The sequence below is a fragment of the Impatiens glandulifera genome, chromosome 9 (genome assembly GCF_907164915.1).
Source record: "Impatiens glandulifera chromosome 9, dImpGla2.1, whole genome shotgun sequence".
Classification (NCBI taxonomy): domain Eukaryota; kingdom Viridiplantae; phylum Streptophyta; class Magnoliopsida; order Ericales; family Balsaminaceae; genus Impatiens; species Impatiens glandulifera.
In genome coordinates this window covers 24,653,891-24,798,069 of record NC_061870.1, presented here as the reverse complement: position 1 = coordinate 24,798,069, position 144,179 = coordinate 24,653,891, and the positions used below count along the sequence as shown (strand labels likewise).

At 31.5% G+C, this 144,179-nt stretch overlaps 15 protein-coding genes, 1 long non-coding RNA gene and 3 other non-coding genes across 20 annotated transcripts; 4 read left to right on the top strand and 15 right to left on the bottom strand.

Moving 5' to 3' along the window:
* Positions 1 to 17,531: 17,531 nt before the first annotated feature.
* On the bottom strand, positions 17,532 to 19,406 carry LOC124916065 (cytochrome P450 81Q32-like). The gene is made up of 3 exons (XM_047456802.1): positions 18,777 to 19,406; positions 18,315 to 18,681; positions 17,532 to 18,240 (listed from the first exon to the last, which is right to left on the bottom strand). The coding sequence occupies exons 1-3, from the start codon at positions 19,304 to 19,306 to the stop codon at positions 17,626 to 17,628; spliced, it is 1,512 nt and encodes a 503-aa protein (XP_047312758.1). The 5' UTR covers positions 19,307 to 19,406; the 3' UTR covers positions 17,532 to 17,625.
* A 13,419-nt stretch (positions 19,407 to 32,825) lies between these two features.
* Positions 32,826 to 34,806, bottom strand: LOC124915249 (pentatricopeptide repeat-containing protein ELI1, chloroplastic). The gene has a single exon (XM_047455931.1). It carries the CDS (start codon positions 34,767 to 34,769, stop codon positions 32,856 to 32,858), a length of 1,914 nt encoding a protein of 637 aa, XP_047311887.1. The 5' UTR covers positions 34,770 to 34,806; the 3' UTR covers positions 32,826 to 32,855.
* An 18,547-nt stretch (positions 34,807 to 53,353) lies between these two features.
* LOC124913731 (probable indole-3-acetic acid-amido synthetase GH3.1) lies at positions 53,354 to 55,734 on the top strand. Its single transcript, XM_047454147.1, has 3 exons — positions 53,354 to 53,746; positions 53,876 to 53,977; positions 54,108 to 55,734. Exons 1-3 carry the CDS (start codon positions 53,430 to 53,432, stop codon positions 55,483 to 55,485), a joined length of 1,797 nt encoding a protein of 598 aa, XP_047310103.1. The 5' UTR covers positions 53,354 to 53,429; the 3' UTR covers positions 55,486 to 55,734.
* Positions 55,735 to 56,172: 438 nt separating this feature from the next.
* On the top strand, positions 56,173 to 56,781 carry LOC124914711. Its single transcript, XR_007096832.1, has 2 exons — positions 56,173 to 56,299; positions 56,533 to 56,781. It is a non-coding gene; the product is annotated as an uncharacterized LOC124914711 (long non-coding RNA).
* Positions 56,699 to 59,542, bottom strand: LOC124914710. The gene is made up of 5 exons (XM_047455310.1): positions 59,359 to 59,542; positions 58,397 to 59,270; positions 57,167 to 57,832; positions 57,022 to 57,084; positions 56,699 to 56,928 (listed from the first exon to the last, which is right to left on the bottom strand). Exons 1-5 carry the CDS (start codon positions 59,448 to 59,450, stop codon positions 56,836 to 56,838), a joined length of 1,788 nt encoding a protein of 595 aa, XP_047311266.1. The 5' UTR covers positions 59,451 to 59,542; the 3' UTR covers positions 56,699 to 56,835.
* A 3,625-nt stretch (positions 59,543 to 63,167) lies between these two features.
* LOC124915165 (lysine-rich arabinogalactan protein 18-like) lies at positions 63,168 to 64,311 on the bottom strand. Its single transcript, XM_047455829.1, has 2 exons — positions 63,651 to 64,311; positions 63,168 to 63,422 (listed from the first exon to the last, which is right to left on the bottom strand). Exons 1-2 carry the CDS (start codon positions 64,230 to 64,232, stop codon positions 63,354 to 63,356), a joined length of 651 nt encoding a protein of 216 aa, XP_047311785.1. The 5' UTR covers positions 64,233 to 64,311; the 3' UTR covers positions 63,168 to 63,353.
* A 6,528-nt stretch (positions 64,312 to 70,839) lies between these two features.
* On the bottom strand, positions 70,840 to 71,948 carry LOC124914421 (probable esterase D14L). Its single transcript, XM_047454963.1, has 2 exons — positions 71,531 to 71,948; positions 70,840 to 71,467 (listed from the first exon to the last, which is right to left on the bottom strand). The coding sequence occupies exons 1-2, from the start codon at positions 71,905 to 71,907 to the stop codon at positions 71,017 to 71,019; spliced, it is 828 nt and encodes a 275-aa protein (XP_047310919.1). The 5' UTR covers positions 71,908 to 71,948; the 3' UTR covers positions 70,840 to 71,016.
* A 2,376-nt stretch (positions 71,949 to 74,324) lies between these two features.
* Positions 74,325 to 76,569, bottom strand: LOC124915480 (probable protein phosphatase 2C 63). Its single transcript, XM_047456201.1, has 4 exons — positions 76,139 to 76,569; positions 75,578 to 75,960; positions 74,920 to 75,156; positions 74,325 to 74,839 (listed from the first exon to the last, which is right to left on the bottom strand). Exons 1-4 carry the CDS (start codon positions 76,401 to 76,403, stop codon positions 74,585 to 74,587), a joined length of 1,140 nt encoding a protein of 379 aa, XP_047312157.1. The 5' UTR covers positions 76,404 to 76,569; the 3' UTR covers positions 74,325 to 74,584.
* A 6,897-nt stretch (positions 76,570 to 83,466) lies between these two features.
* On the bottom strand, positions 83,467 to 84,773 carry LOC124915337. Its single transcript, XM_047456034.1, has one exon. The coding sequence runs from the start codon at positions 84,576 to 84,578 to the stop codon at positions 83,628 to 83,630; it is 951 nt and encodes a 316-aa protein (XP_047311990.1). The 5' UTR covers positions 84,579 to 84,773; the 3' UTR covers positions 83,467 to 83,627.
* An 11,216-nt stretch (positions 84,774 to 95,989) lies between these two features.
* LOC124915650 lies at positions 95,990 to 96,443 on the bottom strand. Its single transcript, XM_047456405.1, has one exon. The coding sequence runs from the start codon at positions 96,392 to 96,394 to the stop codon at positions 96,161 to 96,163; it is 234 nt and encodes a 77-aa protein (XP_047312361.1). The 5' UTR covers positions 96,395 to 96,443; the 3' UTR covers positions 95,990 to 96,160.
* Positions 96,444 to 101,312: 4,869 nt separating this feature from the next.
* On the bottom strand, positions 101,313 to 103,768 carry LOC124914290 (subtilisin-like protease SBT1.7). Its single transcript, XM_047454803.1, has one exon. The coding sequence runs from the start codon at positions 103,723 to 103,725 to the stop codon at positions 101,425 to 101,427; it is 2,301 nt and encodes a 766-aa protein (XP_047310759.1). The 5' UTR covers positions 103,726 to 103,768; the 3' UTR covers positions 101,313 to 101,424.
* A 2,533-nt stretch (positions 103,769 to 106,301) lies between these two features.
* On the bottom strand, positions 106,302 to 109,761 carry LOC124914291 (molybdate-anion transporter). The gene is made up of 9 exons (XM_047454804.1): positions 109,435 to 109,761; positions 109,197 to 109,341; positions 108,256 to 108,424; positions 107,918 to 108,176; positions 107,733 to 107,821; positions 106,872 to 107,054; positions 106,698 to 106,783; positions 106,529 to 106,613; positions 106,302 to 106,452 (listed from the first exon to the last, which is right to left on the bottom strand). The coding sequence occupies exons 1-9, from the start codon at positions 109,637 to 109,639 to the stop codon at positions 106,318 to 106,320; spliced, it is 1,356 nt and encodes a 451-aa protein (XP_047310760.1). The 5' UTR covers positions 109,640 to 109,761; the 3' UTR covers positions 106,302 to 106,317.
* Positions 109,762 to 110,244: 483 nt separating this feature from the next.
* On the top strand, positions 110,245 to 111,405 carry LOC124916064. Its single transcript, XM_047456801.1, has one exon. It carries the CDS (start codon positions 110,245 to 110,247, stop codon positions 111,403 to 111,405), a length of 1,161 nt encoding a protein of 386 aa, XP_047312757.1.
* Positions 111,406 to 111,717: 312 nt separating this feature from the next.
* On the bottom strand, positions 111,718 to 115,366 carry LOC124915057 (casein kinase II subunit alpha-2). Its single transcript, XM_047455705.1, has 10 exons — positions 114,938 to 115,366; positions 114,688 to 114,817; positions 114,422 to 114,616; positions 114,098 to 114,255; positions 113,603 to 113,693; positions 113,450 to 113,515; positions 112,650 to 112,732; positions 112,263 to 112,326; positions 112,110 to 112,178; positions 111,718 to 112,026 (listed from the first exon to the last, which is right to left on the bottom strand). The coding sequence occupies exons 1-10, from the start codon at positions 115,213 to 115,215 to the stop codon at positions 111,967 to 111,969; spliced, it is 1,194 nt and encodes a 397-aa protein (XP_047311661.1). The 5' UTR covers positions 115,216 to 115,366; the 3' UTR covers positions 111,718 to 111,966.
* A 4,702-nt stretch (positions 115,367 to 120,068) lies between these two features.
* On the bottom strand, positions 120,069 to 120,140 carry TRNAG-UCC. Its single transcript has one exon. It is a non-coding gene; the product is annotated as a tRNA-Gly (tRNA).
* A 7,382-nt stretch (positions 120,141 to 127,522) lies between these two features.
* LOC124914814 (BTB/POZ domain-containing protein SR1IP1) lies at positions 127,523 to 129,844 on the top strand. The gene is made up of 5 exons (XM_047455424.1): positions 127,523 to 127,710; positions 127,789 to 127,858; positions 127,926 to 128,519; positions 128,608 to 129,138; positions 129,206 to 129,844. Exons 1-5 carry the CDS (start codon positions 127,655 to 127,657, stop codon positions 129,731 to 129,733), a joined length of 1,779 nt encoding a protein of 592 aa, XP_047311380.1. The 5' UTR covers positions 127,523 to 127,654; the 3' UTR covers positions 129,734 to 129,844.
* A 1,788-nt stretch (positions 129,845 to 131,632) lies between these two features.
* Positions 131,633 to 131,704, bottom strand: TRNAG-UCC. Its single transcript has one exon. It is a non-coding gene; the product is annotated as a tRNA-Gly (tRNA).
* A 985-nt stretch (positions 131,705 to 132,689) lies between these two features.
* Positions 132,690 to 132,761, bottom strand: TRNAG-UCC. The gene has a single exon. It is a non-coding gene; the product is annotated as a tRNA-Gly (tRNA).
* A 3,340-nt stretch (positions 132,762 to 136,101) lies between these two features.
* On the bottom strand, positions 136,102 to 137,894 carry LOC124916486. 2 transcript variants are annotated; one of them, XM_047457206.1, is made up of 3 exons: positions 137,489 to 137,894; positions 136,810 to 137,037; positions 136,102 to 136,728 (listed from the first exon to the last, which is right to left on the bottom strand). In XM_047457206.1, the coding sequence occupies exons 2-3, from the start codon at positions 136,888 to 136,890 to the stop codon at positions 136,297 to 136,299; spliced, it is 513 nt and encodes a 170-aa protein (XP_047313162.1). In that variant the 5' UTR covers positions 136,891 to 137,037; positions 137,489 to 137,894; the 3' UTR covers positions 136,102 to 136,296. The 2 variants fall into 2 exon arrangements, with proteins under 2 accessions (XP_047313162.1, XP_047313163.1); XM_047457207.1 differs by lacking the exon at positions 137,489 to 137,894 and having other exon boundaries at positions 136,810 to 137,092.
* Between the last annotated feature and the right edge of the window lie 6,285 nt (positions 137,895 to 144,179).

The following is a 144,179-nucleotide window of genomic DNA, read 5'->3' as shown; positions in this document are numbered from 1 at the left end:
ACAGTACAACAAAAAAATACTTCTGACGACGCTTACAAAAACTTCTACCGGCCTTAAATGTGTCGTAAAAATATCACCGACACTTATTTTTGCACCGACAGAAGCAAGACCGGAGGAAATTATAACGGGGTTGAAAGATTTCATACGAGGAAGTCACTTTTTTGGAAAATTTTAAGACGAGATAAGAGTTTTATTGTTTGTGTTTGTAATTCAAGTATAAAAGTCATAAGACTTGTTGTTTGGATTGTTTGTATTTCTTTTGAATTTTGGTTCTATCTTTCTAGGTTGTTAGAAAGATAGACGAAACCTTGTCCGATTTTTTCCTTTCTGAAATTTTTTAATAAAATGATAATAAGTCGTTTTCCAAAAAAAAAACATCGATAAGATTAACTTATGTATCGCCAAATATCTATTTCATTTTTAGCAATTTGTTTTATATTTGGACTTTTTCAGTTTTCTTTATCAATTTTATCTGAATTTATTTTATTTAATTAAATAATCATTAAAAAGGAAATTGTATACTCATTATTAACATTTTAAATAATAACAAAAAATATAAATTCTCTCAAAAAAAATTATATATCTCATAAATATAATAGTCAAATAAACAAAATTAACTTGCATATTACAATGTTTTAATAATATTTTAATAGTTTAAAAAATAATTAAACTAAAAGACAAATTATATTGTAAGATATTAAAGTGTAATCTCAAAAAAAAAAAATATTGAAACAATCGTCACCATGATCACTACCTTCCATCATCTCCATTTAAAGTAATACAAAATAAACTCAACAATATCATCTAATGGAGAAGAAAATAAAACAAATTGAGACATGTCCATTGAAAGTTCAAATTGCAAATAGTGTAATGCTTCAAAATAAGGAGTGAAATAGACACTTTTTTTATGTTTTCCCGTTAAAAAACATTTTACATGATAGTTTTTCTGAACTAGACAACCACATCTTTTACTACACTAAAGTTTGATACAAACAAATTTGAGTATTCAAAACATATCCTTAATAATACATATCAGGTAAATATTGTGTGACTACGACTACTAAACAGATAAAAATATTATTTGAACCAACATGTTGATGCTTTGCATACAAATGTATCAATAGAAAAAAAAATTATAAACTCGCCAACAAAAATCATATAAGAAACCATCATTTGCAACGCATGCATTAAGAAGAAGACAACTTATTACCTTCACCAACAGCAATAAAAGAAAGAGCATGACCTGGGGATATAACTACTTCTTCCTTATTACTCTCAACATAAGTACATATAGAACATATGAGGCTATAAGAACTTTCTTATCAGCTACAAAATCGTAGGAACACTATAAAGACAAGCAAATCAACTGAATCGTTAAGTGGAAGCACACTCTAACATGATTCACAATGATAAATGGTGTTTCAGAGATAAATATAGCTCCCAACAAGCTAGATAAATACAGTTAATTGTTGTATCATCGACTTCAGTTGTTTTTGAAAAAAAAAAATAAGATACCAATATTTTGAAAAAAATATATTATATTATTTTTCTGTAATTGTGGATTAAAAAACTTCTCAAAATAAGCATATAATAATAGTGCGGAGAACCATTTCAATCTGAAAAAATGATGAAAATGCATGAGAGGTTGGAAATATGTTCCACTACAACAAACATCATTTATGCCGACGCATAGAAGAAGTTACGCCACAAAGAAATTTTAAAAAGTCTTATATTTTTTTCCTACGCTTAAATTAATAATATTGTCAATTGTTTTACAAACGTGTCAACTCGTGTAAAGAACTCAATATTATTTACTTTATTGATGATTTATTGTTTTTCCTTCCTTTCATTTTAATGGTCCCTTGTTTTTTTTTACTGTGCTTAAAATTTTCTTTTTTTAGCTAAAATATAGTATACTAGTCCTCATAGTCATGAATCCATTATTCAATTTAGAACAAATGGAAATAAAATATAAGATATTTATTTTATAAAATAAATTTTATTAATTTGTAATATTTTGATTAAGGTGCTACGTACAACTAACTATTTGTAATAACTTATTCTATTAGTCGCTATTTGGATTCTGTCTAGTTTGTTTACAATTTGGCCACATACCGAACGAAGTTTGAAACAATACTTTTTGCGTCTTAAACAAATATGACAAAATTGTCTATGTCTTGATTTCAGTAATTTATGAAGTAATGGTTGTTTATAATTTTTTAAGAAGTTTACATTAGTAATTTAGTGTATAAAGTTGTTTTTAAACTATCAGAACATTATTAAAATCTAATAATATGCTAGTTTTTTTTATTTGAATATGATATGATTTTATAAGAGAATATTGATGAGAGGATTTTCATTTCTTTGATATTATTTAAAATGCCAACAATGAGTAAGAAATTATCTTCAAAATGTTCTTTTTAATTATTATATAATTAAAAAAAACAGATAAAATTATTAAAAAAAACTAAAAAATGATGACGATGCTTAAATTAATAGTACCGAAGTTTTAGAGCATTGGCAGAAGTTTTTTTAAGCGTTGTCGGATGTCTTTTTTGTTGTAGTGGGACAAAATCTCGACAGTTATTTTGAACCGTTTATTTCTCACACAAAATCGCAAATTTTGTAACTGTATGTTTAATTAAATGATTTATCCACCGAAAATAGCAACGCAAGAAGGATCCATGCCAACCCAATGAAAGTCTGTCGGTATTACCAGGACCCTTTGCCCCAGAGGTGACTGCAATGAGTAGAAATTTGACTTACCGGCCCACTAGTAAAAAATCAACCTTTACCGACGGTTATTCCCGAAGGTTTTATAAAACTCTCCTAAATACTCCCGAGAGGAGTAAATCTTTCGGTATTAAAAATAGATTTCGAGAGAGGTGTAAAACCTTCGGTTTTATTGATTATTACCGAAAGTTCTTTGTAGAACCTTCGGTTTTTACCTTCCCAAAAAACCAAAAATAATTCTAAGTGTTGGATGTGGGTTAATTGCGAAGGTTTTTACAAAAACCTTCGGTTTTGCAATCCCGGAGATTTTTAATTATGAAGGTTATTCAAAGAACCTTCGGTTTTACCTTTTTTGAAATTCTCTTTTGCGAAGGTTTTCCCAAAAACCTTCGATTTTGACTCAATTAAAAATAATTCTAAGTTTGGTAATGGTTATTTCCGAAGGGTTTTTAATAAACCTTCGGTTTTGACTAATATCAAAAACGAAAGTAATATGAAAACCTTCGGTATCTACCTCTATAAATACAAACCCTAATCCTTCTCTTTTTCATTCCACTCTCTTCTTTCTCTCTCTTCCGCGCCGCAGCCGCCGCCTCCTCCACGCCGCTTCTCTTCTCGCGTTCAAGTTTGTTTCATTTATATTTTTTTTTGTTTATATTAGATGTATATTTCTTATAATGTAATTTATATATATTATCTAGATTTAGGGTAGTTTAAATTATTTGTTTGATTCATTGATTTAGGATGGGTGATTCATGGAATAGTCTTCGGCGTACACCGGAGAAACTGCATCCGTGTTACCAGAATCTGATAGCACAATCAGAAATTGCGGCACGTGAGAAAGAGGTGAGACAGATGACGCTGGAAATGGAGCAAATCCGATTGAGGGATGCAGAAAGAGGCCGATTGCTCAGTGAAATTAAAGCGGACAGGGCCGAAATGGCCCAGAGATTAGAGAATCTCGAACAGGAACTTGTATTGTTGACGAGTCGACTGAATCAACCACCCCTCCTCCCACCCCATCTAATAATTTATAGATTAATTATGTGTTTATTTGTTTTTCCGTACGAACGATGACAATATTTTTATTTGTTTTGTTTTAATTTTCATGAATTATTATTATTATGTTTGGTTTGGTTTGGTTTTAATATGTTGTTAATTAACTATGTTATTTTTGTTTACTTTTCACCTTTTTTTAAAAAAAAAACAGCATGGCCAAAACCGAAGGTTTTCAAATAAACCTTCGGTTTTGACCCCTACTTAAAAAAATCTAAATAATTTTCTAAGTATGGGAAGGGTAAAAACCGAAGGTTTATTTGAAAACCTTCGGTTTTGACCCCTGTTAAGTAAAAATCTAAATAATTTCTAAGTATGGGGAAGGGTAAAAACCGAAGGTTTATTTGAAAACCTTCGGTTTTGACCCCTGTTAAGTAAAAATCTAAATATTTTCTAAGTATGGGGAAGGGTAAAAACCGAAGGTTTTCAAATAAACTTTCGGTTTTGACCCCTGCTTAAAAAAATCTGAAAATTTTCTAAGTATGGGGAAGGGTAAAAACCTTCAGTTTTGACCCCTGTTAAGTAAAAATCTAAATATTTTCAAATATGGGGAAGGGTAAAAACCGAAGGTTTTCAAATAAACCTTCGGTTTTGACCCCTCCTTAAAAAAATCTAAATAATTTTCTAAGTATGGGAAGGGTAAAAAACTAAGGTTTATTTGAAAACCTTCGGTTTTGACCCCTGTTAAGTAAAAATCTAAATAATTTCTAAGTATGGGGAAGGGTAAAAACCGAAGGTTTATTTGAAAACCTTCGGTTTTGACCCCTGTTAAGTAAAAATCTAAATATTTTCAAAGTATGGGGAAGGGTAAAAACCGAAGGTTTTCAAATAAACCTTCGGTTTTGACCCCTGCTTAAAAAAATCTGAAAATTTTCTAAGTATGGGGAAGGGTAAAAACCGAAGGTTTATTTGAAAACCTTCAGTTTTGACCCCTGTTAAGTAAAAATCTAAATATTTTCAAATATGGGGAAGGGTAAAAACCGAAGGTTTTCAAATAAACCTTCGGTTTTGACCCCTCCTTAAAAAAATCTAAATAATTTTCTAAGTATGGGAAGGGTAAAAAACTAAGGTTTATTTGAAAACCTTCGGTTTTGACCCCTGTTAAGTAAAAATCTAAATAATTTCTAAGTATGGGGAAGGGTAAAAACCGAAGGTTTATTTGAAAACCTTCGGTTTTGACCCCTGTTAAGTAAAAATCTAAATATTTTCAAAGTATGGGGAAGGGTAAAAACCGAAGGTTTTCAAATAAACCTTCGGTTTTGACCCCTGCTTAAAAAAATCTGAAAATTTTCTAAGTATGGGGAAGGGTAAAAACCGAAGGTTTATTTGAAAACCTTCGGTTTTGACCCATGTTAAGTAAAAATCTAAATATTTTCTAAGTATGGGGAAGGGTAAAAACCGAAGGTTTTCAAATAAACCTTCGGTTTTGACCCCTACTTAAAAAAATCTGAAAATTTTCTAAGTATAGGAAGGGTAAAAACCGAAGGTTTATTTGAAAACCTTCGGTTTTGACCCTTGTTAAGTAAAAATCTGAAAATTTTCTAAGTATGGGGAAGGGTAAAAACCGAAGGTTTATTTGAAAACCTTTGGTTTTGACCCCTGTTAAGTAAAAATCTGAAAATTTTCTAAGTATGGGAAGGGTAAAAACCGAAGGTTTATTTGAAAACCTTCGGTTTTGACCCCTGTTAAGTAAAAATCTGAAAATTTTCTAAGTATGGGGAAGTGTAAAAACCGAAGGTTTATTTGAAAACCTTCGGTTTTGACCCCTGTTAAGTAAAAATCTAAATAAATTTCAAAGTATGGGAAGGGTAAAAACCGAAGGTTTATTTGAAAACCTTCGGTTTTTACCCTCGTTTAAAAAAATGGGGAAGGGTAAAAACCGAAGGTTTATTTGAAAACCTTCGGTTTTGACCCTTCCTAAAAACATTCTGTTTAAGGTCAGGACCGAGAGGTTTTCTTAAAACTTTCGGTGAAACTCATAAAAACCGAAAGTTATACTATTAACTTTCGGTGTTACTAAATCATAATTTGGAAAATTAATTGGTTTGATACATTCCAATCTCGAATCTTAACTAATCTAATCAAGTGTGTGTTGTTTTTTAAAAATTAAGATTGTGTTTAATGTTAAAATGTTTATGATTGTGTTTGATTATATAAAGAAGTGTATTTATATGTTTGTGTTTATGATCATGACATGAATGTGTATAAAGTTTGATCATATGGCTTATGTAATGTGTTAAGGTTATTAAATGTGTTCAATTAATAATGTTCAAAGTCATTAGAAGATTAAAACCAATTAATTTAATAATTTGTGAAATGGTAATTCCGAGAGTTTAGAGTAACACTTTCGGAAATACCCATTAAAACCGAGAGTTTTATGATTAACTCTCGGAATTGCTATGTCACAAATTGTTAAATTAATTGGTTTTTTGTTATAATCTAGACTCCTAACTAATATTATCAAGTGTGTGTTTTATTTGAAAATTTTAGATTGTGTTTAATGTTAAAATGTTCAAGAATGTGTTTGATCATAAAGAGAAGTGAATATGAATATTTATGTAGGATTATCCTATATATTTGTGTAATGTTTGATCATATGGATTGGGAAATGTTTTAAGGATATCAAATGTGTTAAATTAATATTGTTCAACGTTATTAGAAAGTGAGAAACCAAATAATTTAACAATTTGTCATGTTGTAAAACCGAAAGTTAAATATATAACTTTCGAAAATATGCATAAAAAACGACAAATTTACCAAAACCTCTCGGTTTGTGTATTTAAATTTAATTGTAAAAAACTAAAAAAATAATAAAAAACCGAGAGTTTTACTATATACTCTCAGAATTTAAAATATCAAAAACCGAGAGTTTTACTATATACTCTCGGAATTTAAACAATCAAAAACCGAGAGTTTTCAAATAACTCTCGGAATTTAATTAAATAAAAACCGAGAGTTTTGATATAACTCTCGGGAATCACCTTTTAAATGAAAAAAAAACCTTCTTTTCTTCTCCGTTTCTTTTCTCTCTCAGCGCGCTCTCTCTCTCCGCTTCTTCCTCCGCGTCGTCTCTTCTGCGCCGCCGCTCTCCAGCCGAAGCATTCCGATTGAAGACCGTCCCCTGCCGCTGTTTGAAGACCGCCCACTTTCCAGCCGAAGACGAGGAGGATCCCGTGGATTGAAGACCGATTGAAGACCGCCGCTGCCGTTGTTCGAAGACCGCCGCTTTCCGCTGCTGCCGCTGTTTGAAGACCGCCGCCGGAGACTGCCACTGTTAGAAGGTTAGTTACTTATTTAATTTAAGTTATATATATTAGTTTCAATTTAGGTCAGATTGGATTTTAGGTTAGATTAGTTAGAATTAGGATTTTGGATGAATTGATTTATTCTAGAATTGATTTAGGTACGAATTGAATTTTATTTATGTTAGATATTTGATTTAGAATTGAATTGGATTTGATTTTAGAAATTTGTATGATTTGGATTGAATTTAGAATTGGATTTTTTGGAATTTGTATGAATTGGATTGAAATTAGAATTGAATTGGATTTTATTGGAATTGGTATGAATTGGATTGAATTTAGAATTGAATTGGATTTTAGGTTAGTATTGATTTAGGTTAGAATTGAATTGGTTTTTTTTGGAATTTGTATGAATTGGATTGAAATTTGTTTGAATTGGATTTTTAGATTTGGTTTTTGGATTTGGATTAGGTTTTTGAAATTGGTTGTTGGATTTTGTTTTTGCTTAGATTATGTTGGATTATTGTTAGATTAGGTTTATATTTTTGTTAAAAAAGTTTAGAAATTGTATTGGATTGTGTTATTGGTTTGATTTTGGTTGCTTTGATTTGGGTTAAATTGAGTTTTGATTTAGGTTTAATTGAGGTTTGATTTAGGTTTTGGTTTGATTTTGGTTTGATTTTGGTTGGTTTGATTTGGGTTTAATTGAGGTTTGATTTAGGTTAGATTTTGTTTAATTTAGGTTTTGGTTTGATTGTGATTGGTTTGATTTGGGTGTAATTTAATGTTATTAGGTTTGGATTACGAATTTCAGCCGCCCCCTGCCCGCCCGTCAATCTACATTCGTTGCTCTTCTTCGTTGGTCTTTTTGTGCAAGGTTAGTTCTTGTTGGTTTATTATATGGTTAGGTTTAGTTTAATGTTAGATTTATGTTAGCTTTTCATGTTAGATTTAAGTTTGATTTATGTTTGATTTGATTTATGTTATATTAGGTATCATGTTAGATTATGTTAGCTTTTCATGTTAGATTTAAGTTTGATTTATGTTTGATTTGATTTATGTTAGATTAGGTATTATGTGTGTTAGATTATGTTAGATTATGTTGGATTAGATTGGGTTTTAATTATATTTGATTTTAAGTTAGAATTGTTAAACGGAATTAATTGTGTATGAATAAAATTATGTTGGATTATAATTGATTGCTTTGAAATGTGTATGAATGAAATAATGTTAGATTATATGTATGTTGAATTTTGGTTGGATAATGAAAGGTTAGATAAAAATTATGTTAGCATTATGTAAGCCTAATTAATTTAGAAAAATTTAAGTAAATAATAATGCGGGTTGTTTTCCATTTTATTAGAAATATGGAAGTACCCGATAAAAGCTGGATGACCTTACGTCGAGATCATCCAGATTACGAGGAAGGTGTTGACAAATTCCTCGAGTATGCGGTTAGGAATACATCCCGACAAACCGTGAAATACCCATGCGTGAAATGCTTGAACACGCCGTTTATGGAAATAGACGAAGTGAAGACTCACCTCATCGTTTATGGAATAAATGTTCATTATGAGTATTGGTATTTTCATGAAGAAAAGAGACGTACTGCTCAAGTGGTTAATGACGATGTCGATAAAGATGTCGATGACTTAGATGATGATGATGATGATGACGATGATCAGTCGGAGGATGTCGTGCCGGAATTCAACGATGCGAGACAGGAGATGAATAATACAGTTAATTAAGAGGTCAATTGACACCGAGAAATTAGAGAGATATGAAGTAACACAAGAAATCAATCGACACTCTTCACTCTAGGAATCCACCAAAAGAGTTTAGAGCAAGATAAATAGAAGATAAACTTCTAAACAAGCTTAAAGCTTAAAGTAATTATTATATCAAAAGTGAGTTGTCTTTCACGATTACAAAAAGGCCTACAAATAGGCAAAACTAAGAAGTTGGAACAACTCTCCAAAAAGAAGTAAATAAACTTTATTACTAGATAATTAAATATTATGACGGTCGATCTCCAAAAGTGACTATTTGAATTCTACCACACTTCATTAATTTGATCTTATCTTCTTGACTTCTAGAGACTTCCCAATTCCAGCATCATTCTCCCCCGGTTGGAGAAGATTCGACATCGAATCTGGAACTTGTTCGTCATCAATGTATGGTGAAAGATCAGAAACATTGAACGTGGTTGAGACATCATAGTTTCCTGGTAACTCCACCTTGTAAGCATTATCACCAATCTTCTTCAAAATTCTAAAAGGACCATCAGCTCTAGGCTGTAATTTTCCATGTCGACCTCGAGGAAAACGCTCCTTTCTTAAGTGAATCCAGACCAAGTCTCCTTCATTGAAAACATAACGCTTTCTATGCTTGTTCGCCACCCTTTGATATTTCTCATTGTGCTTGATAATTTCTTGACGAACTTTCTCATGCAATTGCTTAATATCCTTAGCACGATCTTCTCCATCCTTGCTTATATGATGAGTAATAGGTATTGGAGCTAGATCTATGGGAGTGATAGGATTCTTACCATAAACAACCTCGAACGGACTCGACCCGGTAGTTTGACTCGATGATCGGTTGTAAGCAAACTCTGCTTGAGCCAAAACCTCATCCCATTGGCGAGGATTCTTTCCAATCAAACTTCTCAAAAGGTTTCCCAAGCTCCGATTTACAACCTCTGTCTGTCCATCAGTTTGTGGATGGTGAGAAGAACTAAATTGAAGTTTAGTTCCAAGTTTCTTCCAAAGCGTTCGCCAGAAATGACTCATAAATTTCGAATCCCGATCAGAGGTTATTGTCTTTGGAATGCCATGAAGCCTCACAATCTCTTTAAAATAAAGAATAGCTACGTGAGTGGCATCCATTGTTTTGATGCAAGGAATAAAGTGCGCCATTTTTGAAAACCGATCAACGACCACCATAATCGAATCTTTGTTCCTTTGAGTGCGTGGCAGTCCAACAACAAAGTCCATACTCACATCTTCCCATGGACATAATGGTACCGGTAAAGGTGTGTACAAACCCGTATTTTGCCCATGACTTTTAGCAATATGACACACTCTGCACCTCTCTATGTACTTCTTGACATCTCGATCCATACGTGGCCAATAAAAATTTTCTTGTACGAGTGTAAGAGTCTTTTCTCTTCCAAAGTGTCCCGCAAGACCTCCGTTGTGTGCCTCATCGATAATTGTTAGCCTTAATGAACAATCTGGAATACATAATAATGTACCTTTAAAGAGATAATCATCATCAATCAAGAAAAACTTGAATGGAGCTTTTGAAGATTCCTCCCAAATTCTGCCGAAGTACAAATCATCTTTGTAGAGATCTTTTATCACCTCAAATCCAAGCACTTGTAACTGCAACGTAGACAACAAAGAATGTCTTCGACTAAGAGCATCTGCCACTCGATTTAGCACGCCAGACTTGTGCTTGATCACAAAATTGAATGCTTGCAGAAACTCGACCCATTTTCCATGTCGCGGGTTCAACTTTTGTTGTGAGTTCAAGTACTTCAATGCTTCATGATCCGAGAAGAGAACAAACTCCTTGTGTAATAGATAATGTTGCCAATGATCCAAGGTACGAACAAGGGCAAATAACTCCTTGTCGTATGTTGAATAATTGCGTCGGGAGTTATTCATCATCTCACTAAAGAAAGCAATGGGTCTGCCTTCTTGGCTAAGAACTCCTCCGATCCCCACATTAGAAGCATCACAATCTACTTCAAATACCCTTCCGAAATCTGGAAGTTGCAAAATTGGAGCTTCCGTAATTTTTTTCTTGAGAAGTTCAAAGCTTTTTAATGCTTCCTCCGTCCACTTGAAACTACCACCTTTCAAACATTCAGTTATAGGAGCAATGATAGTGCTAAAATTTTTGATAAATCTGCGGTAAAATGAAGTCAAGCCATGAAAACTCCGAATATCATGAATAGTCTTAGGGATTGGCCAACTTAAGATAGCTTCAATCTTGTCTCGATCCATCTTGATACCGTCGGAAGAAATATTGTAGCCCAAAAAGACGAGGCTGTCAGTGAAGAAGTGACATTTCTTCAAATTGGCATATAACTTCTGTTCTCTTAGCACCCTAAAAACTTGTCGAAGATGATTTAAATGCTCTTCTGGACTAGAGCTGTACACAAGAATATCGTCAAAATAGACAACAACAAATTTCCCAATAAATGGTTTAAACATGTGATTCATAAGTCGCATAAATGTAGAGGGTGCATTAGAAAGTCCAAATGGCATAACCAGCCACTCGTAAAGACCATCTCTGGTCTTGAAAGCGGTTTTCCACTCATCTCCAGGCCGCATTCGAATTTGATGATAGCCACTCCGTAAATCAATCTTAGAACCAATTTTGAAGCCGTGAAGTTGATCAAAGAGATCATCGAGGCGAGGAATAGGAAAACGGTATTTGATCGTGATTTTATTCACCGCCCTACTATCAACACACATACGCCACGAACCATCTTTTTTTGGCACAAGAAGTGCTGGCACAGCACAAGGACTCTTACTTTCTTGTATAAGACCTCTTGCCAGCAAGTCTTCAACTTGTCGCTGCAACTCTTCATATTCCTTAGGATTCATTCTATAAGCAGCTTTATTTGGGATTGACGCACCAGGGATTAGATCAACACAATGTTGAATATTTCGCATGGGAGGAAGACCCGTAGGAATCTCTTCAGGTACGACATCAACAAATTCATGTAAAAGAGGTCGCACTTGTAGAGGAATAATATTATCTTCCTTGTTTTCTTCTAAAACCACCAATGCAAACGCCCCTAATGATTCATTCATTACATTCTCAAATTGTGATTTGGCGAGCAAATTATTTCCTTCTTCCTTTGATGGTTTAACAATGTCCTTCATTCTTGAAGGTCCCAAAATTATTTTCTCGCCATCTTTTATAAAAGTATAGGTATTTTTGAATCCATCATGTTGCGTTTTCCTATCAAATTGTCAAGGTCTTCCAAGAAGCAAATGACAAACATCCATAGGGATAACATCACACCAAACTTCATCTTTGTACTTTTCTCCAATAGAAAATTGAACGAGACATCGATTATTTACCTTTACTTCATTACCTTTCCGAAGCCATGATAATTTGTAAGGTCGAGGATGATTTTCGGTTTTCAATTGCAGCTTCTCCACCATAGCTGTAGCCACAACATTTTCACAGCTTCCTCCATCGATAATGATGTCACACACCTTGCCATTTGACGTGCATCTAGTGTGAAAAATATTATTACGAAGCCATGAATCATTTGGAACATAAGTGGTGTTGAGGATACGCCGTATTACTAAAGCTTCCCCATAATCTTCATAAGTGATATCTCCCTCCTCGTTACATTCATCGTAAATTGGTGTTGTCTCTTCATTCTCTTCTTCATACTCTTCCTCAACGAGAGTAATGATTCTTCGATTTGGACAATCAGCGGCAAAATGTCCGAACCCTTTGCACTTGAAACAAGTTTTTTGATTAGTTGGACCACTTGATTTTTCAAAACTAGCAGCACCACCATCCTTACTTGTAAAAGATTTATGTTTTACGTCTTTTATAGCTGGACTGTTCTTGGAAGTAGAAGCACTTCCTCGGTTATAGGCACCACCACCCGATGAGAAACGTCCCCCAAAATGACTCGATTTTTTTTGTTGTTTTTCAACTTTGAGAGACAACTGACATACATCATTATATGTCAAATATTGCTGCAATTGGACCACATTTCCAATTTCATATCGTAGCCCTCCAAGAAAACGAGCAATAGTTTGTTCTTCCGGCTCCAAAACATCGCATCGCATCATAAGATTTTCAAATTCAGCCACGTAGTCTTCCACAGATAGATCCTTCTGCCTGAAGTTGTGATATTTGAGAAAAGCATCTTGGCGATAATTATTCGGCAAAAATTTCCTTCTTAACTCCTTCTTCATTTTGTCCCATGTTTTGATCTTTTTCTTGCCATCACGCACACGTTGCTTCTTAAGGTGTTCCCACCAAATGGACGCATATTTTTTTAATTTGATAACCACTAACTTCACCTTGTTATCTTCTTGAACATCTTTGAACTCAAAAATTCTCTCAACGGTATTGAGCCAGTCAATGAATTCATCAGGATTATTTTTTCCTTCAAAATCTGGAATATCAACTTTAAAATCCAAAAACCTTTGGCGGACATTGTTTCTTTGGAACCGTTGACCACGAGATGCACGGTCACTTGCGTCATTATCATCATGAAATGGATTGAAATCCTCATCATTTATTCTTGAATCATCATCTGAACCATGACCATCAACATCATGTTCACGATATTCGCCACGCGCAAGGCGTTGTTCGAGTTGCTGCACTTGTCTCCTTAAATCTTCTAACTCAATATCACGAAGGTCTCTTTGACGAGGTTTAGGTTCATCATCGTTTGGTCCTCTTCTTCTCCGACCAACCATTGTAAACCAAAGCTCTGATACCACTTTGACACCGAGAAATTAGAGAGATATGAAGTAACACAAGAAATCAATCGACACTCTTCACTCTAGGAATCCACCAAAAGAGTTTAGAGCAAGATAAATAGAAGATAAACTTCTAAACAAGCTTAAAGCTTTAAGTAATTATTATATCAAAAGTGAGTTGTCTTTCACGATTACAAAAAGGCCTACAAATAGGCAAAACTAAGAAGTTGGAACAACTCTCCAAAAAGAAGTAAATAAACTTTATTACTAGATAATTAAATATTATGACGGTCGATCTCCAAAAGTGACTATTTGAATTCTACCACACTTCATTAATTTGATCTTATCTTCTTGACTTCTAGAGACTTCCCAATTCCAGCATCATCAATGAAGAACGTTATATGCACGAATTTATAAACGATATGTTCCACAACGTTAATGACGTCCCGAGCAACGATGAACCAGTCGAAGATGCGCATAGATTTTATAAATTGCTTGATGATTGCAAACGGCCATTGTATGAAGGTGCTCGAATAACGAAATCATCGGCACTACTGAAACTACTTCACATAAAAAATGTATGTCAATGGACGAATTCTTCGTTCGATATGTTGCTGCGTCTGCTTAAAGACTATATATTACCGATTGACGCTCAGTTGCCAAACTCATACTACGAAAGTAAAAAAATTCATTACTGATATCGGGCTTAATTATGACAAGATAGACGCATGTAAGAACAACTATATGCTATTTTGGAAGGACGACATAAATGAATATTCTTGCAGAGTTTGCGGTCTTTCAAGATGGAAAGTCGACCAAACAAGTGGGACAGTTCGAGAGAAGCAAAATGGGAAATTCATTCCAAAAAAGGTGTTGAGATATTTCCCTTTAATACCAAGACTGCAAAGACTATACATGTCCTCAAAAATGGCCCCAATGATGAGATGGCATAAAGAAGGAAGAGTTGATAGTGATACGTTGAGACATCCCGCTGATTCCTTAACTTGGAAGACGTTTGATGAAAATTATACGGATTTTGCTTCAGAATCTCGAAACGTAAGACTGGGTTTATCAAGCGATGGGTTTCAACACCCAAGAAATTGGATAAAATGTACCAAAACCTACTTGCCCAATTCGAGTCCTTAAAGTTCCAAGGATCGTCTTCTAGAGACCAACCACCTATTGTTGTGGTCCCGATAGCTACTGTGCCTCCCCCAACAGACGAGGATGTTGAGGCTAGTGAGCTCCAAAAGTTTATAGAGAGCACATTTGCTGATATGGTGGATAGCGATGAGGCTGAAGACGAGGGTCTCGGGGAGCCTATCGAGGAGGAGGATGGCGAGGAGGAGCACGGTTCCACTCCCGACCCATCATCGACAGGTAACTCGTTTACAAATTAGTTAGTGTTTCAATTGATTGACATATCTAATTATGATTTTGATAATTTTGAAGAATCTTCTTCCCGCGAGAGACGGGGGAAGAACAAGAATATTGCGATGTCTAAGAGGGTAGCGGGGACAATGATTCCTCTTACGTTTAGAGAGAAGGATGGGAGGCCAGGCGGTACAGACGTGGGAAGAACACGGTGGTCTAGACATGTGGGGTCGATTATCCGGGACCCCGCAGCCGTCTCACACCGTCTTCTAAAGTGGAAGACTTTTAAGTGCAGACCAATTGGATTCACTGTGGACTGCTATCAAGGTAATACTTATTACTTGATTATACATTACGTCATTAAATAATTATTTTTAACATTTGGATGTTATTTTTTTCAGGATCCGTTCGAAGCTACTAATGGTGATATTGAGTCTTTTCGAAAGACCGGATTGGGACACGCCAATCAGAAACGGGATAGATGGCGGTCGGATTTGAACAAGACATATATCCGCATCCACAAAGGAGACGAGGCGGCGGTACTGGCTAATCCTCCACCAGACTACGATCGAGATGATTGGGAGTTTATGTGTCGCAACCATTTCTTCACAGAAACATTTAAGGTACGGTTTCATAATTCAAATAAAAGTTGATATTAATTAATCTAACTTCATTTTTTATTTCAAATACAGAGAAACAGTTCTACAAATATGAAGAACAGGAAGAAGCTGAAATTCCCGCATCGAACGGGAAGTAGACCGTTTGCACAAATTGAAGACGAGTTGGTAAGTACATTATTTGTAATAACTTAATCTAAAGATTGTTATTAATTATATAAATCATTTATTTCAACAGGCGATTGAAATGGGACGGGCACCGTCTGTAATTGAAGTATTCAAGAGGACCCGTACCCCAAAACCGACAAAAGAAAACCCAACACCCGTCCCGGACGAACACGTGCAAGAGAAAATTGTAAGTGAATTGAATATGCCTAGTTTTTTATTATAGAAATGATATTTTATTTGAATTGTGCAGGTTGAGATGGAGGAGGTTGTTAGTAACGAACCGGGAATATCGGATTTTGAATTGACGGAGAGGGTGTTCGGACAACAAAAACACGGGGTAGTGTTCGGAATGGGATCAAGCGTCCGGCCCACACACTTTCGTGAGGATCGTCGAAGTGGAAACAGTTCACAGCGAAACAATGAGCGATTGTTAGAAGAGAATCAAATAATGAAGCTCAAGTTGGAGGAACTGGAGAAGAGGGATGAAGAAAGAAGGCGCAGAATGGAAGAAATGCAAACGGAAAAAGGAAAAATTGTGACAAGAATGGAGATGGAGAAGTTAGAGATGAACGCAAGAATGGAGAGAATCGAATTGTATATGAGGCAACAACCACATCCTTCCCCCACAAGCTAAGGTTGTTTCGATTCAAAACATGTTTTCATTAGTAGTTGTGTCAATTTGAATTTATAACAGATTGTTCGGATTATTAGTTTGGTTTCGAATTTTGTAATGATTAATTAATGTGATCGTTTAATGCATGTGGCATTTCTTTTATCATTGATATATTGGTTTGGCTGAACAGGTTTTGGTTGCAAGGTTTTGGTTGCGAGCAGAATAATCCGCATATTTTTAAAAATTTACGGGAAAAAACCGAAAGTAATATTGAAATCTCTCAGTTTTTCTTCAAATGAAAAAACTGAGAGATATTAGAAAACTCTCGGTTTTTACCCAAAAAGAAAAACCGAGAGTTATATGACAAACCCTCGAATTTTACCCAAAGAGGAAAACCGAGAGTTATATGAAAACTTTCGGTTTTCCTCTTTGTGGAAAAACCGAGAGTTTTCTAATAACTCTCGGTTTTCTTCAAATGGAGAAAACCGAGAGTTTTCAATATTACTTTCGATTTTCTCCATTAGAAGAAAACCGAGAGTTTTCTAATAACTCTCGGTTTTCTTCAAATGGAGAAAACCGAGAGTTATATGAAAACTCTCGGTTTTCTCCATTTGAAGAAAACCGAAAGTTAAATGAAAACTCTCGGTTTTCTCCATTTGAAGAAAACCGAAAGTTATTTGTAAAACCCTCGGTTTTTCCACAAAGAGAAAAACCGAAAGTTTTTCAATTACCTTTCGGTTTTACACTAGGGTATCTAAACCGAAAACTCTACGATATCTCTCGGTAAATGTCCAATTGTTTTTAACGAGAGAGTCAATACCGAGGGATGGCGAGAGTTACCAAAACCTTCGGTAATGTGTCTATACCGAAAGTTATAGGGTCAAAACCGAGAGTTTTTACTCTCGGTTTTGACCCCTTTTTCACCAGTGGCCTAAACAACGAGCAAACACTCAAACGTGAGAGCAAATGATCGCCCAACGAATAGACGAGCTCCAAGGATGGAGGAGAGAGGAGGGCAAGAACCATGCTTTCAAAGAAGTGGCAGATCCGAATCTCATCTTATAATAACCCACTAAGTAGTGCCACAATGGGTCATTCTCAAAACGGGAGACCTGGGCCGGGTTAACGTGACCATCAGCGACCATTTTGTGTTATTGATAATTAATATAATATTGAAAAAAATGATGAGAATCAACATTTTAAGAAATATAAATAGGGTAAAAAATGATGATAATTAATTTAAAGTTTTCACAGCCACGAGAATTAATACATTATCAATAACACAAGTAATAGTAAATTTTATTCCATTCAAAATGAGAAAAGAAATAAATGGCTAGTAAAATAACAACAAATCATAAAATAAGCTTGTGCAACAAATCACGATTTTTGCACATAACCTCGAGTGGCTGAGCTTTGGGCATAGTGAGACCCTTCCCTTCACTTAAATCAACTAAATCATTTTCACTTAGCCTCTCCCACTCAAAGCATTGAATCATTGAGGCCAATGTAAGCCCTATAACACGTTGGGCTAGCCCTACTCCAGGACAGACTCTTCGTCCCATCCCGAATGGTAGTAGCTTATGTCCTCTTTCAGCTTCTTCACCTTCAAATCTCTTTGGATCAAACTTTTCTGGTTCTTCCCAAATATCAGGATCCCTATGCATGGCCCATGCATTTACTAGTAACATCGTTCCACGAGGCACATCGAATCCAGCAATCTTGCAATCCTCCGACGGCATGTGGGGGACAAGGAGTGGTGCCGGTGGGAACATCCGAAGGGTCTCGGAGATCACCCCATGGAGATAAGGTAATTTAGCAAGATCGGGTTCGTTCACAAGACGGTCTTGGCCGACTTGAGCATCTATCTCAGCTGTCGCCTTCTTTAATACCTCGGGGTTATTTACTAATAATGACAATGCCCATTCTAACGTCACCGATGATGTATCCGTTCCAGCAAGTATCATAACCTACATGACGATGCTTGTTTAAAAGTGATATATAAAAAGAACTCCAAAGATAGATGATTGATTAGGTCACTTACTAGAATAAGCCCTTTGATTATATCATCGGTATAGTAATCTTGTTGGTTTTCTTGTAAAGCAAGCAAATGGTCAATCATAGAGTTACCACCTTTTGAAAGTCGACGTTGATCTATGAGGCGTTGGAGGAAGCCATCCATCTTCTTTTGAAGGGTGGACAAGCTTTTTTCGTAATTTCCATAGTCAAATAATCTTAGAACGGGTAAAAAGTCTCCAGGATTTGATACACCAATTTGTTCGAGAATCTCTCGTATGAGATTCGTGAATTCCTTAGCCTCCTCATAATCCGAAATTTCTTCTTGTCCGAAGTATCTTTTACCAGCAATCATTCTCATTATAACGTTAAACGATAGCTCCGATAATCGTGATCTTTATAAGAATTTAACAAACATATATATCATCATCTCATGATAAAACCGGTTATATGACATAATTTCATAAATTTATGTGGAAACAAAATGTACCTCATATCCACAACGGTAAAGGTGGAGGAAGAAGACACTTGATAAAGGCCTTGAAGGAGATGTTTGACTTCGTCTTGTCGGATGGGTAAGAAACTGTTGAGGCGGGTGGTAGACATAACCTCGACCGTCATGAGACGACGCAGGTTTCTCCAATGGTCCCCGTAAGGTGCATCACCCATGGTGGTGTGATTGTAGCTTAAGTACTCTCCAGAAATAAAAGATGGCCGGTTTGCTAGAATAATGTCGTTCTTGGTGAAGCATTCTTCAACAGCAGACGGGGAAGATACAATCACAGCAAGCCGGTTTCCCAGTTGAAGGGAGAAGACAGGGCCTAGTTTTTGTGAGAGCTCTTGAAAGGTCCGATGAGGAAGGTCGCTTAGGAGATGAAGATGTCCGATAATCGGAAAAGTGGGTGATGGACTAGGAGGAAGGTTTCTCTTTGAGCGTTTCTGAGTTGAGAGAAAGTTGAAAATGAAGGCTACGAGGATGGAGATGAGAGAGGCGTACAACAATGTAGTAAATGGATCCATGTTTGCTCCAAGGAAAGAAAACTAGGTTTGTAAATTAAGTATGTTGTGTGATTTTAGTGAAGAAAATGATTTGTTGTATTTATAGAATTATTTTGTATGTATGTCTTAATGAATGAGATTTATTCGCAACCAAATAACGTAACCTGCAAGGGTTTTTTCATTGACCGGAGGTTTTAATATTTATGACTTGTTTGGTGGAAAAAAAAAGTGAATTTATATTCCACTTATTATTCGGGAACGATATTGTTTGGAAGATATATAAGTATCTTTGACGATACAAGTAGGCTCAACAGAATTTTCAAGTGCCTTCTTTTGACCATTCACTCTCGCGGAGATTAGGATGTGCAACAGTACCATCGTTTAATTAGGATGCATCGTGGATCTTTTGGACGAGACTAGGAGATAGTAAGGTTTTTGGGTTGCATTTGGTCGCTTTTTTATAACATGTGTTAACCTATTAGTCCCAGATTTTTTATTATTGTTGTTTTGGTTTCTGTTTGGTTTTTTCCGGATCATTGGATGGCTCGTGGTAGTTTATTCGGTGTGGTGTGGAGTCAGCCATGAGTTTTTGTTTTTGTTTTGTCCTCTTTTTATATTTTGTTTTTGGAATCATGTTGAATACAGTTTGAAATTATATCTCGATTCAGTTCTTCTCGACTGCATTGGGCATGGAGGCAGGTTATTTTATCAACGTATCGACATTTGGTTCTCATTTCTTTATTTTTGGGGGCATTGTTGATTTTTTCATCACTTTAACCAGTTTTCATACTATCATTCTTTGGTCATCATGGGCTTGGTTGGTGAGATTTGATCATAACAATTGTATAATGTTTGATTTTTTTTTTTTTATTCTTTTTATTAAATGAATTTCGTTAAAAAAAATTACAACTTGTTTAAAATCAATTAACAAATTGCATACTAACCCAATGAGCTTTATTAACATTTGAAGATGGACTTTTCTTCTCTCTAATTTAATTATAATTTTACCTTCAACGATGATGATTCATCAATGACTCATGATTGAGGTATACATGATATATAAATATATAAAAATAACAAAAGTGTTCATGTTCTAGGCTAGAACTTCCTTTCAATTAATGTGATTTTAATTAGAATTAAAAATAATTGTAAAAATAATTGTGATTTCAACAAATGAGAATTGAAGTGTGATTGTCTGTATTGTTTTATATGTTGTATTTACTAAGAAAGTGTCACATATATAAAGGAAAAAAAATCAACAAAGGTGAAAGATAATGCTTCACTTTTGTGTATATGTGTCACTTTATAAGTGTGATACATGAACTACATGTACTTGTAACATCGAGTTAACCGAATTTGGGAGAGAGAATGACATGGTATCACCTCATTCTTTTGAAAAAGTAAAATTGTGATGAAAAGAGATAAGAGAGAAATTATTTTATTTTTTCGATTTTTGGTTTTCGATCAAATCAGATTGCTTCACATCATTCTCTCTCATCCACTAATCCAAATTCTCTCACGAATCATTTCTCATATTTTTTCTATAAAATAGACATGATTAAATTAAAAGATATTTAGTATTTTTTATTATTGAAATATATATATATATATATATATTTAAAATATAGTGTAATTTTGTTTGTTATATATACTAACAAAAATTAAATAAAAGTGTTAATTTTTAATGTTATTTTAAAATTTTATTTGTTAGTGAAAGAAGTCAAATCAATCATCCCTTAAATTAATATTATAATTGGTGGATGGGAAGTGAAGTTTGTCTTCCTTTAAAAATCGTGACAAAATTGAATTAAAAATATCAGCGTTGAATATTTTGTTTTCATAAGAAGATGTTTAAAATAATTCACATTTAGTTAAGGAACTTCTTTTCTTCTACAATTAATTCATGTCCTTGACTTTTCTATATTTTTCCATTTAAATGCCATATATAAATGATATGCAGAGAAAATAAACAGCTTGAGAGAAATTTTAGAAGGATTCTCACCCAAATCATAGATCACCAGAGATATAAGCTAAATAATTTTGACAAAAGAAAAAACAACTATAACCTCAAAATTCTGTATTTAATGTGGTCAATTTTGTTTTTTAAGAAACAAATTATTATAATTTTTATTTGAAATAGTCTGTTTTAATTATAGATAAAAAGTTTAATAAAAAAGCAATCATAGATAGAAGTTTTGGAGATTTTCGGTATAAAAAAAATTGGCGATCGAATTTTTAATTTCTTTACCAAGAACGTGCACATTCTCATCTTCAACAAGAATTGCGTCGAAATCAAGATTGTTGGCACGTCTAGCACGTTCGGCACGATCGACACGGTCGGCACGTTCGGAACAGTCAGTTAGGTCGCGCGATTCGATTGATTTGGTAGTCAGTTACGGGAAACGTGGTCGGAGTAATGATCGCTGACACGTCTGGATCTTCAGCACGACCGACACGTCTGGCACGTTTGGCATAGGGAAAAATCGTCTAAGGTTATAAGTTGCGAAATAAATAAACATCGGCTAGTGTTTGAACAAGGTCGTCGTTCAAGATTGTTACTTTGACTTTAATCCTCTATTCTGAAGTCTTATTGACATATAGATAAAAGGAAAAACAACAAGGCAAAAGAAGTGCAGGACTTTGTTTTTAAATGAATCAACGAAACTATAAAGAGGAAATTAACAGAATAGCTAAAAAATTAATTAATGAAAAAGTGCAAGAAAGGATCAAAGACTCAATTGCTGCTCAAAAGCCTTTGAAAAATAATGCAGGGATCAAGGAGAAGAAAGAAGGAGTTTGGATGATATGATATAATGAAATGGTCAATTTATTTGGACTAATGTAGTGGTGGGAAACTACATAGGAAATAATATAGTTTCATTTATAGTCACCAAAGAGGCACTTATGAGCAATGAGAGGAAAAGATACTAGAGAAAATTTTAGCAAATGTACATGATCTATATTTTCTGAAATTCAAAAATGGATCAAATATGGATGAAATTCTGAAAAATATATATATATATATATATATATATATATATTAGATTCAACTGCATGAAGTTGGAAAGATGTTCTAAAGATTTGAACCTGTTAAGCAAACCTAAGGAAACATCTCGGATATGGTTCAAACTTTGGAATATCCCTGCACACATATATAATGTAGAAACTCTTAGTCATTTTGCAGGTTTATTGGGTAAACCATTATATATGGACCTGATTATTGAAAGAGGAGAACATATTTTCTTTGCTAGAATTAGTATTGAGGTGCATTCTTGAAGCACACATTGCTAGATAAAATGACATTGGTTGACAGGAAAGGAAAAACTACTATCATGTGAATCACTTATGAGTGGAGATCACACAAGTATTCATTCTGCAATATTTTCTAATATGTCAGCATGAAATGTTCTCAAGCTAAGGAAGAAGAGCATAGAATACTGAAATGTGGGGAGAAAAAAACAGGAAAATAAAACATAGGAGTCTAACATAAAAAAATAAAATGTGGAGGAGGAACAGGAAGTCGAAGCTAGGGAGAACTCATAAAAAGAATAAAGGAATGTGATTGAAGGAAATGGGGTAAAGGGAACTCTAATTAAGAATAGGATAAAAGTTGTAATAAAACAGAGGTTGATGAAGAAGAAAGAAGTTGATTCTCAAACAAGTCAAGTTGTAGTAGAGGGGACTAAAGAGGAAGATACTCAGACTAATTAAGCTGGAGCAGAGGATATCAAGGTTGATACAGATGATACAAAAGTTGATGCTGAAGGAAACAAAGCCAAGAATTCTGAAATTCAAATAGAGGACAATAAAGATAAGAACATTGAAGCCCTGAAAAAGAACTTTTTCTATCAAAACAGCATGGGTTCGTACAAAGAAAGATTACACAATGGGAATAAGCCAGCATCGTCATCTTATTCAATTCAATCTCATTGCATCGCAAGAGGGAGGGGAAGAAAGTCTTATGACGCAACAAGTTTATATGGAAATAAACACCCTGATTGGGTAGTTAAGATTTGTTTTTGATTGTATTTTTTTCGTTTATAATCTTTGTTGTTTGTTTTTACGAATGCTACTAATCAGTTTTTTTAGGGTATTTTGATTGTCATTATTTAATCATAGTTAGAGTTTTTCTAGGCTTGATTTTTAACCCTCCCACTTTATGGATTTTTAATGAAATGGTATTAACTGTTTTCCAAAAAAATGTTTAATGACAGTAATATGATTAAGTAACTTTTGCAAGAAATGCAATCAAAATTAACATATATTAGGTACATAGACATTAACCTATAACGTGTTAACTCAATTGAAAATACATATATCTTGTTGTTGACTTATGCAGCCTACACTTATATTAAACTCTACATTGTTAATTAGAGTTTATTGGGTTTGTATTTGGTTTTGGGCTTGGGCCTGACCAACAATTATTTATGTTTATTACCTGAATGTTTACCCTATAAATATGTGATTATTAAGGGTTTACAGAAGTTAGATAGAATTCTAGAGAGATAAAGTGTGAGGCAAAACTTGGTATTTCTTTTTCTTCTTCTTCAAAGTGAAATCTGGTGGCGGCTGAAGTGGACGTAGCTCAATTTGAGTGAACCACTATAAATCTGTGTCTTCTTGTGTTCTTTTTTCTTGAGTTTTTTACATATCGTTTCAAGTAGGTCGGATTTGGGAGATACAAATTCTAACAACTGGTATCAAAGCAGTTATGATAGATCTGATCATTGGAAACGATGGCAAGCGAGAGAAGTATAGGACATGGGATTGGAAGATTCGATGGGACAAATTATGCCTTCTGGAGAATACAGATTGAAGATTATCTCTATGGAAAGAAGTTCCATATTTCTTTGAGTGAGAAATTAGAGAAGATGGATGAAGATGAATGGAAACTCCTTGATATACATGTTTTGGGAGTTGTCCGATTGACGCTAGCCAAGACGGGTTCTCACAATGTAGCAAAGGAGGAGATCATCATGGGTTTGATGAAAGCTCTTTCTGATATGTATGAGAAATCATCTGCTAACAACAATGTACACTTAATAAAAAGACTCTTTTACTTAAGAATGGTTGATGATACTTCTGTCATTACTCATTTGAATGAGTTCAATACAATTGTGAATCAATTGCTATCTGTTGAGATTGATTTTGGGGATGAAGTTAGTGCCCTGGTTTTGTTAACATCTCTACCAAATAGTTGAGAACCTATGAGGGCAGCAATTAGTAATTCAATTGGAAATGCTAAACTGAAATTTGTTGAAGTTAGATATCGTATTATTACTGAAGAGGTTCATAAAATTGATTCTGGTGAAACGTTCAAAGGTTCTGCTCTAAATGTAGAAAATATGGGCAGAGGTAATGATAGAAATTTCAACTGAGGTAAGAGCAGATCTATGTCGAGGAGCAAGAGGAACCAGTCCAAATCTGGGCGGACATTTGAGTACTGGAATTGTGGTAAATAGAGTCATTTGAAGAGTAACTGCAAAGCACCGAAGAGAAACAATGATGGTAAAAATGATGCAGTCAACATTGTTACAGAAACTATCATTGATGCATTACTTCTATATGTTGATAGCCCGATAGATTAATGGGTTTTGGACTCGGAAGCGTCTTTCCACACCACTGCCCACAAAAAATTAATGGAGAATTATGTGGCTGGAAACTATGGGAAAGTTTATCTCGCATATGGTGAGCCACTGAATATTGTTGGCATGGGTGACATCAAATTGAAGATGGCAAATGGTTTTGTTTGGAAGATTAATAAGGTGAGACACATTCCAGGTTTAATGCGTATTTTGATTTCTGTTACACAACTTGATAAAGAAGGTCATAATTTCAGTTGTGGAAATGGTGCGTGGAAGGTGACTAAAGGAGTAATAATTGTTTCTCGAGGTCACAAAATTGGAACGTTATACACGACTTCAAATTGTAGAGAAACAGTTGATGATATAGTTGATGACTCAAAGAACGGTGAGTTGTGGTATTGCAGGTTGGGTCATATAAGCGAAAAAATGGATGAAAATTCTTTTGAAGAATGGACAAATTCCAGAACTGAAGTCTGTTGAACATCATTTATGTGAAAACTACATTCTTAAAAAATGGAAACGGGTGAGTTTCTTAAAGATTGGGAAAAAAACACAAAAAAGAAAGGATAGAGTTGGTACACACTGATGTGTGGGGACCTGCACCTGTTTCTTCTATTGGCGGATCACAATACTACGTGACGTTTATAGATGATTCGATAAGAAATGTATGGGTATATTTTATGAAGCACAAGTCTGAAGTATTTGTTATTTTCAAGAAATTGAAGGTTTTGGTAAAAATGAAACAAATTAGAAAGTTAAGTGTTTGAGATCAGACAACAGAGGTGAATATATCAATTCAGATTTCAAAGAGTATTGTGTTGTAAATGGGATCGGTATGGTGAAGACTATTCCTGAACGCCTCGAGAAAATGGAGTAGCTGAACGAATGAATCGAACATTGAACGAGCGTGCTAGAATCATGAGATTGCATGTAGTGCTGCCTAAAACCTTTTGGGCAGAAGCTATCAATACTGATGCCTATTTGATAAACAGGGGACCCTCTGTTCCTCTTGAATTCAGAATTCCTAAATAAGCCTGGAGCAATAAAAAGGTAAATCTTTCTTATTTGAAAGTGTTTGGTTGTTTATCATATGTTCATATTAATGAATGTGATAGGAGCAAGCTTGATCCAAATTCTAATAAATGTTTTTTCATTGATTATGGTGATATCGAGTTTGGTTATCGTTTCTAGGATAATCAAAATTGGAAGATCATTCGTAGCATAAATGTCATCTTCAATGAACAGGTTCTCTATAAAGATTGTGTTGGGAAGATATCAAATGGTAATTCCAAGTTGGAAGAGACTGGTACAGTCGATTTGAGAAAATTTTCAGCTAGATATATACCGACTGTTGAAGAAGAACAATGTGTTGTTGAAGATGAAATTGTTGAGAACGTGGCCCTAGAGGTAAATCAACAAACACCGGTTATACAGTTGAGAAGATCGTTAAGGAATCAAAGACCAGTTGAGAGGTGGTCTCCATCTCTGCACTATATCTTGTTGACAGATATAGGTGAACCTGAATATTATGAGGAAACAATACAATCTGATGAATCGGTTAAGTGGGAGTTTGCGATGAAAGATGAGATGGACTCTTTGACGTTGAATCGTACTTGGGAGCTCACTAAGCTATAAAAGGGAAAGAAAGCACTTCACAACAAATGGATCTTCAAGATTAAAGAAGAACATGGTAAAACCATGAGGTACAAGGCAAGGTTGGTTGTGAAAGGATTTCAACAGAAAGAAGGTATTGACTACAATGAGATCTTCTCTCCAGTAGTTAAATTGATGACAATTAGAACTATTTTGAGTTTGATTGTAAAAGAAGACCTTCATCTTCAACAAATGGATGTCAAAACTGCTTTTCTTCATGGTGATTTAGATGAAAAGATTTATATGCGACAACCAGAAGGATTTGAAATCAAAGGAAAAGATGAGCTTGTGTGTAAGCTTCAGAAGAGTCTGTATGGTTTGAAACAGGCTCCAAGGCAATGGTACAAGAAGTTTGATAGCTTCATGAAAAGTAACAATTTTCTGAGGTGTGAAACTAATCATTGTTTTTATATCAAGAGGTTTCATAAATCGTACGTTGATGAAATGTTGATTGTTGGAGCAAACTTGTATGAGATTAACAAGCTCAAGAAAGAGTTGTCTGAAAAGTTTGTAATGAAGGATTTGGATGTTGCAAAACAAATCCTTAGGATGAGAATTTTCAGGGATGAAAAAGTTCTCAAGCTTTCACAAGAAGAATATGTGAAAATTAACCACAGTTCTCGACCCGGCAATCCGGACATTTTGAAAATTAAGCATCATTATATATAGAGAGAGAGAGAGGGAGATTGGTGGTATTTATCGTTTCGGTTTTCGGGTTATTTGAGTTATTCCATTCGGGTTCTTCAAATTTTTATTTTTTTAGCAAATTCTAAAACCGAACCGAATTCAAATAAATTTTAACAAAATAAAACCATATTCGAACCGAATTCGATTTTTTTTATTTCTAGTAAGATATAAAATTAAAATAAATAATAAAAAAAGTATTCATTTTTCGGTTTGATTTTTGAGTTGAAACCAAAGTCAAAAACCAAACCGTATTTAAATTCGAATTAGTTTAAAATTCGATTCGAAAATCGTAAATAAATTTCGAGTTCGGTGAATTCGAATTCAGTCAGATATTCAGTTCAGACTAAATATTGAACCCCTGACTAAAATTTAATTCATTATTTTGATTAATTAATTATAGAAAAATGTTGTATATATTTATAGCGTTACTAGGGGTGTTCATCGGTTCGGTTTTCGAGTTCCTCGATTCGGTTTATTCGAATAAATTCTAATTAAACCAAATCGAATGAGAACTAACATAACTCAAAATAAATTGCACCAGCTAGGAATTAAACCCATGTCTGCACCATGGCAGGTGTCACAAAGGCAATTATGCAGCGGAATTTTTACTAAGTTTTTCGCCCTTGTGCGGCCTGTTTTGCGCACCAAAACAGTCAGCCAACTCCGAGGTTCACTTCTCACAAAGAAATAAACAAATAACTCAATCAACAATTCTGCCCAGACCCACAATAATAAATCAAATACTCAGCAAAGATAAACACACACAAGATTACGGGCAAATGCCCAACTCTGTAATTATATTCACTCACAAATAATGATTACAAAGAGGCTATAAATTATCAAGGCTACACACAAAATGACTCTCACTTGTGGGGGATATTTTTCTCTCCAAAAATCCAACCGGATCCCAACTGGATCCCAACAAAACGTCTTGTGCAGCTCATGACATATTTATAGCCCTAAGAATAACAATAAGAAACTTGGAGACGGAGAAAGCTCTTGGCTAAGTCTTGGCTGAAAAAGTCATCCAAGACTTGGCCTTCCGAAATTATAGGGACTTTGACCGGGCCTTCCCGAAATACTCGGTCTCGGCCCGGACCTTGACCGGGCCTTCCCGAAATACTCGGTCTCGGCCAAGACTTCTTCCATCTTTGACTTAACGCTGCGCCTTTCTTCGGTCGCCCAGAGGATCGGGACATTATCGGCCCACCACTAGCCCATGGCCCAATCTCTGGTCGAGGCCTGACCCATGCACAATGATCTGGCCCATGCTGAAACGCTTCGGTCCTCGGTCATCGGTCCTCCTCGGTCCTCCTCGGTCGGATGCTTCCTTCTCCACACTTTTCCCGCCTTCTGCACGCACACTCAATGCGCCGGCTGTTGTTACTCTTTCGGCCCTAGGTCGCACGCACGCGACCCCACTTCGGCCTTCACTCGGTCCTGGCCTTCCGCAATCCGGCCCACGACCTACCGCATGCTAACATCAATCTCTCAGTCCTGGTACTCAACCCTTCGGTCCGGCAAACGCATGCTAACATCATTCTCTCGGCCCTGGTACTCAACCCTTCGGTCCGGCAAACGCATGCTAACATCATTCTCTCGGTCCTGGTCCTCAACCCTTCGGTCCGACAGCAACATTGATTACATAGCATTCTGGCGCCAGTGCCGCACGCTCGCGACACTCTTCTCGGCACCCCTCTCGGTCCTGGCCAACACACAGCCAAGACAACTCGGCTGAAACTCTGCACCTAAGTCGCCCGCACGCAACTTCCTCTCGGCACACTTCTTCTCGGTCCTGGCGCTTCACACAAGTGCCAGAACACCAGCTTTAGTTCCATAGCCTTCCTCATCTCCGGTACCCTGCCGCACCCCCGCGACTCTTTTTGGGCACCTCTCGGTCCTGGCCCTCCGCAATCAAGCCCGGACCGAGGCCAGCATGTTACGGTTGTAACAAACCACCCCCACTAGAAGAGCACAACGTCCTCGTTGTGGGTTGCACCAAACTCGCCTCACCCAAGCACATAGAATATAATTTCTCGGTCCCCCTAGCCAAACTCACCTTTAGCATCCGCATCAGGACCGTGTGCCCAGCAAATCTATCCGCACCCTGGATAGAGGTCTTCCTGATCGCCTTCAGGAATATTTCTGCATCCAAGTACTTGAAACACCCTTCAATAGTCTTCTCGGCCGAGCACCCCTTCAGCCATCCCAATAAGACCGTATACTTGTATGATCGGTCCCCTCCTGGGACCGAGGTCTTCCTGCTCGCCTTCAGGAATTTCGTCACACCCAAGTATTTAGAAAAACATTCCTCGGTCTCCCCTGCTGGAAACACCTTTAGCACCCCCATTGAGACCGTATACTTGGCTGATCTACCCACACACGGAGTAGAGATCTTCCCACTTGCCCTTGGGAATTCGAGAACGAAGCCCTTTGAGAGACATCTGCCCATTCTCCCCGGAATATGTGATGGTCGCTGCAGCAGACCCACTTCCATCTTCTTCTCGGTCTTGCCCAGTTTACATACTGAACAAGCCATCAGCTTCCCCCGCGGCTGATGTGTGAAGTCCCCCTTGGTTACCTTTTTAGCCTCCTTCAAGAGTCTGGACTTCTTAAGTGCCGGACCTTTAACATAGGCCGACACTTGGCCCTCGCTGGCCCTCATCTCCATCAAAGCCGACGCATCCGCCTCTTCCTCCCCCATTCGGCCTACAACTGGCTGAATATTTATGAGGCATCTCGACTTCTTTCTTCTTGGAGCATCGCAAGTTTCTGCCATAAAGGAGGGAGAACCCGACTCTCCACATAGCAGCACTTCAAAATAAGCCTGCACCTTCACCTTTGCTTGGACCAGAAACATATTTCCTAGAATGATATCACCACCATCTCGGAGGACAGAAACGCACCTGATCTGCCCCAGCCAATATCCCGCATGGAAATCAGCAATCTGCCCGCCTTTACTCGGCGCTGCTTTGGAATTCAAGGCCTTCTCTCGGCCTTTATATTGGGACCTAACATATCCCCGCTTTTGAATTCTTAATAGGACTTCCCGCAAGCCCATCTTCTTATGATCTGAACAAGGATCTTTGAATAGCCAAGCCCTCCAATAAAGGTCTGCATCCCCCATAAGACACATGCTGGTTCTAAATCCTCGCTCCACCATAATGACCTTCGCTGCTGTGCAATCTCCTCCAGGATCCCACAGAAACTTTTCCCTTTCTTTGCAGCTCTTCAAACCGCCAAAGAATGTTGGTTCACGTACCTTGAACCATGTTGAAGAACACCCTACTGTTTCCAATCTCGAAGCAGCAACTTTCTTCCACAACTTGATCTCTCTATCAAGTTTTTCCCGTTTAGATTCAAGGCCTTCCTCGCATAGAAACACCTTCTTTCCAACAGAATCCAAAACTTCAGCACTAGTATCCCGCCTGGACAACCAATCTGAATTAAGGCAATCTGTTCTGAAAATAGATAAAGAATCTTCTCCACCGGGGGTTGGGGCACCAGCCAAGTCTTCAAGGTGTCGCCCCCTTGGTTCTCTCTCTGGAACACGACTTCTGGTTGGTTGATTTTCGGCCATCTCTTGAAAAATATCCAGCAACTTGGGCTCTGATACCACCTGTCACAAAGGCAATTATGCAGCGGAATTTTTACTAAGTTTTTCGCCCTTGTGCGGCCTGTTTTGCGCACCAAAACAGTCAGCCAACTCCGAGGTTCACTTCTCACAAAGAAATAAACAAATAACTCAATCAACAATTCTGCCCAGACCCACAATAATAAATCAAATACTCAGCAAAGATAAACACACACAAGATTACGGGCAAATGCCCAACTCTGTAATTATATTCACTCACAAATAATGATTACAAAGAGGCTATAAATTATCAAGGCTGCACACAAAATGACTCTCACTTGTGGGGGATATTTTTCTCTCCAAAAATCCAACCGGATCCCAACAAAACGTCTTGTGCAGCTCATGACATATTTATAGCCCTAAGAATAACAATAAGAAACTTGGAGACGGAGAAAGCTCTTGGCTAAGTCTTGGCTGAAAAAGTCATCCAAGACTTGGCCTTCCGAAATTATAGGGACTTTGACCGGGCCTTCCCGAAATACTCGGTCTCGGCCCGGACCTTGACCGGGCCTTCCCGAAATACTCGGTCTCGGCCAAGACTTCTTCCATCTTTGACTTAACGCTGCGCCTTTCTTCGGTCGCCCAGAGGATCGGGACATTATCGGCCCACCACTAGCCCATGGCCCAATCTCTGGTCGAGGCCTGACCCATGCACAATGATCTGGCCCATGCTGAAACGCTTCGGTCCTCGGTCATCGGTCCTCCTCGGTCCTCCTCGGTCGGATGCTTCCTTCTCCACACTTTTCCCGCCTTCTGCACGCACACTCAATGCGCCGGCTGTTGTTACTCTTTCGGCCCTAGGTCGCACGCACGCGACCCCACTTCGGCCTTCACTCGGTCTTGGCCTTCCGCAATCCGGCCCACGACCTACCGCATGCTAACATCAATCTCTCGGTCCTGGTACTCAACCCTTCGGTCCGGCAAACGCATGCTAACATCATTCTCTCGGCCCTGGTACTCAACCCTTCGGTCCGGCAAACGCATGCTAACATCATTCTCTCGGTCCTGGTCCTCAACCCTTCGGTCCGACAGCAACATTGATTACATAGCATTCTGGCGCCAGTGCCGCACGCTCGCGACACTCTTCTCGGCACCCCTCTCGGTCCTGGCCAACACACAGCCAAGACAACTCGGCTGAAACTCTGCACCTAAGTCGCCCGCACGCAACTTCCTCTCGGCACACTTCTTCTCGGTTCTGGCGCTTCACACAAGTGCCAGAACACCAGCTTTAGTTCCATAGCCTTCCTCATCTCCGGTACCCTGCCGCACCCCCGCGACTCTTTTTGGGCACCTCTCGGTCCTGGCCCTCCGCAATCAAGCCCGGACCGAGGCCAGCATGTTACGGTTGTAACAGCAGGGTACTATCCTACCACTAGACCACTGATGTTTTTCTTTCTTTTTCTTTTATTATTAAATCTTAAATTCAAAATATTCTAATTTGATTATTTTAAACTTTTTCTTAAGCTAAGTTTGGAAGAATAAATAATAAAAAACAAATTCAATTTTTGGTTTAGTTTACGAGTTGAAACTCTAAACCCTAAATCAATTTGAAAACCGTATTTGAATTCGAATTAGTTTGAAATTCGACTCAAAAACCGAAAATAAAATTCGAATTCGATGAATTCAAATTCGGTCGAATATTCGGTTCAGACCAAATATTAAACACTTTTACAATAAAGTGGATCAACATATGATAAATTAAATAGACTTAATTAAATCATAGTTAAAAGTTTTAAAAACTACTTTGAGCGTGGTCGTCCATTGATTACTTTTTCCTGGTGAGGTATTTCATTTGTCGTGTTCTATTTTGGGTATGGTTTCGTAAATTGATATTGGTTCAAATTTAGAGAGATAAAAAGGTAATTTTTTTATTTTTATTTTTGATGATTAACCTTCCATGGGAGAGTCAATTTAGTAACAACGAAGGATCCTAGGTGAAAAACATTTTCAAGAAATGCAGGGGGACAACATAGGGAGGAACTCTAAATAAAAATAAATAATCTTTCTTATTTCACCAATAATCCCCACAAGAACATAATCCATTTTCAAATCGATGGAAACGACTTCGATCCCTTACAATAATCTCCCTGCCTGTGATCTTCGATAGTATCTTCGTTACATCATGGCAATCCGAACACACTCTGAGATTCTTAAAAATCTTGATTGTAGTTCCTCGCTCAGTGCTAATAAGCCCGAACGCAATTGCAAGCTTTTCGCTATGAACTTCAAGCGAACGTCTCTTCTCCGTTTCATCAATATTGTGCAATACTATCTCCGTCTTTGGTGAATATTCATCAAAACCCTTCAACCATCCATTCATCTCCTCGATCATCTCATATATCTCTTTTCTTTTCGGGTGTCTCGTATCACTCGCAACAAACTCATGAACCTTGTTTCCCACTTCGATAGAAGTACAACCGGGCTCTTTAACAATCCCATTTCCTTTCATCGCAGCTCTTGTTCGTGCAACTTCGTCCCAATTTCCTGACGAGGCGTACATGTTCGACATCATAATATACGAACCTGATGACGAGTTTCCGAGATTCTTCAAAATTTCTTCAGCCAAACCGATTTTGTGATGGATCCTACATGCATTAAGTAATGTTCCCCATAAGACAAGATCCGGTTCGATGTCCATACCTTTTACGAGTTCAAATGCTTCGTCAAGATGCCCTGCTCGTCCCAGCAAATTGACCATACATCCATAATGCTCTATTTTAGGTTCAATTTTGTATTTGTCCTTCATCATCCGGAAAAACTTCCACCCGTCAGAGACTGCGCCAGAATGGGCGCAGGCATTCAAGATTCCAATGAACGTAATGTCGGTTGGACGAATACCTATCCGGGTCATGTCGACAAACATACGAAAAACATCCTTAAGAAAACCGTGCATTGCGAATCCAAGAATCATGGAATTCCATGCAACAACATCCTTGTTATCGATAGTATCAAACACGATCGTGGCATCTTCTAAACTTCCACATTTGCTATACATATCTACTAAGGCAGTACCCACTTGAAGATTTAAATGAACTTTGTTATTCATAATGTAAGAATGAATCCATTTACCCGATTCAAGTGCACCAAGCTGCCCACAAGCAGATAAGACTGCAACAATAGTGACTTCATTTGGCCTCATTTGATCCATTAACATTTTCCTGAAAAGCTCCAAAGCTTCATTCGGTCTTCCATGTTGTGCATACCCATCAATCATCACATTCCAACACACAACATCCTTCTCCGGCATTTCATCAAACAGTTTCCATGCAAGATCTACATCCCCATGTTTCGCATAAATTGAAATCATAGCCGCTAATGAAACTAAACTCCTATCAGGCATTTTATCAAACAGTTGGCGTGCGGACTCCAAGTCACCTCCTTTACCATAGACATTAACCAGAGCTGTGACAACATACATATTCGATGATTTCGATACCACACCAAATTTAATCGCCTGAGCATGTATCTCTTTTCCAGCACGAAAGGGACAGGATTTAAGAACAGAGGAGAATGTATATTCGGTTGGTTCAATCCCATCTCTCAGCATCCGGACATAGAAATTGAAGGCTTGACTATGGAGATTGTTTAAGGAATGGGCATGAATAATAGCGGTGTAGAAAAAGACATCTGGGTTTTGGGTTTGATCGAATAGGGAAATCGAATAGTGGAGGCGGCCGAGAGATGAGTAAGAGCGGAGAAGTTTGAAGGTGAGAAGTTGATTATGGTGGTCGAGACCTCGACGAATGAGGGAAGCGTGGATTTGGAGGAGTTGAGTGAGGGATTTGCATTTGTCGATTAGAGAAGGGAGTTGATCGGGAAGCACACATTGATGATCTTCCTTGAAGACAGATGGAGAAATTGATCGGCGTTTGATGATTGGTAGGCCGCCTGTGTAAAGGATAGAAGATGAGGAAGAGGATAACATTTCATGGGCGTAATCAAATTGAACACCTTATTATCCTCTAAAAATGTTTGAGCTTCAAATGTTACACAAATACCACCACATTCATAAAATTTTAAGAAGATTGATCATATTAGTTAGCCATTAGTTGGATTGTTGTTTTAATAAATTTAAATCTTATTTTATTAGGCATGATTATTTATGGTAGAATTTTAGCAGAGACACAGGTATGAAAAATGATGTATTTAGTTGTCAAATGTCCATTATAGAGATTAAAAGATAGTATCACATACATTTGCATTATGTATATGATAGTTTAGACACAGGTATTGGAATATTCTTTTAAACATTACAAGAAATTAGTGAATGATGGTTGAGTCTCTTTAATAGTTGTTAATAATTGTTGGAAAATTTAGACGGAGACAACAGATATAACAAGCGTGAATCATTGAGTTATTATTTTCTATTATGTTTTGATGGTTTATTTAGTTAAAAAATAATCGTCGTATTTTCAGTGATTATATTTGACGAATGGATATAATCCATAACATCATTATTATAACACAAATTTAGTCAAGCCAGTGAAATTTGTTAGACTATCTTTGTTTTTCCAACCTATATTGTTTTTCTTGATTTGTTTTTCAATATAATGTTTCATGGACTTTTTTAAAAAAAATAATCAGTATATTTTAAACTAATTTTTAAAATAATTATTTAGAAATTCAAATATAAAATATCAATATACTATTAATTTTAAATAAATTTTGTTGTAAAAAGTAAAGATGTAAAAATTAAATTAATTTGTATTATTTATAATATTAATTAATATATTTTGAATGTATAATTAAATTGATTTATTCTGTTAATAGACTCTATATTTAAGTTTAATATGTATTAGGTTTTTATATCAGTTTTTTAAAAAAAAAAATCGGAAATTATATGTTTATATTTCTGGCCTTTTTAATATTCAATTAAACTAAATTTTTTTTATTATTTTTTGTATTTATTATTTTTTTTTTTTGATACATGAAACTAATATAACATCTCACCATCATTATTTACAGTTTGATTTTCATTTAAAACGTTTTAAATGAGAATCAAATTTATAATTTTTAAATTAATTTTTAAAATAATTATTTAGAAATTCAAATATCAAATATCAATATACTATTAATTTTAAATAAATTTTGTTGTAAAAAGTAAAGATGTAAAAATTAAATTAGTATGTATATTTTATAATATTAATTAATATATTTTGAATGTATAATTAAATTGATTTATACGGTTAATAGACTCTATATTTAAGTTTAATATGTATTAGTTTTTTATATCAGTTTTTTAAACTTTTTTTCAGAAATTATATGTTTATATTTCTGGCCTTTTTAATATTCAATTAAACTAAAATATTTTTATTATTTTTTGTATTTATTTTTTTAATATATGAAACTAATATGACATCTCACCATCATTATTTACAGTTTGATCTTCATTTAAAACGTTTTAAATGAGAATCAAATTTATGATTTTTAATTACTTGTTAAAAAAATAGCTATTAATAGCTCTTATTCTAATATTGATCATTTATTTTTAATTTGGCTTCACACCTTTTATATTGATATAAGAGTTAAGCGGATATTAATATGAGTTTTGAAAAAACAAAATTTTAATAAAAAATTATGAATATATAACTAGTTAAATTATTCTTAATTATTATTTTTCATGTGGGCATTGCTACAAATTATTCGCTAAGATGATTTCATATAATTTTTATTGGGAAAAACTTTGAGAGTCAAAGATTTCATTCAAGATCTTGTTCTTTGGATGAAACGTTATTTATGGTGGAATTCTAACCGATGATATGTGCATGAAAAAATGTTGTATTATGACTAGTCGTATGTGTCAAGAAGAGGTTGAATCGGTAACTCATTTACTTTTGCATTGTTGAGAATGACTAGTATTTGGAGCCTTTTGTGGAGTATTACTATGATTCATTGAGTAATGTCCGAGTCTTTAAATAGTTGTTGTGAAGTTTGATTGATGCGGGTGATATGGTAGGCCAAAATTTTGAGTTACCATCCCAATTATTCTTTAGTGGACTATATGATTTGAGAGAAATCGTCGAACTTTCAATGATCGTAGTCGTCTGATTCGTATCATTCATAATAACTATTATTATGATGCTTTCTGAGATTCGTTCAGAAAAACTAATAGAGTTTGTCGATGAGTTAATCGTTCTTCTCGAGAATTTACAAGCTCGATAACTTTTTAAGTATTTTTTCTTATTTTTATTTGTTATTTTCCTGTCGTATTTTGTCTTTGTGCTTAAACTTTTTTTTTCATTTTTAATATATACGAAACTTTAAAAAAAAATCCGAATAAACCCATTATGCTTCTCTTTGATGAAACTTGGCCCAGTTCAATGAGTGGACATTTTGAAGAAATGTTTTATTAAAGCCCAATAAAATACTCTCAAGTCTGAAATCTCAATGTCAATTCAGTAATGGGCTAATGGCTTACTTTGCAAAGTGTCCTATTGCATAAGACAAAAAATAATAATGTTATTTCAACTTTCTTTACAAAATCAAAAGGCTTAAATCAAAACAATAAAATTTGGAGAGGGATATCAAAATTTAGAAAAAAAATAAATTATTGACTTTTGCTAAATGTAAAAAAAAGGTTGATACTAAAATAAAACTGATGTTTTTGGATTGAAATGAATTGGAAAGTATCAAGCAGTAAGAACAAACCTGGATTAAAACTAAGATAAAACATGATAAATGTCACACCTCAACATAGAAAATCAACCAAAAGAAAGACTTGTTTTCATTTATTAAATTAAGACTTTGGTTTCAATGTTTGGAAACAATCAAATCTGGGTTTGAAAAAAAAAATTAATTTATATATTAACAAATTTAATAACGTTTTTAAATTAACTACTTCACTCCAATTTCAATCGTTTAAAAGAAACATGTATTAAATCATGAAAGGTTAGAAAATTAATGATTTATATAGGTGGAATAATTCCTGACCCAACTCTATAAAACATATTGTTAGACAAAGAATGAGCAAATTAAGATTCTTGGCAAATTTTAATTAAAAAAAATGCTCTAAGACTAAGACTGTCTTCTTGTTGCATGAAACACGGCCGTCTCCTCTATAAAAAAGAAATTAGGTTTTGTAGGCTGATCAAATTTCAAAGAATAATTAATGTAGACTTATAATGAATACTAGATATGATCATGATAATAATAAATAAACCATAATCATTCAATGTTCATATGTAGTAGATCTTTAAGTTCAAATGGGAGAAATAAAATAACATTTCTATTAATTCTGCCGCAGACTACCCATTTGATTCCCTTACTTTCTATTTGTGTTCATGTGCTCCTAATAGTTCAACAAATAAAAGTAAATTAAAATAATGTCTCACTTGGCTCAAGACAATAATTTAATTAATTTATTCAATAAATTTAATATAAGTGAGTGGATTGAGGTAATAAACGTTACACCATTATTTAACCTTTTTTATGTTTTTTTAGGTGAAAACTCGAACTCATGATTATGAAATTGTAAAGAATTACTGGGTGAAGAGAAATTAATGGATAAAATAACTAATAAAAAAAAGTTAGGCATAAAATCAATGTAAGAAAAATCAACTGTATTGAATAAAAAGTTAATAATAATGCATATATAATGAAGAAAACATGTGATTATTGTAACAACAATGTCAATGATAATGAGATCATTTCATATAAATCATACATGAAACATGGGTTATGTCACTCTCGGCACACGACTCAATTTCATCCAATTCATTCAAGTCTTCTAGACATGACAGTTGAATGGTCAACTTTTTTTATATTAAAAAAATAAATTAACATTTTTTTTTTAAATGAAAGAAGAGCACACAAACTAGGACTCTCATATCAATATACCTTGTTTGATGTTGACTACTGGATTATCTAAGCGGAAACATTTTTTTTTTTTTATAAAAGAAATTTTAAAAAATAAGCTTTTTGGAATTAATATATCAAAATATTTTTATATAAAATAATTTTGATATTTTAATAGACAAAGAGAAGGTTAGATATTTTAATCATTAGATTTTAGGTAAAAAAGTTTAAAAATCCAAAAATCAAACCAATATTTTATTGAGTTTTTTATTTTTTAATAAATTATATAAAATTTTAATTAGTAAATATTATAATATTATTTATATTTAAAAATATAATTTTTATAAAAATAAAGTAGAGTTATTTTATATTTTAATTAATTAAAAAATTATATATGGATGAAGTTTTAATAATAATAAAAGACCTCGGAAAGTCAAGAAAAAAAATTTGTTTCCCTAATACTACTCCAAAAAAAAAATCCAATGAAGATCTCATAATTATTTATAATATATATCAATGGATACCAGTCATTAATCATAAGAATTATTGTACATCTAATTCATTTTTATTTTGGTCGTGCCCTCTATTTTTTAATTATTATGTTCTATTGTTTTACACATTATCCTCTTTTTATTATTACAAGAAACAGTTTATTTAAAATTAACTCATTAATATTCAGATAACCTGAATTCTTTTAATTTTGTTCAAAAGGTAATCAAATTTTGGACAAGGCCTTCGTTGAACGTGACAGAACCCAATTACTCATAGACAAATAACAAGTTGTAAGGATCTAAAAGTATAACCACAACAGAACAGATGGTGAATCAATTCTATAAGATTTTCTAAAAAAAATCTTTTAATTTAATTTTTACCCGGGTTTATTCTTAAGAGCGGTTAGAATGATCTTATTTATTTCAATTAGTTTTCTGAATAAGAATAGAATTTAAAAGTTTTAATTTTTAATAAGATCTTGACACTTATGTTATCATGGTAGCTAAGTTATAATAATAATAAACATTCTCAGTCGGTGAAGGCTCTTTTATTGATTAAAATTACGCCTCGTGCAAAACATTATGATCGATTTCCCTGATCATTTTGCTAACTTAATCATCCTAGATGCATCATACACAAATTTCATTACAATGTGAGATTCAGAATAGGATACATCCACATGAAGTTTTATCTTTAATTTGATACTATGTGTTTGTATTTATGGAGAAATTATTAAGGATTGACAAACAGGAATATTGTATGAGGTTGTCACATCTTTTTCAGTGGTGGGTTTCTTATGAAATGTTTGGACACCCTTCAAAATGTCTCTTTTCGGTTTGGTTAGTGTTTTCACAATAGTTAATTTTCTTGTCATAATTTGTTTTCTTGTCATAATTTGTTTATGCACTGCTCTATATGTATAAGTTTAGGGATTTATAAAATATAATCAACTTTCAATTTGTCATGCCTGGTTCGATTTAGGGTTTTAAGATGACGGATTGTGGTACGGGTGCAAGGTGAGCACTCTTGAAAAACGTCGATCTCAGTCATTATTGTTTGGTGAACCATCTAGCTATAATGCAATAGGAGGGATCTAATTAGTTACAAGTTTTGCCACCGTTGGTTGATGGATTAATTAGAGTTCTCTCCTTGTCTATCTAATCAAGGTTAGGTTCTCTTTGTTAACCTCAAATGATCACATTTTGTATATTTTTAAAGTTCTTTGATCACAATGTATAATTGTATCTTGTATTTCATATATACTGGATGATTTGTTTTCTTTCCAATTTTGACCATATATTATAATTTTAAATTCCACCACCAAAAAAATTAATTGAAATGAGGTTAAATGTTTTAAAAATCAAAGAGATCTCAATATTGAAATAGTGTAGTAAATTTGCAACCGAGGCAAATAGTCTTTAAAATCGATGATCAGATGTGTAAGTATGGTTAAGACGATCAGATGTGTAAGTATGGTTAAGATTGGTCTGATTAGTTCACAAAAATGTCTAATTACCAACAAGGTATAACATTTGAAGGAAATTTATTTTATGTGGAAAAGTTTACGTGAGTAGTCCAGATTCATTGTGGAGATTTATTTTCGATTAGTTTTTGAAACAATATTTGGTACAGTGTCAAAAGTCTAGTTGCAACGTAACAATAAATCTTTTCAATGCTATATGTAGAAATATCACGGTTAATGACATTTTTTTATCATTGTTCTTTGGATGGATCGATATTCACGATGAAATTCTTACGAATGATGTGTGAATGAAAAAATATTATATTATGGTAAGTCGTTGTCATATGTGTCACGCGCAGTTAAATCGACAACTCACTTATTTTTGCGTCGTAGATGTGTGACTTGTATCTGAAGTCTTTTATGAATATTGTTGGGATTCACTATGTGATATTCGAGTCTTTGGGTAGTTGCTGAAAAATTTAGATTGATGTTTGTGTTACAATTCTAATTATTTTTAGTGAACTATCTTGTTGGAGAAAATTTGTCGAACATTCAATGATCATAGTCGTTCGATGCGTATTATTCACAATGTTATTAATACGACGTTCTCTAAGATTCGTTCTGAAAAGACGGTGGAAACGATCGAAGAGTTAATCGTTCTTTGAGAACCTACAAGTTTCAATAACTTTGTTTTAATTTTATTTTTATTTATTTTTTAAAAAACATTATTAATGATCCTTTCACAATAATGACATACTACTTAAATTAAATCAAAACTCTTTTTATTGAACTAATCTATTGGTTTGATTTTCACCACATCTATTGTGTGTTTTTTATTATGTGTAAATGTTTTAAAGAACTATTTAAAAAAAATACAATTTTGATTTGCATTTTCCCTTTTCTTATTTGAATGTTCATATGCAAGTTATTTACTTTTTACAACATTTTTTAAACAAATATAGATTGCCCATTTAATCCAAGTCCAATAAATGGGAAGAACAAGCTAAACCTATTATGTACAGCTTTTATCCTATGTTGGTGTAAAAATATATATATTAAAATTTCTCAATTAATTAAAAATATATATTAAAATGCCTAGTAGGAAGACATCTAAACATGGAAGTTCCACTTTATGCACTTATAATTGGATCAAAGCTAAGAAGTGGAGAATAAAAGTTGTGTAACTTTGTTACATGATATGATAGATACATTATAACTAATTATTTTACTTTTTTTTATTGTCTGTTCAAATAAATCAAGAAAATAAAATTATTGGGCGCATTACATATTTTTACCAAAAAAAAATAATTATGGAGAATATGTGGATGAGCTTTTGGCCAACTAAATAACAAATCATGTAGCATTTTTAAATATCTAAAGTTGTAAAAATTATAATGTAAAAATCAATTCAACCCTCCCAAGTCCCAACTTCCATAAAAGAAAAATAAAAAAATAAAATTTAGTCGATAAATAATTAATAACTATGTTCTACAATCGTACTTAATTTGATTCAAAATTATAAGGGTAACTCAATGTTTCAAGGACAAATTGATCTAATTTCATTTAGAAGATATCAACACTCATTATGATGGTATTCTTATCTTCTAGATTTCTGGTTTTCTCAAGAGGCTATTTTTGATTAATTTCTACGCTAAGTATTTTAGTATTGTGACTTCTTATTTCTCTTCTCCTGTCACACACACACTTTGTTCAATGTTTCGTTGTCGCACATATTTGAGTTAACTTTTTTTTTTTGATTTAGTCGAATTCCATTTGTTGACAATGATTTTAAATCTGAGTAACTCATACTTTTCTTGTGGATCATTTAAACTCTGACCGTCATGCCTTTCACTTTAATTTAAGGAGTTCTAGTTGGGAATCAAACTCGTGACAGTTTCTTAAAATCATTACTGTCACTTAAACTACTTTAGTATTCTTAATTTATTTACTTATTGTTTTTGAGTTTATTCAATTGTATTGTTATGTTTTGATTGGTTTGTGACTTTTGGATAGTTGTTTTTTTGTTACGTTACATGGAGTCGTGTTGTTTTGTGTCTTAGAAGTATTTTTTTAATATTTGTGTAGTTTGTTTCAACTGATGCTAATACTATTTAAGTTATATGTCATCTTCATCATATAGTGCCTAACAATATTATATTAATATATAAGGCTAGAAATAAAAGTATAAAGTATTACGGAATGACTCAAAATCAACAATGGTGAGCTTACTATTTGTTTCTAATGTTATATATTAAGTTGGACTTACTTTTTTTTCTTTGGAATTTTGTTGAATATATATCTAGACGCAAACCGAATAAGGACAAATATGGTTAGCCAATGATAAAGAACAAGTAAGAGGAGAAAATTAAAAAAAAATAAATTATATAGTTCCTTATAGGCGTGCAAATTAAGATAGAAGGAACGAAAATACTTGATATTTATTTTTGAAGTAAAAGGTCAATTTTATATATTATTTATTTTATATATGTTCGGTAGATATTATTAAATAACTTATAACTCAAAATCATTATATCTCTTTATCACATCATTTAATTCATTACTCAAAATATTAAAATATTTTTTATTTTATCATTATATATTAATATTATTTAAATCTTTTTTATAAAAAATTGTATTTACCTCAAATCATCACCAATCATTTAAATAACCGAGTTCTTTAAATAACTCGAATGAATCCGAACCAAGCTTAAAGTAAAAAAAAAGTAACTGATAAGAATAGTTTAATTAACAGGGATTTATAAATTAAAAGTTTTAGAATATTTCAATCAAAATTGATAAAAAAAAATTGAGAACTTGTCTTATAAAAAGAGACGCTCTAAAACTCTCATTATCGATTCCAATATTACTCATTCAAGGAATGTGAGAAAATGTTTTTAAGTTCTCAAGTAGTACCTGGTGTAAACAAGCCAAGCCTTTCGTGAGTGGCTTGGTAAAAGTTCGATTCGAGTTCGATCAAAATCGAATTCAAGTCGAGCTCGAGTCAGTTCGTTTAAGATTCGAGACGAATTCAAGCTTAAGTAAGACTCGTTTAATAACTCGTCGAGCTTTTTCAAACCTAATTATATATATAAAAAAATTATTATACTTTACTTTTTAATCAAATTTGAAACATACCCATAAAACTATATATGAACTTATTGCTTATACATCCCTAAAATATACTTATAATTTAAGAAAAAAATATATGTGTTATATAATACTTATAAGAAAATAAATAAATTTGATGTTAATTTAATTACATAATTTTTTAAAGACAAATCAAAATATAATTATTTTATAATATTATTTAATATATACAATCTTATGTATTATACTTTATAACATATAAAATTATTTTTATTTCAATATAAAGTATTTATCAAGATATATCAAAATAATCCTTATAAATTAAAATATAAATATTATATAATACTTATAAATTACATGGTATATACCATCTCAATATACAATATAAAATATAAAATTATTTTTATTTTACTATAAAGTGTTTTATTTTTCAAAATAAACATAATAAGTCTAATATGTTTTCAAATTTATCTCAAATATAATACACGACTAGAAAGTATTTTTCTCAAACTTGCTTGAACATGAATAACTTCCTTAGGTATTCTACGTGTATTCTTACGCGAATTTTATGCGAACCAATACGTCCATTCTTACGTGAACCAAGTCTTGGCTGAGGAAGAGTTAAGGGCGTAAAACAAAAAAAAAATACGCGAAGGATTGTACGGTCCGATGAATGGACTCTCAACTTCCATTATATTTTTTTTAATATAAAAAATTAATATATAAATATATTTAAATTCGAGCATTTCGAACTAAACTCAAGCATATGGTTATATGATCGAGCCGAGTTCAAGCTTAATATTAAAAGTTCGAGCTTGAGCCGAGCCAATTAAAAATGAGGCGAGTCGAACTCGAGTCAGGACTAGTTCGAACTCAACTCGGCTCGTTTACACCCTACTAGTACCTATTGAGTTAAAATAAACATTTTATCATTTCAAACAGTGCTTATATGATTTAACATTTATAACTTGAGAGCTTAAATTATAAGTTAGAAAGTTGTGGGCCTTAATTGATCATTTTCTATATACTTTGAGGTTATTTGATCTAATTCACAAAAGATGAAATTCAGATATTTTGGTAATTCAATCTCATTATATGAATTAAAGTCAAACTAGTCGAATAATATACACAATTGTGCAGTGAATTATGCCATTTTCTTTTACCAATTTGCTTATTAAAGAAAAAGTTATATTGATTTTAGAAATTTGTTTAAAAAAGTCATGTTATCTTATTATATACGGTACAGTGTTTGTTTTTTTTACCAAAATGATAGTGTTATTGGAGAAAAATTAATACGTTTTTAGAAGTTTGTAAATATAAGTGAACACGTTACTTTAATTAAAGGTGTTTTATTTTATTTTATTTAAATGGTTATAATATGAAAACTCAAAAGTCAATAATCACAAATTAAATTATGAATCTTCATTATGAATATTGAATTTAATATATTCAAAATCTCTAAATATTATTATTTGAATTATGCTACAATAATATACCGTTTTTAGACGTTTGTAAAAATAAGTGAACACCTTACTCTAAATTAAAGGTGTTTTATTTTATTTTATTTTATTTAAATGGTTATAGTATGAAAACTCAAAGTCAATAATCACAAATTAAATTATGAATCTTCGTTATGAATATTGAATTTAATTATTTAAAACATCTAAATATTATTATTTGAACTAATCATGCCACAATTTTAAATTACTATCATATGCTCTACATTTTCACTCTATAATTTAACCCTAAGTTGAGTATTCCAAAATAATAATAATAAATTATATTATATTAAAAAACTAACCAAAATTCATTGTTCACGCTTCACACAATCATTTCAAACAAAATATAAGTATGTATTGAAATCTGAAAAAAAAAGTTAAAAAAAAACACTCCACCTTATATGGTTTTTTAGACTTCTCGATATGAATTTAGTGCAAATCACAGCATGTAATATCCTTAAAACTAGGGATGACAACGGGTACCCTACCCATTGGAAAGTGAAATACTTATTCCCGTACCCAATTTTCATTTTAATTACTATCCGACCCCAAACCCGACGGGTATCTCTATATTTTCCCCATCCCTGATTTGTCGAGTACTCTTTACCCGAATAAAGTGTAAATTTATATATTTTATTAAAATGAAGATAAAAAAACATTAATAAATAACTAAACAATAAATAACTTTAAAGTAGTAACATCAAAATATAAAAATAAAAATAAAATAAGCATTAGTTATAGATGTCAAAGAACATAACAATTTTGTTGTTAATATAATTGAAAAAGAATTTGTTAATATAATTGAAGAAGAAAGACAGAGGAAATGTTAAAAAATATTAAGAGATGAAGATTAAGAAGGGAGGAGAGTATAGTTGAAGATGAAGAGAAAAAATAAAATAGTTATTAAGGAGAAATAAGTTTTTTATAATAAAAAAGAAGTACAAATAAATAATGAAGTGTGGGTAAGAGTGGAATGTGATAAATCAAATTAAATTATGTAATTATGACAAAGATAATGATAAGATGTGAAAAGTCACATTAATATTTAGCAATATATATATATATATATATATATATATATATATATATATATATATATTAATGTAGTCGGGTGTCGGGTTTGGTTTCGTATACTCTTCATCCCTGATCTCGTACCCGACTGGGTACCTTCTCCCCTCCCCATACCCGATTTAAAATACCCGAACTCAATCATCGGATACCAACCGGTATTGATGTATTGATCATACGAGTAATCATTGTCATCCCTACTTAAAACTATATATATTATCAGATTACTAAGACTAAGAGGTAAAATAAATGTAATATATATAATAGTAACTATATTGATAAAACCAATTAAAAAAAGTTAAAAGCAGTCTACATGATCTAATCTACTTCAAATAAGGCTGCTAAATATACTCATAAAAAGTTCACCCCTACAAAAATGGAAAAGAAATGAATTAAAATCAAAGTTAGACTTCATATTAAATTATATTGGGTAAACTGGCTCATAAAGTCCAAAGAAATTATGGAAATGTATGAAGTACACGGTAGGTAAGGTTTCAAATTTGACTAGAAAATATGGAGAAATTTTTTAAAGCAAATAAGTAGAAAAAGAAGCACGTTAACCCATCATTAGTTGAGTGACTAAATATTTTAATTAATTAATTCACTTATTTCCTAATTACTATAAAAAGAAATATCTAAGTTTTAACCTTTTAATTTTTTACAACTCTAATATTATATATATATATATATATATATATATATATATATATATATATATATATATATATATATATATATATATATATATATATACTTGGGTTCGAGCTCGTCAACGTTAATTTTATGCCAGTTAAATGATTAAGTGTATTTTCGGGCTACATACTTAATCTGTTGTCTCATTATATATAGAGCGTGCTATAATTGTTTTTGCAATAAATATCTATAACTAGTAAGATTATGTTGTCTAATTAATTGAAAAAATAAATTGATTTTCTTAATTAGTTGAAAAACTTTTTTTAAAATGACTAGTAATTCAACAAGTAGAGTGCTTATTATTTTAGGTGAAATTTACAAATTCAACTATCTTTAATTAGCTACTATAATTAGCTACACATAAAAGTAATTGTATAATAGCTAGGTTAATACAACTAATGGTGTTGTTTGGTGTAACAAGATCCATTAATGTTATTGCTAAAATTGATGTAACTTTTAAATTATTTACAATACATTTCTAAAATTTGTATACGGTGGAGATGGACAATGGGTCATGTCGACTCGGTCCATGCAGCAAACACCACCAGCTAACTCTGGTACTTATTACATTTCTTTTTTTTTTGTTGAAGTTGCCCGTCACAATATGTTAAATATGGACATTTGAGATTGGATTTCGTGGTCTCACAAAACATACTATCTAATGAATCTTTCAATTTTTATAATCTATTCGAGAATTATCGATATTTATCAAATTTCTTCCTATCTAACAGAAGACTATTAGATCAAAAGGCAAAGACATTAACAAGAAAAATATGAGTTCTCTGGATGAAATGAAAATTAGATTCATGTAACAGGAGAAAGATTCTTCATTCCTTAGTCGAAATGCACAATATAAATTGAGTGGACAATATAAATATGATTTAAATGAAAACAAATTAAATTAATTAGAAGATTATAACAAATTTAAAATGTAATTAAAAATTACGTGAAGGTCTGTCTCATTTTACAAATTTAAGGCACGATTTTGTTACGTTAGATAGCAACCGAAATGATTGACGCTACATTTTCTTTTAACAACAATCGTCAAATGAATGACAAGGCACGATATGAACATGGCCCAAGTACAAAACAAATTAATGCTCTAGATCGGCCAAACTTATGCTGATTTTATTATTTATTTAACTTAGAAGACATATTATTATTCTAAAATAAAATAAAAAATATATATATATATATATATGGGGGACAAATTACTATTTAAGTTGTGAAAGTGTCTATGATATGTCTTTTTCACTTTAATTTTTGATATAAATAAGCAAGCATAATCATCATAAAACAACAAATTAATAGATATTATTGTTACTTTTGTTTTGAGAAATGATCCAGCCAAAAATCAAAAATAAAAATAAAAAAGTACCTTTTTTTTTATTGATGGCAACCTATCTATCTCCCTCAATAAAATTATCATAAAGAAGGTTCTCCCTTTATGCAACCAACACTTAATCATGTAAAAGAAACAATGTGACAATAATATGACTGTAAAATCAAATAATTTTGCACCATTTTAATAATGCATGTAAAACATATTTGGCATGAGTGATAAATTGATGATTAATATGCCACAATATTTCAATTACGAAAGAAAATAATGTTCAAAGGTCTTCTTCCCTCTATTAAATCTGTCTCAAAGCATATTAAAATTGCACATAAATTACTTAAGATTTTTTTTTATTAAAACAAGTATTAATAAATACTAATGTAAGAGTTTATGAGAAGGGTCAATATCATAAAGTATCAATAATTTAGTTAATTTATTTTGAAAAAGAAAAATCATTTTACTTTATTTTTACCAAAGATATAAAAAGATGGTGAAAATCAGTTAACAATCATCCTAAAGTTATGACAAGATTCATTATATATTATTAATAAAAAAATCCAAAAAATAATATCAAATAATCAACCACACATCTTATTTGTAGAAACATCATCAAAACAAGAATAGATATGATATGAGAGATAATTAGTAAAACAAATAAATAAACCTGTCATTCACTCTCTTCTCTAAAAGCTCTCAAAAAATGAAAACTATATCACTTAAATCTATATTCTCATTAGGGTTCATAGAGACACAAGAGGTTGGAGAGTGTTAGAATATCAAATATTATTGTTTTATATTCTCATTAGTGTTCATAGAGACACAAGAGGTTGGAAAGTGTTAGAATATCAAATATTATTTTAATGAATGTTATATATATAATTATATATGTTAGAACATTGTAAAACTAATACAATAATGATAATATCTCTTTTCAAACTCAAGATTTAAGAGACTTGTACAACTTAAAGTTAAAGACGAGATTATGAAATTATAATTATATTAATTTTTTCAACGACAGATTAACAGTGTGTTAACTAAATAAATCAGTGAAGAAGTATAATCTAATTGAAATAGAATGTTGGGGTGTAACAAACTGAAAATAAAAAAAGTACATCCTACGATGAGATAATAGTATTGATTAAATAAATCAGTGAAGAAATTAAAATATCATATAAATAATATACTGGGATGAAACAACAAATTAAGATGCTTTAAAACAAACTATGATAGCTGAAGAAAATAAGGACACCAAAAAAATCTAAAAAGAAATGATGAAAAATTATTATTAAAAAAATAATAATAATAATAAATTTATGAGAGTCCAATATAAATGGTTATAGTAACAATTGATAAAGGCGACGAAGGAAAATTATGACTATGTGTACTCATGAATGAAAATTTAGCTCTTATTAAAATAAAGAAAATATATTAATCTCACGAGAATTGAATATCGAAGGGAACAACAAGTAAAAATAAATTTTGAATTTATAATAGTTGAAGAAAATAAAAAATCAACAGAAATCTAGCAGAAAATAAATATTAAAAATTTATTAAAATCCTTCATCAATAACTAATGTAACCTTGATTGAAAAAGAAAACTTAGCTCTAATATTATATTAGAACTCCTTAATTATTGGGTCACATTTGGTTCTTTTCTAGCTTAAACAGATTTTGAATCTTTTTGATCGAGGATCTCAATGGGAGGCACGAACATATATGATTAATCTTCCCGAATTATATTTACACATATTCTACAAACACATCAATTCAATTAACAAGTGCGAACAACTCGAACCTATGACCTCAAGTTAAGATAGAGATATTCACCACTAATATATAAGAGAGATATTTTACTAATTACTATAATTGCAGTTGTGCATATTTTATCTTTACAATTTACACGCCAATTTGACATTTTTACCTTTTCCTAAATAGGCCAAAATATCCCCTTAAACCATAGATGACTAGGTTGGGACATATATACATAGTAAACGCATTATAATTTTCCATATAAAGATTCCATTAGTAATGGATTTGTCCATACCAACATGTTTTAGTTATGATTTTTTTTTCTCATAAAACATTATTTTCCTTGTGTGCATGCATCCACCTCTATTATTTCTTAATTGGTGTACAGTTTTCTTTCTCCAAACTTTCTCAATTCTAGACAGGAATCTCACTTCAAATAAAAGAGTGCTTAGGTTAAAAGAAGAAATTAGTACTAAAAAAATTTAATTATATAGAAACTAATGAGTAAAATTCGATTATTAACAATGCTAAATAGATTTTGCTACTAAGAAATATAGAAATAACCAATAATTGAGTGTTTAGGCTAAAAGAAAGTTGAATTTAAATATGAGTTATAGAGGAGTGATAGAGTGAGGGAATTTGGTGGGGGAATTTGGTGAGGGAATGACTTGACATCACCTTCATTGGTTGGAAAATGTAAAAGTGGGAGGAAAGAGAGAAAAGAGAGAAATTATTTGATTTTTTCAGCGAATAAGATTATGCCAAGTCAATCCCTCACCAAATTCCCTCACCTAATCATTTCTCTTTAAAATATATATATAATAAAAATATTTTTTAAAATATTATCTAATTTAAAACAATATATTGAATGAGATACTTAACAAAGAAAAATATTTTTACATAAGTTTATAAATTTAATTATTTTTGTTTAAACTCAACTCTAAATCTGAAAATTTTCCGACAAATTTTACGTTTGTGCTCATGTGGAAGAATCCTAACTATAAACTAATTATTATGTCGATATTTTATAAACAATTTTTAGGAGTGAAAATTGTCGTAATAAATCAGATAGCTAGGCAATATCTTTTTGTATACCTAGTGTTATGATCATCCAATAAACATGACTAAGACACATTAAAAATTCATTTGGCAAAAAAAAAAAATTATATTTGTGATATTAATATAAAGAAAGCATTGAGACAATGACAAGTCCATGGCAGCTGCTGTAAGGAATAAAACGTAGCATAAAAGATCCAAACAGCATAATCTGAAATGGTGAAAGAGATCAATATTGCAGACTAATTAATGTAATCAAAAACTAATTAAGGTGTTTAATTAATTTATTTTAATCTTAAACACTGAAAGCAAGGCGATGAAAACAATGTGGAGATTAAAAAAATAAAAGTAGTTATAATATTATTAATTAATTAATATGTGCATCCTAATAACACATTAACATGGCACCAAGCTAGAATTTGACAAAGAGGACATGTACAAACCAAAAAACTTTATCTTAATTAGCATAATAGATTAGATATGACACCACCTAGGCCTATGCTGTCCACGTGAACCTGTACATCATATCTTTAATTTCTCCACAATTAGGTTTCTTTAATTATATCTAATTATTATTATATATTGCCTAATTTGATTCCTCAAAACACAACCTATACCGTTAAAAAGCTATCAACACTAGCAACAAGAATTCATCATCAATTTAAAATTCATCTTGCAAATAAGGACTTATTTGGATTAGTCGTGTGTCAATTTTTCTTTCACGGCCTTAAGAATATAATAGAAAAACATATAAAAAGTCACAACAATGAAACACACGTTACACACCTAAAGAACGACAAAAAAAATACACGTACAATTGAAGATGGCACATTAAAACTAACAAACATTGCATTAGGTTGTACTAAATGATAAAGATCTGGTCTTTTTGTTATAATTGTGAAAATGGTTTGTTTTTAATATTAATCTATTCTGAAATTTCAAATTATAGAAAAAAAGTGATAAGATTATGTGTTTTATTAATTCAAGGTAAAATTAGAAATTAAATTTAAAAAAAAAATTAAACAACGGGTTAAACATATAATCCGCAAACACATTTAACCGATGTATAACTTGCTGCAGCACACGGGCTCAACTAAGTGCTTCAGGGAGACTGGGATTATAAATTGAATTTATGTTTGAACAAAAAAAAACAAAATATCTATAATTTTTTTAAGTATTTAATTTAAATAAAATATACTTTAATTATATAATAATTTTAATAGTTTTATTTTTTGTTTAAACCTAACTTCCTTCTAATCTTGTATAAGTTTGGACATAACCATTTTAACTAAATTCACATAATTTTATATTTTAAAATAAATAAAAAACAAATTAAACTTTTAAAAGCCAAATCAAGGACCCTAAATCTCAGTAAAATCAAATAATTAGTTTATTCCAAAAAGTCTCAAAACCTAATTTTTTTTTGAAATTTCTCTCTCCTTACGGCATGCACAGTGAAAACTGCCGAGCTCGCCGGCAGGCCATCGTTATCCGTGACCAACAGTCTAGCCAGAAAAAAGCTTGTGGTCGTAACGGGACAAAAAGTCACAGCCTGTATAATGCTGACATGGCATACACGTTGGCCCTACATGTCCTATTACTCCAAAGACAAGGTGACGTGTTGTGGGCCTTCATGATTCCCTCCGGCCAGACACTTTCCACGACCAAGAAATACTTGCATGTTTTATATCGTCCTTTGACGCCTTCCGGTTATGCAAATATTGACCCATATCCCACGTGTAATACGTGACATGGCACTTCACAACTTCACACCACTCAATTTTTTTCTATAAAATTTCTTATTGAGACAAACAAACAATTGCGTTTTTATTTTATTCATTTAATTATTTTAAGATTATATAGCAAAGAAACAAACATGGATAACTGATTCAATAGCTGTTTCTCTACTCTATACAAGAAAACAAATTTGTACTAAAACTTTTCAAATTTGCATTTCTCAACCGGCTACTTATTAGTTTTTTTATTTTTATTATACTTTTTACAAAAACAAATTATGAAAAATTAATTTTTTTTATCAAAAACTACGACATCTTCCTCAGAATCAACAACCCACAATCTTTTTTAAATAAACCAAGACAAGTTTCAAAGAAAAAGTATTGAAAATCTAATCTTTATAATAAAAAAATGAAAATATAAATTAATAAAATAGGATAAATTTGAAAACATTAGAGAGAGAGAGAGTGGAGAGAGACAAAGCTTCCTCCTATAAATATGTACCATCTTCATCGTCTTAGTAAGCCACACCATCCTCAAGCAATACATTTCTCTCTCTAGATCTTCTTCCTTCCTTGTTGAGTAATTTTTTTTCTCTCTCTCATACTTAATATGACGATCGATACCAGTCTGTTATCACCGGCGAGCTTGTCACCGGCAACATGTGAGAGTCATGTGAAAGCCCTTCAATTCGTTGAAGACATGACGATAAACACTGACCCCGTCCAACAAAACGTGTTGGCCGAGATTGTAATCAAGAACGGCAACACCGAATACCTCGAACGCTTCGGTGTAACCGACTTGGACACTTTCAAGTCCAACATTCCGGTCGTTAGTTATGAGGATCTCCAGCCATACATCCAACGTATCGCTAACGGAGATCGCTCCCCTATCTTCTGTTCTAGTCCCATCTCCGAGTTCCTCACAAGGTATTATTTTGTTTCATAGAATTTCTAATGGTTTTTATTGCTTTAGTACTATGTGTTCAAATAAAAACAAATTTAATGGTAGTAGTTACAATTGTACACAAAAGTTAAAAAAAAAATTGTTTTTTTCAGCTCGGGGACATCTGCAGGAGAAAGAAAACTGATGCCTACTATTCATGAAGAGATGGATAGGAGGACCAAACTCTACAGTCTACTCATGCCTGTCATGAATCGGTACATATTTAATTCTTTTGTGGGTTCTTTTATTGATGATCATTGGATCTGGAAGCTGTAAAACAAAATAATTTTAACAGTGTACTTTTTTACTCTAATATTAATTATTATGATATGATTATGCTGGTAGATATGTGCCGGACCTGGACAAGGGAAAAGGGTTATACTTTTACTTCATCAAATCGGAAACAAAAACGCCCGGAGGAATACCAGCCCGACCCGTACTCACCAGCTACTACAAAAGCGAGCACTTCAAGAACCGTCCCTACGACCCCTACAACGTTATAACTAGCCCTAATGAAACAATCCTCTGTGTGGACTCTTTCCAGAGTATGTATTCTCAGATGATCTGTGGACTTCTCTCCCGCCTTAAAGTCCTCCGTTTGGGGGCCGTCTTTGCCTCCGGTCTCATTCGTGCCATCAAGTTCCTCCAGCTTCACTGGCGTCAGCTTGCGGCTGATATCTCATCTGGATCCCTTAACCCTAAAATAACAGATCCAGCTATTGTGGCCTGCATGGCTAAGATTCTACAAAACCCTAATCCCGAACTGGCTGAGTTTATCGTTGGAGAATGTCAAGGCGAGAATTGGGAAGGTATTATCAAGAGGATTTGGCCTAACGCTAAGTATCTAGAAGTAATCGTGACTGGAGCCATGGCTCAGTACATCCCCACGCTCGAGTTCTATAGCGGCGGTCTTCCGATGCCGTGTACTATGTACGCGTCTTCGGAATGTTACTTCGGTCTTAACCTTAACCCGATGTCGAAACCGTCCGAGGTTTCGTACACCATCATGCCGAACATGGGTTACTTCGAGTTTCTGCCGCAGGATCCGTCTGCGGGTTCACTATTGTGTGAGAACCCACCCAAGCTTGTCAATTTGGCTGACGTCGAGGTTGGGAAAGAGTACGAGCTTATCATCAGCACCTACTCCGGTTTGTGCCGGTACCGAGTCGGCGACATACTATTGGTGACAGGGTTTTACAACTCGGCCCCGCAGTTCAAGTTCATCAGGCGTAAGAACGTGCTACTCAGCATTGACTCGGACAAGACAGACGAATCGGAACTGCAAAAGGCGATCGAGAACGCGTCCGAGTTACTGTCCGAGTTCAACACGAGCGTGGTCGAGTACACTAGCCATGCTGATACCACAACTATCCCAGGTCATTACGTAATTTATTGGGAACTTATGGTGAAGGACCCAGTTAACTCACCGAGTGATGACGTGTTGAACCAGTGTTGCCTAGCCATGGAAGAGTCGTTGAACACTGTGTACCGACAGGGTCGTGTGGCTGATAACTCGATCGGACCCCTTGAGATTCGGGTGGTGAAGAATGGTACGTTTGAGGAGTTAATGGACTATGCTCTATCGAGAGGAGCCTCGATTAATCAGTATAAGGTACCTAGGTGTGTTACTTTCGCACCCATCATGGAGTTACTTGATTCGCGAGTCGTGTCGACTCACTTTAGCCCTGGTTTGCCTCGGTGGACCCCTGACCGCCGACACTGATCATGACCCGAGTCAACTCAGTATCCTAGAAAGAAATGATGACGTGATCAGATTCAGATGTAGAATAAAGATGGCTGGCTACCGACCAAACATGCTGAGGACTTGAAAAAGAAAAAGATCTTTAAATATATAATCTTTGTTTGTTTCTAATTAAGATGCTTTAAGAATGTAAGCTTTAAGAAGTTCTTGTGTTAATCGTATTAATGAATTATGTTTCTTTAATTAATTTAAGTGGTTATGAAATTTTAAGTATTTTGTAATTTTGTCTAATTAATTACTAAATAACTTTATTCAAAAAAATAAATAATAAATAATAATGCGATGTGTCTGTCATGAATAGACAATTCATGTCTCCCTGATATACTTTTTCATAAATTTGATCTTCATAATTATTTGCAATTATTTATTTGACTAAATTATTATTATTATTATTATTTATACATATGATCTCAGACACGTGGGCGGGGACTGGTTTCTTTCGTATGGAATTTAATGCACGTGCTATATATTCGTTTTCAATGTCGGGAGATAAAAATAAATAAATAAATTAATTAATAAATATTATGAGAATTGATGACCCATCATACAGTTCGGGTTGACCCGAAATAAGATTTTATGCCCGGCCATTAGGTCTAACAATCTCTATCGCTTTGTTCGTGATTTATAATTGCATTTTAGGGTTTATCATGAAGATCAAATGAAACTGCGATTTGAATCATCTACCATGATCTCTAACCTCCAGAAACCATCGGCATTGTTTGATCAGTCTCCATTCATCCAATCCGTCACTGAAACGAAGATCAAAATCAATCATGTACGGATTCATCTCTCCACACTTGTATGGATGTACGCGATTATCTTTACATGTCATTTGATGTTCATTTACGTTACAGGATGATAGATTTAAGTAGACAATCGTTTTGATTTGTTCATGACATTTGAATAATATTATGCCTTTCAATTGTTTGACAAAATGTCTGAGAGAAGGTGATGCGTGATTATGTTAGTCAACTTTCAAGCTTAAAATTCCTGGCCAATATTTTTCAGATTCTCGAAAACATGCTGCATTTTGGAGGTCCTGTGATTGGATTTGGTGAATGATTCAGGAAAAAGTTGAGGAGCTCAAAGATATGCAATGGAAAGCCTCAATAAAGCAGGTAACTGGAATTTTTTGTTTGAATATATTGCTCTTATACTTTGCAATTCCAGTATATCTCAAGAAAATTATTACTATGATTGACAAATTAGACGAAACTATAGCTTATATATACAAAAGCATAACAACAAGATGATTATAACTTCTTCAATTTTAGATACAACATAATTATATGTACATTCTCTACATCAAAACTAAGCTCCCAAACATGAGCAAGGGTAGAAGGAGTGATGATGAGCTTGAGGAAGAAGTTCATGTCCACATTGATTAGATGCAAGCATATTGACCTGAGATTAGTGTGTATGACCTTCATTAGAGAATTATCATTTTTCATCATCAAAAGATTCAAAATCACCCAATTACTAAAAACAATTTTTTACCTTCATGATCTCCAGCTCTGTTCTTGGATGTTTATAGGATGCTAAAATAGCCATATGAAAGTCCTGGTTGAAGAAGCAGTAAATTTATTCAATTTCCAAAAATGATGTTCTTACATAAAACATCATCAAAAGAGTGAGAACTTACTCTGAAAGGATCACCTCTTAAAGATTGCACAAACCTTGACCCCTCTAAATGAATATCTCTTAGTCTTCTTCCAGTTCGACCACAACACACACGAACTGCAGATTCCTCGCTACTCCCGCTTATTACATAGTCTCTTCCATTCATGTAATAAGATCTTGTATAATTATGACAACTTCCTGTTGAATCTATCTCGATTTTCATATGCACCCTCCCATCAACTGCTAGAAGCTGTTTAACCTCATTGTCCACTGATGAAACCAGCAGATATAGATCATCAGGTGAGAAACAAACCATAACATTCCCCCTCGAGCTCGATGCTACATAGCACGACCTAGTCGGCTCTTGTCGTAGGTCCCACATTTTCACGTCGCCATCAAATGACGACGTGACGAACAAGGAAGGCGAATGGTTTGCAAACTTGGCCACATTGATAGGTCCATTGTGCACGTCAGCCAGTAACTGCAACCGTTTCTCGCTCTCGACATCGTAAAGCGCCACGTGTCTGGAGTAACCACTTGCGACAAATCGATTGTCGGTGGAATTGGCGTGAACAGATGTCAACTGCTCAAACTTATCGTACTTGTTGAAATCGACAGTGCTATCGTTTGTCAGCATGTTTTGTATGTCATATAATCTCAAGGAACCGTTGTCAGAACCAGAAAGTAGCTGGAATGGAAAAAACAAATGTCAGATATATAAGAGGACTCTTAAGATTTTTCATTTTCATTCAGGGTTTTTTCCACAACATCTCACTGTCATACCCTGCCTAGATTCTAATGCATAGTGATCTAGAGATGAGAAATAACACATATTTGAGATTGGATGAGGAGACAAGACCCTAACTTGTCTCCTCATATTTGAGAGATGAGAAATAACACATAATTATAGAACATCTTTATTATATTTATATTCAACCGCCTAGGCACCGCTTAGGCACCGCCTAGGCACCCGAGGCAGTAGGCAGTCACTTACCGCTCCGCCACCGCCTACCGCCGTTTAGAACACTGGAATCTTGATATGAAAGAGATAGAAATTCTAAGAGTATTCCACTAATTACCCTTCTTTTACTAAAACCAGGTTTATCTGTTGACCTACTATTTCCATTAAGGGTGTTCTTAGATAACGACTACACCCTACTCTTTATACTATTATATTACTAGCTGCCCTCATATTAGGTTCACTCCTCGGACACTAAAATAATCAAACATCGATGTTTTATTTTGTGTTAACCTTGGAGGGATGATTTTTAAGCCAACATAAGCCTAGGATACTGCTTTCTGATCCAATATTCGTCTGGACCTGACCCAGAGTACGCCCATTCTCATGATTAATGACAAACAGTTCTCCATCTAATGTCCCAAGAGCCATGAGGGAGCAATTCGATGGATGATACTCGAATTGTCTCGGCCTTAGGCCCTTATTTTCTTCTTGTCCCTTTGTTGTATTGCAAAGGCTATTAGACAACAAAGGACATAAAACAGGCCATGCTGAAGATCCAAGTTTGGCAGCAGAAAGAGACCTGGAGTAATAACACTGACTTTTCCTCCCAATCTGGCGACCACCCAAAACATCGATAATTCGCTCTCTCTGCCGTCTATTATATGGCGAGCTCTCGTAGTATTCCAAATAAATCTTCTTTGCCGTCTTCTTTTCCAAATCTCCGATCAGAATGTTATCTAATACAATCAATCCAGGAAGTACAGTTATCATGTAATTCCTGTAGTTTTTCTCGAAACAGATTGGCGAAGGATGATACTTGTTTGTTATCGTTCGGGTGGCAGAATTACCCGATGAAGAAACAGGGCAAGGGGCTGTTCCCTTGCAACACAAACAATTCTGAAACCGAAGCTCTACAAGAGAATGAAGCTTGTATAGGGCAGCGCTAGTAGTCCATATATTGGAAACTCTCGTTTCGCACATGGAAAGGCGTGATAGATTAGGCATACAAGCAAAACAGTCTTTCTCAAGGATAGTGAGTGAGGTGCAGAAATCCAGGTTAAGTGTGTGAAGTTTCTGGAAACTTCCAACCATATTTAGCTTTTGAAATACTTTCGATGATGTCAGATTCAAGACTTGGCAAGCTAAGCCATTCTTGCAAAGATCCCTGAAAACAACCCAAATGAACAGAATGATGAATCTCAAAAGAGAATGTTCTATTTTTTCCTTGTCTGAAATTTATAAAAGACACTGACCTTAGGAGATCTTCATCGTCGTTGTCGAATAATGATGGGGTGTTCTTGAGATCAACTACATCATCTGCCATACCCATACCTATAATACCCATATCAGGTGAAATTCACTCTGAGCTTATTAAGCTGAGATCTAGATTAGATCAGGTTTATGAGTTGTAGTAGTGATCATGACAGGTTTTTTGAATTTACAAGGCACATGGGCTAAGTAGAGATGATATAGGATAAGTCCTCGTTATATCATTTATGAAACCGTACGTATTGTTTTTACTATATTAAAATAATGTCTGGATAAGAGCTTAGCTAAGGCTCGTTTGATCAAGTGTTTTTTTCTTTTTAGTTTTTTCAAAAACTCAATCATTATTTTAATTATCTGATCACTCTTTTTATTTATTTAAATATTAAAATACCCTTTATTTAATTATATAAAATTAATTTATTTTTAAAAATTAAAGGATATTTTTAACCTTAAAAAACTAGATTTGTAGAAATTTAATGAATCATATTTTTAAGGACAAAACCCAGGAAAGAGCCCTAACTGCTGATGATTGTGACACCACCACCTTCCTTTCTTTCCTTTTTCTGCTGGAATGGCTATTCAGAATCTAACCTCGTGTTTCATGTTATTTTACATTTTTATTAGATTTTTTATTTAAATAAAAAAAAATTAGTTGAATTAATATACTTTTATATTTCAATTTATAAATCTAATAATAACATTTTGGTATTTTAGTTTATAAATTGAATGATTGAAAAATATGATAAAACTCAATAACTTGAGAGTGGTTTGATGTTGGGTTATTTGAGATTTTATTGGGTTTTTAAAAGAATTTTTTTTAAATAAAAAATAGAATATTTGAATTTGTAAATGGTTGAATAGTTTTTTATATTAAAAATTTTAATTTATAAAAATAAAGTAATGATGAATGAATAATAAATAATAAATGATATGATTGAAAAAAAACCATTATACCAATAACAACATGCAGGCAGGAGTTACCTTTTTTCTATTAAAAACTTAGTTAACTGCTACTATTTACTCTCATTTCAATTAATGTTAGGAATCAAACATAAAATCTTAGGACTATAAAGTTTTTTAATTATTTAGTAGGTATTGGTTAATAATTTTGTCTAAGAAAATAAAATTCGACTAAGAATGTCATTAAACTGTGAGAAATAAATGTAAAATTGTTTGCTAACTTTTTAAATAAAATAAATAAGATAATGATCGGTTACCGTAATGGAACAAAAATGAAAACTCTATTGTTACTTACGTATGTGGGAGAACTATATTATTATTTTAATAAGAAAAAAATTGTCGTGAAGAATGGGGAATTTCCTATTTTACATGTCAAATTTTTTTTAAAAAATAAAATAAGAAAGTAATGTTTAAGGGTAAAGCAATATTTAAATTAAATTTATTGTCATTAATTCAGAAGCATGCATCTTTCTTACAGATCCAGGAATCTAACCTACTCTGTATTTTATTTTATTTTTTATTGTCAATGATTTTAATAAGGAAAAACAACTAGGCATATAAGACAATTTGGATTCACTCTTCTCAAATCAGTTTATATTATAAACTCATTTTAATGAATTAATTATGAGTTAAAAGACCTAGATAAATGTTTGTATTTATGTTTTTTCTAATATCCAACAAACTAATTTCTTTATTTTCATTTTTTTTTAAGAAGTTAGGTCTTCTTTTTTCTAGTGCAATTAATTCTCGTAATTTAAATACATAGCAAATGTACTTAAATATTTAAGTGGGCTCGAATCTATAACCTTAGATGATAAGAAGAAGTTGAGTACGATCAAGAAAATAGAATAGTTTAATTAGGAGATTGTTGAGTACGATCAAGAAAATAGAATAGTTTAATTAGGAGATTGACTAGCTTGTTTGATGTTTTAGTTTTATTTCATAATCAAAGCGTTTTTAATGCTTAAATTTTTATTTTTTTCTTCAGAAATTTGATAGATTTTGTCTTAAACTCATCTAAATATATTATTAGTTGACATAAATTTTCCACTTTTAAGATTGTTTTGACCACTATAAATTGTATGAGGATCACATCTTCAATGGTAGGAACAAAGTATATCTTATTAACATTCTTATATTTACAGAGATAAAAATCTCATATTCATTCTAAAAAAAAAAATTAATTTCTAATTGAATTGAAGTTTTACTAGCCTTGTCCAATAAATAAACCCCGATCCGCTAAACAAAATTGTAATAAAATGGAATGTCTAAGTTTTACACTTATCAAAAGTTCACATTAAATATGAATTTTTATATAGGTTATGGGTAGAAAATTAATATAAAATTATTATTTAGAATATTATTCATTAATAATACATGTTAGTTTATATATTTACATGACATTATTTCTTTTTTGATATTTGGAATTTTAAATATAATTTGTGTTCATACTAAAGGCCCTACCCAAGTAGATAGGATGATGACGATTTAAACCCAATCCATAATTTCTATCATTGTGAGTCAATGACAAGGATTTAATATAAAATATAATTTACTAGTAATAGAATTTATATTATAAGGACAATAGAGTAACTAAGACTTAAGATGTTGTTTGATCTTTGATTTTTTTTTTTTATATGTGATTTTTGATAAAAATAAAATAAAATTGTTTGGTTTGATATTTTAAAAAATAGTTTTTTAAAGCTTAATTATTATTTTATTCATTAAATATATGTAATTCAATGATGAAAAAAAATATATTAAATAAATTGTATTTTAATAAATAAATAAAATGATTGATTGCTGAATTGGAAAGGGAAAAAATATTGTGTTTCAATAAAAATAAAATTTTTAAAAATTCATTATCAAACCAACTTTAAGAATTTATTTGAACAGTGAGTTTTTTTTAGAATTTTATGAATTAAAAATAAATTTTGTTTTATAAAAAAACTTATAAATAACTGATATTTTTTATTTAAAATTAATTTTAATAAGAGTATAATAGATATATTTTAATATTGTAATTAATTAAATAATAGTTTTTAATAAATAAAAAAAGCAAAAGGAAATTCATAAAAAAACCTAGAGCTATGAAGGATATAGAAAATACTTAGAAGAATAAGTAATTAATTATCTTGTTTAAATTAATTTTCTACAAATGATGACTCTTAAAATTTAAAAGTACACACTTATATATACTACTAATATATGATTAAATTTCACTTAATAAAGGGATACTGCATTTATTTAGAGAATTTTAGATAAGTTTAAACATGGTGGATTGTCACTTATATTAACTGGGGCCCAACTTGGGTGTCCTGTCACTTCCATTGCATATTGAATATAAGGACAAGGAAGGTGCAACCACCAGCTTAAATTGAATTTCTTGAAATAGGTCATTTTTATATATTGAACTAAATATTTCATTTTGATGAACTGGGTTCTTAGGTTTTATTTAGGTTTTCCCCAAAAATCAATGTTTGATGAAATTAAAAGAAAATCAGTTTTTATGACCAAAATACCCATCAAATATGTCTTTTAGTTTTGGGATAAAAACTTGGTTTATTTGTAAGTTTATCCTTCAAAATAAGGAGTGAACCAAATTTCACTTATGTGGGTTGAGCTCTTGGAACCTAAAGAAGTCTTAGGGGAAGACAGAAGAGCTGCCCTTCATTCATCTTAGGGTCCTTAACTTTGAGGATAATTTTCGGAAAAAGATTGTAGAGTCAATAAAAGAAAACATATTTTAAGATTATGAGTTTGTCAAATGTTAAATCTGAATTTGACTGCCCAAATTGAAAAACTAATAAAATTGAGTGTCCAAAACAAGAAGTAAACATAATGCTCCACAAGTGTAAACCTTACTACAATAATCCAATACACATATATATAATCCAAACAATGAATGAAGTCTCAACAGAAAAATCAAATTTTAAAAAAAAAATAACTGATAGTTCAACCAAACGAATTAAAAAAAAAAAAAAGAAGTGAAAATGGAGTAATTTATTTTAACTTATTTTTAGAGCATGAAGAGAATGCATCCAAATAATAAGCTTCCGACCATCTGACCGACAGCTTCTGCTCCACTCTGTATATAATATAGTGAAAAATATATTATTATAAATAAATAAAACAATTAATATGACAATTGACGACTGTTTTAAAACTTGTCGGTCAGTCAGTTCTGATCCAGATCCAATGGATCCGGCACATGTCTTGTTGGGCCCATAATCCTCGATTATGGTGTCCAAATTAAAACTTGTTTGATCAAAAATTAATTAAAAAGCCCAATTAAAAAAAGCCCAATTTAGCATACCTGATCATCTGCTACATTAGGAGCCGGCGAAGATGCATCCATACTTGGCCCAGGTGCTTCACTCGGTGGTGCCGGTGGGCCGAGTGATGCCGGAGTCGGTGCCGGAGAAGCACTGTGTTTCTTCTTCCCATTCTTCTTGCTCGGTGCCGGCGCAGGTACTGAAGCCGTCGGTGGTTCGGAAACTGGAGGAATTATAGAAGGAGTCTCAGCTACCGGAGCTGGAGCTGGAGGAGAGCTAACTGGAACCGGTGTAGGAGGAGAGATGACCGGAACTGGAGCCGGTGGAGAGCTTACTGGTGTCTTGGCCGGCGGTGATACTGGCACCGGAATGACAGTTGTAGTTGGAGCTGCCGCCGGAACGACAGGTGTCGTTGGAGCTGCTGCCGGGACAGTAACAATAACTGTCGGTGGTGGTGTTACTGGTGCTGATGTAGGAACAGGTACAACTGGTGCTGGGTATTTTGATTTGATTGGAGCAACGGCTGCCGGTGTAGTGGTCGGAGCTGCGGAAGGTGACTGAGCTCCGACTGTAATGAAAATGCATAAGAATGCAAATGCTATGCATATCTTGGTGCAATCCATAGCTATGCCGGCGGCCGTGATTGAAATGAGAAATGAGAAGAGAGAATTGGGGAGGATGAAGAATGAAGAGTAGGCCAGAGACTATAAGTAGTAGTTGTAGATGTTATGATTTATAATTTATAAAAATTAACTAAAAACACTTAATTTAGAAAAAAAAAATGACTCATTTGCATTCACGTGAAATGGAAAACATTATTTTGTTTAATTAATATCAAATCCAACCTAAAGTAGGACATAGTTGATTAGTTATATTTTCAATTTTTTATTTTATATAGTCCAAAAACAGTTTATTGCACATAATAATGTCTTTCTTTTAATAATAATGATTGTATTAGTGTTTTTTTTATTGTAGTTTGGAAAATTTAGATTAATGCGGTTAATATGACATGTCTACTTAATTGGGTTATCATTTTAATTATTTTTTGTTAGAGAAATTGTCGAACTTTCATTGATTTAGTGGTCCAATTCGTATCATTTATAATGCTATTATTATGATTTTTTTTAAATTTATTCGAAAAAGTCTTTCGATAAAACCGTCTGGACGACCGGAAATTAGTCGTGGGCTTACAAGTTCATTTATGTTTTTGTATTATATAGTTTATTTATATTGTTATTGTTAAGTAAGATACATTTTTGTTGCTTGTACTTATTTAAAGAAATTGTAATAATTTATTTACCAATTTCTTCATTAAGACAATAAACACAATTATTATTTGATGAAATTAGTATAAATATATAATCATAATTTAAAAGAAATAATTAATTTATTAATAATAAATGATAAATGGAATGAAGAATGCAAACAAAGAAGAAGGAGGGTGGAAACAGTCGGTTGAGGTGGGACCATTTAGGCATGTTAGTATGAGTGATTGATGGAAGAGGTTCTTTTGTATTACAGTGTTCCGCGTAGCATGAAATGACTCCCAGCGCTGCCTTTGCTGGCAAATTTATATATATATATATATCGGTGTCTGTTTTAAACATTACAGCTGGCAAAAACATTTTACATATGTTGTTGTTTTTTTACTGCCACGTCAAACCGCAAATTTGCTGTCAAAATTTTGTCATACACAGTACCACCGTCAATACGTGGACCCCACCCACCATTGATAAGTGGCAGCAGCTGTTTTTCTTCCCGTTTCCACCCGTTGATTTTTCAAATTTTTTGTTTTCTTTCTACATGTTGGGTTGGATTCACAATCTTCTTCTAATCATCTAAAAATTAAAATGATCACATAATTGAATAACACATCTTCATTATATTTTATTAATATTTCTTTTAAACAACTCCACCTTCTAAAGGTTCAAATAAAAAAATATATATATATAATTAACAATAAACAATGTAAAAAGTCATGATAACAAGTTAATTTAAAATGTTTTTAATATAAACTGAAAGATTACATTCTAAATCTAACTTAAGGATTTGAACTATCTTCTTGTAATGTTTTTTTTATTTTTATTTCTTCTAGTTATAATTCATTGCAGACTTTAGTGATCAGACTTCTTGGTTTGATTATTCAATCTTGATAAAATAGTAAATTAGATTATTTTGATTGAGATCTAATTTGAATTTATTTTAGGAAATTTGAAGTATAAGTAGATTAGGTTATTTATTTTGATTGAGATCTAATTTAAATTTAATCTGTAATTGATAGTTAATCATTCCAATCAAATCATCACTTTAAATTCTTCAAAAAATATTATCAATCTGTCAAGGACTCTAATATTAAATTGTAACGATGTAACATATACTTTCAATCCTGTAATAAAAGATAAAATCTATAAAATTGATATAGACATATGGGTGGGCCTAACTCTTTCTGTCATAGGCCCATTAATGAGCATTTAAATAAGAAAAAACCGGCCTGGCCTGGCCCCACTAGACATAGCCGTTATATATGCTTGAATGATGTGCTTCCAATCTACCGAGCCTCCTTCCCCATTTGCCCCATCACAAAAGTTCAAAATTCTCATTAACATTCCAAAATCCTTAAGCATTTTGAAAATATGAGTTTCACAAGACTGATTATTCTTTAACTATAGGAACATCTCAAACAACCTATTTTGTATTAAGGATGTAAACATCACCAAAATCGGATATTCGGAAACAATGGTTCAAATCACGCTACAAAACTAAAACGAGAAGGTATTTGGTGTCACCCTCTCCGTCTCCTCTGAGATGATAACTCAAGAAAAAACAAAGAATGATATGATCAAAAGATACTCTAGAGTTAAAAACTCAAACATGTAAAGATCAAAAGATAGTTTAGATCCAAATTATGACTTACACTATGCTAAACTTCAATAATTTACTTATTTAGTTTTTAAATAAGATAAGTTTATTCAAGACCAACCCAATGATAATGTAACTTATGCATTAGTAAAGAAACCACCTTAGAAGGTTGTTAAAAAAACTAAAAGATATAATAAAAGATACTCTAAGTTTAAAAGCTCAAATAGGTAAAGATCAAAAGATAGTTTAGATCAAAATTATGACTTACACCCTACTAAACTTCAATCATTTCTTTATTTAAGTTTAAAAAAAAGTTACTCCGGAATCGACTTAAGGGTAATGCAACTTATGCATTTGGATAGCACCTCACCTTAGATTCCCTTAAAAATATATATATATATATATATATATATATATATATATATATATATATATATATATATATATATATATATATATATATATATATATATATATATATATATATGATTATAAGATACTTTAGATTTAAAAGCTTAACATCAAAAGATAGTTTAAATCAAAATTATGACTTACACTCCACTAAACTTCAATCATTTATTTAGTTTTTAACAAAGATAAGTTACAAATACAATACATAAACCCACTAAATGTGGTTTACCGCATGACTCAAAGATAATGCAACTTATGCATTTGCATAACCCCGCCACATTAGAAGGTTCTTAAAAAAATTAAAATATATTTTTACTAAAGTTAATTTGAAAATTAAACTTACAATGACTATGTTAATAAAAAAAAAATTAATCAACTAAGCTAGATTAATTATATTATATGTCTCTATAACATTTTTTAAAATATTATAAGAAAAAATTGGTGCGGGTCCATAAATATCAAACTTTGGCTCGGTCCTAACTGCACTAGGTGCATGAATGAAATAGATATTAAAATGACTACTACAAAGGGTTTATCTTGACTTTATTTCTCATGAATTCTAGCTTTTTATTTCTAAATATTTGTGTTCTAATAGATAAGCTTGAAAACTTGTTTGTTTGATTTTCTTTGGAATACAAGATTAAGCGAAGATCATAAATACAATTTAAAAATTTATAAAAATCGAAACAATCAAAATTGTAACTCATTAGTCACAAATTACAATATGATGAACCTACAAAAAAAAATTACATTAAAGCTCCAAATTAAACACAAATGTAAAATAGATTGAGATAAATAGTTAGGGATGAAATTTAACAACTGTGTATTTTCTTTTTATATGTTATATAATTTGGTAGCGTTTGGTTGGTGGTACAAATTATATAGGGTATAAGTTGTATAGGGGTATAAATTGTAACTAGGTATAAATAATATAGGGTAGTATAAATTATATAGGTTATTGATGTTTGGTATGAATTATAAGAAATGATATAAGTTGTATATGGTTTATAATTTTGTGTTTGGTATATAGTATAAGAATGTAGTATAAGTTATATAAATATTAATTTAAAATGTTAATTATTATTATTATTATTATATATTTATTTATATTATAAATAATATTATTTATTATTATAAATTATTGTACTATTATTTAATAATTAATATAAAAAATTAATTATAATATAAACTATAAATTATTATGTTTATTTAATTTAAATATTAATAATAATTGTAATAAAATAAAAATATTATTTATAATATGAGTAAATATAGAAAATAATAATTAATAAAATTATCATTATAAAAATAAATAAATATTTTTTAATTAAAATATTGAATTATTTAAAAAAATATCAATATTAAAAATGATTATATATAATAATAATATTATTATTATTAAAATTAAATAAAATATATTTAATATATTATATAATAATATAGTATTAATAAAGAATATAATGAGAAATTAAAAATTAAATAAAATAAGAATAGTGTTGTACCTAGGGGGACTAGTTACTATTTTATACTAAATATGAGGTACAAATTATATAGGGGTATAAATTTATACCAATAATAAAAATGTAAAAAACACCGTATTAAAACACTATTGGTATAGTTTATACTATACCAATAGTGTTATACCTACTTGTACTCTCAACCAAACACAGCCAAAGGGTACTACTTATATCCCTAAATTCACCTACTTTTGCAAGCCCAAACAAAATTAATATAGGTTTTTAATAGAATGTTAACCAAACTCGTACTAAAATAGTTATGGACCATAACTTATGGTTGAATATTTGACTGAGAATAGTTTCGGTGGGGGTTGTTCAATTGAATCGCAGGCTCGCGAGCTTTTCGAATCCGCTTTATATATATATATTTTATTCAAGTTCGAAATTATCGAATTCGCGCCGAAGTCGAATATGTTCGATAGTATTTCGAGTCAAACTCGAACTCAAAATATTTTGTTCGATTGTTAGCCAATCTCAAACTTTTGTTTAATATTTATATATTTATTATTTTACACATCATAATGATCCTATATTATAACTCCTTTTCTAAAACTAATTAAATATATTTATAAAATATTAATTTCTTTTCTGAAGGGTTACTCAGACTTGTTTCTGCTGTCTTTCAATAATCATTATCTTATCTTCTTCTTAGTTTTTCTTCCGTAATCCACATTTTTCATGGCTTAAATGATAATAATTAAAAGAAAAAATAATATCATGTTGTATACAGTAAGTCTCTTATTTAGCTCTTCAATCTTTAACTTTGTTTTTTAATTGGTTAAAAAGAAGAAAATGTAAATTAAAGTAATTGTGATTGCAAATATAAATATAAATTATTTCAATCTGTAGTTCGATATTTTTCGAATCGAGGTTCGAATCGAACTCGAGTTTGAACTTTATTTCGATTTGATCTCGAGCTGAATTTTATTGAATTTTCGAGATTTAAATCGAATTCGAAGACTATTTATTTTTTTGAGTTCGAACTCGAATACCATTATTTGTATTTATTTGGTTCAAATCGGTTCGTTTGTACCCTTATTTGCAACCTATACAAATACATAAAATCGTATTTACATTGATTTTCTTGGCCCAAGTTTTTTTCTTTCAATCAGCTACTATTACGGAATTTGAGTTGACTTTGAGTCTTAACAATAATAATAAATTAATTAATTAATTAATTAGTGGTTGTTATTTAATCTTATCTCCGGCCATCCTGTTATTCCACCTTTACAGCTATGAATATAAATCGGTCCCAAACTTTAATAATCCAATATTTTTATATCACCTGCCGTACGTCTAGATGATATAGAATTATATAATAATTAATTAAAGCCAGGTAAATTTAAAATTATCTAGCACCTAATTAAACATAGAAGATTAAACTAGGTGAGCCTAAACCAGATTATAATTAAAAGGTTAAATACTTAATGAAAAAAAATTATACTTAAGAGTGAATTAAACTCAGCACAAGATACATACAATTTATCTTACTAATCACTGCAAAAATAAAATATATAATTATTAGTATTTTCCAAAGATTGAAATACATGAAAAATTAATAAATATTAGATTATTTTATTGAATTTATACTCATTATAGTTTCTAAGTTGATTTATACCTAATAGGTGACTAAAGCATTAATATATAGTTTACTATTGAAAATATGATACTATTACATATTTCACAATCACAACTATTCTCACAAATATTTAAAACATTTTAAGTGAAAATTGAATTTGTGACATTTAGTTCTTTAAGAATCGAAAATAAAAATATTTTTATTTTATTGAGATAGAATAGTTGTAAATTGTATTATTATTATTTTTAAAATCAATTTTCTCTGTCTATGGAAAGAAAATCTAATCATTGCAATTACAAGAATATTTGTGGAGTCAAATAAAAAAAATATTGAGTGTATCATATATATATTACTAATCTCGTATTGTAAGATTAATTAGGTTACATGTATTTTGTTAACTTTGAGTTAAACTGCATATTTATTTACTAAGATAATTATTATCATTCTTTTTTTTTTTTGTCATAATTAAGGATATAACTTTATATCTTAAAAATATAAATTAATTTCTTAGCTGCAATTTAATAATGTATTAAATAAAACAAAAATACACTTATAACTATTATCTCATGAGATATCTTGAGTTCGAACCCAATTAAATTTTAAGGATCCTGATTCCTGAGTTTGTTGCTTATCTAGTTAACTTAGTTAAAGGATGTTTGAGGACTAAATATTTTAATCCCGAAAAATAATTACATTTTAAAACGGAACTAATAAACTAACAAAGATTTTCTCCCCAAATCATTTCTCTATTTTAATAAACTAATATTTTACAAAAATTGGAGATTCAAAACTCTTTCACATCTATATAAAGCTAAAGTATAACATAAAACTATAAAATAACCAAAATAAAAACACAATAAAATATAGAACACAAACAAAGATTTTATTCAAATAACATAACTTTGTTCATATAAGAACACAACAAACAAAACACAAAGTCAAACTGTTGAATTTACTCATGAAACTTTAAAAAACGTGGCACAATATTCTACCATAAAGAAAAACAAGACCCACAAATATACAAAACCGACCGACCAGATCTCAGCATGTGTCTACAATATCACATTTGATATGCCTAAGAATGACCGGAATAACAATCTCCGGCGAACTAAGCTGAGGAAGATGTCCTTCCGTAGGCATCACCTCCACAATCGAACGCCCTCCTAAATTCCGATGCAAATACTCCGACACCTCCACCGGAACAGCCAAATCTTTAGAACTATGAATTAAGTGACAATTAACAGTTACTCGAGGCAGATATTCTCGAATATCACAATTAAAAATGGTTCTTGCCAATGAAAATGTAATATCAGGTCGCATGTTAAATATCGTCCGACAAAATTCTTGAACCGCAACCGAATCTAGGTCACCACCCACCACTAGCGGCGCAAAACCGGCGCACCAAGACTTGTAATTGGTCTCGGTAGCATTGAACAACTGTTGAATATCCTCTTGTTCAAATCCTCCCATGTAATCCACATCGTTCAAGAACCTATATATAGTTTTGTTAATTATTTTGAAAGATAATTTGGTTACATGGGTCAATTTTATATACCTGGGTGAAGCTGTGATTGTGACGATCTTTTGAAAGAGATCAGGGCGGATAATGGAAGCTAGAAATCCAGAAATGGCGGATAAAGAATGACCGACGAATATGCATGATTGAACTTGGAGTTCTTCGAGTATGGCTAATATGTCCATGGCAAAACCGTCGATGGAGGAATAACGTTGGAAATCGAAGAAATCAGGATTGGTAGTACCGGCTCCCATGTTGTCAAAGAGTATGACTTGGAAATCTTGAACCAGGTGTGGAACTAGATGTTTCCAGACCGATTGGTCTGTTCCGAACCCATGGGCTAGGACCACGGTCGGGTTTTGGTCAGAACCCAAAACCCTAACGTTGTGAGCTTCCTCCACTATTCCGCCTCCCATAATAATATTTTCTCTTACTTTCTACCTTAGCTATTCTCTATTAATATTATTATATAACTTAATTTGATTTGTGTTATGGATGTGGACCTCAATCTGCCCAGGCCCAAGTTGTTTCATATTGCTTTCACATGCTTATCCAACTTAAAAGGATAAACTACACACATTTTGATTTTAGATTTTATTATCTTCATTTCAAGGTAATTGTTGAAAGTTTGGATTGATTCATCATTAATTTTTGATGGACTATCTGACGAGGAAAAAATCCATCGTCAAACTTTTATTATCGTAGTCGTTTGGTACGTATTATTTATAATGTTAATCGTTATAGAGTCCGTCGGGAAGTTAATCGTTCTTCTCGAAAATTTACTATCTAATAGTTTGAGTAAGGTTTTTTATTTTTTTTATTTTTCATATTTATTTTGTTTTTTTCTCTTTCATGTCATGATTTTATCGTTATTTTCAAACAATTTTTATCATTTTTAATAAAATAAAATTATTTTGATTTATCAATGAAAATAAACTCGAATGGAAAGTAAATAAAAATATTAGGACCATAATATTTGAAGGCTAAATTCTTATTATAGGGGTCATGTCAATCATTTAAGATAAGGGAGCAATTTGGTCCTTTATCTGGGTAATTTATTCTCAATTTAATACACTAAAAATATATATATAAATAAATAACTCAATCATTTCTAGCCAAAAAAATCTAGGAAAATCAATTGATTTAATGGAGTTATATTGAGACAAACTCACTCATAATTAACCATTATTTTGTATTAAATACTAGTTTTATTTTAAAATATATTAATTTTGGGCATTGAACTAACTAATAAAGTTTTTGGAGATTTGTATGTTTTGTATATATACTTTATTTTGTGAAATATTTAAATTCTTTTTTATCAACTAATTTATTAAATTATTGTTGTCTATTTATTACTACAATTATTTAATTAGAAGAAATTATTTTTAAAAATACTTTATTTTGAAAAAGAGGAATTTTATCTTATTTTTCAAACTTGACTTTGGTGGTGTATTTGTTAGTTGTAACTCACAAAATTTGTTTTAAGTGGATGAGTTATTTGAAGTTGATATTGCTTAGTTTGAGTTTTGAAGTTAATTTACAAATATGTAAAATCTGAATTCTTAATGAATTGGTCGAATAATACATTCAGTTTGTCGAAGTTAGGTCTTAATAACTATAAATTAATTTATTAAAGTCGAATTAATATATATTAAAATAATTGAACCATCTTATCTACTATCAACACTAAGTTAAGTTGATTATATAATTTTATTTTTATTTTGTTCATAGGTATTGGTGTCTTTTAGGGCGGTAAATAGGTTAAGCCGTGAGAGTTGCTTACGATCAGTTCGGTCGCTTAACTTGAGTTTGATTTTGACCAAGTTAATTTATCTAAGATAAAATTCTCGTTAACTTTTGCATTCTTTCTCTATTTCATGTAAAGATTTAATCTTATAATCACAATTGCAATAATCTCTCCAACTAAGTCTCCTTGTTGAGATTACTATTATAATACATTTTTAATGATAGGGAGCACTACTTTGGGGGCGTGACTCGTACAGTGAAAGTGACCTCGCTGTTATACGAAAGTGACATTGCTGTTATACAAAAGAAACCTCGTCCCTTTTGTATAACAACGAGGACTCTTGTATATAACAGCGAAGTCACTTTCGTATAACAGCGATGTCACTTTCGATGTACAAGTCGCTCCTGAAACTTGCTCAAAATCATTTTTCTTCCTTAATATATATTTCTCTTATTTTTATAAATAATTGTTATCGGAAAATTGGAATTGATTTCACCTATAAAATGATTTAGGATGTTTGTAACCAGTCATTTCACATCAACGTTTCTAGATCTTTTCTTCAGGTGGACAACTTAGATATTTATTTATCACAACACAATATACAAGTTTATTCATTAATTATACTTGGTTGAGAAGATGCAGTATTAAATTGTAAGTATTTATTGACTCATTAATTACAATTTGTCAAATGGTCCTCATCGATCACGTGTGGGGTGTATTCTTTGATTATTTTGTCCATTCTATAATAATATATATTCAATTTGAAAGAAAAAAGCATTTGTTACCGACGTAAAGACCACCCAGTATGAATTTATCAAAAAAAAATTGAGTCAATTCAATAAGTAATTACTTTAAAACCCGTCAAATAAGCTGAGAATAAACTCTATTTTAAAAAAGTAAAAAATATATATTATTATATTGATTTTGAGGATATATATTAAAATATATCAATATTAGAATTTTATGACTATTTTTATGCATGTAACAAAAAAAATGAAAAAAATAAATCATATAAATATCTTGCATATATATGTGATTTAAAATTGGTGGGGACCTGATCTTCAAGTCACCACCACCTAACATGGAGACAAAAAAACATCGTACATATCTCATTCAGATTGACATGTCCAAAATCCAAATTTCAGAACAAAAATAAAACAAATAATTTTTAACATATAACATTTCACAATAGAAATTTGATACCATATATGTATGTATGTAACTTCTCTTCCTCTTCACAGTAATTTATTGGAAAATTTTCATTTTAAGTGTTGCTTTATAGAAACATACATCATTTTTATATATACAAACAAGCAAACTCAGGTAACAAAAATGTAATAAACTGCTTAATGAGAAGAAAACAGAGGGGTATTGTCTGCTTCATCTGTATGAAGGGAGAAAATATCAACTGGTAAGCTAGTACAATCGGTTGCGCCTTCTCCGGTAGGGCTTCTTTGATCTAGATATAGCACAATCACGGTTATATCGTCATGGTAATTCCGCCTTCTTCCCTTCTCAATTCTCATTATTTCTTCGTAACTCATTTCCCTCTTCTTCGCCGCCTCCTCAATCGCAGCTCTAACCAATCGCTTTGCAATTCCCTTTATAACCCACAAACATTAATTTAAAACTCTCAAGTACAAAAACAAGCTAAGATGGCAAGTGAAGAAAATGGACTTACAACTCTCGGGTTTTTCATGACAATTTCAACAGCCACTTGATCACTGAGTTGCTCCCACAGGCCATCAGACGCAAATATCAGGAAAGCATCTTGTGGCCTAAGCTTTCTAGACAATATCGATGGCTCTGATGAAAGCACAGGCTTTTTTAGGTAAATAGGTAAACCAATTTGCCAGAAATGAGGATCCCTGCTAAGCTCGGGCTTCTTCAAGTAGACATCTCCAATTGACCTTGATACCTAGAGCATCAAAACACATATTATTATACATATTAGTGAGCTCAACTACTTGATGAATATTAAAGGAGATAGAGTTTAACTGCATTGAGCATATATATTGCAGTTGTTATAACTGGCTAATGTTATTAGGCTAAATTGTTTTTCATTCTTTCAGATCAGGGTTTTTTCCTAGAATTGTAATGGGATAGCACAACATCCTAGGTTAAAGTTTCTTATTCTCTTGGAGACCAGGATTCCTTTTCTTAGAGAGTCTAACACAACATGCAGCCTCGATAACCTTCCACCTCAATCAAAATGAAATCGAACGTGAGACCTTAGCCTCTATGTAATTAGGCTGAATGGTTGAGCACAGGGTTAGAACTTTCAAAGCATGAATTTCCTAATTCAAAAATCAGAAGCATAACCAATAACCAATCATCACCTGAATTATCCCCTTGATTCGCCAAACTCCATGAGTGTACATCACTATATGAGAATCATCAGGATGAAGTGCTTCTACTTCCTTCCTTACTTCCTCAACCGCAACATTATGATCCCTCGTTAAACGTTCAGCCACTACCCCTACGGAGTGATTACTTCTCCTTCCTTCTGATCTGCGACCAAGCACCACTCTTGAGTCACCTAGATTGGCTACATACAAAACATCTTTAGCAATGGCTCCAACAAGACAACAAGAACCAGCCGAAGCAATCTGAGGATTAACTCTCCATGATTGTTCTACAATTCTCAAAAACTCCTCTTCTGTAGCAACAAATGCCTTCCTTATCACAGCTGCCGACAATCCTCCATGTTCTGATGTATACTCTAATGATCAAAACAACAATACAAAGCAATCAATAAACAATCAAATCCAATCCAATCCAATCCAAGCCTTAAATTATAATCAAATTGCAGGCATACACTACACTAATTAGGTCTACCAGAATATACTATACTAAAGCAAAATTGAAAACAGATAGTAGGGTTTTAAGAAGATTAGTACTATGAAGGTATGAGAACAGATGGGTAGTGATAAAGCGAGAAGCTTCGGGACCGCCATGGCCATCGTAAACACCAACATAGGTGGCGGAAGGAGAAGTAAAGACTTGACCCTGATCTTCAAGTGACGAATTTGCTTGAACAACCGCAATTGAATAGTCACCGTAAGCGTGAGGCTTCAAATCCATGTGCCATAGTAGATCATCGGTTCCACGTCCACCGCCACCGCCAAAACAGACTTCAAGTGGCCTGTAACACGACTGTAACATTCTCTATGATCCTTAGTAAGAATTTGTTCGGTCTTTTGGTTGGAAGATGAATATATAGAGTAAAAATGGCGTGTTTGTTGGAGTTTGAACTTGAAGTGGTCGCAGTTCGAAGAAGAAACGGTGGGGAAGAAGAAGAAGAAGAAGAAACGAACGCTACACGGTTTCAATTGAGTCAAGATTTTGGTCCATCTTTTTCTAAGGCAATATTAATAACTTGTTCCTTAACTTGTATATTCATTATAAGTTTTACCCTAATCACTTTTAATTAATTCATTAAAAATAACAAAACATATAATAATAGCATTTAGTTTAATATATAAATTATAATATAAGATATGTGATACATTATTTCACATGATGTCAGTATTAGATATTTAATAGTTTAACTAAATTTTGATTTATTTAGAAGAGTGATAAGTGAGAGTGAATTTATTCTTGTTCGGCAAATCTGATTGAAGTACTCTCAAATTCTCATTTGTTTATAGGAAATGATGCTGATTTGTGATAATTGTAAAAAGTTGATTTTTTTTTATATATATAAAAATATTAATATGTTATGATAAAATAATTTATTTATTTTTTAAATAAATAATATTTTAATTAATTAATTGGTAGGGTGGTTAATGAGATGAATAAAGTAATATTTTTTTATATTAAAATCAGCCTTAAAAAAAAGTACAAAATAAATAATAATAATCTTAGGCCTGTTCTCTTTGAGTTATTTGAAAAAATTCAAACAAAATTAATTTTTCAATAATCACATCATTAACCAGAATACTAAAATACCCTTTATTTTAAATTATTATTTTTTATTTTATTTATATATATCAATACCCTTTAAGTAATTTTCCCAAAAATAATTATCACTTTCTCAAATTCATTACCAATCATTATTATTTTCTACTTCTAAATTTTTTAAAAATCCTAATCCCCCTTGTATTTCCTTTCACTCAATTTTAAAGAAGTGTGAGATCCAAAGGCAAGCCCAACAAAACGCTGATTTAGAGAAGAGCGGTCCATTTATTTATTTTTTATCATTTAAATATTTTAGATGGTTCAGGTTCAATCATGAAATTATATATATATATATATTTGTATATAAGTTTAGCTTTTAGTTTGTGGGTTGTTTTATTTTAGATATAGGTTTTTATGATAATGTTTTATATTTTCACATCACCTACTTGTAAATATCACTATTGGAATTGATTTAACGGGTTTGCGTGCACAAAAGTAAAAAATATTGATTCTCATAATATCCCTTATATTGGAGTTTTGTACTATGTTATTAATTAATTATTGTAGTTCTATTGGTTTTTCCACCCTACATTATAATATTAATCAACTATGTGAGATTGGAGTTTTACCTATAATGAAGTTGTTATTTATAGAAGTATAGAACGTTCTTTAAATTATAAGTCCTAATAAATGTAATCTCAAGACAAATTCAAATTGTCATCCTCACTAGTCACTAGTTAAATTTGATTTTATCTTTAATTAGTATATAGTCTAATTTTATATAGTTTTATTTCTATTGAATTTTGTTATTATAAACTTTATAATTAGTTCTAAATAGAATATATAAAGCTGTGTTCTTTAAATAACAAAAAATAAAAGCTTAACTTTTAAGAATACTATCTCTTACTTTTGGATTAAAAAGATGTATTTCATTAAAATAAATAAATAAATATTATGAACATATATTTCATAAAAAATATGCATGTAAATAATAATTATTTTTAGTTATATTTATTTAAGAAAAAACACTAAAAATTAATTTTCATGAATTGGAGCTTACTACTAAGCATTTTTTTTAAATATTGATGTCTCCTCTATGAAAAATAATAAATTTCAAATAGTATTAATAATTTTATTTCATATATTAATTTAAATAATAACAAATTCTTAAATATATTTCAAAATGTCTCAATTGGAACCAAACTCATGTATTTATCTTTTTCTAAATTTTGTAAACTTGATAAAATAATATATATATATATATATATATATATATATATATATATATATATATATATATATATATAATATTATCCTTCATTTTGAAAGTCTTCGGATTGTCCGGTCGAGAGCTGTAATTAGTTTGGATATATATGTGAGAGTAAATGAATACTTGGGTTGGATTACGGGTTGACCCGCCCACAAACTTAAAATGGTTAAAAATAAAATAAAAAATACTACAAGTATGTTTTTAACTCACACCCTAACAAAAACAAGTACAACTCTTTAACCAACTAGGCTAATAATACTTTATATTTTAAATTCAACACTAAATTTGATGAATGCGGGACGTTGTAACAATATGCGGGACGTTGTAACAATATATTTTTATCCGTGTGCATCGCACGAAGATCTTCCTAATTTGTGTAAAGTTGATAAAAAAATCTCTTTATATGTTATTTAATTTATATTAACTCAAGAATTAATATTATCATTAATTCATCCTCATGAGTTAAATAACTACATGTCTTTCATTTTCCTTATGACGTGTGGGATAAGCACGACTAATTTTCAATGAATTTGATCAATATCTTAATTTATTATTTGATCATGAGTTCAAATAAAATTAGTAAAATTATGTATTGATTGTATCACACATTCACACCTTGACTTAGATTCCTTTATTTTTAAATTTTGAAAGTTGAGATTTTTTTTACTATAATTTATATTTAAGATAAGTCATTTGAAAATATTTTGTAAAATAAATATGATGTGGAGATGAGGGTGTAATGAGTTTTGAATTAAGGGTTTTAAATTATCTATTTTTAATAAAAAAAAAATGATAAAAATCGTTTAAGGACAACCCCGATAAAAAAACAAAAATATAACATTTTCTTAATATTGTTGGACCCATAATCTATTACATAAATTTCACTTTTAATCTTGTAAAAATTATTTTGACACTTAAATTATTTTAAGAGATTATTTTATGTTCTAAAAATTCTAAAATATAATTATTAATTTTATAAATTATATTCAAATATCAATGTAATTAATTAGTTTCCCTTACCACCGCAGAGCATAGGCATGCAGAAGATAGCAACTGTTGTGGTGTTTGTCTCTCTCTTTATGTGTGTCACGAAAAAGCATTAAATAATAATAATAATATATATATTAATAATAATAATATATATATATATATATATATATCAAACCAAACTTGTTTTTGTTAGCAAAAAAGCACAAACTTTACATGACTTTAATAATGAGTTTCACAATTCCCTTGACTTTTAATTCATATATTTTACACCCTTTACTTTTTCTTCATTCTTTCTCCACCCTTAAATTTCTCCCGTGCCCCCACCGCAAGATTAACTTCCTTTTTTTTTCTTTCTTAATTCAACCGCCCCTCAATTTTATCTACAACCAAAAAAATAGTCTCTTAACTTTTAAAATATACAAATCAACCCATAAGTTTTAGTAGGATCGATTGAATTGGATTTCTTTCGTTAATAATTAATTTCAAAAGCGAAGTTAATTAGTGTTTTAGTTCAAAATTGAAGAAGAAATGTTGTTTATTACTAATGATGTTTCACCATGAAAAGTTTAGGGTGATAATATACATGTTTTAATGTTTAGAGACTGATTTATTGTACTTTCAAAAGTTCTAGGGCCCATTAACAAAATATTTATAGTCTATACTCTAGTCTCTATATAGACTTACGGTATGCTTACTCATAAAAAGTAGATTCTTTTCTACTATTTAAATTATAAAATATAATAATTCATTCTCTATTTCATACAAGTGTTTTGAAAATTTGAAATCATAATTCTTGTGATATACTACCAACCTATTAGTCTTTTTTTTTTTTTCAATTAAAATACTAAAATAATTTTATTTTAATCTTATTAAATTTAAATACTTTTTTGTTTTCAATAATTTATTTTAAATAAAAAAAATTAAACATTTATTTTAAAACTCAAAATTTCTCAAGATGTAGTCTCTTATCATTTAATTTATATTGTTAATTTTTTTTTAAGGTAAACGGTGTATTTAAGACTATAATGCGTAAATTTAACTAAGTTTTAAATATTTGTATGTACACGATCTTGTTTTAAATTGATCTTTATATATTTATTTTTGTTTGAAATTATTTTTTTACATTTATTTTATTTAAAATTCATCGTTACTACACTTATTTTTGTTTAAATGTACACCATATATAAATATATAAAACCATTTAAAATGTTATAAATCCCCGTTAATTTGTGTTTAAATAGACCCACAATTTTCTTATAAGTGGTATATTCATTTTTATTTTTCTAAATCTTATTGCAGTCAAAGTTTCTACTTTCGTCTTGAGATGATTTTTCAACTCAATTCTCAAACGACGACGAATGTATTATGTTCCATTTTCAGATAACGGTGTTACCAACTAAGACGACAACAAGGTTGTTACTTATATGTCTCATATTTTTTTTTATAGATATTGTGTGATTATGTTGTGCCCAAAGAATATTGATTTTGAAGGAGATAAATATGTACGATAGTTATATAATTAAAATGTAAATAATATGATAGACATTCGAGATATAAAATATGATATCGTAATACAAAATTCGTAATATGGTTGAATCGACCGACTAGACAATACTTACACCAAAATGACGACTATCCCTTAGTGTGAGAATGAATGGAGAGTGAGAATAAATGTAATTTTATTTAAAGAGGAAATCAGTTTATTAGTCAAAATAATTTTTAATCAAAATCTAAAAAATACAACCTAGTTTGAACCTTAGGCGATTGATGACTTGAAATTAGTTATCCAAAGTATTTAAATTTCAACCATAAAATAAGAATGGTTTATACTTCGAGTCTTATACCATTGTACCAGTTGAAAGATTCGAACTATTTCAAACAAAAAAATATAAAAAAATAATTTCAAACAAAAATAAATAAAATAATGTATGTAGAGATATTTAAAATTAAGTTAAATGTATAGGAATATTATATTTATATCTATTAACCCTATGTTTAACCTTTTTTTTTCATTGAATAAAATTATAAAAAATTTAAAATTATATCCCTTATTCAATTCAATTAATTCAATTGAACTCAACCAAATATAGATTTAGTTTATTGACATAAATATATAGAAAAATTAAAATAAATCTTGAGAATATTTTTTATTTGAATTTGGATGATATAAGGGATAACTATATATTTTCAATAATAACAGTGATGAATGATGATCATTATTCATCACTGTTATTATCATTCCACAATCTCATTATAATTAATTTTGTTATAATTTTCTTCTGATATATATGTATGTAATATTGTTCATGTAGAAATATGAATTCATATATAATTCTTTTTGGAAATTTAATGTTTAAAATAATGTTTAGGTTGTTGTTTATAGAATTTTATATTATTTAAGAATTTGAAGTATGTAATAATTTTTTTATTTATGGTTTGAAAATATTGGAAGTCTCAAACATTCCAAAATTCATCAAACCTAACCAAAGAACCTTGATATATAACTCATCATCATTCTTATACATATCTTTTAATTAATCAAATTAATTAATTTCTTAATAATTTTAAATGTTTTCAGCAATTTTTTTTTATAACACGTACCAAACAAATTTTTTTAAATAATTCAAATATGAATCAAGAACAAATTAAGTTCTCTAAAGTGAATATTATATAAATTTGTTATGAAAATAACATAAATATATTTAATTGTTTTTTTTATATAAAAATACAATCCTAATCAAACATCATTTCATTATTTTTCTCGTCAATCATATCACTTCATTTATTTACTAAAATATTAAAATTTATTTTACTATTATATATTAATATCATTTAAATCATTTTACAAAAATAAAAAATACCATTTTTTTCAAAATCACACCCTCAACATTATTTCAATCGTCCGATTTACTATAATAAATTAATACCGAACAAGACTCTCTAGTGGTGTTTGTTATAGATTTTATATAATGTGTAAACAATCATATAAAACTTCCAATTTTTAAAATTTGCATATGCATATACGATTGAAATGCAAACAACTTCTTACGTTTGAATTTGTACCATATCAAACATTAGGTAAGAAGTCTTCATTAAAAATTGTAAATAATGAAAAAGAGAAAAGACTCACCAAATTTATTTCAAGTGTCCCTCCAATAATATGGTCTTATTTGCAACTAATATTAGAATACTCCAACTTTAAAAGTTTGGTTAAAATATTCAGTGAATCATCGAGTTTTTAAAATTTAAGTTGGGCATGAAGTCAACCCGAACCCACTAATGTAGTTCTCAAATATTATGAATTCGATTACTACTTAGAACACTTTAAGTTGAAATATATGTCGTAATGATAATAGTAGTAATGATAAGAGTAGAGAGTAATGCTAATTTTCTATATTAAAAAAATAATTGGATAAATTAATGTTGCACCATATTGTGTTGTCTTTTTCCTAAATCGCCATAGATAGCAAAAATCATTAATATCACAAACTTCTTCTTTAAGCAACAACTTTCATATAGTGGGACTAGCAAGTCATAACAAGAGCCCCAAAATTCCGTCCATCATATGGTGACCATACTCATCCAAAAGAACCTCCCAACGTGACCTTCATAGTTAAATTAATAGAATTAAATATAAATACAATTATTACATTCATTCTCGGAGAGTTAATCGTTTTTCTCGAGAACTTACGAGCTCGATAACCTATTTAGTAATATTTTTTATTCTTTTATTTTCTTATTTTCTTTTCATGTAATACTTTTGTTCGTTGTGTTCAAACAATTTTTATCATTTTAATATAAATGAACATTTAAAAAAAATACCCATTATTAACTTCAAAGATATGTCAACCAAAACATTTGTAATTGCAACTCCATCTTTAACAATGCCAACCAAATGACTAGTAACTCAAATCAATTTATTCAAATAACTCATTTGAATAATAATATAAATGTTAAATTTGAGAGTAAATTAGTGGAATTGGATTTTCACTAGTGAATATGACTTCCTAATTTAAATAATAATAAAAATTGGGACCACAAACAAGAAACATAGATTCTAGTACATAAGTGAGAATATAAGGAAAGGAAGATTAGTTATAATGAAAAGAAGGGGAACATGATTAGAAACATAGCACAAGAAGGAACAAAAAGGCTGAATTTAAAATCATTTTTTTTTAACAATTTTTTTTGAAACAGGCGTGCTATCTCTGTCTCTCTCACATCCAAACCTAGCTACCCAGATTACCCCTACCCTTCTCTCCTTCATGATCATCATGATCATCATCTGCCACAGATAGCTCCTTCAACCATTCGTACGTTCGATGACGTCTCGACATGTCTCTCTTTGTCTTTTCCTTTGTTCCTTTACACGAAGAAGATGATGGTACTACAACTGTTTCCACCGAAGAACATTTGCACCCGCCAAAATACGGGAATTTCTTCTCCTTTTCCTTCCCCTGAATCTGGGTAGTACTAATCCGATTGTTGTTGCCATGAAATTTTATCTCCAGCGGTTCCATGGTCGGTGTCCGCACCAATCCCAATCGAAGTATGCTCCACATGTTGTTGTTGTTATTATTAGACTTGATCATTTGACCTTGACCCATGTATGATCTTGAACAACTCGATGCTCTGTTTAAATTTCCCGGGACTGGTTTCCTGTTTGAATAATGCTGGAATGGGTTTGGTGGTGGTTTAGGTTTATGGGGTTTCGGTATTGTGTTATTGGTTTTAGTACTGCTAGATCTGCTACTACTACAGGATGATGAATATTGGCTTCTGATACTACTACTTCTTATAATTGTGTTTTTCTGACTTATCTTATATTGGTCCATGGATCCCGATCTAGATAACTGTGGTGTCCTGCGGCTGTCGGCTCGGAGAAGGGTTAACCCACTGTCGGAACTAATGGAATGGCGTAAAGGAAGAATACGACCCCTGAAGAAGACATCGTCGGCGGCACACATCTCTGGCTCTGTTGTGGCAGACCCGAAATCGAAATCATCTTCCGGTAATTGAATCATGGGTAGTCCAGGTTCAGCTTCTGGTTGTTTTGAATCGGGTTGAATGTTGATGGGAAGATCGCTCAATGACAAAGCTTCTTCTTCTTGATCTTCTTCTTCTTCGTTGGAGGAAAGAAGTCTATTTTCATCATTATCATCCATGGCGATTCTACCCATTTCTTTGATTTTGGATTCACGTTTGGTAATGAAAGTGTAATAATATAGGTAGTAAGTAGGGAGAGAGGAATTTGAATAATGAGAGAAATGAAAGAGAGACAAGTGGATACCAAGAGTGAATGAATAAACAGACAGACCTGAAAAAGACCATAAAAACAAAAAAAAAAACAAGAACAAGAAATAGAGAGAGAGTAAACGGACACTATTCCTTTCTTATTTTGCAATATGCTTGTGGGCCCATAAATATTCTTTTCTCATCATTTGAATTTAGATTTACATTATATTTTGAAAATATAATTTATTAAAAAAAATTACTTTTTTCTAGCTATTATGATGTTGGGTTATTTAAGGTTTTTTTTTTATTTAAAAAAATAGATATATATTTGAGTTTTAGTTGGCTGATTTATTATAATATTTTTTTATTTAAATTTTATAAAACAAGTCCTAATTTTCTAATTATAAAAATACTCTCTTTAAAATTAACCTACGGCTACAACAAGTGTATGTATATGAGGAAACCGGCCTTCCAAAATTCTTATCTTTCATTCAAATTTTGTGGGGACCATTTTGGATTTTATATATATCTGTTGATATTTTAAATTTAAATTTAAATTAGACGTTATTTACATAAATACATAAAACGCTAATTAATTTTGTGATTTAAGTAATTGATTTCAAATAACTGTTATCTTATTCCGTTTATATTATTTGTATATGTAATAAAATAATAGTACAAGTTGAGAAATTAAATGGTAATCTCAAAACTTTAGTGACTTATTTGATACTTTACTAAGATTTCAGGGGATAAATATACAATTTTCCGGAGCTATTTATGGATGGTGGAAATGATTGTCAATTGATTAATTAAATTTGGCTGAAATTTTGCTGTCTGATTTGTTGTTTTCCTAATTTGAATATCTAATTAAAAATCCAAATTTTCTTTTTCAAATTTGAATTAAATTTTTTTATACAATTTTTTAATAGTTTAATTGTGAAGCTCATGCAAAGCTTGTGAATGACAGTAGAGTTAGGGATCATAGGCATCCATCTTCTTTTCACCTTTGATATCAATACATAGAGTGAATTTATTTATGTATTTAAAAAAATAAAATATTTATTTGTATTATTAGTTGAGAAAAAAATAAATGTTGGATTGATTTTTTAATTTTATAATAAATTAAATCCAGATCGACCAACCTACAATAATAATAAGTTATGTTCAAAGATTTAAGCTGTAACTTGATAGACATTTTTTTGTCATTTTCATTGTAAAGAATGAAGAAATATATTATTATAAATTGTCAGACAATGTTATCTTTGTCATATGTCAGATTATTTAATCTTTGTCGGCAATTTATTGATCTTGTTATGGGGGTATTCTCAATTGATATATGTCATGTTCTATCTAAAATTTCGGTTGTTATGGATTATTGGGTGTGGTTAAATAAACCATCCAATAATAGTAATTAAGTCATGTTTTCATATCACAGTTACTTTTGTTTTTATTTAAAATGAAATCAATTAAACATTATTTTTCTCTTTTTTGTTGACATGAATTTTGAAAAACAAAAATATATAATATATCAGAGTTATGACTTTCCTTATTAAATTATAATGATAATGAAATGAATCAAATATTATTTGTTAATAATTAAAGAGACGGGATAAATAATTTAAATAGATATTTGTTTACCCTTCATGATGGAATTAATTGGTCGATTTAATTTTGGAGTGATTTATTTTTATTGACTTGGATGAGTGTAAAATAATATTGTGATTTTGAAATAATGATAAAGAAGGGAGAAATACAAAATTGAAAAATTAATAATTAACAAATTTTAATCATAACTCATAAGTATTGAATATTGACTGTCATATATCATATATCTTTTAGGTTTACTTTTGAATAAAGGAAACTATGAATCTGTTTTATTATTAGAAATTTAAATCGAAAGCAAAAAAAAACTCATGATGCACATAAATTCAACTATATTTATTTATACAAATATTTATTAATTTAAATCATTGAAATTATAATTGGGGCATAAATTTATTTGTGAATAACCTATGAAGTCACATATTTTAAAAATAAAAATTAGGAAGTAAACATTATTTCTCATATTTTATGCCATTTATTCAATTTATGATATTTTGAATGAGAAAGGAATAAATATAATAAATTTACCAGGGTTGTAGTTTTAAACATAAGAAACAAAATTTAATTTTGAAACTGCAATTTCTCACAAGATTATTGGGGGAATTACCCTTTCAAAATTAAAATGAGCTAGTTATTGGGCTCTATGATATAGATTAATTGGATTATTTATTTATTTGTATAGAGTGATTGTAGCAACTTTTTGAGCATGATCCATGTCATGGTGGTGTTCTCACTTTTTACTCAAAGTAATTATCACAATAATAATAATAATAATTATTATAGTCATGAAAAGTAGAACCACCTGGAAACTACAACCAGGACTTGTTTCTGGTGATTTTTTTCATTTATAATTTATTTTTATTTTTATTCTTTTTAAAATTTAAAAATATTGAGAATATTTTGATAATTTAATAAAAATAATTCAAATAATATACTTTATTTTTTTACTTTCTAGCAAACAATATTAAGAAAAACATATTATTCCAAAATAATCTCAGATCTAGCCTTGTTTAGTAACAATATATATATATATATATATATATATATATATATATATATATATATATATATATATATATATATATATATATATATATATATATGATTTTTCTTTAAAAAAATTATTATAAGTTTAATTTAATTTTAGAGTAGAAATTATGAAGTTTTTGTTTTTATTATAATTTTATTTGGAGAAGTTATAGTTCATTACTTCATTTTAAAATGATTTTAATAAGGATCAAATCTCGTACATTTATCAATAGAATCAAATGATCAGACACTTATCATTTGAGATGAGTTATATATATGAAATTTAAAATAACCAAAACTGTAACAAACAAATATATATATATATATATATATATATATATATATATATTTTTGTAGTTTTTACTTACCAAATCTCTTAAGCATTTTAGTAAGAACTTACCATGCACTAACAGTTAAATTAAATAGCAATCATACATTATCAAATATAAATTCATTTGGAGTTCGTTGTAATTAACAATCGTACATTTATTATTTTTCACTTTTAAAATTTAAAATTGGCGACTAGCGATAGAAAAAGGAAGATGTTAATAGTAAACTCAAGCCGATCATTTGTTAATTAGACTTTGTCATGACTTACCTATATTTTGAATATAGTAAAACAAGGTAAAAAAACTACTCACTTGAGAGCTGCTTCACAAAATTGATACGAGGAATCGAAATTAAAATTAACAAAATTAACGTACGTTTGACAATGTTTTAAGAATCACCACTTATCTTATTTCTCGAGAAACTAAGATAAAAAAATTTTAAAAAATTATTTTGGGCTCGGTACTTGATTACGTGTGATAAAGAGCCTCAACGTTGTGGTCCACACTCCCGTCCAAAATGATGGTCAATACTCCGAAACAAGCAATATGCATTCTCAAATATAAATTGATTTGGAGTTTATTGTAATTAGCAATAGTACATCTATTATTTTTCACTTTTAAAATTTAAAATTAGCTACTCGTTGTAGGAGAGGAAAGATGTTTATGGTAAACTCATACCGATCATTTTTAGAAAAATATGAATTTAAATGATTCTACTTATGTTATAGACTAGGATTAAAAGGAAATATATTATTTCAATTCTTAAAATTCATTTATACGGTAAACTTTAGTAGGTAAGAAAAACGATGAATTTAGGTCAAAAATAGCTTAGAGCATATGCAGCGCATGACGTGTGTCCGCATCAGACAACGTGTAAAAGGGTCGGTCATTGCTTTTGTTAATTTTCTGCGTTGTGTGTAAAAGCAAAATGAGGGCAGCGCCCTCTATGTCGGACATGCCCAACTCAGACTTTATTAATTATTATATAATATAATATACATGGCCCCCTATTTTTTCACATTCCCAAATTTTTCTATAATATAGAAATATTAGTTATAAAGTAATGATATATACGCACCCTTATACATCACATATTCTTTTTCTTGCCAAATGAGGTAGGTAGTATGTACTGTATAAATGTGTTGTATAAAGGTGTTGTATATATATTATTACTCTTAGTTATATATTTAATTAATAAATATATATTTTAAATAAATAAATATATTTTTCTATTAATTATATTAACATGTTTTATATCCGTTATAAATTATATCCGTTATAAATTATTTATAACGGATATAATTTAGAACTATAAATATTGAGTAAAAATTGTTCATTCTACATTTTATTTTTTTTACAAAAATATAGTCAATCTTAAAAAATGAATCCCAGTAAATTTTTGAACTTTCAAAATCCAAATTTCAATTCTCAAGCTTCCAATTTTCCATTTCCATTTTCAAATAATTTATTTCCGTATCCTCAAAATTCTCAAACGTATTCATTTATTTACTATCAAAAATTTTAAAATTTTATTTATTTTATTGTACTTGCATTATTCTTGTAATGTTTTTAATATTATAATATATTTTAAATTATAAAAATATTTTATATTTTATTATTTTTAAAAATGTAATTTTATAATAATTTTAAAAATGTAATTTTATAATATTTAAAATAGTATCAAATAAAAATAATATTTTAATTATTCAGAGAAAAGGACGGAAGCATTGCAGTGTTTTGCCCAAGTACAACATGTGACCGCTTTCAGCTGAGGTGGAAGAATGATTCGACAAAATAAATGGTTAGAGGTCTTGTGTGCCCGCTTCTATATTTTGAATATCTTACCTATATTTTGAATATAGTAAAACAAGGTAAAAAAACTACTCACTCAAGAGCTGCTTCACAAAATTGAGATGAGAAATCAAAATACAAAATAACAAAATTGACGTACGTTTCACAATGTTTTAAGAGTCACCACTTATCTTATTTCTCGAGAAACTAAGATAAAAAATTTTAAAGAAAATATTTTGGGTTCGGTACTTGATTACGTGTGAGAAAGAGGCTCAGCGTTGTGGCCCACACTCCCGTCCAAAATGATGGTCTCTACTCCAAAATAAGCAATATGCATTCTCAAATATAATTTCATTTGGAGTTTCTTGTAATTAGAAATAGTACATCTATTATTTTTCACTTTTAAAATTTAAAATTGGCTACTAGCGGTAGAAGAGGGAAGATGTTAATGGTAAACTCATTCCGATCATTTTAGAAAAATATGAATTTAAATGATTCTACTTATGTTATAGTTTAAGATTAAAAGGAAATATATTATTTCAATTCTTAAAATGCATTTATATGGTAACATTTAGTAGGTAAGATGTCAGATATAGACCCAAAAATGATGAATTTAGGTCAAAAATAGCTTAAGTTTGTAATGTGTCCAAAAATTAAGATTAGTATACCAAAAATTTCAGAAATAATTAATGTAAGAATTCTTGTGGAATTTTTCTCATATTTTTTTTGCACTTGTAGCACAAGTATGGACATTGCAAGTTAGGTTAAATAAGATAAAAGGATCAAACATCCCCTAAAGAGAATTTTCGAATTCCATAAAATGTGAAAAAAATTATTATAGTCTTATTCAATTTTTTTTAAAATAATAGAGCCTCAATAGATATAAAAATGGATTAAAACTTCATTTTGTGAAAATAAACTTAAGGCTTTAACGAGACTAGTCAATTCAAGAAAGTCGACCAATTCAAAAATCAAATCCTTCCCTTGAACTTTGCAAAAATTTTTTTTGATAAACCATTACCCTCTCCTCTCTTAATCTGGTTGTTCCGATAAAATAGTAATCAAAAACATTTTCAAAGAAATTCTAACAAATCCCTCCCTTAAAATAGATTGTATTTTAGTTTAACTTATTGACACCCATCAAACTTCTCAAATCTTCAAAAGTCTCCAATTTCAAGTCTTTGTCATAATATTAACTAACTGTTCTTGAGTCCTACAATGAACAAGATTTATCAAACTCTCATTAGATAAATCTATGATGAAGTGATAACAAGTGTCAATGTGCTTGCTCCTTCCACGCAAAACAATATTTTTAGACAATTTTATAGAGGAAATATTATAATAAAAAATTGTAATGCATTTGGATTGTGACTAATAGAGTTTTTCAAAATTCTTCATATCCATTGCATTCAACATACTGTAGAAGTGGCTGCCACCAATTCAGCTTCAGTAGAGGAAAGTGTAAAAATTGGTTATTTTTTAGATGTTCATGCTACAACTCCTCCTCCCATCATAAAAACATACCCAAATGTGCTTCTACGATCATTAACATCTCCTGCGTAGTCACTGTCGGTATACCCAATAAGTTCTCCTTGTTTTCATTTTTCATATAGTACACCCAATCCAACAGTCCACTTATATACATAAGTATCTTTTTTACAAGATTCAAATGCAATTCAGTGGGTGACTCCATGTACTTACATTCTATTCCAACTGAAAACATCAATTCTGGTCTAATGACTGAGATATCTCAGGCTACCAACCATTTGTTTGTATCTTGTTGAATCAACTTTATTTCCACTTTCGTTCTTATTAAATATAGCTCCATGAAAAATTGAATTTTGGACAGGATTACAACCAGTTAATCCAAATCTTTCCAACATCTCACATGTATATTTTTTTTGGCTTATTAAAGTTCCACCGCTATCTTATTTTACCTCAACCCCCAGAAAAAGAATCATCAATCCAAGGTTTGTCATCTCAAAATCTTGCATCATAGCTTTTTTGAAGACATCAATCATCTGTTATTTTAACTTATGTATTACTTTAACAAACAAACTTGGTTCAGATGAGCCCTTTTCAAAGGCATGTTCTATGAAGTAAGCTTCAATTCTGCTGAACCAAGACCTTGAGCTTGATTTAATCCATATAAAACTTTTTCTAGTTTATAAATTTTTTCCTCCTCCCTTTTTTTCTCAAATCCTTTGGGAGCTTCTCTCTTTTATTTCTTAAATGCGCGGTGCTTAACACATACATATTGGACCCCTTCCTTTATGGGATCATCGCCTTAGTGCCTTATTTCCCTTCTCTCGATGGGGTGAGTGGGCCTAGGGCGGGAACGGGAAAGAAATGACAGAGGTCTTTCGAGATTGAATATGACTTCACATTTTTTATATAAAGAATCACTCTGTCTTTTAAAGTGAGACGCAAGGAATTGATGCGCAAAATCCACTCTTACTTTTTTTTGGATTAAGTGCATATACCTTGTCTTCTTTCATTTCAAAAGTACAGTGACGAATGAACGGATCAAGCAGAATGACCAACGACGATCCTATCGGCTGGTCAATAAATATTTCCTCAACTAGTTTCATTAAGAAATGCACTCTTCATGTCCATTTAATAGAGATTCCACATTTGTTGAGGAACTATTCCAGTGATCACGAATAGTATCACAGTAAACTAAAAGAGCAAAATACTTCGTTATAGTTAATGCCCTGTTTTTGAGCATACCCTTAACAACTAATTTGGCCTTATGTTTATCAATTTCTCAATTCTCATTGAGTATAGTTTTAAAAACCCACTTCATTCTATCTTTTTGTTCCAATTGGAAACTTCACTAGCTTCCATGTATTATTATTTCTCTCAATGCCTGATATTTCTTGGTTCATTGCTTCTTTCCACTTGCCATTGAGTGCAAATTTTTCATAAGTGACTGGATCAAGAATAACAAATAAAGCCACATCACTCCATCCCTCTTTCTTTGATAAGTCTTCATCAAATACATAGTCTTTGTGCCATTCAGGGGCCCTTCTAATTCTTCACGATTGAATAGTAAGTTGAGTAGGTTGGATTACAGTTATTTCTTAAAAGGGGTTAAAAATAGTATGTTGGTTTGTTGTTATTTCTTCCGAAGATGAACTGGAAGACTCAAGCTCCTCTTAATTTTCTACAACATATTCTTCTTCTGTTTCACTTTCTTCTTCAATCACACCACTTTTCCAAACTACTCCATTATAAACTTCAGACATTTATTTTTTTCAGTCCCACCATTTTCTTTCTTCGAATATCACATATTTGCTCACAATGACCTTTCTTAACTATGGATCATAGAGTTTATATGCCTTAAATTCTTTATTAATGCCAAGAAATCTGCAAATATGACTCTTATCATCAAGTTTATGTCTTCTTTATACAGGAACTTAGGTGTGAGCTATGCAACCAAAAACTTTCAAATGTCTTACAAATGGTTTTATGTTGCTCCATACTTCTTCTGGAGTTAGTTTCTGCATAGTAGAAGTGTGACTTCTGTTCAATAGGTATATACACCAGTCAGTTGCTTTTCCCCAAAACTCTTTAGGCATTTCTCTACTAGCCAACATGCTCCTTATAAAGTTAATGATTGTCATGTTTTTTCTTTCTACAACTCCATTTTTCTGAGAAGTGAATGTTGTAGTCAATTGCCTCTTAATTCTCTTTCCTCACAAAACTGGTTGAACTCTTTGGAGGTAAATTCTCCACCTCTATCGGTACAAAGACAAGTCAGTGGTAGTTCACTCTCATTTTCAACCATGAACTTGAAGTTCTTAAATTTCTCAAACACATCAAATTTTTAACATATAAAATATGCCAATATTTTTCTAATGTAATCATCAATCAAAGTTAATAGGTACCTTTTTCCTCCATTAGAGGTTGGAGTAATAGAACCACAAAGGTCTGAGTGAATTAATTGCAGCTTCCTTGTGGCTCTCCACTTATTTTTTCTTTGACTGTTTTTTTCCAATCAAGCAGTGTATGCAGGCGTCTTTAGAAATGGTGATTAAGGGTAGTCCTTCTACTATCTTTTGAGAATGCATCTTTTTGTAGACTCTGATAATTAAGATGACTCATTCTATAGTGCCATAACAGAGATTCCTCATTCGAAACAACTTGAAGACATGCAGTTGTAGAGACTGTTTTTTTATTCCTTTGGTTTTCTCTTTGAGTGTCATATTCTCAGCATTGATCTTAAAAAGTCTATTTGAGCTCATCTTTGTGGTCATTATTAATCCCTTATCAGATGATGAATTTTGCATTCATGTCTAGCATAAGCAACCTTATACCTTTTTGTTGTAGCTGACACATACTTAAGATGTTACATTTCACCTTCGGAGCATAGTAAACATCTTCAATCAATTGTTTAATGACATCCACTTTAATTTGAATGCTTACTTTTTCCAATATAACAATTTTCATGTCATTTCCCATTTTAACAGAGTGATTGAACTTGGTATCCAAGTGTGTGAACCAATGTAGTTCTCCACACATGTGATTTGAGCAGCTTGAGTTTAGAAACCATTTATTACTCTTGAGCTCTGCTTTTAATTTTGGTGGAGTTGCTGTTGTAACCTCTAATTCAACATTAGGAATGAGTATGACTTCTTCTTCATCATCCTCTGCAACATAATTGACTTTATCCCACTCAGAACATTCAATCTGAAAATGTTCCAATTTCTTGCACTTGAAACATTCAATACATGATTTGTCAAATGCCCTTACTCTTCCGTCTCTTCCTCTATTCATCCTCTGCCTCTTCCTCTTCTATTAACAGAAACAGACATTCTCAAGGCTTGATCTTCTTCCATTTCGATGGCTTGAATTTCTACTCGTGTACAACCAACGTGCTTTGTAGTTCATCGACTGACATGGTTCTAACATCTCTCGTCTCTTCTATTGCAACCACAACGTAGGTAAACTTTTAGTCAAGTTCTCAAGATTTTTTCTACGATAATGGTGTCCGACATTGTTTCTTCGTTGCTTCTCATCTGGTTTGGTGTAGATGTAGCCCTCACGAAATACTCCTTGATCGTTTCACTCTTCTTCATCTCCAGGATTTCAAATTCGCGTCTTAGAGTGTTGAACAGAGATCTTTTGACCCTCTTGTTGCCCCAAATTTGCTTTTAAGAGACTCCCAAACAATTTTAGTTGAACTGCATTCTAAGATTTGTTCAAATTTAACTCTATCGATTACTAGGTAGAGGAAATATTTCACTTTACAATCCTTGTTCTTTAGTTTTTCAATTTTAGTTTCGCTAAGACGGTCTGCCTCTGCGTGTTCTTCAACATTTTTTTTCGATTAAATGTCACATCCCCTTTGCCTTAAGCAAATTTTCCATCAATTAATTCTAGTGGTCATAGTGCTCACCAGTGAAGGTGGGTAACCTTGCGAGGCTGTTGTCGTTCTTCTCGTCCATCCTTGTGAATCGAATGCGTCTTACTTTGCCTTTTTCGATTATAAATCAAATTCTCGATTGATTGATTCTGATAGTTGAATCTGACTCTGATACCAATTAGAAAATAGTAATCAAAAACATTTTCAAACAAATTCTAACAGTTCCTACTATCCAAGTGTTTCTTGGATGTTACCAATCCAAGAGCATCACAATTCAGCCTCAAATGATCATCAATCATCAACACGAAATTTTCAGTTTAAGCTAAAACATTCTGCCAGATGTGGATTCAAATTTTACTCAACCAAAGTCATATCTTAGACCATGTACAAACTCCTTGAGTAATTTAGACCCTGCCTAGCTAGGTTAGTTAGAAGGCCTATTTTGAACTGCAAGGAGTGTCGAGTTTCACCGAAATGACGAAAAAGATTACTGGAAAAATTCGGATTTCTTATAAACGAACACAGCAAGCACATTCATGTTCAATCCTACACAAGATCATCCTATAAATCTAACAAGGGTCTCAGATCAGCATGAGAGTGAATAGATAAGTCTAGCCAACAGAAGGAAAAAATCACAAAATTCTACACAATTTTTTATAGTCATCAAAACCTCAACAAAGTCACGATTTGTAACACTTCTAAATTCATCATATTGCGTGACAATCCACAAATTCATCATAGGCAACCTTCTATCAATCTTTAATTACCGAAGCTTTGGTCACCAAGTTCTCTCTAATCTAAGCTTCTTCACCCTCAACAACTAACTCACCTTAGAAGTCTTAAAAACAATATATATTAAACTATATATTTATGTGTTAGCTAGCCTCCTCATAAAAAATAATCAACTTTAATCTTAAAAACAACTTACAAGCCTTTGTTTTGTTATCTATAAAACATAACTAGAAAAATGTTAATGACCTCAAATTCTAAAAGTAAATAAAATGTAATACATCAAACTAATTAAAGATATCATAGCAATCGATGACACCTAGACAAGATTCATTAAGATAGAGATGTTGATTAATTTACAATGTCTCCTTTTTTCTCTAAAAAAAATTTAATGCCCTGAAATTTCTTTCACCAGCCCAAATGAAGAAAACCTAGAATCAATTAGGTTTAGGTTTACATGCTTGATTTTATCAATTTTCAATTATATAACAAAACACATAGAAGTGGCTGGCTGGCAAATTAAGATCCATGTCCAAATTTATTAATAGACAGAAACAAGACAACAAGATTAATTAAGGAAGATCACATAATTGACAACACACAATATTTGAACTTGGTGCTTGGTTGGTAGTTGCCTAGCCCTAGTTTCTAGATGGATGGATGGATGGAAACACTTTAATTAAGAGGTGGAAAGCTGGTCTTTAGAGGATGGGTCAGCAGTGGTGCCGCCGGCGACGGTGGGGGCATCGGTGGAAGCGGCGGCGCCACGGCCAGGTTGGGGTTGCTGGTGACCCTGAGTGCCGTAGGCTTGTTGTTTGTAATCCTCGAGATCTTTGTATTGGGTGTATGGACTGCTCTCAATTGGCAATCCTTCCAACTTCTTCTCCGATTCTTCTTTCTTTGTCTGCTCCATCTCCTCTCTTTCTCTTTCTCTTTCTCTTTCTCTCTCTCTCTTCTGTGATGAATTCAGATCATGTTATTATAAATATATTATCATATTTTGCCACGTGTTCGTTTTCCATTAAACTTCGCATGCAATTATTGCTATGCCTCTCGATCCTTCCTTCAACTTCGTTCCAATTCTATCTTCTTCTTTTTCTTTTCTTTTCTTTTCTTTTTTATATAAAAATTTAATTATTTTTCAGTATACAGAACTTGGTCGGTCGGTTCGTAGAAAAAAAAAATAAGTATGGATAATAATGAGAAGATAATATTAATTTTTTTTTTTATAAAAAAATTTAAAATGTATTGATATATATAAAAAAAATGAAAAGTATTTAAATATTTTAATTATTTAAATATTTTAGTTAATAAGTTGAAAGATAGATAGTTTAAAAAAAAAGGTTTAAGATTGCAATTTAAAAAACCATTCTCTATATTCAAATAATTATTCTTTCATAATTAATTATTTAAATTATTTATTTTACTTTATTTGGGTTAATTTATACATTCGAATAAGTTACAATTATTTAATAAATTGTTAAAATAATTTAAAATACTAAAATAAAAAATATGTTAATGTTTATTTAATAAATTTGAACTATTAAACTTGTATTAAAATAAAAAATAAATCATATTTTTTTTATTCTTAAAAAACCCATGAAACATGATCTTACTCTTTGTTTGGGCCCTATTTGTAGACAGTCCAATAGTATTACTAAATGGATCATACTCTTTATTGGGCTTTGAATAAGCTGGATTTAAAAATGATTTTGTTGAAGAAACAATTTGTTGCATTGAATCTTTAAGACTAATTTTTATGTATTTTTTTTTTTAAATATTAATGAAGTGAATAGGTGATCATTAGAAAAAGTTCAAGAGTAGTTCATGGTCTCTCGGTACATCAGTGCAGGGATAAATCCAGAAATGGTGTACTTTAAAAAAAAATGGGGATAATTTAAATATAATGAAAAAAATATAATATGTAGTCCGAAATACTTTGATATAAAAAAATTGTCACCACTGTACTATAATATAATTATAACATTTTAAGAAGAACTAGTATAACACTCGTAATAATGACTCTCCATTTCCATTGAAAATGTTTTCGGTGAGAATTAAATCCGTAATTTTTAGTCTCTTAGATTGACTCTTTCTATCGTTTCATTCAAAGTGTATCCGATAAGAATTAATTTAGTGATTTTTTAGTCTCTTAGGTTCCTCCTCACCCACAACTAGCTGGAAGGACCTTTCTCTCTGGGAGTAGGAAAATCATGATCAGAATAGCGGACCAAAAACTATGGAACTTGGGTGTGAGTCTTTTGTCGAAAATTCTTTTGACCGGCCAACTTAGTGGGGGTACTTACTTCATATGTAATAAATTATTAATTAATTTGGTTGGAATTAACGCAAATAAAAGTTTAGGGTCAACACGAATATATCATTAAAGTTTAAAGTATATAATTTAATTTCCTTGCCAACAAATTATATTCCAAATCTGAATCTGAATCTAATTATAGTTTCAAATAATTGTATTCCTAGCTAGCAATGGGATACATATCTTTTTGTTTTCATATGCATGTCTCCTCAAATAAGTTATAACATATTTGTTGATGTATGAATAATTGACTGACCCATATATGCATCTTTATTTTAAAAGGATGGGTTAATATAATTTTATCATCAAATCTTATCTAAAATTGATTGATCATCAACCATTTGTAATATATGTTGTTGGTTTTATCTGAAATGATCAATGATTTCTTTTTGGAGTTATACCTAAACACGACCGAACCGACCGATCGATGAAGTCAAATGTTCACACCCAATTGTTCAAGATACAACAAATTGATTCTCACATCATAAGGAGCATATGTTGTTTTGTTTGACAATATATATTAATTTGTAAAAAAAAAATAAAAAAATCGAGCGATTAAACATAAAAATACACCAAAATTATGTAAACAAGCTTTTAAGTTAGTAAACGAATAAATACGGTTAGAATATAAAATAATATATATATGTAAAATATTATCATTGTAGATAAATTATGATAATATTAATATTATATTATATTAGTTTCCTTAAAAATCTAATATGATGTGTATATATCCACTCTTCTATCGTAGCAGTAATAAGATATGAATATCCCCAACCTTTTTGAGAGTTCCTGGGTCGTCATACGCCAAGTTTTGCGTCTGATTAAATGGTTAAAGTTCAGAAAGTGCTTTTAGTTTAAGCGGATGCCATTGTTGTGGGTGTAATGCTAGTTTTTCTTTAATTCAAAAAAAAAATGTGTATATTAGACATAACTTATGTAACTCCAAAACATATAATTCAATACAATTTTTTCATTTATTCTAACATGGTATCAAAACTAAAGTTTTATTCTTGAGCTACAAAATCTAGTCTTCCGCGACCTCCATTAATGGTTATTTTAGTCATTGATGGAGGCTCTAATAAAACTCTATTAATTATTTTTTTTTAATAATATTTTTCTTTTCTTTAAAATAATTTGGTTGATGTTCTTATTTATTTTTGGCAATCATATTCTCTGAGTTTTATTTTCAGTTATTTTATCTCAGTAATCAATGCCCATATTTTTATTGGTCTTAATCCAATTATATGTGCTTATTTACTAGTTATTTAATCAACACACTATCATTCTTTCGTTAGGACGTGTTTTTTTTTCAGGTGTTGTTTCATCCCAACATTTATGCTTATGAGATTTTACCTTCTTCGATGGTTTTCTTTTATGCAACACACTGTCATCACATTGTGTGATGGATCTCGAGATTCGCGATTAACTTATGTGTTCATTCGATTGTTGTTTCACACTTTCACCTCAGCAACTAAATTCGTAAGTTTTATTCAGTTACAAGATGATAGTGTGTTGACTGATAAACCAACGAAGATTTAGAATCCAATGGGCATTGAATGCTGGAATGAAACAACAACCGAATGAACTCCGAAGTTACTCGTGAGTCTCGAGATCCATCTAACGACGGGATGACAGTGTGTTGAATAAATAAAAATCAACGAAGAAGGTAGAATCTCATGAATATAGAATGTTGGAAAACAACACCTGAAAAAAAACTCATTCTAACAAAAAGATTACAGTGTGTTGACTAAATAACCAGTAAGGAAACGCATATGATTGGATTAAAACCAATAAAATATGAGCATCGACTACTGGAATAAAACAACAATTGAAAACAAAATTTAGAGAGTGTGATTCCCGAAGAAAATATGAACATCAATAAAATTATTTGAAAAAAATATTATTAAAATATAAAATAATAATTAGTAGAGTTTAACAGGTCCTCCATTCATCGAATGACTAAAATTTGTAGTTCAAGAACAAAATTTTGGCTCTCATACCATGTTAGAATATAGAAAAAAATATTATATTAAAGGATATATATTTAAAGTTATATAGAATATATAAGAATTATCACAATTTATTATATTGTAATAATATCTTATCGATATATTAGAAACAAAATTAAAAAAAATCTCGCATTACCAGAATCAATATAACCCATAATGTTTTTTTGAATAGTTTTTTTTTTATTTTTTTTTTTGCAAAATTAAGGATTCCCATATTTACTTTAGTAGTAAATTTATAGTTTTATAATAAATCAAACAAACTTTGAACGGATCTCCTTTCTTCCTTTCTCTGTTTCCCCTTAATGAAAATTTGAAGCCTTCCCTTAATATAACAGAATGGACATGTAACTCTAAATAGTGAAAATAAATAAATTCATTGCCATAATTGTTTTATATACTTTGGACAAGGAAAAGTAAAAAAGCGACAAGAAACAATACTTAATTTAATGTATCAAGAAATTAAAATACATAAAAAATACTGTAATAATATTAAAGCTTGTAGGTAGTTTTATTTTTAAAATAAATATTATTTTATTTATAAATGTTGATATGCGGTGATTTTAAGATGAGTATTTATTTTTTTTTTTTTGATAAAATGACTTAAAATATTAATAATAATAAAATAGTTTTTAAATTTTTTTTTAAATATTTTAGTTAATAAATTGAATTATATAATTGATTAAAAAATAATAAAATAATATTAGTGTGTTATAATAAATTCAAACCTGAGTTTTAATTTTTTTTTTAATATTTAAAAGGATAACAAGTCTCTTTCAATATAAAATAAATAATAATATGACTAATCAAATTAGGAAACACCCATCCCATTTAAACATATTTGTAGTAAAATTTATTTTATTTTGAGTTATTTAAAAAAATTTCAAATTTGTTTTTTTATTATTTAAATTATCAAATCACTAAATTAATTAATAAATATACTAAAATATATCTTTTATCTCATTTTTGTAATTTTAGTTAAATTCTAAAAATATTTTAATTAAACAACTTAAAAACACATTTTCTTTTTTAAAAAAAACTTTAAGATATATATATATATATATATATATATATATATATATATATATATATTTTTTTTTTTTAAATCTGAATTTTACTTTAAAAAATCCTACATCAAACTACCTTAGTGGTGCTTATCAAATAATGATGATGGTTTATCAAAAATTATAAAAAATAGATGAAGGTGGTACATTCAATCAATTTTATAGGTAAAATGGTTCATCAACTTTTACACTAAGTACACTCATTAATTAAGGATAAGACCATTAGCCTAAAACAATAATTAAAATTTGTTTGGTGTTACTCATCATAGAAGTCCCATGGAAGATCCATAACCTAATAATTAAAAACAATACAAGTTTGAAATTCAATGAGATAATTTATGAAACAAGTCACCCTTTTGTGGACATCTGGTTTTGTAAACATAAACAAACAAATTAACTTTATAATCTGAGTATTTATGTTTCATTTTCCAGCCTTAAACATAAATTAATGGACAATTACTATAATTAAATTAAAATTAAACAACATTCAGAATCAAACTTCATATTTTTAACATTATTACTTTTTTTCTTTTACTTGTTCTAACAGTTTCTTCTATGTCCAACTAACTGCAATTGGACTACCGACCACAATCTTCCCGTCCGACCACACAATTCTCCCAAACGCCACACTATTCGACGGAGCCGAATTGTTCGCCGTGAATGTTACTGTATACGATTTCTTCTCATTCACCTTACTAAAGCTCAACGACTTCGGTTCAACGGTTACCTTGACATCGTCGCTGTCCAACTTCGTCGAAACTGTGTACGTCGCCGGAGGTCCAACGTTTGTAAGAGTTCTTGTGTGCTTCACGGTTGTTATGCCGGAAGAGACAGATCCGCCGCCGCTCCCGAATTTGGTTGTTTGAAGAGAAACTGAGAAAGATGGGTAGTTGAAATCGGCGAGACGATACTTCTTGTTTGCTTCACAAGTGAAGTTCTTCCGGGCCAGAGTGCTGATTTGCGATTCGGTGTAGTTTAAAGCGCAGAGGAAACCAAGATAATCGTTGATGTCAAGATCGTATACAAGCCCTGGATTAAGAGCTGCTACAGGGTCTACATGGCCAGATCCATGATCGAAAGGTGTGGATGGTTTCCCGGTTGCGATATCTTGAATGGGTTTTCCGTTTTTGTAAACGGTATAGGCGGTGGTCATCAGGGCGGAACGTATGGCGGCGGGGCTCCAATCTGGATGTGCCAATTTAAGCAAAGCGGCGAGTCCACTTACATGTGGGCATGACATTGAAGTACCTGAAATTATATTGAATCCAACCCGTCTAGTGTCAACTGCTAGACCAGTTGGTCCGACATTTCCAGCCCATCCAGCTAATATATTCACGCCTGGAGCAATCAAATCAGGTTTCAATACCTCGGCCGTGATCGAATTCGGGCCTCTTGAACTAAACGCCGCTACAACCGGCGACGGCTGGATCCCCACCTTAGTGCCCACGAATAGGATTGTCGCCGTGGGTTTGCTTTCTGAATTGATGTAGTCCTTGATTGCGTCGCCGGATTTCTGACCGACTGCCGTGGCTGGTAACAGATGGGCGTCGGCGACTAACTCCTCCCCGTTTGCTGCCGTGTTGCAAAGAATCATTCCGGCACCACCGGCGTCCTTTACAACCGAACCTTTCTGTACACGTGGGTTTATGCCGCGGTCGCAAATGACAATTTTACCGGAAACCTTTTCCGGCTGTAATGTATCTGTCATACAGAGATTACCGTTTGTGGAATTACTCACATTTCCAGCGTAAACAACCGGAAGTAATTTATTCAGCATTGAATCTCCTCTGTAAAGAGATACGCCGGAGAAATTCAAACCATTGCCGAGGCTAACATAAGCTGGGAAGTCACGATCTAAAGTTCCGGCACCGACAGTTGTTATCCACGGTGCCACGTTCGATAAACTGTATGGGCTTGGACCGGCGTTCCCGGCAGAGCAGGAAATAAGAATACCCTTTTCCATGGCGGCGAAAGCTCCGATGGCGACGCTGTCTCTGTAATAATCCGACATACCGCCGCCGAGAGACATGGAGAGTACATCAACGTTATCTTCAATAGCTTGATCCATCGCCGCTAGTATATCAGAACTGAAACAACCACCCAACCAACAAACCTTATACGTGGCGACCCGTGCTTTAGGCGCCATGCCACGTGCAGTCCCGGCGGCGTAACCGAATAGACTAGCCATTTCCACGGCGGACCCGGCAGCCGTGGTGGAGGTGTGGGTTCCGTGTCCGTCGTCGTCCCGGGGAGATTTCGATTCTTTAGATTCATCTATAGAGCCTATCGTAGCCTCGTATCCTTTGGAGAAATATCTAGCACCGATTAATTTCCGATTACATTTGGAAGCGGTGAAGTTAGTACCTGATTCACATAAACCCTTCCATGAAGTTGGAACAGGACCCATTCCTGTATCGTCATAGCTCTTGCTTTCAGGCCAAACACCGGTATCCAGAACTCCGACCACCACTTCACCGGCGGAATCTGATTGGGGAAAAAGATAGGAGTTTTTCTCTAGACCAAGAAATTCAGGGGTACGAGTTGTGTGTAACTCATACTTCATCTCCGGTAAGACAGTAAGGATTCCCGGCTGGTTTTCCAGTTGGAGAGCTTCATCCTCTGTTAATCTGGTGGAGAATCCATGGAGGACGTTATTGTAGGTGTAAAGCATTCCTGCGGATCTGGAAACTGATTTGAGTGAGGAACCATACCACTGGGTGTGGTCGTCGTCAAAGATGGCCGGCATTTGGGATTTTGCCATATGTACGATGTAGGTTTTCTTCTCCGGCAGAGTGGCGGCGGAGACGGAGGAAAGGACCGTCGCTAGAAGGATGAGAAGGATTGTTTTTTCCATGTTTGCTCTCTGTGTAAGTTTAGGAGACAAAAATGGAGAATAGCTAAGCTAGCTCATATAACTACACAGTACTCAATTAAGGCCTCGTTTGATTCAGATTATAAGCGATTAAAATAAAATAGAAACAAACGATTTTAACTTATTAAGTTAAGTATTAGTCATTGGAGTGAATAAGTTAAATCAAATTAGTCTTTGATTTATTTATTTATTTATTTATATATTTAATTATCTGTCACAATGATTTATTCATATTTATTATTATTTATTTCAACTAAAGTCATCGCCAACGTTAAGCGGTGCCCAACAATAACTGTTTGAAAAAAAAAAAAAAACTTACATCAATTATTTGTTTTGATTTTAAAAAAATAAAATATCCACAAGATTTTTACAAATTTAATGTAATCAATTTTCTTATGCATTGCAATACCAAATAGGATGAGTTTATACTTTATACCTGTTGGTAATGTATGTATTGAGTTTATTTATTTATTTTTTAATTTGAAAATTTTGTAAGAATTGGAAATTTATTGAAAAATTTATTTTAATTCTTACTTATTTAAATAAAGAATTATATATATAATATTAATTTATAATTCATATAAAATAATATTTAAAAAAATTCAAAATAAATAAATGAGATGACTTTTCTATTTAATTTAAGATAAGATAATTTTGTAAGTTCTCTTTTATTTATATATGAATATTTTTTTATATAATTTTTTTTTTTGTATTTAAGACTTGTTTTGATGATGAAATTTATCTTATTATTAATTTATTATACATTTAGGATTGATTTGAATTATTTTTAATTATTTTCTTAACTCCAAATTACTTAATTTATTAATTAAAATATTAAATACTTAATTTATTCACATAAAATTTAAAATCTTAATAAAAAAAAAAATGAGAGATGATTGGGCGAGAAATTTGAAAAGACTTGACGCTGAAAAATAATAAATTTTCTTTCTCCTCACACTTTACCATTTTATCATTTTCCTCACACTTTATCATTTTTTTAGCTAACAATAATATGGTGAGACATCATCCTTTTTCAAATTCTTTTTTGTCACTTCTCTAATTTTTTTTTTAATTAATTAAAAATCTAAATAATTATTTTTTTACTTTATATTTATTTTTATATGTAAAATTAAAAAATTGAATTAAATAAACTAATTAAAAAAAAAGTAGATCAAACAGGGAGTACTAACAAATAATGGAAAAACAACTTTTTGATCACGTGAACGCTCGGGGTTTTGTTCCTCTCTGCTGCTCTGTCTGTTTAGATTCTCTCTTCTCTCTCTTCGTTATCTTCTATTCTTTTTTTCTTTAAATAAAAATCAAAACTTTATTTTAGAAAAAAAAATAAATATAACATTGATCATTAAATTTAGCTAAAGCGACAAATAAACCTCTATGAAAGGAAGGGTTATTCAATTATTGTAGTCCAATCAATAAATAGTATAAATATTATTAGATTAAAACATAAAAAATGATAAATCAGACAAACACATGATTTGATTAGTGTGTCACTTATAACTGTTATTAATTGATTCCTTAATAAAACAACATACATATATTATGAGGTCTACACTACTATTTATCCATGCATGTTTAACCTAGTTTTATTTTAGCATAAATATTTTTTTATTTTTTCTAAAATAAACTAATTAGTTGAATATAAGGTAACAATTTATTTACAATTTTATCTTTGATCGGTGGCTCACATATCTATATCTATATATAATAATAATAATAATATATTGCTCATCTGTCGAGGAGTCAATCACGCAAAACTAGGGGATAAAACGCAAATTTACAATTCTTCTATTATTTTTTAAACCCACCGTCAATGAATTATTATATATGATAATCTATATATAAAGCCAGATTTGATAAATTAAAAAAAAAAGAGAAAAAAATCAAATTGAACTTGTTTTCACATCTGGCTTTGTGAAAACAAAGAGAAGAATTGAAAAACAGTGTCTCAATAATGACATGAAAGCTTACAGATGAACTACTCACTAATTTATTTATGAGAACTCCCCACTCCTTTTGACTATCAACCATAAAACAGCATTTATAATTCTTGGATTTTTCCTCCATTATTTAAAAAATAAGATATTGAAAAATACAATTCAATTTTGTGGTTTGTAAAGTTATGAATATATATAATCTTCAAACATGTATAATCAATTCACGAGATAGGTATGTATGGACAATAATTTCCCAAAGAAGAAAACATTGATGTGGGGATGTATCTCATTTAATTATTGAATTTTGGCATTTTTTAGGAATATCATTCAATGAAACTATTAAATAACCTCTATAGGAATAAATTTATCTAGGTTTAACAGATTCAACAATATCCTCCAGTTAATTCATTGTGTTTAAGTTTACAAGCAAAAACTTCTTCTCTAGATTTTCTTTTTATCTTGAAAAATTGAAGAACAGAGGAAAAAATCGAGCATTTTCTTTTCTAATATGTAAGAACTGACCTATTCTCGGTCCAGACGGAGATCGTCGCGGCTGATCCATTTCCGATTTACCTTCATCTTGATGTTGTTATGATTCTGTTACTCTTCTTTTTCTGTATCATAAATTGTGCAAGTTTCGATGAGATTGCTTCCCCCATCTCTTTAACAAATGCATGCACCCCGCCGCAGAAAATAAACCAATAGCAGCAAAACTGATGATTGTTGAATTCTCAATGTTCTTATAATACCCTCTCTGTGTAACAACAATCAACAAATCTGGTTAGGAAATGGCGGTTTTGTATATTAACAATTAAGGAAACGATTCGTACCTGCAATAACAAAAATAGAATTGCAGCGTTTGCAGGAGCAAAGGAAAGACCAATCATTCCAGCTCGCAACTCATTTGGCACATACCTGTTGGTCAGAAGTGCAGAATACAAACAAATCTGTTACTTCAATTGTTGAGAAATAGAATGATTAAGTTCAATAATATATTACATGGTCCTCAATCGGGCAAGTGAAGGTAGAATCAGACCGACACATGATTGGAATAAGCAGAATAACGCTACAAGAACTCCAATTTCCTGTGAGCATAAAACGAGATGTTCAAAATTAGAACAATGTGAGGTAAAACTGAAAATTAGGTCAAATATGAAATGGAGAAATCTAGACCTGGTAATCATAAGCTACTATGGATAAAATAGAAGCAGACAGAATGAACACATATACTAAGCATTCCTCGGTCCGAAGAGATAAGGGTCCTCCGAATAACCATGGAAATCCTGTGCTTCCAAGCATTCTAGCTCCCAGCAAACATGGATAAACCAATCCTAAATGCACTTCACGCCCATCAGCCTGGAGACAACAATCATTCGTTACATAAAATTAATGTTGCACAAAGACTGCGATTTTAAGATACAAGTGTAGAAGAAAAAAGATTTACAAAGAGATGTTTGCTAACACATTGAACTCAAAAGGTCTCTAAAAGACAAAGTCATAAACGTTTCAATTAAAATTTGACAACAAAGAAACAATACAGGATGTTTCATCAAATTCTATTGAATTCAAATACTAGCAGATACCAATAAAGAGTTAAAAGGCCAATGAGACACGAGCCCATTTGGAAACACTTAATATGTTACTAAATCTGAATCCTGATATAGGTGAGAAACAACGAATAAATTTCTCTGATTAAGTTATGTTTCCAAACGTGATGTGGATCCACATCTATATGGGATATGTGATAGAAAAGAGTGGGACCAGATCGAAACAATTTATGTTTCTGAATCCGGATACAAATGAGAAACCATAAAATTTTTATTTGGGGATGTGAATTCAGCACAGACACATTTGGAAATAGAACTTGGTCAAACACATTAAGAAATTGATTGACTCATCTAGATCCCGATCCAAAAAGTGTTTCCAAATGTAAGAACCTACAAGAACCAAGAGACTCGATAAAATAAACAAAAAGTTTCATCAGACATTAAAGAGGACACATACAATGTGCGTGAGTTGCAGTCAAAGTTATACCACTATAGTTGGTGCCCACAAAACCCAAAACACTGCAGTAGAAAATTGAAGGCAAGCTTGTGCCCATGCAAGCACCAACACATGTTTATCTGGATCATCAACAGAAAAAAAAAAGATAATTAAAAGCTTATAATAATGCAGTAGATATAATACATGCGATTTTCAGTAATTAATTAGAAATTTACCAGCAAAGACATGAGGGACAAATAATTTAATATAACTTTTTACTGTTGTTGTCCTTGGGGCTTCTTTCCATCCTCGAAAAATGAGGATAGTTGCGAGAATTGCCAACAAAAATGTTGCAAAAGTTGGATAATTCAATAGATTTCCTTTACTACTTTCAGTAAACCGGTTTATCAGCACTTGGCTACCAATGAAAGATGCGGACTCAAAGAATGTCAATAACCAAAACATTTCATCCAGTGATTCTTGCCGAAATCCCAGCTGTAAAAGTGAGCAAAATCAGGTCACATTGCAAAGGGAGAAATTGAATGTCGAAATCCAAACACTATACAAAACAAACCTTTTCATGGTAAACCACCATCCATGTCTCCAAACTGAATGAGAATATAGAACTGGCAAGGGAAAGAGAAATACTTGCTAACCAAAGATTCGGATGCCCAAGAATTCTCTTACATAATGCAACAAATAGGTGTAGAGCACAGAACATCAAACAAACTTTCCTTTGACCTCTGCATTAAAAACATGTAAAATAAATACTAAAATCCAACCAAATAAAGTAGAATCTGACGGATTGTTCATATCCTAGTGGTTTGTCTATCACAAAGGTTCAAACTTTATAAACAAAATAAATAAATAAATAAATAATGTTGTTCACCAACAATTGTGACTTAAATGCGGAAAATATTAGTGTGAAAACACATTTTATTTCTACTTTTGTATCCGGATTTTAGTTAGAGACAGATTCAGATACTTAAGAAGTGTTTCTAAATTGCTGACGAACAGAAATTTTGTTGAGAAAACAACGTAATGTCATTAAATAAAAAGACCCGAAAAAGGTAAAGGATTACAAGAGTTCAGGATTCAAACAGAACAAGTCTTTGCAAAAAATGAATGATCCAACAAGATGAAACAAACAGAAAAATCAACCAGAATGAGAACAAAAGTGAAAGACACAGGAATTTATATGCAAGGAAAATATCATGTAAAGCAAGTAACTCTTATCCTTTAATTCTTGATCAGCCACTTAGGTCAAGAAGTCCCCGATGACGATATCGTCACCAAGGGAGGTTCAAACGAGGAAAGGCTTATGGTGGATACCTATGCACCCAAAAAGACAAGCAAGGGCGTAGTATTGATTGATAAACATATAATTGTTCAGAATTCAAGTTCAGATACTAATTGCTAACCATTCTCAAATATCTAATTCCTAGTTATCCTTCCTAATTCAAAGGATTCTAGCAATGCAGAAACATGAGCCATTTATGAAATGAACCATCTTACATGATATCCGAAAGCATGCCGAAGAAACTTCCAAGCAATAGAGCAGCTGCATAACCAATACAAAGGGATAACACCATCTGTTCCTTTTCAACACCATAGTATGATAACTCATACTCTCCAAACACTGACCAAAGACCTTCTATCACTGAAACAAGAACAAAAAAAAAGAGAAAATCAGCTAAAGAAGATGAATAACAAAGAGGAAACAGATTGAAAACAATGAAAGGAGAGTGCAAACCTGAAAAGATCGAATACAGAAGAAGGAAGTTCCTCTGGAAAAGAGGAAACGAAGCAGTCAAAGAGTTATCAAAGATATTGGAAGACCTGTTTCCATTCATCCAACGGCGAGGGAGACAAAGAATCGATAGGAAACATGATAAGAATATGAATAGATAAAGCGCCCAATTTGGCTCCCAAACTTGACTGTCGATTACCACTCCCATTGTTATAGGAGAAGAAAAGAAAGAAAGTGACTTGTTTAAGATTTTCAAAACCCTAGATCGGAAGTTTTTCCTCCGCTGCAAATGGAATTCATCACTGCATTGTTGTTGATCGCACCAGCCCTTATGCGCGCGAGTTAGGAAGAGGATCTAGAAATAACGTTTCAACGGCTCGCGAGCTAACTCGGTGAACTCGGAAGAATCGTTTAAATCGGTCTGATTTTCAGCTTATTTATTCTTTTCCAATTCTAAATGTCTTCTACAAGTATTGGCTATGGAGGTCGTCTGTGAAGGAGAGCCCAAAGAAAGGTGCCGCCATTGTAGAAGACTGTAGATTGAAGAGAATGAAGATGATGATAACCATGGGTTTGAGCGGGCGGCTGTCTAAAAAGTGGGAGCTTTATTAGGGTTTCCTAATTGATAATACAATAGATTAACAACAACAACAACAACATTGGTCATTACTCATTACACCCTCCGACAATCTGGAAACAATGATTCACTATCAACCAGGCAAGTCTATCTCTATCTTCAAGTTTGATTATCTAAAAAGGAGATGAATTTCTGTTACCCTCTTTCATTCTCGTCACTCTTTGTATCTTGGTATCATGAAATCTCCATTGCGTTCTTTAATTTCTACATTTTCTGGAAACTTCAATCCATCAATCATCAACTTACCAACGCAAAACATTCCAATCCTTTGGTATCTGCACGGAAGATGGATTGGAACCGCTGCATGTTCAAGTGAAACCTTGCAATCCCCTGTTGTTGTTTCCTTCCCTAATGATTTGGGAGAAACCCTAGGTAGTGCTGAAGAAGCTTTCAGAAGATGGGGATGTAGTGAATCTGATATAAGTAAATTATCCAGTCGTATACCTTCTCTGCGAAATTATCATCTAGAATCCCTTCAACCGAAACTCACCTTGCTCAATACCTTAGGCCTCACAGCTTCCGAGCTCATCAATCTTGTTAATTATCGTCCTCGTTTCCTTCATAATCATTTCCATCATGGTTTTCAGGATCGTATAGAATATCTCCTCAGATTGTTCAAGACGAAGGAAGTTCTAAAAAAAGCTATATTGCGAAACCCTTCCCTTCTGACTTACAGCTTCGAAGGAAAAGTTAAACCAATCATTAGTATGTATGAAGAAATCGGAATCGTGGGCAATGATTTAGTTCGTATGCTTCTATCTCGTCCAGCTTTGATATCAAGAACATATCTGAACGAAGAGAAATGGGATTACATTCGAAACACTGGAGTTTCCAAGGAATCGAAAATGTACAAATACATTGTAACCCTTGTGGCTATCTCAAGGATGGAGACTATTCTCGAGAAATCAGCAAACATAGAGAAGTTTGGATTTTCGAAAGAAGAGGTATTTGGTCTTATAAGAAGATCACCACTTATTATGACAATATCTGCAGACAAAGTTCAAAGGAACATGACTTTCATCTGTGGGACTATGAAGTTGTCTCCTAGAGTGATACTTAAGATGCCCCCTTTACTGCAATTGAATTTGGAATCGATACTGAAACCGAGATTTCATCTGGCAAAGAAGATTGAAGAAATGGGTCTTGTTTCAAAGATTGAAGATGCCAAACTGATAACATCAATGAGGATGAAGGAGAAGAGATTTATTGAGATTTTTATTAATTGTCATCCAAAGGATATAGCTGAAGAACTGATGGAGTTGTATACACAAAAGAAATGTGTCAAGAGGTTGGCTGAATCCTCAAAGAAGAAAACTCCTAGACTATTCCCCTTCTAATTTTTTTTTATGAGGCTTCATTTTCTCAACCATATATTTCATCAATTATTTGGTTCTAACATTTTAGATGGGAAATAAATGGTCTTTGTTACATTTGTTCACAATCTGTATTATGTGAACATCAATTTTGATATAGTAAAAACTGATTTATTATAGTCGGATGTATTATCAAAGATATTTGAATGTTAAAATGTGTGAAGAAATTTTACATATATATAATAGTACTCTAGTGCTGAGTTAATAGAATATAATTAGAAGAGGATGAAAATCAGAAGATAAAAATAGAAGAATTGAGGATGAGAGACCAACATGTCAACAATTACTACTTCAATCAGTTTTGATATTAATAAGAACAGCAAAATAGACTTCTTTTAACAACTGAGAACAACAAAATAACATAGAAAGACAACAGACTGACAGGATTCATACTGTTTGTTCTTAAGTCTTGAAAATTATAGAATGAGCCAAAAATTATTACATGGCAATTAATAATTGGGAACGATTCATTCGACTTCTTAGCAGTGGAAATCTAATGTTCCTCAAGATATCTGTGGCATTTGGTTACTGCGGCCGTGCCCTGCTATTCTCTGCAGCCCTCACTTGTGAAAAATATGGATGAGCCTATAACAAATAATACATTACATATATGTTTATTAATTGGATATTATTTGCTAATAGGAAGACAAACTTAGCAGTGACATTACCATTGCTTCTTTAGCAGTAAGTCTATCCTGGTGATCATACCGAAGAAGCTTGTCAAGAAAATCTATGGCCTGAAAATGACACCAAAATCAGAACCCATTATGAGTTTTGCATGTCTGGATAGAAACCAAGGACTGAATGGAAGAAAAAGAAACCTCAGGAGATACTAGGTGCTGGTTATCTGCATTAGTGAATCTGGACCAAGGTTTCCTACTATGCCTGCATGTCAATGATCCAATGATGAGGTACTACAAGTTACTTATATGAAATGGAGATACGTCATCTTCTCCCATATCTTTTTTTATGAAGTACAGTTGTTAACAACATATGTTTTGCATGTTTCAATTGAAATAGTATATAAAAAAACATCTCTGAACAGTTTCCAATTCCCACCTCGTTTCAAATTATTTGCTTCAGCTATATAGTTTTAGATATCTTCAATTTTGTCACAAGGAACAGTTGGAAAATAAGATCAAATATTAAGATAATGTAGTTTGAATAATAATAAGAAGATATTTTTGTGATCTTGAACTTTTACATACCTTCCAACAAGTGCCTCAAGTTGAGGATCAAGTTCAAGATGATATTTGTTCAGATATGCGTTCAACTCATCAGTCCCAAGCACCTGAACCATATGCATGTTATGACAGATCAGCTATGCCCTCAGATACAAATTGGCCGAATTATAATGGAAAAAAATGCGCTGAAAAAGTAACTAGCAAGTGCTGAAATTTACAAGTTCAAACGTGTAAACTTCAAATGACTTTTTACCATTACATCATTTGACATGTTTTCTGTTTCATCTCTATTGACATCATGCTATCGATCTATTCCAAAAACAGGTCGAAGATTGAACTTTTTATTTTAGGAAGCTAGCACGACCCACCCGCTTCAACTTAGTGGGAATCGAATATGAGACATTTGGTCTCAACTCTTGATTTATTTATAGAGTAGCTCAATGATTACAATGGTCATGCTAAGATAATTTAGCAGTATATGCAAGAGTCATGGGCTGATTTTTTTTTATAAAAAGAAATAGCTCCATTGTGTACAACAATATATAGAACATTAAGACCTTATTTGATCTGGGGTTATTTGAATGACCACCTGGTTATTTTCAAATAACAATTGATGTATGTTATAAAAAAACAGATTATTTGGTGTTATTTGAGTAAAAACGACATTAGAATTTAGGGGAATAAATATAAATTTTAAAGGGGATAATTTAATATTTTGGTTGATGATTTGAATCATGTGATGACAAATAATCCACATCAAACAAGGCCTCAAATAGCTTGAATGGTAAAAAAGAAAGCTTGTCAGTAAAAAAAAACTTCATTACCTTTGCAATTTTGACAAGTTGGTCCTGGTTGTCATGTCCATAAAAGAATGGCTCCTTGCGAAAAATCTATAAATTGATCATTACCATCAGAAGCAAGAAAAACAGTTTTTAACCTCTTGCGAATTTTGACTAATCTAGAATAGTCATCCTCACCATTCCAGCAAACATGCAACCGAGACTCCACATATCCAAAGAATAATCATAATCTTGAAAATCAACCAGTAGTTCAGGCCCCTTGAAGTATCTGCAAAAGGAGAAAAAGTAATTTTTATACTTAAATTCGTATCTGATAAAATGGAAAGGAATTCAACCACCTATCATTTATTTCTAAGCACATAACACATTAGCATTCTATAGCAATAATATGCATGATGATCCAATAAATAACCTTTATTGAGCAAAAAATCACGCAATCTTATGATCCATATTATAGTTATATAAGTTGTGTATTTGTACAGTTAAAAGGAGAAGAATTTCATCACAACTTTTTTACCTTGACATGACATGTAACATCTTATAGGTACTATATAACTTAGGCAATGTAGTGGCAAGAATGCCCTTACAACTATTCTTATCAGAAGTTGCAAATAAGGAATTCAAGAATGATTAAAGAAAGAAAAAGAAAGGAAAGCAGACAAAATGTATTACCTTGATGCAACTCGAACATTATACTCCTTGCCAGGATGGTAAAACTCAGCAAGACCCCAATCTATCAATCGTAGTTTTCGCAACTCATGATCTATCATAACGTTATGAGGCTTCACATCTCGATGCATTATTCCTTGTGAATGGCAATAGTCTAATGCCTGCAAATTGTGAAAAGATTGCACATCTCCATTGCACCCACAAAAGGTTTCACATATACAAAAGATGATTATATTTATTTATTTATTTATTGCATTGTGCTTAGAGGGTTTTCATCAAATTTTTTCCAGATTCCTTTACAGTTACAAGAGAATAAGCAAAGTTTACCTTGAGAAGCTCATAAATGTAGTAACGGATGTCATAGTCAGCCAGTGTGGGATACAGGACTTTGAAATCAGTGCTGTTGACATACTCAAATATCAAGCTTGGGGTTTTTGAGTGTTGATCTCTTACAACATCAAGAAGCTTGACAATATTTGGACCCCCACAAAGATTCTGAAGTATCTTGATCTCCCTCTTTATCTGCATTATAATCAAACAAAAGCAGTCAATCAGTTAATGAATTGTCAAGAAAGAAAGAAATATTTGATCACCTTTTTCTTCTTGACGGGTTTCAGAATCTTGATTATGCATCGTTCATTCGGGTTGACGTTTATCCCTTCAAAAACTTCACTGTATTTCCCCCTTCCAACTTTCCGAACAACCTCATAATCATCTTGATCACTGTGAAAAGTAATAATCCAAAAGAAATGGTGGGTTTCATTAAGAGTCAGCTATTAATTAACATAAACGAATTAAGAAAACAAGAGGGTTGTTTATAAATTAGGAGATTTCGTGGTTTACCCCCATTGAACAGTGAGGGATTCGTAGTCCCAATACTCTCTAGGGCGAATGACGTTGACATCAGCGTAGACTCGTGCCTTGGACATGACGGTGAGCGGGTCGCGGATCTCCGAGGAATCGGGAGAGGAGACGGTGGCGTTGATTGTAGCGGAGATCGGGAGAGTGGGGGATGAAGAAAGGCGTGGGGTTTGCGAGATGGGTGTGTGGACGGCGACGAGAAGGCAAACTAGAGAGATGCGGAGGAGGGAAACAGAGAGATTATTGTTATCATGTTTCATGTACTGTTGCTGCCACCGACGGAAATGGAGGATTCGATTGCTATTAACAGGATTCGATTGCTATTAACGCAGACCCATAACAACGGAACCAGATCAAAGTGGGCACCGATCGATGCATTTGCTCTAGCCTATGAGTCTGTGTGTGTGTGAAAGAGAGTTCCAAGAATTGGACTTTAGTGCTTTTTATTAACATATTATCATGCGCCATTTCAGACTTTTTTTTCTTTTTTGCATGAGCTTTTTCTCTAGTGTAATAAAAAAAATATTAGTGAGTTTTTAGTATAAAAGAAAATAAAACACTAAAAACTATAAGTTATATAACAAGCTAATCTAAATATGTTTTATTTAAGATTGGATAAATCATTTCAACAGTGCACATTAAAGTTTTCGTAGGGTACAACCGTCTCCACGAGTTTTCCAAAACAATATTAAATAGTGTCATAATAATAATGATATGCATCAGTCTTATGATCATAATCCATCAAAAGATAATAAGAATATTAACATATTAATACGTCATATATCTCTCATTATCAAATTTCCCAACAGTCACCTAGTGCAAGGGCGAATTCAGAAAAAAAAAATTCACTGGGCTGGCTGAAAATATTATAGATATTATACTAATACGGATAAAAAATGAAAATATTAATCAAATCGTTCCACCAATACTTACTAAAAATAAAATAAATATAAAAATCTAATCAAAATAAGAATACTCGATTTAAAAAAAAATATATATAAATTTAAAACTATATAGTTAAAGAAAAATTAGATTTAAAAATGTGAAAAGTTAAATTAGTTAGGTTTTAAATAAATAAAATATATATATATATATATATATATATATAAAGAAAAAAAATATAAAAATAATAAAAAAAAATACAAAATCATGACAAAAACAAATTATTAAATTAATATATACTCGAGAAGAAAATTAGATAATATTAATATATATAATTCGTTTTGGAAGAATAAATAATATATCAATTAATATAAATTTTTGAAATATTTTAAAATTAAAAAATATAAAAAACTATTTTACCTTTATATTATAAGTAATTTATATTATTAATTATATTAAAAAAAATAATAATATATAATTATCTTATAAATAAATGTAATTTTAAAAGAATTAAACTTTATGTTATATAAATAAATTTTATACAAAACAAGAAGAGGCCAGATTTGATCACCAGATCTCCAGGATAATACTCAACTCTAAAAACTAAGTGAACTAACCATATTTGTTAAATATAAACATATATAAATAAACTATTTTAAAACTCTACCCTGGGCTAAAGCCCACGACCCGCTACGTGGCTCCGACATTGACCTAGTGGATTTCAGTAATGCTACAAAATTACTCAAAATACCCCACGATAATGTAGAAGAATGTTAGACGCCAATTCAATCTTCATATTTTTATTGTTATTCTTTGTCGTGCTTAAATATTTCTTATCATTTTTAGTATACATGGACCATTTATATAAAAAAAAAAATCAACTTCCATTAAGACTAATTATAATGCAACATTTATTATAGGGTTGGCCGAAAAAAAAAAACTCTTTTACATAGGGTAATGGTCTACTCAGATCTTGATATCATTCTTTAGAGCATCCAATCATTTAGTCCTTACCATGAAGTTAACTCATTCGTGTTGAGTTTGTAAGCTTTTATTTCATATTAAACTTGTAAAATTCTTATTTTTTCCGACAATCTTGTTAAGAAATCAACTTATTTCTCAGCAGTGTACAAATGAAGCTAAGTGTTTCTTTCAACCCTTATTGAGTGTGTATAAAAAGAAGAAGTAAAAAAGAAAGGGAATCATGATCATCAAACATGATCACTAATTTAGTTGGTGAAATTTTGGTTGTCATAATTATTCAAATTCACAACTAGGTTAAGCCATTTGCATTACTCAGATTTCTTATTATCCTCAATAACTGCAGTCTTACTTCCCTTTATCATAATTAAAAATTCCATATAATTCTCTCCCCATTTTCATTTATAATTTCGTTCTTGATTTTTTGTTTTGTTTTTTGAATTCATCTTTTATTTACATGCCTCCACTTTATTTGGTTAATGGTGGCTTTGGGCCCTTTTTTCTTTTAACTTGTAAGTTGTACCCACTCTTTTGAAGGTTGTTTCTTTTTCATTCTTTTTTAAAGTTTTGGAGGTTTTATCCCATAATGTACAATATTTGTGGACTAAGGTTTATTCATGGATGAAAATAGATCTCTGACTCTAAAAATATTGATAAAGGATCCTGGAATTCTGACCAATCAACTTGCTTTTCCCATAATATGTTCTAAGCTCGGTAAAGTAAAACATTATCATTTATAACTCACATCAAAATATTGACTTAGTGGTAGTTGAAATAAATAAATTTAGTTACAGCCTTACAGGTGTACATATAAATTGAAAAATCATAATCAACCAATTTCCATGTACCTAGTATGTTGATGTCAAATAGTTTCATTTCATAAATAATTCAGTCCATTTTTGTTGTATATAAGCAACTAAATTATTTCATCAATAAATAGTCAAATTGTCTATCAAAACAGAAATAACTACCTAGTTTCTGCTTATATACAGAATGTTGATGTCAAATAGTTTTATATTCAGTTTTCTGTTGTATATAGGTAGCTAAATTATTTCAGTAATAAATAATCTAACTGAATATAAACACTGAAATAGTCTAAATGACCTGGGGCAGGTTTACAATTGAAAAATAAGCTGATTTTTTTATTGTTTTTATTTTGTTTGAATTTGCATACTATCCTAAGAAAAAAATTATTCCACGGCTCGTTATAGGGTTTTCACAATCAAACAAACACGTTGAGTTATAATATGATTTGATTTAGATATTGATAAACTGTTTTTTTTTTCAATTTGTAAAAAAAATATTATATCGTAGATGAATACAATATGTTTGTTCTATTCATTCCAAAATGTAACTATATATATAAGATTATAATATTGATATCCACTAATTTAGAATCTCCAATATATTAAATTGATTATATTTATTATATTTAGATCCACTAATTTAGGGATCTCTAATATATTAAATTAATTATATTTATTATACCCGCAGGTGGACGATGTATGCTGAGATTGAATTAAAATTCTTTAAAAAAAACTCGGAAGCCCTTCGTGAAGATATCCGCAAGTTGAAAGCGAGATGTGACATGAAAAACTCGAACATGACCGTGGGAGACCTTCTCACGAACAAAATGAATATCCATCACAATGTGCTTGGTCTATTGGTGCTGAACGAGATTACTAGAGAGGTAGACTGTACTCATATTATCACAATAAAGAAGAGTAGCGGTGGAAACCGAACAATAAAGTTCTAAGAGTAAATTCCGTAGCCAACAAGTTTTCGAAACCACATTCACAATCGTCTGGTACTCAACCTCGACACTAGAACGGGACAAAGTGGTTTGGCGCTTAGCAATCTGACCAAGATATTATATTATCTTTCAAGAAGACACGGTAGCCAAACGTCGAATGACGTGTGTCCGAGCACCCACCCCAGTCAGCATTAGTGTAAGTCAAGAGGATGTAATAGAGGATGGAAATAAATGAAGGATAAAATCAAGAATTCCCTGAATATACCGGATATTTCTCTTTAGAACCGCCATGTGTACCTCCTGGGGATCATGCATAAAGAGACAAACTTGTTGCACCGCAAACGTGATATTAGGACGAGAAAACGTTAAATATTGTAGAGCATCAACTATGCTACTGTACAAAGAAGAATCTGACACAGGAGAAGAGATTGAATCCCCAAGTTATGAACCGGCGTAGTCAACGGCTTACAAGATGACATACCCGCACGGTCTATAATCTCATACACATACTTTCGTTAAGGGATAAACATATCATTTACATTAGGCCTTACCGAAATGCCCAAAAAATAATGCAAGGGACCCAAATCTTTCATAAAAAATTCTGCACTCAAGCTGGAGATGAAGAATCGATGGAGAGAGTCAAAGGATGTCGTCAATATTATATCATCAACATACAATAACAAATATGACATGTGCTCACCCTCGCGAAACACAAACAATGAGTGATCTGAAACAGTCATGGAAAAACCAAGTGTGGACACAAAATCCGTAAAGCGTTTGTTCCAAACTCGAGGAGTCCTCTTCAAACCATACAATGATTTTCTTCAAACGAAAGACATGATGAGGAAATGAGGAATCTCTGAACCCAAGAGGTTGATGCATGTATACAACATCATCAAGCATGCCATGGAGAAAAACATTTTTTACATCAAGTTGGTGAATTGATCATTTCTTCGATAGGAAAAGACTAAGGACCAACAAAATAGTGGTAGGTTTGACAACATGACTAAAATTCTCCCCACAATTAACGCCAACCTGTTGAGTTTTTCCATCACCTACAAAACAGATTTTGTGCCTCTCAAAAGAACCATCAGCACAGTTTTTATCAGTAAAGACTCATAAAAAATGAATAATATTAACATCACTTGGACGGGAAACCAACTCACATGACTTATTAGCAATTAAAGTATTAAACTCTTCATGCATGGCTAACTTCCAGTTCAGATCTTGTAATGCAGCTACATGGGCTACAAAAGGGCTTGTTTTTAATTCGACACAAATCAAGATCCATATTCTTCCTCCACTTAAGGTCTTGTTTGGATGAATTTTCCTAAATAATGTAAAAAATCTTAATTAAGTTTCAGTTCAGATCTTAATGAATAATATTAACACCACTTGGACGGGAAACCAAGTCTTATTAGCACTAACTTCCACTGTAAGGAGCTATAAGGCTACAAATGGGCTTGTTTTTAATTTGACACAAATAAAAAATCTTAATGCGTCTGCCGGGAGTCGAACCCGGGTCTATTGCTTGGAAGGCAATTATCCTAACCGTTGGACTACAAACGCTAGTTGATGAATAAGTAAATTGGAGATAATTTACTCATTCTTCCTACTACACTTGTATAAGGTGGGATTTCCCAAGATTTTGGTGACATGTAATGATCATGGGAATGAAGTATATATGTTTTGGCAATATTGTTACATATGTGATCACTTGGAAATAAATGAACACTTCCATTTGAAAGAAATATGACACAATATCATATTCCTTCCAGAACATTTTATTTCCTTCCCATATGTAGCATCATTAATGGAAACATCTAAACTCATGAAATGTAGACCCTGGTAAAACACAAACAATGAGTGATCTAAAACAGTCCGGAAAAAACCAAGCGTGGACACAAAATTCGTAAAGCGCTTGTTCTAAATTTGAGGAGCCTACTTTAAACCATACAATGATTTCTTCAAACGAAAAATATGATGAGAAAATGAGGAATCTCTAAACCCAAGAGGTTGATGCATGTATACAACATCATCAAGAGTGCCATGGAGAAAAGTATTCTTTACATCAACTTGGTGAGTTGATCATTTCTTCGATAGGGCAAGACTAAGGACCAACCGAATAGTGATCGGTTTGACAACATGATTGAAAGTCTCCCCATAATCAACGCCAACCTGTTGAATTTTTCCATCACCTACAAGACGGGCTTTATACCTCTCAAAAGAACCATCATCACAATCTTTATGTGTATAGACCCATAAAGAATGGATAATATTAACATCACTTGGACGGGGAACCCACTCCCACGTCTTATTAAAAATTAAAGCATTAAACTCTTCCTGCATGGCTAACTTCCAGTTCTGATGAAAGTGTAGACTGATGATGAATCACATATGGTGATGGAGAATCATTGAGAAAATCATACGAGAGTGGAGAGACTGAATTTCAACAAAAAGAAAATGAGGCTCATCAAAGATGACGTGACAACAAATAACGATTTTATTATTTGATATGTCAAATACACTTATAGCCCGATAATTCAGTGGGTATCCAAGAAAGACACATGGAAGAAGTTTATGAATCGTCGTGGATGGAAATAGAGGGTAACACAAACACCCAAATACGCATAAATAGTCATACATTGGGTATAAACGCTGTAACAGAGTAACATATGCCATGTGTTTACGCAGAAGAATATTTATGAGGTATGTGACCATTTGGAGAGCATTATGCCAAAATGAGGTGGATATTTTGGCATGAGTGAGTAATGTATGAGTCATATTATTGATAGTACGAAATTGTCTCTTAGTCTTGTCGTTCTAAGACAAAGTGTGAGGACATGAGAAACGAATGTCATCCCATGCGTGGACGCAAATTTCCTAAATGAATGATTATCAAATTCCCTCTCATTATCACATTGAAAATATTTTATAACCTTCTCAAATTGGGTTTTGACGAGTATCCGAAATTGCAAGAAAATACTTAACACTTGTGATTTATGAGATAAAGGAAAAATCCAAAAAAAAGATGAAAAGTCATCGAGAAACAAAACATAATATTTATGACCCAAAGAACTTAACATAGGAGACGTCCATACATCACTATGAATAATGTCAAGCGATATCAAAGAAATCGAAGTAGAAGCCTTAAACGACAAACGATCATGTTTTCTCAATGAACGCAAAGGACAAATATGATAAACATGTTGTTTATTATAGTGAATTAATTTATTTAATCTAAGAGATTTAAAAGTAGAGTTTCTAGGATGACTCAGGCGACTATGCCACAAGGATGGCGACAAAGCAACAAAAACAGAAGACGACACCTGACTCCCAATTGTGACCGAATATAAATATCCCCGACTGTCACATCTCATTAGACGCGTCCCCGTCTGAAAATCCTTAACAAAAAACCCAAAAGGATCAAACTCAATAGACATAGAATTATCCGTAGTGAATTGACGAACATAAACTAGATTTTAACAAGAGTAAGAGTATGAAGAACATCATTCAAGGTAATTTTAGGATTCGAAGAAGAAATAGTGGTATGCATAATACCCAAAATCGAAATCGTATTACCATTACATACAAGAATATCATGTTTAATGCTTGAATTTAAATAAGACGAGAGAGTACATTGTTGAGATGTCATGTGGGACGTTGCACCGGTGTCCATATACCATGTCGGATCGGGAGACATAATACCAAGGGTATACATGTCTGCTTCAATGTCCGTTGGAGTTGGTGGAGACTGAGCCATGTATGCTTGCGAACGCAAGCCAAGGAGACCCGACTGTTGTTGTGGCATCGACGGACGAGAGCTAGAAGGAGGTCTCTTCTATTGAGCCGTGGATACGGGCATGGAGGATAAGCCCATGGCCACTGCCAAGACAATAATGGTGGGCCTAAATGACCAACTCATTTTTGCGGTCAGGGAAAAGGATTTGGTACTAGGACTACCCCGATTGACCCCCATTACGAGATCCCTTCTTTTTTGGTTTTTGACGAGATCCCCACGATGACATATGTTGTGACTCATTCGTCCCAGACGTGTCGGAGACAAGAGCTACACCCGACGTTAGTGCCGAACTAAAGTCCATCCACTTTGCCAAGCCAGATTCCTCCAAAATCAACATGGATATCGCTTGGTTGAACTAAGGAAAAGGATCACTCTGTCGGAGTAACATCGTCACCCCGTTGTACGCCTCCACTAGGCCTGTGACCAATTGTAATACGAGGCGCTCGTTCAAGACGGGGCTACCAACGCCCTTCAATTGTTCAGTCAGGACTTTGAGGTGTTGACAATAAGCCGAGACCCCGGAAAATCTTCCATGATGGTGGTGAAAAACTTTTGCTCAAGGGAAACCACACGAGAATGATGGTTATCTTGAAAAATCTCACGTAGCCATGTCCAGGATTGCTCGGTTGTAGAGTTTGGTTCCAAGATCGTGTGAAAGAGATCATGTTAGATTGTGGCATAAATCCACTAAAGGATAGTGGCATCGAGAGTTAGCCGCATATCTTTCTCTTCATCTGTCGATGTCGACGGTAAAATAGGGACCGACGTGATGATGTGATGAAGGACCCAATGAGAATGGGCATGGATCTTGAACAACTTTGCCCATGTCGTGTATTGAATGTTTTCCAATTCAAGAACAGTAGAGACATGATTCTTGATATTGGAAATGGCAAGTACCGGGTGAAATCCTTGTTTGTTACTCGTCATCGGGAAAAGAAAAGTGATTGAAGAGAAGATAAAAAGAAGATGAACCTAAAAAAGTGATTGAAGAGAAAATAATAGAAAATAGATCGTTAGGTTAGGGCACATCGGAAAAGAGAAGAGAGAAAAACTCTAAGCTCTAATACCATAAATGAATACAATATGTTGTTCTATTCCTTCCAAGATGTAACCTATATATACAAGATTATAATATTAAAATCCACTAATTTAGAGATCTCCAATATATTAAATTGATTATATTTATTATATTAAGATTCACTAATTTATTAATTTAGGGATCTCAATATTAAATTAGGTTTGTATGTAGATTTATCTAGTGTCTATTGTCAATGAGATGAAAATTGTTTAATTTGAACATTTTTGAATGGAACACACAATCTTGTAGAAAATTTATAAGTTGTCTTAATTACAATGTAATTAATGTTCATTTAAGTATGTTTCATTTTATATGTATTGAATTTTCTTCACTTTATCTTACTTTAAAAAAATTACAGATCAGAGCAGGTTGTCGTTTCTTTAAATGGTTGAAAATTGTTTAATTGAACGGACACTTTAACTTTTCTATGAACTGAAAAGGTTGAAATCGCTACATCAAAAACTCAAGAATAAATTTAATAAGAAGTCTGAAGAAATTTTAACAGTAATGAACGGTTTAAATAATGTAATAAATTTTGAGAGAAAAATATGTTAAATTTATTTGAAGTTTGGTTTGAATGAAGAGACTTAAAATTAGTGGGAAATATACTTTGTTTATTTGAATGTCTCAACCGTTAATAAAATATCAAAGTACGTACAAAATGTTCCCAATACCTAATTCTCGATTATTGTTCTATTAGGAAGTTTGATGTTCTATTCAAAATCTAAGATTAATTATTGTTCTATCAGGAGTATATATATATATATATATATATATATATATATATATATATATATATATATATATATATATATAACCTTCAAACTTAAATTCAGATATATATATCTAACAAATGATATAAATATATGTATATCCTAACTGCAGGGCCGACCAATGGGTGATGCAAGGTCCCAATTTAGTCATTTTAATTACAAACTAATTAATAAATATTTATATTATAAATTAGTTAAATATTTTCTTATCAATTATATTAATATTTTTAATATATATTAGAAAAGTTTTTATATAATATATTATAATTATATATTTTATTTTTATTAAAATAATTTAATCAGTATAATCTTATATTTTTTTTAAGAGGACCTCTTTAGTTTTCTTAACCATATAAAATATTTGAACAAAATAATAAAAACTATTATTTATATTCCCAACATAAAACTCAATTCCCTCTCTCTTGTTAATCCTACTAATTTTTTAGTCATATCAAACAACTTGAACAAACTAATAGAAATTACCATTTATACTCTCAATAAAATGAATAATTAACAAATTTCGAATATAACAGAGTTAGTCAGCGGTTTCGACTACCAGAATTGGACTGTCCACTAAATTTATTTATTTTAACTACTAGGTCAATTTTTTAATGTGAGTGAATGTTTACTTTACCGAACTTAGAACATATTAAGGGAAACAGGTTGATAGGTTAGAATTCTTGATCCTCTATCAATATTTTTGAGATATAGTGGTAAGAAACCCTAAATTAGTATAAATCAATCTTAAATCAAATTCTAAATTAAAAATTAAATTGAGAGAAGGAGACGAGCTTCTATTTTTTTTCTCATTCTCTTATAGAAAACGTCAAGTGGCATATAATTTGAAAAATAAAAATGTCACGTCAAATAAAAGAGAAGGTAAACGCCCGTAGGGATGTTCATCGGTTCGGTTTTTGGGTTATTCGAGTTCCTCGGTTCGGTTTATTCGAATTTTTAATTTTTTGGGTTATTCGAGTTCCTCGGTTCGGTTTATTCGAATTTTTAATTTTTTTAGCCAATTCGAAAACCGAACCGAATTCGAATAAATTTTAATTAAACCAAACCGAATTCGATATTCGGTTTGAATTTCAAATAATTCGAATTCAAAGCCAAGAATTGAACCCGGATCCCTGCTGTGGTAGGGTACCGTTTTACCACTAGACCACCGGTGCTTTTATTGTCTTTTTTTTATTATTACATCTTGAGTTCAAAATATTCTAATTTGATTATTTTAAACTTTTTCTTAAACTAAGTTTGAAAAAATAAATAATAAAAAAATGAATTAGGTTTTCGGTTTGGTTTTCGAGTTGAATCCCAAACTCGAAAACCAATTCGAAAACCGTATTTGAATTTGAATTGGTTTGAAATTCGATTCGAAAACTGAAAATGAAATTCGAATTCGGTTTATTCGAATTCGATGAATTCGAATTCGGTCGGATATTCGGTTTAGACCAAATATTAAACATCCCTAAACGCCCGTTAGTAAAATAATCCAAAAGCAACAAATTTAATAGTTGGAAGGCTCAAATCAAAAATCAAAGTTCAAGTCCATATAATTAAAAATGTCTAAAATTTGATACTCAATTAGGCCTAATATTTTAATGATTAAATAAGATACAATTTGTATTTTGACACTAAGTTACTTTTAGTATTTTTTTTTTGGTTAGGTGGATTTGATTTTATTTATAATATTGCCTGGACTATTTAAAAATAATAATAATTAAATAATGAGTTATTTTGAAACCCCAAAATACAACTTTGAAATTTATACGAAGACGAAGACACAAACGATCATATTAATTTCATTTCAAATAAATATTTTATTAAACATGTTCTAAGCCATTAGAATATCATTTGAAAGAGAATTATGAGCCAAACACATTATGGTAAGAGATCTTTAATTTATTAACCATGTACAAGCCATTTGAAATATAAAATGAGCAATACACATTATTGTAAGAGAATAGAATTTGAATTTTTCTAATATTAGACCTAATTAATAACACTCATCATTTTCCCTTAGCCAGCAGAAACCCAACTCTGATTTATAAATGCGTCATCATTTAAATAAAAATAATCAAAATTTCCAAAATAGGCTGGTTACGTTTACATCAGAAATAGTTTGTGCAAATTAATGAGATATGAATAATTGAAATGAATAATTGATTGAGAATCCTAATGTTTAAGATGAGGTTGTTGAGAGAGGCCATGGCTCAATGGTGATAAGACATTACATGATAAACTTGTGGCTAACAAAACAATATATTTTAATGATTCAAGAAACATATATCTTGAATGGTAGATCTTGTCACACTCACTCTTTTGGGCTCTTCTATAATAATAATAATATGTTTTAATTTGAAAGTTACCTTTATTAATTGGAATAGTCTAACATAATTAATATTTTATGTTAATTCAAAAGTGATCATTTGTTTAAACTTGTGACCTACTTATGTCATTGGTTCAATCATGTGGAATTTAGTATTCGAATTATTAATTTTTAAATTTATAACACTCACCCTTAAACTAGTTATTATTTGAATATCCATTGAATCAAACATTTGGAATACGAGCTAGAATCGTCGCTTTTAGTCGCAACACCAATTGTTATATTAACCATTAATGAACTCGTTTTCTTAGATAGAACCAAATGGAGTCGGATCTTGACATGGTTAATAAAACCAAAAGCTTAGTTGAGTGAGTGACAGATGAAAAAGGGACCCAAACTTGAGTCACTTTTGAGACATAAATGCACTCGATTGGATGGAAGGAGAATCTATCACATGGATTTGGAAAGTCATTTTTATAACCATCTATTTTGATTTCAATTCATTAGTTTAACTAAAAGTTTGTACTAATTGAGTAGCTGGTCTAAATTAATATTGGAAGAAGATACTAAACAAAACAAAAAGATGTTTTCAAATAAATTTATAAACATTTTTGAGTTAAAATTGTAAGAGGAAAAGACAGATAGACAATGTTAGAGGGCCAACATAGATCATTATCCCCTTTCAAATGGACTATACAAACTTCCCTACAACCTTCACCACCACCACACATTTCATATGGGGACTACATTTATTCATGCTTCAATTTTGCACCTTTCTTTTTCTATTATTCAATACCAAATAGTAATTTCCACTTTGCCCAAAAGGACTATCTTGCCCCTAACACTCCATATATAGATGATACCCTTTTTTGTCAATTCCATTGGGTGTGAGTTAGTATTCTCATGAGCCACTCATTGATTTATTCTTCTATTTCTTTTTGTGTTTGTGTTTCTTTTTATGTTCATCCATTTGATAGAGACTTGCCTAGATGAATGAATGAATGGGTTTTAGTGAGAGAAAGCTCTCTGTAATTTCTCTTTCATGGTGGATCTTGATCTTGATCTTGATTTGATTATCAGTCTTGAACGAAGAAACTAAACATGTCCACCAAAAAGAAAGAGCTCATTTCCACTGTCATGAAGAGGACTAGTGACTGGTAATATTGGGTTTCATAAAGCTCTCACCTTTAATCAATTAAACAACTATTTATGATTTTTGGAACTTTCTATAATAGGATTTTTGCCCAAGAGATTCCTAGTGATGTTACTGTTCATGCCGCAGGAGTTTCATTCTCGTTACACAAGGTATTTCCATGGCGTATGATTGTTTTTCTCTTTGTTATCTTTGCTGAAAATTCAAATTCATGTGCAGTTTCCATTAGTTTCCAAATGTGGATACATAAGAAAACTGATTTCAGAATCCTCCGACCAATCCGAACTCGACCTCCCTGAAATCCCCGGCGGAGCGGAAGCGTTCGAGCTCGCTGCGAAATTCTGTTACGGCATAAACTTCGAAATCAGCACCGAGAACATCGCCATGCTCCGTTGCGTTTCGGAGTTTCTCGAGATGACAGAGGATTATGCAGTCGGCAATCTGGTTGGACGAACAGAGGCTTACTTAAACGAAGTAGCTCTTAAGAGCCTCGCCAGCGCTGTCTCAATCCTGCATTCGTCGGAAAGTTTGTTGCCGTTGGCGGATGAGGTGAAATTGATGGGTAGGTGTATAGATACGATTGCGTTTATTGCTTGTAAAGACAATCAATTCAGTTCGCCAAATAAGGCGGCGGAAACGACAGGGATGGATAATCAACTCCGACCTGTCGTTGATTGGTGGGCGGAAGATTTGATTGTTTTAAGGATTGATCTCTTTAGAAGGGTAATCATTGCTATGATATCTAGAGGGTTCAAACAATACGCACTTGGTCCAATTCTCATGCTTTACGCCCAACAGTCTCTCCGAGGATTGGTGAGAGCTCAAATTTGAATCTCCAATTCACAATTCACAATTCCCATATCATATTTGTTCAGCTAACCTGATAATACTATTGCATTAGGAATTCGGGAAAGCAAGGAAGAAGATAGAACCAAAACAAGAACATGAAAAAAGGGTAGTTCTTGAAACCATAGTAAGTCTCCTTCCAAAAGAGAGAAATGCAATGTCGGTTAGTTTCTTATCAATGCTACTCCGGGCAGCGATTCATTTAGAGACGACGGTTGCATGTAGGCTGGATTTGGAGAAGAGAATGGGAATGCAAATGGGTCAAGCTGTCTTAGACGATCTTCTAATCCCTTCATTAACATTCGTAGGTGACACCCTCTTCGATGTGGACACGATTCAGAGAATCATGACGAATTATCTTGAATTTGAAATGGGTAGTAACCGTTTAGGTGGAGAAGATGAATACTCATCTCCTCGATTAAGTGATATGGAGAAAGTGGGAAAGTTAATGGAAAGCTATCTTGCAGAAATCGCATCTGATAGAAACTTACCAGTACAGAAATTCATTTCCATGGCTGAACTTATTCCAGAACAATTGAGGATAACTGAAGATGGCATGTACAGAGCTATAGATATTTACTTAAAGGTAATGTATATTTGATGAAGAAATAGAATGATTGATCTGTAATATGAAAAATCTGATATGTTTACAGGCTCATCCGGGATTAAGTGAGATTGAAAGGAAGAAAGTATGCGGAGTGATGGACTGCCAGAAGTTATCGAGGGAGGCTTGCGCTCACGCCGCCCAAAACGAGAGACTTCCCGTTCAGACAGTAGTTCAAGTTCTTTACTACGAACAGCAACGGCTCAGAGATGTAATGAACAACGGCGGCGGTGGAGGGCAATCACTTACAGTGGCTGCTAATCCTCCTCCTCCTACTCGTGCTGTGTCGGAAGAGCTTACGAATTTGAAAAGGGAAAACCAGGATTTGAAATTTGAGCTGGTGAAGATGAAGATGAGGTTGAAGGAATTGGAGAAGGTGAATGATAATAGGTCAGGAATGAGTAGTCCGTCGGCGGGGAGTACAATGTCGACGGCGGATAAGCCTCCATTGCCTCCTAAGAAATCATTTATAAGCTCTGTTTCGAAGAGATTGGGTAGACTTGTTCGGGCTGATGGGATTGGAGGTGGTAAAGGTAGGAATAAGCCTGCTCGTGATCGGCGACATTCTATATCTTGATTCTTGATCAACTAGAATCAGAAATTGGATGCTTCTAAATTTCCATGGTTTGAAATGTTACTTTGTTTTTGAGGTTTGATATATATATAGGTTGGTGTAAATTATGATGGATTTTGTGTTTGTGGACATTGGGGTTGGGGATGTAAAAAGGGATGATATCAGGTACTTAACCTGTCCATAGGGTAGGATGATAAGTATCATATCCCAAACTCGATTATTATTTTACTACCCAACTCCAACCCGGTCTCTCTTCATACTTCTATCATCGATTCGTCACCTGACACGATTAAATTTTTTATAAGATTATATAACTTTATTAAACAATAAATCATTTTAAAATTAATAAATAGAAATGTTAAAAATGTAAATGAAAACCTTACCTACATATTTATGTTATAAATGTTACTAAGATAACAATTTTATTATAGAGTTTCATAAACATTTAAGAATGAAAGTTTGAAAAAAAAAAAAAAATGAAAGAGAAAGAAGAGGAGTGAAATAGCATTTTCTTATTTAAAGAAAAAAATTGAAGATGAATAATTAAAGTGTAACGAAGAAAGTAATAATTTATTTTAGGAATATTAAAAAATAAAATTAAAGTGAATTATGGATACAAATAAATAGTAGTGTATTTAAAATAATGTTTGTAATGATGAAGGATTTGAAATGTCACATTAATTCTTAATAAAAAAATATTTTAGTTTATTATTAATATAAACGGATATCGGATTTGGGTTTCGTACACTCTTCATCCCTGAAGCCGATCGTGTATTTTTTTCCCTCTCTATGCTCGACTCCAATCTTGAACTCGATTTAAAATACACGAACCTGGCCGAGTATTTTTTCCTTCCCCATGTCTGACCCAAATCTCGAACCTAATTTAAAATACCCGAACCTAACCATCGGGTATCTACGAGTATTGAATATTCATTGTCATCCTATGGGTAAAGAATCAGATTACTTTGTTAAAGAGACTATTGTTACGGCCCATTAGTCGACTAATTTTCCTAGCCAAGAGGGAGGTTCACCCATCTAAAACTGGCTCAACCCAAAATATATTCTAGAACGATAGTAGAAGACATCTCCAGAAATATGCAATTTTGGAACATGTCAGGGACATTTTCTCCCGAAATTGGACATTTAGAGTGCTAAAAATTCTAAAATTTTGTTTTTCTATATGTTTTTCTTACTTTCATTTACCCTTATTTTCAGTTCAAAATAACAAATTTGGAATGACCTTTTTCGCAGTGAAATTCTCAATGTTGGAATGACATTTCCTCCGAAGAACAACTACTTGATTTCTACACATCATATTATTACGGCTCATTAGTGTCACGGTCCATTCAAGGAATTGTCGAAGTTTATTGAAGTCTTGGCCTAACAGCGCGTTAATCTCTCTATACCAAAGGAGGCCCAATAATCCAAGTAAGTCCACTACAAAGAATATTCTAGAAGTTTTGGAGGATGAGTGCCCTAAAGTAATAAATGTAATAGTTGTGTAGTAGACCCATTAATAAAGTAGTTGGGAGACATTGTATAATTAATATGGTAGTTGTAATTAGCCCAATAAATACCTCAAAAATATTTCATTGATATAAATATCAAGTATTCTATCAATATAATTCTTATTCTCAGCCTCTTTCTCTTATTCTATGCTATGTTTCAAAATCTCTTTTTCTTTTTCAAATATTAAATTAAAAGATAATTAATTCATTAGTGTTTTTCTCTTTAATAAAATCTTATGGGTGCATGGGCTTTTTATCTATAGGGCTGAATTAGAAAAGATAAGGCCTAAAAAGTGTACAAATGGGCTTGTTTTTAATTTGACAACTAGAGCCATATTCTTTCTCTAAAGGTCTTGTTTGGATAAGTTTTATTAAATAATGTAAAAATAATCAATGCGTCTGCCGGGAGTCGAACCCGGGTCTATTGCTTGGAAGGCAATTATCCTAACCGTTGGACTACAAACGCTAATTGATAATTTGTAATTTTATTTTAGAGTTCAATAAATAAACATGTTAGAATGAAATTTGAAAAAAAAATGAAGTGAAAGAAAATGGTGTGAAATAACATTTTGTTATTTAAAGAAAAAAAATTGAAGATGAAGGATTGAAGAGTAATGAAAAGAATAATAACGTTTTTTTTAAGAATATTAAAAAATAAAATTGAAGTGAATTGTGGATAAGAACACATAAATGGTGTATTTAAGATAATGTTTGTAATGATGAAGTATTTAAAAGTTCACATTAATTCTTAATAAAAATTATTTTATTTTTATTATTAATATAAATGGGTATCGGGTTTGGGTTTCGCACACTCTTCATCCCCGAACCCGATCGTGTATTTTTTTCCCTCCCCATGCCCGAATCCGATCTCGAACTCGATTTAAAATACACGAACTTGATCGGGTATTATTTTTTCTCCCCATATCCGACCCTGATCTCGAACCCGATTTAAAATACCTACACTTAATCATTTAGTACCGACGAGTATTGGGTATCCATTGCCATCATTTGGATAAAGAATCAGATTACTTTGTTAAAGAGATTATGCTCTATTTCAAACTCTCTTTTTCTTTTTCAAACATTAAATTAAAAGAGAATTAATTTAATAGGGTTTTTCTCTTTAATAAAATCCTATGAGTGCATGGACTTTGTATCAATAGGGCTGAATTAGAAAAAATAACAAATGGGCTTGTTTTTAATTTGACATAAACTAGAGCCATATTCTTCCTCCACTAGGGGTCTTGTTTGAATGAGTTTAAAAGAGAATTAATTTAATAGGGTTTTTCTCTTTAATAAAATCCTATGAGTGCGTGGACTTTGTATCAATAGGGCTGAATTAGAAAAAATAACAAATGGGCTTGTTTTTAATTTGACATAAACTAGAGCCATATTCTTCCTCCACTAGGGGTCTTGTTTGAATGAGTTTTCCTAAATAATATAAAAATAAACAATGCGTCTGCCGGGAGTCGAACCCGGGTCTATTGCTTGGAAGGCAATTATCCTAACCGTTGGACTACAAACGCTAATTGATGATTTGTAAACATGTAAATTTGACATCGATTATTTTATTCTTTCGAATACACTTGTATGAGGATCGATTTTTTTTTTGGAAAAACGACTTAGCATCTATATGAGTTCATGAATTAATGAAAATCAAACATTTGCATGTCTTAATTTTAAGTGACAAAAGAATAATGAATAACGGAATACAACAAGAAAACAACAACCACAATTACATAAAAATTAAATCATTTTGAAAGTATTTAATCTAGTGACTTCCTCATAAATAATTCTCTATTTTTGACAAGTCAACCAATTATTTTCACAAGTGGGTATTCGCCTCCAAGTTTGAATAAGTGAGTTTTCATAAAAAAAAAATGATATTTCTCCAAACTTTTTCAATGTCACTTTGAACTCTAGAAAAAACTTTCGCATTACACTCCATTCAAATTTGATAAACAATGTTGTCAAAGAAACACTTAAAGACATTAGAATAGAACTCTTTACCCTTTGCCTGCATTAGAGACGTCTCTTTAATATCAATTCATTCTATATAGAATCACTAAGATAATGTTAATGGGAATGAAGTATATATGTTCAAAGTTTAACAATATTGTTACATATGACGCAATATCATAGTTCTTCCAAAATCTTTTCTTTTCTTCTAAAATCTTTTCTTTTTTTCCAATAGGTAGCATCATTAATGGAAACATCTAGACTCTGTGAAATGTTAAAAAAGAAAGTGACAAAGACTGCTAGCCGATGTTAGAAATTTTCTTTGAGTTCTCATGTCTTATGGCTATAAGTAGTGACATCTTTTTGTGAAATTTATGAATAATTAGCCTTTATTTTTTCTTTCTTAATTTTATATTGATGCTCCTATAATTTCCATTTTTAACTTTTATTTGTGTATAACTAAATTTTGATCGTTTCTCAACAACAACGGCATATATAAAATGGTTTTACAAAATAAATTCATTAAAAGTTATGAAATGTGTTTATTTAACACTAAGGTTTATCTTTAAAAAAAATCAGGTTAGTTTATAAGTCATTCTTTGTCTTTGATCAAAGTAATTCTTCTTTTATCCAAAAACTAAATCTTTAAATGGAAATCAATATTTTATTTTAGATTATTCTTAATTAGATAATTGTTTCAAGTTAAAATATTTGATTTCCCTGATAAGATATATACTTAAATTTTGTAAAGTATTAAATAAAAATATATGGGAAGAGGAATCCACTTTAAAATTTCATTCTACAATTGTTTAAAGTGCTATACAATTTTGATATTATCATTAAAAATACTTCAATCAATCATTGAATTATTAAGTGATGCTAATATATAGTTACCTATTTTAAGGATTAACCCATTTTATAAAATAAAAAATGACATAGACAACTTGATTATATATATATTTTTAGAAAAAAGCAAGAATATAAAACTGAAAAGGTGGACAGGCTAGCTGTAGTGTGCCTTCCCCAGTTCCCTTCATGTTGATATATACCTTTTCTTTTATCAGACTCCAGTTAAAACATCATCATAAAAACCAAAAAAGGATTCTTTTGTGGGTATCAATCATATCATCCCTTTATCCAGGAAATTTCCTATTGGGAATAATAATTAATTAATATTTCTGGAAGATTTATATATACATAGATAGAGAGATCTCATAATCTTCCAATTATCTGTTCATCCAAGTGGGAATCTTGTGTCGTTTTGGTGGCAGACAGAGATAAATAGTGTTACAAAAGAATACCATCCACAAGTTGTTACCAAAATGTTTAGTGTCATACTTCATTATTGATAAATTAGGACATCGAGGATTTCAAAATTAGGTGATAATAATAAGACTAAAATGTGTACATTTCCTACTCATGATGATGATTTTATTGATTTATCCAAAGAAATAGTTGTTTTATTGATGGGTTATGTTGTGTTTTATGGAAGAAAAATAATCTTCTACTATGAAAATGGTTATTTGAGTTTTTAATTGATTGAATTATTATAAATTAATATTATTTTAAATTTTATAAAAATAAAGTAAAAGTATTTCATATTTAGTTGGTGAATTGGGTGTATGTTTGGATGATTAAAAAGAAATAAGATGTTGTAAGAGGGTTTTTGGTAGAAAGGAAAACTCAAAATTTCCTACATCAAACGAGCCCTAAGAGTGGTGATTTTTTTTTTTAAAAAAGGAAACCAAACCAAATAATAACAAGGATTGAAAATGGATAAATGTGATCATTTCAAGAATGCGCCTAACTAATAGGACTGAAGTAATCGTTTTGGATATCTAATTATTGCATTAATTTCAATTTAATTAATTACCCAAATAATCGACCTTTTGGCTGACCTGACATCATTGACATATAAATTTAAACTTTTTAGAATTATTATCACTATCAAGAATAAGTTAAGATTCCTCAAAGAAGAAGAAACATATATAAACTACAAAAATAAATCATTTAATTTAATTAACATGAGAGAACCTAACTACAAAACACTTTATTAAAAATCTTGCACAAAGATGGACTCCTTGGCAAACGGGTCGATGATTAATCGGGGCGTAATGTCATTGTCATGGGTCCTCCACTTTCAATGCACGGAAGGGTGTTATCCTACCATGAAATTCTTTCAGGTATATAACTTTGGTGTGATCGTTGGAAAAAGACGTCGATGTTAGCTCGAAAGTGAGTTCCATGAGGTTCAGATAAACAATTCGCGTGGGATAAGGTAATCATGAAACTTGCAGCTATCAGTTCGTTAACATACCATCGGGATGTCTTTTATTAACATAATGACATCGGCCCTTTGTTTCAAGAATTTCGGAAGGTGTTTATATTTTATATATTTAAAATTATAATATTATATATATATATATATATATATAGTCACACTTAAATGTTAGTGCAATATAACGTCATCCTTAATTTTTTTTATCAAAACATTAGTTTCATTTAATTAAATTTGTGACAAGTTATAACTTGGTTTGTAATAGTTCCATACTGGTCACAATTACCTTTAATCTTCACAAGATTCTGATTTAATTAAAATGTGTCTTATATACCTTTTCAAAAAAAACATATATACTCACACTTAAAAGTTACATTATCAACATTAATACTGGTTACCAATTGAAATTGGCACAAAGAGTAAGGTAATCGAAAACTCAATCATCATCGATGAAATCTAAAATATATGTGCAAATTAAGCTATAATTACATATATCAAAGTGAATTATATATGACAACCGAAACAACTTAGACTGAATCAATAAAGGGTAACATGATCTGGGATCGATCAAAGATATATGCCAATTAGAAAATGAAGTGATCATTATGAATCACCTCCATAATTACATAAACATTTAGATTATAGCTTAATTAATCAAGAAGATATTTCACACAAGTCAATAAAATAGCAACACAATTAGTTGGGCTAACCACGATTAACCTAGCTATCTAATTAATATCATCGTACGTAATAAATCTAGCTCTACTTAGCCAATAAATTAAAGAAGAAAAAGAAGAAGAAAATCATAATAATAATAATAATAGTCAGGTCATGTTCAGACTTAGAGTTTGGTAAAGCCAATGAGGATTGTGTTTGATTTTACTCTGATTCAACTCTTTCTCGACATCAAAACTGAGTTCTTGATTTCTCGTTATTCTGTCGTGTATCCTTGCAGTACTTGTTAATGTCGTTTTCCTCTTGAAATGGCTTGATCCAGTCGTGGAAGTTGAGGAAGAAAAGCTCGGCCCTGATTCTGATGTCGGAGTTCTTCTCTGATCTGCTGTTCTTTTTGTCGATCTGTTGAAACTCGACGGACCAAGTGTCAGCTCTATTTCACTCTCCTCTTCTCCATCATCATCATTGGTTTGAGGCTTCTCTAAATCGAGAAACCCTTGTAAAGGATTATTAGGTTTAGATGACTTTACACCTCTCATTAATGCTTTCTGAATTTGATAAAGACGATGAAGTTCATACACCTGTTTCAATTAATTAATCTTCTATTTTAGATTTCATTTAAACATGTCATCTATAAACTTGACAGAAAAAAAGGTGGTTACCTGTTGTTTGAATGTTTCTTCATGCTTTAATATGGCCATCTTCATGAACTCTTTGTCATATGGCTTCAAAAGTTTATCCATGGGGATGGATTCAGACAACTTGTTACAGTCCTCTTCAAAAGTACTGAAATGAAACTACACTTATATATGATCTTTCCCAAACAGTAGTATTACTTTTTCTCTCTCTTTTAAGTGGTATATCCCATTTCCAGTCCCTTTATATCTCAACTGTGAAATGTGGAAACATGACAAAGATCATAAACTAGTCAGTGGACAATACCCAGTATTTAAAAAAAAAAAAAAAAAACTTATAAGAAAAATAAAATAGCAAAGATAAGTTTAACAAAACAATCGGCATAATGATTGACCCACATCAACCACTTTTATTTTTATTTCAAAGTCTTAAATTACGGGTTCTATTCTAACTAGATGCTTTAAATAAAAGTGGGGTCTTTCTAACTTTTTAAATTTTGAAAAAAGTTTTTTAAAATTGTTGGGATTTGAGTTAATTAGTATGAGAAGAATTCCTTTTTAATCTTACCCAACATAAGTAAATTATACAAGGCATGATAATTTAGATCTATGAATTTAGAGAAATTTATATGCAGAAATAGATGCTAGCTAGCTATCTAGGTAGATATGAGCAAAGATTCATGAACTAATTGAAGAGACTTCTGACCTGTGACAGATGTAGGAATGAAGAGGAGAGAGCAGCAAATTTAACTTTTCCTTTGAAGGAAAGAAACAACTTTGATGATCATCGGCCACAACTAAGCTAGCTTTTTGTGGTTTGAAATTAAAGAGAAACTTCAGATCTAGAGAGGGGGAGAGAAGAGGATAATATATAGTACTTTGTAATAATATTCCTTCCCACTTTGAGATTGAGTTTGAGTTAAGAGTTAGATCAGCAATATTATTCTCACTTTATATAGAACATGATGATCAGATCGATCGACTAAAAATAATAAAAAAAGAAAGAGGACCCAAAGAAAGAATTTAAGATTCTCTCCTCTTTTACCGATCCCACACGGAAACCAAGATGATGTCGCATTTTTAGGGTTTATGGCATGCCAAACAAATCTCACTTCTTTAAATAATCTCATAAATCTCTCTCTCTCTCTCTCAAAGAAGATGCCTCAGACAGACCAGCTCCACCATTTCATCATTCATCTTTCTTTTGTTTTTTTAACCTAATTTGTTCAGGTTAGTAAAAACAAACAACTAATAATTATGTTTTAATTTTTAAAATTATGATATTTGTGAAATAGAGTTTGAGTTGGTGATGATGATGATATATTTGATTATAATTAATTAATTAATTAGGAAGAGTTGAATAATAGTATCTTAATTAAGGTTCGGTCCTCCAGACAAAGATGAATATTAAATGTTAACAAACATAATTAATTAGGGTTCATCTCCAGACAAATCATGAAGATGAACAGCTTGGCATGCCAATCTGAATCACATGCGCCATACAATTTTCTATGACCATAATAGTTGTCCCCATATCATTTTTATTATTTTATTACAATTATTAAGCATTCATTCTCAGACCATCTACAGATGATGATCGATTGAGAGGGCCCACCGATAATCCAATCCTGGCCGTACGTAAGTAAGTAATTTAGGAACAGTATCATCAGATCTCCAAACACAAAACACATCTTACGTGTACGTTCTTATGATCAGATCGAACATTAAATACATATGACTATACAAAATTCTATATTTTATTTTGTTTTTTAGGATTGGTTGATTGATTAATTAATTAAATTTTAATATACGAATCTAGTGATCGGTGGCCCTCTATAAATGAACGGTCAAGATCAAGTGGATCCTACCCCGCAGCCAATAATTGATGCCAGTGATTCATAATTTGACATGTCTTTATATTTCTTCTACCTAATTTACGTTTACAAGATTCCTTCAAGTCGTCATCATCATCATCCCAACTGAGCGAGCAGGTTGGGAGTTGATATTGATTTGTTATACTTTAATTTGTCCCCATCTTCAATCTTTTTAATTATTTAAATTTTGTCATCTATCAATATTATTTTCTTTGGAATCTTTTACATGATCTACAATAAAATTGTAATAAAAATTGAATAGTTAAACATGTGATGTTGCTAACAAATGATACAAATTCAACTTTGAACATAGGATGTAATGGGCATAGCTTTTTGGAGGGGACAGCCTAGCTAACCGGTATCATGTTGTATGGAAGCTAACACTGAATCACTGATCATCCACCAACGCCGCAATCTTTGGGATGGTAGGGCTCTCGACACTGATAGAGAAAATAATGATTTTAAACTAAACGTTTTTGCATAGCCTTAAGGAATGACGCTTGAAATTTAAAAATCTTGAATGCTTAAGTTAGTTTTAGTTTTTGTACAAATACGATGACTTGGGTTATTGAGATGTTATTTTTGACAACTAAGTCTAAGGGAAATTTTGGCAAGTTCTCCAACTCAATCACATGTTAGAGACGGTTTTTTTTCTCTTTGGGAAATTGGTGGGGGAGGTATAACAGCACGTATCTTTAAAGAGTCAAACTATTTGGTTGATTATATGATAATGTGTTGAGGATGATGATCCCAAAACTTTCTTCCGGTTAGTCAACCAATTATGAATAATAAAAGATATCAATAATATTGATTTCAACGGGGGAGCCACACCCATTGAATGTCACGCTTTGTTCTACCCGTGTTCTACTGATTGTTGAGATGGTTCAGGGCTTTCAGGCTCTTCCGAATTGTCATAATTTATTTTTTCTTTTTTTTTTAGTTTCATTTTGATGAGCTTGTGACAATTTTTGTCATAATTTTTTTATTTTTCAACTTAAGACGTTATAAGTGATAATCGAACTCGTAACTTTTGATCTCTTAAAAACCACTTTGATCACAATTTTTGTTTTAAGTTAATTTGAGTCAAAAAAAAATTGACTTTTCAACCTTTTTTTTTTAATTTATTTATATTTTTTGAGGGAGGAAGAGAATACAAATTTTTAACTAAATATTTTTCTAAATATTGTTTTAACTAAATGAGTTGTTGCAAATTTAACTATATAATTGTGAATATTTTACCTTAAATAGTTAAAGTAGAAAGTTTTTGTAATGTGCTACAAAATTCAATGTATGTATAAAGTTGACCTTTCCAATATTGTTCTTTTCAATTCATTTAGGTAACTCTCACACATCTTGATAACCTTTCATCTTCTTTCACAGTTAATTGTATAGTAGAAATAAGGAGTTTAACTAATAAAAAAAATGATTTACTCTCCTTTGTAATATTGCTTTCCCATTTAATTAAATACAAAAATAATTAAAAAAATCAAATAAAAAATAATAGTACAAAAAGTAGTACACTATAGTTAATGCACTAATATAGTACGATTTAACAAGTCTTTGTGGGCGGTGGAAGTCGATAAAAATTGATAATCAAAACTCAAATATTTGTTTGAATGATATGTATTTAGCTGTACAGACAGATGTGCAAATAGCAGGAAGATCTGAAACCCTAATTTATAAACACAAATATTGGATAATTATTGGTTGACAGAAACACAACCAGTAGAAAACGGGATAATATTTAAAATTGACTTTGAAGTACAATGAAAAATTATAGATAGATCTCTTTCTCTAATTATTTATATTATATGATATTATCCTCCTCATGGGTTAATTATCTTTAAGGAATATGGCCGGTCACATGCACCCATGTTAAGCTTAATTCTCTATTTCCTATACTTCCCAACATTTCAATTATTAATTAATCAAGTCTTCTTAATTAGATTATGCAAATATTCTAACAACTATATCTTTAATTCATGTAGCTACCTACTGTTCCCTCTCATTATTTTTCATGTAGAAAAAATCATTAAATTAATTAATTAACTATTTCATGTCATCTCTAGCTTGTTGTATGTTTTGGGTTATTTGGGGGGTTTTTAATAAGTTTTTTTAGATCAAATCTTGTTTATGTTATTATAATGCTTTTTTGGACTGACAAAATATGTAAAAAAGTGCATAAAATATTGGGAATCTAGGTATTATATATATAAATAAATAAAATTGACAAATTTAATAAAATGAAACTCACTTTTGTATGGCAATCCACTCACCAATAATTCATGAAAGAATGTATCGATTAGAGAGAAAAATGTCACTTTTCATCTTTTTGTTACATTAATTTGCATTCTTCGTATTACAAATTATGAAATTATTAATAATAGTTAGGCAGAAGTTAATTATACTTGCCAAAATTCGTCACAAACCCAGTTCACACAAAAACACGACAAACAAGTACATTATGTAATTAATTGTATATATTGATTTAGATTGTTACTGATCTTTGGATTTACTAATTTAATTAAGTTGAATATTTCTATTTTATTTGAAAAGTGTTATTATTAACCATTCTAAAATCAAAATGTTTCACGTGTTTGGAACTGTTTATGTATTGATAGTAGCAGTTAGGCAAGAGCTTTCATGAATGTGTGTTTTTGTGTGTGAGAGAGAGAGAGAGGACTGTAGAAGAAGCACGCTTTGCCGGGGAAGAAGGTGGAGCGTGGGAGGGGGGAAGAGTGGGTCACCCTCCTTGATTCTTGTAAAACTCTGATTGATGTATTATATATATATATATATTTTTTTTTATTTTTTTTATTTTTTTATTTTTTTTACTAATTCCATATGCATATACAAAACAAATAAATATATGTCTTAGAAAATTTATTAAGAATGAGTTCTTTAATTACTCATGGTTATGCGGTAATCTCATTGCCTTTCTAATCGGTATCTTTAGTTTTCGTTTCACTTTTATAATATGATAGATTTAATAACCTTGAGCTTAATTGGATCGAGTAGGGTAGTTTCTATTTCGATTATTTTTTGATTAACTATTTGGCTCGAAATGAACAGTAGGACGTTCAGTGATCGCGATCGATCAATTTATTTACTCCACAACGTTATATATTATTATTACGATAGAAGAAATCTCCTTTAAAAAATCGATGAAATCGGTTGATGAACTCATTAATCTTCTAGAGGATCTTCGAACTCGTTAATATTTGATTTTATATTATTTTGTTAGTTAATAATCAATTTTTTGTTTAGGTTTTCATTATTTTTCTCAAATGGTTAATCCTACAGTGTTTTTGTTGTATTTGATGACAGGATGAACACTTGGTATTATATATTATTTTTATTATACATATGGTGTGTCATGCTAGTTTTCTTAATTAAAAAAATATAGTTTTTTTTTATTCTAAATAATTATTATTTATATTATATTAATCGGAAAAAAAATGAAACCTTTGTTTATCCAATTTAACATTTTAAAACAAAATCATAGTTAATACTCATTTTTAATAGTATTCAATAAAGGTTAAATCTAAGTTAGATTACATGTAAATATATTAAGTTCGAAGTAAAAACTAGGGCATAATTATAAGTAAAAAGATAGGGCATGCATAATAATATATTTAGTTGAAATTTGTTAATAATCTTTTTTTTATATGTACATAATGGTCAGTTTGATTAGCTAGATTGATAAAGACAAATATTGTAATTTCATAATAAGTTGTTATTAAAATTATTAAGAATAAATAAAATTAAATATATTTGAGTGTTTGACAAATAAACTGGATGATTTGAAGTAAATAAGAAGGATAAACTATAGTATTATAAGCATATCAAATAAATCAAATATTAGCTAACCTGGTTTAATCGCAAATGTTCAACTAGATACTAGTCCACTTATTAAAGGGTGAAAAGATTCCCTAATTACAAACCCGATGTTGCTTTCCATAAATTAAGATAAAGAATTTCTTGGATCATGAGCTTAATTAATTGAATAACTATATATATATGGTTTTAACAAACCAATGATTTCTTTAATTATATATGGTCACGGGTAACATGACATGATAACTAAAAGAGTAGCTAATTGGGCTAAATCAACATTATACTTTTTTTTGGGTATTGGGTTTTTGGTTTATATATATATTTATATATAGTGGATAAATAATAGTAAAAAATTGAAAAATGTAATTTTCACTTTTGTTTGAATAATTTAATAAAGAAAACTTATGTATTCTATATGATATTTGTGTAAATAATGATTGTGATTAATGATTATAGTGGTTATAACTTATAATTAGTTGGAAATTGAAACTCAAATAATCTGTGAATAAAGTCTATTGATAGAAACAAAATTGTCATTTACACTGCTTTTAACGCTGAATTAATTAATTGTAGCTAGCTGCAATTTAATGTTGTTTTATTATGCTGTGTTTGTTAGGCGTGGGTGGGTGAGAATTATTAACAATACTCTGATTTTATATGATATTTAACTACTGCATGCGGCCAAATTAATTACATAAATAAAATACATTTAATTTTGTATTCTTCTTCTAAAAATATACTAAAAATATATCAAAATTTGTGAAAACAATGTTTAGGCTTCAAAACTCAATAAAAAAGTTATCAACACCTTCCTCCACACTTTTCATGACTTACTTTAATTTAATTATTTTTTACAATAAATAAATTTTAAAAAAAGTTTTAGTGAAAACTGAACCTTTAGTTATAAGGGTCATTCCCTTTGAATTATTATGAAGCATGGTCCCAAAGGTTGGATATCTATAAAGGGTCAATTTAACTTTATTGTTTTTAGAAATTTATGATATTTTAATATCAAAATTAAAAAATTTAATTTAGTTTAGTTGATTAGTTATCATTTTTTTATATACTTAGTAATTATAGGTGAAATGTTCTAACGTTGAGAATGTTGTAACACTATAGAACCGATTCTAGCTAATAATGGATTTATTAAAATTCTCTAATTGCTTGAAATTCGGGGTTGTATCATTTATAATTTTTTCAAAATGAATTATTGATATAAACTAACAATTTAGTTGCCAAAGATTAATGTTCTTAATTGCCTATTTAATTGATATTTTCTCATATTCTACTACTATTCATTCCAAGTTCCAAACAATCTTTTACATATAAATAAACTAGCTAAATGGGTGTCTACTTTACTCATTTTAAAACAACCTGTATTTTAATTTGTTGCTTTTTCCTGGACAAAATGAATATATTTATAAAGAGTTAACATAGTCATTACAAACTAATTTTGATTTAGATTATTGGATTATCTGAGATTGATTGAGTGAAATTCTGAATAGTATTAATAGTGTTATGAGTTGACCCAAGCCCATTTAAACTCCCTCCTACCAAGTATTATGGGCTTCCAATAATACTTGTCTAGCTAAATCAGCCCAAACTCATATTAGGTCTTCCTCAGTTAAACAACATCTGCAACTAATGGGGCATAATTCAACCAACATGCATTATAATATCATGGGT

Coding starts and splice junctions, on each gene's coding strand:
- LOC124914290 (XM_047454803.1), bottom strand. CDS start 103,725: ATGGAAAAAACAATCCTTCTCATCCTTCTAGCGACGGTCCTTTCCTCC.
- LOC124915249 (XM_047455931.1), bottom strand. CDS start 34,769: ATGTTATCCTCTTCCTCATCTTCTATCCTTTACACAGGCGGCCTACCA.
- LOC124915165 (XM_047455829.1), bottom strand. CDS start 64,232: ATGGATTGCACCAAGATATGCATAGCATTTGCATTCTTATGCATTTTC. Junction 63,423..63,650: donor CTAATGTAGCAGATGATCAG/GTATGCTAAATT, acceptor TATTATATACAG/AGTGGAGCAGAAGCTGTCGG.
- LOC124914291 (XM_047454804.1), bottom strand. CDS start 109,639: ATGGGAGTGGTAATCGACAGTCAAGTTTGGGAGCCAAATTGGGCGCTT. Junction 109,342..109,434: donor TCTGTATTCGATCTTTTCAG/GTTTGCACTCTC, acceptor TTCTTGTTTCAG/TGATAGAAGGTCTTTGGTCA. Junction 108,177..108,255: donor TGGTGGTTTACCATGAAAAG/GTTTGTTTTGTA, acceptor TCACTTTTACAG/CTGGGATTTCGGCAAGAATC.
- LOC124914814 (XM_047455424.1), top strand. CDS start 127,655: ATGTCCACCAAAAAGAAAGAGCTCATTTCCACTGTCATGAAGAGGACT. Junction 128,520..128,607: donor AACAGTCTCTCCGAGGATTG/GTGAGAGCTCAA, acceptor CTATTGCATTAG/GAATTCGGGAAAGCAAGGAA. Junction 129,139..129,205: donor CTATAGATATTTACTTAAAG/GTAATGTATATT, acceptor ATATGTTTACAG/GCTCATCCGGGATTAAGTGA.
- LOC124915650 (XM_047456405.1), bottom strand. CDS start 96,394: ATGGAGCAGACAAAGAAAGAAGAATCGGAGAAGAAGTTGGAAGGATTG.
- LOC124916064 (XM_047456801.1), top strand. CDS start 110,245: ATGAAATCTCCATTGCGTTCTTTAATTTCTACATTTTCTGGAAACTTC.
- LOC124915480 (XM_047456201.1), bottom strand. CDS start 76,403: ATGTTACAGTCGTGTTACAGGCCACTTGAAGTCTGTTTTGGCGGTGGC. Junction 75,961..76,138: donor TCTGTTCTCATACCTTCATA/GTACTAATCTTC, acceptor TTTGATCATTAG/AGTATACATCAGAACATGGA. Junction 74,840..74,919: donor TCATGAAAAACCCGAGAGTT/GTAAGTCCATTT, acceptor TGGGTTATAAAG/GGAATTGCAAAGCGATTGGT.
- LOC124916486 (XM_047457206.1), bottom strand. CDS start 136,890: ATGGATAAACTTTTGAAGCCATATGACAAAGAGTTCATGAAGATGGCC. Junction 136,729..136,809: donor AAGAAACATTCAAACAACAG/GTAACCACCTTT, acceptor TAATTGAAACAG/GTGTATGAACTTCATCGTCT.
- LOC124915337 (XM_047456034.1), bottom strand. CDS start 84,578: ATGGGTAGAATCGCCATGGATGATAATGATGAAAATAGACTTCTTTCC.
- LOC124914710 (XM_047455310.1), bottom strand. CDS start 59,450: ATGGGTATTATAGGTATGGGTATGGCAGATGATGTAGTTGATCTCAAG. Junction 57,085..57,166: donor TAAGAGGTGATCCTTTCAGA/GTAAGTTCTCAC, acceptor TTCTTCAACCAG/GACTTTCATATGGCTATTTT. Junction 56,929..57,021: donor CAGAGCTGGAGATCATGAAG/GTAAAAAATTGT, acceptor CACTAATCTCAG/GTCAATATGCTTGCATCTAA.
- LOC124913731 (XM_047454147.1), top strand. CDS start 53,430: ATGACGATCGATACCAGTCTGTTATCACCGGCGAGCTTGTCACCGGCA. Junction 53,747..53,875: donor ATCTCCGAGTTCCTCACAAG/GTATTATTTTGT, acceptor TGTTTTTTTCAG/CTCGGGGACATCTGCAGGAG. Junction 53,978..54,107: donor CTCATGCCTGTCATGAATCG/GTACATATTTAA, acceptor TTATGCTGGTAG/ATATGTGCCGGACCTGGACA.
- LOC124915057 (XM_047455705.1), bottom strand. CDS start 115,215: ATGAAACATGATAACAATAATCTCTCTGTTTCCCTCCTCCGCATCTCT. Junction 114,617..114,687: donor AACCCGTCAAGAAGAAAAAG/GTGATCAAATAT, acceptor ATTATAATGCAG/ATAAAGAGGGAGATCAAGAT. Junction 112,027..112,109: donor TTACTGCTAAAGAAGCAATG/GTAATGTCACTG, acceptor TATTTGTTATAG/GCTCATCCATATTTTTCACA.
- LOC124914421 (XM_047454963.1), bottom strand. CDS start 71,907: ATGGGAGGCGGAATAGTGGAGGAAGCTCACAACGTTAGGGTTTTGGGT. Junction 71,468..71,530: donor ACAATCACAGCTTCACCCAG/GTATATAAAATT, acceptor AACTATATATAG/GTTCTTGAACGATGTGGATT.
- LOC124916065 (XM_047456802.1), bottom strand. CDS start 19,306: ATGGATCCATTTACTACATTGTTGTACGCCTCTCTCATCTCCATCCTC. Junction 18,682..18,776: donor TTTACCGTTGTGGATATGAG/GTACATTTTGTT, acceptor ATTCTTATAAAG/ATCACGATTATCGGAGCTAT. Junction 18,241..18,314: donor TAATCAAAGGGCTTATTCTA/GTAAGTGACCTA, acceptor ATCGTCATGTAG/GTTATGATACTTGCTGGAAC.